The 121896-nt window shown below is 38.0% G+C and overlaps 1 long non-coding RNA gene across 1 annotated transcript; it reads right to left on the bottom strand.

Moving 5' to 3' along the window:
• Positions 1–6176: 6176 nt before the first annotated feature.
• Positions 6177–66104, bottom strand: LOC130605795 (uncharacterized). The gene is made up of 3 exons (XR_008973785.1): positions 66006–66104; positions 65594–65741; positions 6177–6291 (listed from the first exon to the last, which is right to left on the bottom strand). It is a non-coding gene; the product is annotated as an uncharacterized LOC130605795 (long non-coding RNA).
• Positions 66105–121896: the final 55792 nt, after the last annotated feature.

Here is a 121896-nt window from a genome sequence, read left to right as displayed (position 1 = left end):
TAAAGTATTCCCAAGAATTAGAAAGTACAGCCATAGACTAGGATATTAAATGCCTGTCTTGGAGAATTTATACACAGCCATTAGGATTTAAGTCTGTCAGTCTATCCTTGAGAAGACACCTGACTGGAATTATGGATGGTGGATCTCTGTGTGCAGGATTAACAGCTTTCAGCTATCTGGCAGACCTGCCTCACTGCTGAGGTATTTGATGCTGAGAACCGACAACAGCAGACCATTACTTAATCCTGGAAAATTTCTGGAGAAGATGCCAAGGAGCTAGGGCAGAGAAACAGAACAGTCTGCAAGAAAACAGCACTGTAGGAGGACTGCTGTAGGGAGGACTCTACCCTGGAAGTGTCTTGGAATAGTCCTGATGGTCTCAGCACAGGTACAGGGTGCACTGCAGAGTGCAGTGCTTCAAGCCAATGATAACAAAATAGGTTGTTCTTCTCAAAGGAAGCAGTGCTCCATTTGAAATGATGTCTGTAATCTGAAGGTAAAAATATCAAAGCTGGAGATCTGGATCTTGCTGTGATTAAAGAGCCATGCCTACTTTGAAGGGTAACCATGAAGTCTGTATGTTGAGTTGTCTGATGCTGAGGGACTTTCTTATTACCATTGTAATGAGACTTGAAGGAGTCCCTACTAGTTAAAAAACAATTAACTGGTGGCCAACATGAACATTAGTGACAAAGTGGGAAGTGGTAGGAGATGGTAAAGAGTTTAGTCTGTAGATGAGAACAGAAGGTCTACGCTGCTTGGCCTCTTTGTATGTCAAAAGCTGACAATAATAAAGAAGTTAGGATAGCTGAAGAAAAAACCTGAATACCCATAGAGCAAATAATTCTTATAAAAAACTTTGACAGTGCCTCAGGATGCCATGTTTTATCAGAACACAAGCAGACACAGGCTGACAATATGTAACGTTCATTAAAAATGAAAATATTTCAGAGCAGATCCTCTAAGGCTGCTAGTTTTTCTGATAATTACAGGAAGAATTTTCTGACAACACCCTCCTGCAGCCAAGACAGTACATGGTGTAGCAGTACTAGAACAGAACAGTCCAAAGAAATGCCCTTTTAACAAAGGGAAGCTGGTGATGTGTGAGGAGAAAGAAGATGTAGAAAAAGATGAAAATGGCTTGAAACCACAAGCAATGCCAGATACATGTGTCTCCTGCACAGATTTTGGAGCTGCATACTGGGAAGGTATTGTACTGCTATTTTCAACATGCAAATCATGTATTTGGTGTGCAAAATTTCCTGCAGCATGTTTCCTCTGAATAGGGAACTCAGACTTGCTCTACTAGCTCCTGTCCCTTTTTTCCTGGTCTACAGTTTTTGGCTGGCATAGAGTTAAATTTCTTCGTAACAGCCTGTATGATGCTATGTTTTAGATCTGTGATGAAAAGAGTGTTGGTAAATCAATCATGTTTTAGTTATGGCTGAGCAGTGCTTACACAGAGTCAAGACCTTTTCTGCTTCTCACCCCACTCCACTAGTGAGTAGGCTGGGGGTACAGAAGAAGCTGGGAGGGGACACAGCCAAGACAGCTTACCCCAGCTTACCAAAGGGATAACCTGTAACATATGACAAAGTGCTCAGTAATAAAAGCTGGGGAAAAAAAAGGAAGGGGGTACATTTGGAATTATGATGTTTGTTTTCCCAAGTAACCATGACGGAGCCTTGCTTTCCCAGAGATGCTTGAACACCTGCCTGCTGATGGGAAGCAGAGAGTGGAATCCTTGTTTAGCTTTGCTTTCATGTGCAACTTTTGCTTTATCTATTAAACTGTCTTTATCTCAACCCACAAGTTTTCTAACTTTTGTCCTTCCAGTTCCTTCCCCCATCCCACTGGGGGCTAGTGAGTGAGCGGCTGTGTGGCATTTAGCTGACTAACAGGGTTGGCCCATGACGCTTGGAAAAGCTTCAATATTCAACCTGTAAACCTCCTGGCAAAGGAGCTTCGTACTGGCTTTTGGCCACTATGCATTTGTGCATCTTACACTAATGAACAGAAATCTGCAGTCTTGTACTACTATTAGTAGTTAAATATTTAGCTCTTAAAAGCTGCAACTGACTTGGCAGCTCAAAAATGTACTCTTTGTCACTACTGGTACTGCAAACAGTTACAGAGGGTGGTATGGAAGAAGTCTCAGTAGTGCTGCCATTTTTTTTCCTCCTCATATTCCAGATGTTACTGTCAGCTCCATACTGATTTAAAGCTGCTATGGGGGCCATGATTTAATCTGCTCATTGGAAAATGAGAAGAAAGAAAAGGATAAAATACCCAAGTAGTTTCTAAGATTTGAGGACACGGGTCACAAGGAAGACAGATGTTTTAATTTTCAGATATGCAACTGATAATCCCTATTTCTTCTTTTCATTGACTTCTGTTGCCTGCTGTCCTGATTTCTAGAAAACTGGACTAGTTTTCAGGAACAGTCAGTAGTGTTATTCTGACTTTGGGATCCCATATGTATCACCATTAGCTTTTCAGAATGACAACTCCATAACACCTAACTTCTGCAAACAGCCTTCCAGCAGACAGACTTAAGATTTTTATATAAAACTAGGTAACAACACACTGCTGCAGAGGCAAAAAAGGTCTTCCTTAGAAATACAGATTCACAACTGTCACGCTGTAAGCGTGATATACGGAGCAAAGGCAGATTCAAATGAAAGTAGCCTGATGAAAGACACTAGAAGTAAATTTGTACAAATTTCTTTCCTCCCCAAGTGACCATGGATGCATGTGTCCAGATGTGACTTAAACATCATAATAAACATTAAATTAATGTTAACAAAAGTGTAGTGTTAACGAATTACAGAAAGGATGTTACCAATTATAGAAAGGGCATACATCCATAAGTCCCAAATCCTGAGCTAGATGGTTATCTTTGGGTTCAACATAATAGCTTTCTTTTTTACTTATTTAGAGACTTTGTATAGATCCCGGCTTAGTGTACTGCTGAAGCATTTGAAGGGGAAATTCAAATTGTAACTGCTTAGCAATAGTAATTTCTGACCAAAGACATGATCTGGCATGGAGGGCAAAATGACTCAACTGCAGAAGGGGTTAAACGGGCTGGAAGCTGGAACACCACCAAAGACAGAAGGACTCCCTGTAAGGGAGTGAAGTTTACCTTGCAGAGGAGATGATGTTCTACTGTCTTGTAGAAATCCTGGAATGTCAGTGCTCAGGGCCCAACTTTGGGCAGCAGATCTGGGGAGGGGGGAAAGGGGGTACGGACCCAACACAGGGCTAAGGCACCCCAAGGCATTGCTCATAGAATTGGTGCCACTGGAAATGTAAATAAGGAATCAGCTTGTGATGTATCTTTGCAGACTCTCTGTAGAGCCAATTATGGTGGTAGAACTCCAATCAATACTTTTAAAAAAAAATATATTTCAGCACAAATGTGTGTTTAAGTCACCTCAAGGAGTACAGTAACAGTTCCCCAACATGTTACTGAAATTAGGTTCCTGCTGTGAAAGATTGTTTTCAGATTGTAAATTTATTTGAAGTTAGTTTGCTCTATCAAAGTATCTTTAAATATTTTTTAAACTCAAATTACTCTCCCCTTCTCTACCCCAACAAACTCAGTCCTGCCCTTAGCTGAACTGCGGCATACAAAAACTGACAGCAAAATGGGAGTGAGATCTCTGTGATGAAAAACATTTATCCTCAATTAGGCCTCTGGAATAAATTCTGATGGGCAGTTTTCTGTTTATTACTATCTTCTTTTAAATTATGCTGTAATACCATGTGCCATATTACCTGGATGTGTAACAAATGCTGTTTCTGTGTGATTTGTTTACACCTTTGGAAGCTTGCCACCAATAAGCTCCATTCCCCCAGGAGGAGTTAAAGCTGAAACACGAGTGCTGTGTAGGGAACATACCAGGTAAACTGTACATTGCCCGTGCAGACCTGCAGTAAAATTTAATTAATATTAAATAAACATTGGTCTTTATCCATATTATTGTCCTAAAAATGTCACCCACTGGTCTTTTCCACCCTATTAAAATTTGGCTATCACTTCTATTCACATTACCCTAAAGGAACTTGCAGACCTAAAAGATGAATGAATGAATGAATTCTCTCTGCTATACTAGAAGAGCTAGGTGTATTTCTCAAGGTCTATTAGGCATAGGAGCAGGCATTCACCTACCATCCTTTTCTCCTTTCCCCCAATTTTGTTTACATTGGCTCTTCTAGGATGTTGTAAGCTCAGTATACTTTTTCCCCCAGAACATCAGTGATTGGCTTTCAAACAGTCCTTTCTTTTCTCTAAAGTTCTACCTCTCCTGTATTTTATTGTCATGAGTCTCACTGGTTAAAGTACTGTCAGAGAGCTCCATGGATTTTCTCTTCATTTTACTGTGACCACTAAGTTGTAAGATTCTGATCTTGAAGGGATTAAACAAAATAACTCTCTATGTCTTCCCTTCTCCTCACACACCACTTCCAGAGAGTATCGGTTTCCCTTTGGTGATCATGAATTTCAATGCTCCTGAAAGAGATTCAGTCTCTAAAACCCAAACAAAGCTGGTTTTGTTTTTTTTTTGTTTTCTTTTTTTGTTTGTTTGTTTTTGGGGTTTTGATTTTTTTTTTAAACAGCTTATTGGCAACAGCTTTATTTAAACTCACCCCACAAACACTGGTTACCATTTCCAATATCGCAGGTCGAACAGGAAAGAGTCATTCAGTCTGGGGCTGGAAGGAACTACTGTCACAGTCTGCTCTGACCTGATTCAAACCGGTGATCGTCGGCCACTAACGGCCATCCGCCGAGGTATCTCCATAGAGCAGCCTTCAATCCCGGAGCAGGAAGAAATACCTCGTCCAGGAGCCTCAGTTCTAAGCGGCGAGAGCCATCGAGCGGAGCCTCCGACCCCCGCCAGACCTTGCCCTGGAGCCCAGAGCTCCTCTGAAGCGAGCAGGGACTCACAGGGGGCGGTGCCAGGAGCGACGGCACCGGGTAAAACCCGCCCCAGGGAGCGTAGGACCAGGGCGTGGCGCGGCACTTGGCGCCGGCAGCGCAAGCGGGATGGGGAGTCCCGCCTCAGGGCTCGGGCCGGGGCCCGGTCTGGGAGACCTGCTGTGCCTGCCGTGCTCTGGCTGGCTCGGCGGTGGCAGCGACGGCACCAGATAAAGCCTGTGAGAGGGGAGGTAGCAGCCTGTATCGTGTCTATTGACATTATTTTCTCAGTGTCAGTGCAGATTTTATGTTTGCTTATGGTCATCTAGCAAACACAGAACGTTCTAAAAAGGTGGGAGGCCACCAGCATACAAACTGCTTGAACAAACAAAAACAAAAAATATTCCTGATAATAAATAAACATTGAAAATCTCAAAAGCGAAGAATATTTGATTAATTGAAAGTGGAAGAGAAGTTTCCTTCCTGAAAAATTACAAGGGGAGAGTAAAAAAATAATGTATATGGAATAATGCCAAATATAAGGAACTTCATGGTAATATAACCACAAAAATGAATCTGTCTGTTCATCAGTTACATAAAGGCCTTATATACATACAGCCAACAGGGCATTCCACATTTCAAGACTTATTTTTAGAAAGTGTGTGGAGATACAAAGAAATAAGGCACACAGCAAGTCAGCTTCATCTATTTCCTCAGATTAAACTGACAAGTTATAAGTAACATGACTGTATATGGCTATTGTTATATATGCATTGGTTGTATGTATATTTGGTGCTAGCCAGAGTAAGATAAATTATTCTTGCTAAACCAAAATTAGGTCAGCCATTTTAGGACATTTTATGGGCCAGAACTTCTTTTCCAAGGGAAAGTACACAAATGGCATACTGTTTGTCATAACAAACTTTAGGAGGGGCAGACATTGTTTCAAGACTTTGGCAGATACTTGAATAATTTACTTTTGTAGTCCTTTTGCTTTGTGTCATAAGATTACAGTCAAACCCAGCCATTTTAATTCATTCAACATTCCTTAGTTTTTTACCTTTCTTCAAGTCAAACCACATAAGCATAAATCTAACAACCAACATGCTATTTGATGGGTCACCAGACCATGGAATGGTCTGTTCTGACAGACTGAAGTCTTGCTCTGTAAGCATAATGACTCTTCTGGGACAGAGCAAGGTACATCAATATAGTAAGTCTGTGGCATTTGACAACAATATTTACTCACCTAGCTGACCTACTTCCTTGGTAATGAAAAGGACTCAACAGTATTGCCAGTTCTGCTGGTGACCTTTCTGTGATGCTGAGCAGGTTCAGATTACCTCTTTGTGCCTTATTTTCTTTACCTGCAGAAAGACAAAAAACCCCATGCATTCCATTAGGATTCTCCAGTATCTACAAATAAAAATAATGTTGTGATTTTATTAACAAATATTTATTATACTTACTAACAAACAAAAGCTCTGAGAGTACTGCATAAACTCATAGTACCAAAAGAAAGTTTTACTGCCACAGACTGTAAGTTTGAACAAGTATATATGAACAAACTAGTAAGACAACTGTGAGAATTCATAATACACAAATTAAAATATCTTAATTTCCTGGTCTCTAAAGCAATTAAATAATATGTAACTCTAAGTGCTGACAAATGATACCAATATCAAATATAGGTTACATACAAATATCAAATAGAGAAGATCCTTAATTATTATTTTGCCTGCTTTTTAGGGTTAAAAGAATTGATGTTGTAATATGTAGCAAGACACCCCTGACAACTCAAGTATCATTTGAGCAATTTTATAGGAATTGTTCCCTTATTGTTTCTGTGAGCTTTCAGCCTTACCAAGAACTGGTGATTGTATAATTCAGTCATTCTCCACATTACCAGGTGTCAGCTGAAGCAACTACTTCCAAAGAGCGCGCTCCTTACTGCTTTACTTCTGCATTTCCTGTATACAGGGCTCATTCTTCCTGCCATTAATTTCTCAAGCGCTAAGAAACTGAGAAACACTAAAAAAAGAGATATAAGCATGTCATTTATTGACTTTTCAAAAAACAAAAAAAACAAAAAAAACTCTGAAAAAATATTGCGGTTTATTGCTCAATTCTGAATATATGAAAATTTTGATAAATACAGTTAATTTTTTCTGAATATTGAGGAATTACAATAGAGACACTATAAATCATAAAGTGTTTTAAGTGCAGGGCTTCACTGACCCTGAAGTAATGCACATGCTTTGTCCCTCACAGATTTCTCCAGCACAGTCTATCATGCTGTTATTTCATTACTTTGAACAGTGCGGCTTGTTGCAAACAGTTTTACTGGTTAATTTAGTTGGCCTGATTGTCTGAGGAACAGGGTAAGAGACATCTTCATCTTCACGCTCATTAAGTCAAACTGAGTTTTTCAGTACAGCAGTAAATAGCAGGAAATCATTTGCAGTTTCAAAGCCTAAAATTTTGCCATGTCTTTGAAGAAAGTAAATTGGAGAAGAATCCTTTTGTCTTATCTTCCCACAAGCAGCTTCTTACAATGAGCAAACATAAAGGAAACTTCTGTTTTGTGCTAGCACCACTTTTTCCATTATTATCACAACATGAAACCCAAAGGTCCCATGAGATGACAAGTAACACTCCTTTTGGAGCCACGCATCTGAAAAAGTCATCAAGTGAGTAATTTCAGTATAAGATTACTGATAGAGAAAATCAGAACCTTACAGAGAACTTCTAGAGAGACTGGTACTTGTTATTATGAGAGCAGGTTATAATTCTTTGGAGTCCCATTATAATTCCTTTTCTCTTTTAGAGCTCTTATAACAAGAAGTGCACTTGCCATCTAACTGCCTGCTTTCTACATTGTTCAACATTTACAATGCTCCTCAGCACATTTGCCCATGCTCAGTGAAAACTCTGGGAGGTAAATTCTTTATCTGATCAAATCTGTTATTTAATGTTATTTATTAAGTCTGCTATTTTATGTTATTAATGATGAAGGGACGCTTATTCAAGAAATCAGTAAATTATGGATTCTTCTTATATAGACAACTATTCATGATTAGACAGACTGACCCATACTAGAAATTAAACAGCAAGGGTCTTACATTTTACATTAATCAAAGTAAGGTTTCTACTTCATTTCTTTAGAAAGACTATTTGTATTAATAGCAATGAAAGGTAATTAAAATTTTCGAGGCATTTCTTCCCCCGAAGAAACGTGTTCACAAACATAAAGACATTTGAAGGCATTTGTGTGTTGCAAACTTCAAAGCTCATTTTCTGGCATATTTGGAATTTCCTGATTTATTTATTTTTAACTACTGAAATTATCCAGAGTAGCACAACCTGCCTTTCCCTAAACTAATCAAAACTGAAACATGGAAATTGCTTCCTCTTTCACCAACAGCATTTTGAATATAAGAGACAGTAACAAGTCATCACTTTTTTGTCTTATCACAGGCAGTTAAATACCAACTAAGAATTAAATGCTGAAAGATGCACTGAGTCCAGGTGCTGCCATTTTTACAAAATATTATTCATATAGCCAGGTTTTCAAGAATTCTCTCCCATTTATGCAGCTACAGCGAAGTAAAGATTTTTCAAAACAGATTTCCCCCCACCAGAACAAGAAGCAATAGTGCATCTTGGCATCTTATGAACAGAAAGCCCTTTCCCAGGAAAAAAATATATGTAGAAAAAGCACTTAATTCTGTGGCCCTGTATGATGATCATAATTGTAAAGAAAAAGAATACAAGCATGGAAGAAAAGATGCCATTCTTCACCAGATATATATGAAAGTAGGCTCACACAGAACAAACACTGATTCTGCACCAGTAGTGGCTTTAAAATGGATATTTTAACTTTGCAGCTCATCTAAGTAGTTAGGGACTTTTTCCTTGTTCTTTAAAGTCTCACTGGTCTCTTTCCTTAATATTAACAAAACAACCTACAAGTCCTTAACGTTGACACATATGTTTCCCGAGATGTGCCTGATCCATGGGACATTATAACTTAATCAATGTAGAAATATCATGTCAGTTAACTGCCATTAAATATACTTCCATCACTTCTAGGTTGTTTTTTCTTATCTTGTTCTATCTTTTTTCCTTGGTTCTCATTTTTTATGTTTCTTTTACTATATCAGCCTATTGCTTAACAGTGCTGCTGCTTCACAGATGTTTACTGTTAAGTATCTTAAGTAAATACCTATCATTAAGCGGGTGCAAAGGTAGAACTGAACTTGGGATAAACTGCTGGATAAATACTTAGCAAACATAAATAAATCCATATGAAATTGATTTTCAGTACCTTACATGAAGTACATCAATAAACCACAAGCATGCTTCTGTTAACTTGAAAGTCAAATACAAACCTGAGATATCTACATTTCATTGATTCATGTCCACAGATCACACTAAAGACAAAAAACTTATAAAAGCATAAAAATGCAGTACAGAATGAAACCCCTAAATTTCTAAAATTAAAATACTTGTGCAGTCACTTCTCTGTTTGATATAAATAAACATACAATGCTTGAGGTGGAAATAAAAGGTGAGGGAACATCATTGAGTTATTATAGGCAAACAACTTTAGCTGTGCAACTTAGAATCCAAACAGGCAGCATTCCCATACTTGTAAGAACTCAGTAATGTCTGGAAGGCACTCCTTTAAAGGCCAGAAATCCTTAGAGTCTTCTCAACCCAGGTATCACTCCAGTCCTTGAGAAAACTCATCCAACTCCTGGTTTCTAGTGCCCTTTCATAACCAGTCCTTACAACTCTTACTCTACATAAAATGAAATAAGCAAGACCCTTGCAGGTTTCATATGCAAACAGGCTGAGAACATATTCTTAAGCTAGTAAAACCAACTAAAAATATAAACAAAAAGAGAAAATGTCTTCCAAGTACTAGACTCCAACCCCCTTACAACCTTCTATTTGGACCTCCATCAACCTAGATGACCCCTTCATCTCCTATCTGCACCCTTTTCTACAAGTAGCACCCTCTATTCTCCCAGATGCCTTGCTCAATATTTTATTATACCACGTAGGGTAGAATGGCTATTATTAGTAGAAGTAGTGAGCCATCTTACCACCACCTGTTCCGTGAGAATTGCTACTGCTGGGTCTAAGAAAGTCAACGAGAAAGGCAAAAGCCTGACTGAAATGTCCTAGTAGGTAGCAACTGAATTGGCCACACTGATTTAGGCACTACTGTTTCTGACAGTGATCAGGCACCAAACCATCCAGGGAGTTTGTAGAGAGAAAGTTAAAGACTTCCTAGATTATCCATCACCAAAATGTGGTGTTTGGGGGTCTCGCTTGATAGGTGTATGCACTTAATGACTTCTGCAGTAGTAACTCTTCACTTACTTATTTGAAGTTAAACTAATGACAAAATATCACATAAGTAAGTTACTTCAGGCTTCATTTTCAGGTATTTGCACAAGGTAATCTTCTAGGGAATATCATCAACAACAATTGTGAGACTTCGGTCTCATTTGTACATCAGCCTCACAAGGCATTCTTTGAAGTCATTAAAAAAACCTCTAACTCTGAAGGATCAGGATTTTTGGTTACTTGTGGCTGCACTGAGTTTTCTAATCAATTTTACATTTCCTTCCTCTAGATGTGACCAACAGAAGAAATAAAAAGATTAAGACATTTTCTGCCAGTGGGTTCAGTTCTCAGATGTGTGACTTATGCAGGAGATGATGAATAGGAATCTAAACACAAATGTAGAATGAAGGAAACATCCGAAATGCATATGCTATGAAAAGAGGGGATCTTTTACCTGACTGATACTGCCTTTTAATGTGTCTTTAAATTAATGGCCTGTTATTTATGTAATTTATAGCTACAAGTTGACCCCTTTTATTATCTTTCTCCAAGGATTTAAAGTATTGGGGGAAAAAAAAAAAAAGCTATTCCACAGCTTGTGAGGTTACAGAGAGATGTATCTGTTACCAGAGGGTAGCAGACAGGGCGATTTCCATAACATTGAGCTATTTCAGTAAATAACAGTTAATTTCACTTAAAACATCTTTCTTTCTGTCTCATCTTTTTGCATCCACAGTACTTCTATCCTTACAGCACCAGAAGTTAGAACAATTAATGGAATGCAAAGCTCTTTCTGCAATAGCAACACTCTTTTGACTGATTTTATAGCATCTAACAGCAGCCCCTCCAACTGGGAGGGATGATGTAAAATACATAGTAAAAACAAGGGTAGGAAGGGGGGGGAAACTGTTAGCTTGAAGCCAAGCCTGGAGAAGGGCAAGGAAGAGTATTTCTCTAAGGGTTAAATTGTATTTTCTTTTTTCTCAATATATGAATTAGTAATTAAGTTTGTGTTAATTGGCAATCAATTAAGTAAAATTCACTGAATCAAGCCAGCTTTGCCCACCTATGACAAATATGCTATGATTTGATGAACTATATGCTTAGCTTTATGTTGAGATTAATTTTAGATGCCTGCTTCTGCATAAAAGTATTTTTTCTTAACACCAAGGTGTATGCATGTTTCACTACAGGAGTAAAAATAGCCCATGCTAACTCTGTGCAAGACTATACAAACTGGTAATGACCTTCCAAATGATAAAAACTATATGCTTGACTGCATACAAATTAACTAGACAGTACTAGTACCACTGTCATTAGTATTATTATTTCCTCTGAAGTACCAAAGGTAGATGTTTTCTTTAAGTGCATGGTTAACATGCTTTGAAGCTGCATCCACTAATAAGGGATTATTAACAGAAACAAATCACATTATATTAAGAACTTCACAGTAAAGTTGACTCTAAGGTGGACACAGGAAAACTAATATAAAGAAAAATTTGACAATGAGAAAATGCTTTCCAGTGAAGAAAGCAAAATGATATATGAAGCAAAATGCTGTAGTTAAGGGTTTTTTTAACTATGTGTTACTGAAAGTTTGTTTACCAAACTGACAAACATTTACTCCCTAGCAAAAAATAAAAATAAAAATAAAAGGGTACTAGCTATATCAGAAACCACAGCTGTAAATTCTAAAAGTATTAACAAATTCCCTTGTGTCAGTAATATGAGAAGAACTGATTCCTATGAACTGTTAATAAGCCCAGACCTATATGCTTATTAGCAATGTTCCACTCAGAGCTGTCAAAGTGACAGACAGAAGAAAGGATTTAAATGATCCAGCCTTACATACTGCTCACTTCGGGTATCAACCAAGACATGTGTCTTATGTTTCAGAAACCATTCTGATGGTTTCTGAAAATTCTACATACCAAATGCTTTTAATTATGAAATTTGGTTTTCAAATAGGCCCCAAACTGCCTGACATGATATTGCTGATCATTTCTGTTCTCAGTTCTGTCAGGATCAAAATCTTGGCAGTCCTCTGACTACTATTACATGATCTGTTAGATATGACCAGAATAGGTCTCAATTCACACAGTCCCTGAAGTAGTAGCATCACCATATTCTAATAAATTAAGTTTACACAGTGTGAAACAAACATGGTTCTATTCCATCTATTATGTGATAATATTCATGTTACAGACAATTTTCAGGTGAATGGCAAACTCTCCAGTGAAACTTGCTCATTTTGCAAGATTTAGTTATGCCGGAAAGAGAACAAAGGAATAAAGGTGACTAACCTCACAGTTTAGCATGGGGAAGATGGAGACCTCAATTCCTAACCATGCCCAGAAGAAATCTTGTAAGAGATTTATCCCACATATCCCATATTAATAAAACCTTGTCAGTTGTCAGAATTCCCTTGGAGAGGGAAGAGCTGGCTTTTAATCTTTGCTGACAGTGCTCATTGTCCCAGCTGCTCATCATTTCAGGAATGATTTGCAAAACACTCAGAAGTCCTTTCATTTACTGGGATGAGGCAAGAGCTGTGCAGGCATTTCCTATTTCTCTACTATGGCTATGTCAAGACAGCTCCGATGGAAATGCATGGGTATGTCCACCAACGTGGAGTTTTGAGCTTTTTTATCGAGAAATAACTCCTACACCATACCAAATAACTCAGCTTGTAAGGGACCTCAGGAAGGCTCCAGTTCAACATCCTATTTCGAGCAGGGTCAGATGTAGGGTCAGACCAGGCTAATGCTTTGTCCACAGGGAATGATCCCATAGCTTCTCTGGGAACCTGTCCTAAAGGTTGACCGACAAAAGTACCATATTTAGCTGTACCTGCATGAAGGTAGTTATCAGGACAGCTATGAGAGAACCTTTTTTTTTTTCCTACAACACCAAATAGCTGTTCCTGTTTACAATACATTCATAATGCAGATCTCCCACTTGAGCCACTTCTGAAGAATATGACATCTTTTAAGCTACCTGTGGTTTTACAGACCATCATTTGGCTTCCTCACATGGTTCTTCGTCTTCCCTAAAGCTACAGAGCACCTTTGAGCACCACATAGTGCAGAAAGCAGAGCAATCTGCCCTGGAATATAAGGGGTTTGTTTCACTAGTATGACAGTGTCGCATCAGCTAATCATAAAAATCATCTGATGATTCTGAGTTGTGAATGCTCCATCCCTGGCAATGTTCAAGGACAGGTTGCACAGAGCCTGGTGCAACCTGACCTAGTGGAAGGTGTCCCTACCCATGACAGGGGGGTTGGAACTAGGTGATCTTAAGGTCCTTTCCAACCTCAACTATTCTATGATTCTATGACTCCAGTTTGATTGCAAGCACAATTATAAAGATGGCAAAGGAAAAAAAAACAAGTTAGAAAACTGCTGCCACTGGTTACTTTTAAAAATATGACAGAGAGCTTCAACATTTACCTCTAAAATTTAAATAAGACTGAAAGCAAGCAGCAAATAAATCCTACTGTGTATTACATTTAGATATATTCCTTAATATGTCATCTACGTATTTCAGAGTTCTGTTCTACAGTTCAATTAAAATAGTCAAAAGAAATAAAAATTTACTTTGTCTTTTTATTATACCTTTGTAGAAAAGGGATGATACTGAACTTGGAATTAAGAATTTCTAGGGTAGTGTTGTGGTCTTCTACATCCCTGGAATAATCTCCCCAGGGAACTAGTGGATTCCCCAACACTGGACACTTTCAAGATTCAGCTTGACAGTATGCTGGGACATGTAGTCTAGGTTATGCTTTGTGTAGAAAGGTTGGACCACATGATCCTTGAAGTGCCTGCCAACCTGACATTCTATGATTCTATCGTCTATGATCACCATTTAGCTTCTAGTTATGGCTGTCATGTAAATAGCTCTTAATGTGCCTGCAAATTCTCAAAAATGACAAATCGGTGACATCTAACTGCAAAACAATTAGCTCTACAATTTAGATGAAGTTGTTAGGATGTAGCTATACTATACAAAGTATACCTTTCTGGATATGTACATGCATATGTATGAACACAAAAGGAGGGAAAGGGAGTAACAACACAGTTTTCTGAAACTGTGCAATCAAGAGGGAATTAAAAGGAAGCACATTTGTTAGCTATTCTCTGATTTACACTTACTGACACATTCTTCCTCAGTAAGTAAACTACCTCTCTTAGAGCTTCTGAATTCAATGTAAAAAACAAAAAAGAATAAAAAGGAAAGAATGTTTTCTAGAGAACTAACAGGCATATTCTTCAATGACTGTTCTTTAATCAATGCCCTTGTTTAAAAACAGTACTATAAAGTCACTATTAACACAAATACTAATGATCTACATTCCATCAGTCCATAAAACTGGATAAACTATCAACAGTTCAACAGCCGTCAGCATTTTTGACTGCTTTATGATACAGATAGATTGAGTAGGCTAAGCTTTAATTCCAGTTTTGTAATAATGCCCCTGGTAACCGTGGTCTGGCTTTCAAATCACTGCATCAATGCAGCTGAAAAAATTAAAACATATTTTACTGTGAAAGAGCATAAACATTTCACACTACTAGCATTCATTTTATTTTTTATGCAGGTACTTCTTCCATACCTTTAAACAGTTCACTGATTATTTGCCTGCTAGAAAGCAGGAATGAGTAGTAAGTTAGCTCAGAAATTACTGTCTACCTCTGAACTTTCATAATTGACAGTCCAAGGACTGCATGCATGCTGATGACAAACCCATCTTTGTATACGCTCTGTACAATGGGACCTCTAAGCATCTTTTTTTCTATGGTTCTGAAAATTAACACCATTTACTATTCCCCTGAGAAAGTGTCATACATTTGCCAGTGTGCCAACATGCTACTGTTTTTATTTTGGGGGAGATGAGAGGGTTAGAATATCACAGGAGAAAATAAACCTAGGTGATTAATGGCAGGCTGATTTACATAAGAAATTACTAAATCTCGTCAGCTATTGTAAGCTTTAACTCAAATAAAACCCCAAACTAGTAGCTACAGGAAATGGATTTTCAGAATGAGCAGAATAGTAATGAAAAAATGTCTATGGAGTTTTATTAAAAATGCACACATCAGTGTCTTAACGTTGAATAGAAAACCTGGTAACTGATGAACAGTTATTATTTGTTATGATGAGAGTAATAGTAGTACTGAAGGATTCCACACTGCTGACCAATCATATATAGCTCAGAGAGTCCCAGACCACAAAATTTAAGATTTATAAAAAAAAAATAATCCAAAACCAAAATATCAAACAAACAATCAGAAGTAAGAAGTTATTAACCCTGTTTTAATGGCAGAGAACTGAGGCATGGAACATCAGTACAGTCCATAGTTAATGCTTACAGGTCACATAATGTATCCCTAAAATTTGAACACTAAGCCACTAGAAATGAATACCTTAAGACATTCCAGCAAATAACTCTACATGATCAGGATAAATGCACTCATCATTTGCATTTTCAGATGGTTTAAATTTCACCAGTTTTCCTGTGTCCGATGTTTCCTATTTGCTACAGCTAGATCTAAAAAGTCTAAACATCTAAAAAATAACCAAAACAATAAACAAAAAAATATTGCACATTATTCTTTCTTGGGTTTTAATTAATTTTACAGGTGTCTACTTAATTTTGTATCTGCCTTTCTTTACAAAGGCAGTGAAAAGGCAGTTTCCATCACAAAGTTTTATGGAAGTACTGACTAAAACTTCTTTGCCAGTACATGCAATACCAACTGGCTTCAGGATTTTTTTTCTCATATCATGCTTATGGAAAGAAATTTAAGACAATCTGAAACTTTTTATAGTGAGGATCAGAAAGTTAGCTTCTCAATCTCTCAGAAAGTGCTAAAAATAAACCTATGTTTTGTAAGATAGCAATTTCACATCAATGCCATGAAAAGACTTTCATCATTATATTATTCCTAAGGAAAAAAAAAGGAGATTTTACCAAACTTCTGGACTGAATGTTTTTCTGCTACGTAACTGCAGCCTATAACTTCCATCTCCTTCTATTATAATTTTCCACATCTAGCTGTATATACATGAACCTCTTATGGGAAATCTTCCACTAACAACCACAGTACTTTTTGCTGGTGCAAAGTTTTAATGTCCTGGAAATCTAGACAATAAATTCACATATGCTGTTACTGACATTTGGGGGAAAAAACAGTGTGTATTTAACTAGTGTTTCTCTCTCCTCCTCCCTCCTGCTCTCCTGGCAACCCTTCATTTTCAGGGCACTGAAACGGAACACAGATTAGTTGCAAGTAATTTGTTTTCCTTTCTCTTCATGGAATTATTTAACTGCAATGGCTACTGTTAATAACTAATTAAAGCTTAAATGGTATACTCTAAGGACACAGTCGCATTAAAATAGAATAGAAAATAATGCCTGGTTGCAAATCCTTTGTTTACTGTGCAGCTAATCATCCTGCAGAGCTGGGATAAGAACGGTCTGCATATTCCCCTGGTATGAGAAAATAAGACCAAGAGCAAAGATGGCTCTCCTATGAGTTCTTGCTGACAGGGAAGAAGTCTCAATCCAACAGTATTTTGGCCTGAGTGCAGTGGAAGCAACTTTGAAAAATACCTTATCACATGCAACACTGTAAAATTGCAGACAGATGCAAGACAACTTGTAAATTACCTTGACCCTAAGAAAATAAGAGGTCTGATATAAATCTTTGTAGGCATTAAAAGAATTTCAGAATGATCCTGATCTTGAGAAGATATCTTCAAGGATGGGTCTAAGATCTATAGTTAACAGTCCTACGAGTCAAATATTCTGAGACTTTCTGTTCATGTACATTCTGTGGGCCTGGATGTTTAAATGACTAGCATATGCTCCATGTAAAAATTATCTCTTTTCACATGGAAGAAAGAATTCCATGTGTGACAGTTAAAAATATTTCATTAGAGTATAGGAAAGTCATTGTACAAGATCAAGAGTCTATTTACTCTAATTTGCTTCCTCATAGGACCAGATGCTACGGGTGCAAAAATAATCTTCATTCTGGCATTTGGTATCTCTTCAAACATAATCCATTCCCTTGTGCATGAGTTCTAATTATCTTTCATTACATGATCACAACTGTTTTTCCCAAAGAACTCCACCCTCAGTTATTGCTCAGAGAGAATGCTGGCCAATTAAGCACCCAGCAGGTATTATTTCTTTTAATCCTTATTGTTCTTTATAAGGCATGTTAACATGTCAGTATTTACTGCACGCTATTCAACCCTTAGTTTAAAGACAGAATGGTAAATGCTGGATGAACTTTTCCATATCTCTCATCCTGAAGCCCTGGTTGTGTCAGGAAAATGAAGTCGAAATAATAAATTATTCACATGGGATTTTTTATTTTTTTCCTGGAAATCTGGAAGTTTTTCTTTTATTCTTTTGGCTAAATTTTAATTCCTTCCCAGCTGATGAAGAGAAACACCGATCCCAGGCGTTAAAGCTCCTGGTCTGCTTACAATAGTCTTAACACCTATTGTTTTTTATTCACACACAGTGTGTTTCAACATGTGCAGTCTTGTCTTGTTTTGAACCTGATCGTATCTTTATCAATCCAACTGCTAAATGACACACCTCTGGCCAGACGATGCAGCAGTAACTCAGGGTTGTGATAACGAATTTAATAGGAAATGCTAGGCAACAAGGACGTATCATATACACTAATTCTGTTACACACAAAAAAATCTCATTCAGTGCACAAATCCTTCTCCATACCACTTCACTGATGGTCAAACTCAAGCATCACTGATTTTAGCCCTAAACAAAAAAAACCTGCTGCTGGTAAGCATTCACAAAATGGAGATTGATAGGAGAAATTGAAATTCAGTAATTTCCCAACAAAAAATTCTGTTTCACCCCATTTGCAGGTTCTGAAATTAATGCGATTTTCCCATAAGACATAGTTGACACCTTGTCCAGGCCTAGTTTTTGTCCCTGCAATGATGTGTTTGGATATAGGAAATGATTGTTCAAAAGAGAATTCAGTAGAATGGTGTCACAGTGATGCTTTCTCCCCTGGCAATCTCCATTATTCTGCAAGTGTTGTGTCTTCCAGGCATACGCAACTCCTGAATTATCTCTGCATCTGATGTGAAAGCAGCTCCTTGTAAGAAGACTATAGTAATGTTTTAAAGCAAACACCAGCGTGAATTAAGCAGCAAAGAAATCTGTTCACTTAACTACCATCCCCCGTCTCCATTTCACAAGACTAAGATTCTTCCTGGTGTGATCTCTGCAAGCTAAAGGTAAAAAAAAAATAAAAAATAATCCTTCTGGAATCTAAGAATTTTGTGGCAACTAGAACTGCTAGGCTGTGCTTTAATTTTTTTGTGTGTGTGTTTTTCTTAGCAGAAAGGAGATTGCCCTTTTAATGTTATTCTCTAGCTACAAATAAATGATTTGTGTGGTTTATGTTAGTATTTTTTATTAAAAAAACCAAGACAACCAAATCACAGAGTACTGTTAATAACAGAAATCTTTACCTTACAAAAGATACAGTATTTTGATAGTCAGTCACCATGTTAAGCATGTAAACATCCCACAAAAGTATATTTCTGTGTATTTAACTTGAAAACGCATTCTTCTTCAATACAAAGTGTCCTTCATTTACTAGCATTATGTCCTATACCTCCCTTCCTTTTGCTTTCCTCCTCCCTTAAAAGAAGAATGGATAAATTAAGAGACATTTGCTGTTCACATAAAGATGGATTCCTGCTTACATTTGGTGTTAGGTTCATGACTCTGAGATAACCAGGGTCTTTATTTTTCAAGTCTTATGCCTTCTTTGAGAAATTTTGCTCAAATGTAAATAAACAAAGAAACAGGGAATCAATTTCAGATATATTCCAGTAGGGCAAGTGAGACAAGATTATAGTTTCAGAGTACAAATCATATTTGCCTATATAATTAGAACTCATCCATGAGACCTCCATGAAGCAACACAAGAAAGAAAATTTATGCATGTCCAAATTCTGATGCCCTTAATTCCATATTACCTTACAGCTTCTAAGAAGACTATAATAAGTGGAAGTTACGCTGCACATAGGCTGCAGATTATGAGGACTATTCATTTGTGTTAGCAAAAGTAGATCATGAGTTCAGAGCAAGCAGACACAGTGTGTGCTGGAGTCCGTCTACAGTCAACAGTCGCACACACCTGCAGTGAGAGATTAGCCTCTCTTGCTTAAACTATTTGTATGCACTTAAAGATGTACTGCATCATAGAATCATCAAATGATTTGGGTTGGAAGAGACCTTAAAGATCATCTAGTTCCAACTCCCCTGCCATGGACGGGGACACCTCCCACCAGACCAGGTTGCTCAAAGTCCCATCCAACCTGGCCTTGAACACTGGCAGGGATGGGGCAGCCACAGCTTCTCTGGGGAGCCTGTTCCAAAGTCTCACCACCCTCACAGCAAAAAACTTATTCCTACTATCTGATCTAAATGTACCCTGTTTCAGTCTAAAGCCATTCCCTCTTGTGCTATCACTACATGCCCTTGTAAAAAAACCCTCTCTGTAAGATTTCTTATAGGTCCCCTTTAGGTATTGGAAGCTGCTCTAAGGTATTCCCAGAGCCTTCTCTTCTCCAGGCTGAACAAGCCCCATTCTTTCAGCCTGTCTTCATAGGAGGGATTCTCCAGCCCTCTGATCATCCTCATGGCTCTCCTCTGGACTCATTCCAACAGGTCCATGTAATCCTTATGTTTGGGGCCCCAGAACTGAACACAGTGGCCCAAGTGGGGCCTTACCAGGAGCAGAGTAGAGGGGCAGGATCACCTCCCTCAATGTGCTGGTCACACTTCTTTTGATGCAGCCCAGGATACGGTTGGCCTTCTTGGCTGCAAACGCACACTGCTGGGTCATGTTGAGCTTCTTATCAGCCAACACCCCCAAGTCCTTCTCCTCAGGTCTGTTGTCAGTCTGGTTTCTGCCCAGCCTACAGGTGTGCCTGGGATTGTCCTGACCCAGGGGCAGGACCTTGCACTTGGCCTTTATGAACTTCATGAGGTTTGCGCTGGCCCACCTCTCAGGTCTGTCAGGGTCCCTCTGGATGGCATGCCTTCCCTCTGACATGTCAACCACGCAACACGGCTCAGTGTCAGACCTCCTGAGGGTGCACTCAATCCCACTGTCCATGTTACTGACAAACATATTAAACTGCGCTGTTTCCAGTACCAGCCTCTGAGGGACGCCCCTCATCACTGGTCTCCATTTGGACAATGAGCTGTTGACTGCAACTCTCTGCATGCAACCATCCAGCCTATTCCTCATCCACTTGGTCTACCTGGCAAATCCACACCTCTCTGGTATAGAGACAAGGATGTTGTGTGGGACAGTGTCAAATGCTTCGCACAAGTCCAAGTAGATTAAGTCAGCTGCTTTTCCCTGTCTACCAACAGCATAACCACACCATAGATGGCCACCAAATTTGCCAGGCACAATTTGTCCTTAGTGAAGTCATGTTGGCTGTCACCAACCACCTCCATATTTTCCATGTGCCATCGCATAGTTTCCAGAAGGATCTGCTCCATGAGTTTGCTAGGCACTGAAGTGAGACTGATCAGTCAACAGAAATGTCAGTTTCCCTTGCTAACTGTAAGGAAATACTAATCAATTACCTGAAATTTGGATGGTAACTTTCACAGTGTTAATATTAAGCTATTATGCCACAGGTAAGACCACAATGAGGGAATAAAAGAAAAAGGGCTTTGCTTTTAGCAGTGCTCCCCCTGTGAGAATAATAAACTAAGAAACAGAAAACACATGGCTCCTAGGGAGGAGACAGCTGAGACTGAAGCATTACAGATTGGTTTGGGCCATGCTATTTTCAAAAATATCATAACACACAATTCAATTTCAAATATATTAAACCTGTGGCATAGAAGAAAAAGAAATAGCTGGAGAGGTAACAGGGCAATACCTGTAAAAAGGCAAAAAAGAAGGTGTCCAAGTCAAGAAATGTATTGTGCAGAGCAGGAGGAAAAATTGCCTTTAGGGCAGTTTGTTTAGACCAGAGAGAATAAAAACAAACCCAGAGGAGATCAAAGAGGGAAAAAAAATAGTCCTGGTGAAAGAAAACACAAAGATCTAGAAGAGAAAAGGGAAAAGGTACAGTAGAGTCATGCAGGTATTTGGTGAGATCTTACACTTTATATGGATCAAAGGATGGACTTTAGAAGAGAGAGCTTCTGAGGAAGAAGGAAGATTACAGAGCAGATCATCATGAATGATAGAGAATGGAGAATACAGTTACACAGAACAGAAAAGGAATAGCTCAAAATGAGGGCTCAAAGAAGCTGAGGGAATTCTGGCTGGAGCAGGAGGATAGTGCAATGAGCTGGAAAGCTCTTGCTTGTGCAGATCTTGCTAGACGGTGTCAATTTAATCTTAAGAAAATGTGACACAGTTGTGAGCTCTCTGGGTAAGCATTTTTAATATGCTTATTGTCATTAAGAAGCAAGAAAGTTCCTGCACTCAAAGAACTGTTTCGCTATACTTATCAAAATGCAAACTAGGGTAACAATGTCACATACAAACATACAGGTTCTTCAGATTCAAAGACAACCCTGTGTTGATGAAAGTATGCCTCTTTTCTCATCTGTTTTTGTTGGCCTAATACAAAATATTATTTTCATACGCTAACTGAAATTTTAAGGATAACCTGCAAATTTTAAACTTTAAAAAAATGCAAATCAACACCACAAAACCATACTCCAAAATGCATTTTCAGTTAGAATAATCAAAGTCATCATAATTTAATTTTTTTAAGTTACTTCCTACTACAACTATTTGTTGCTAAGAGCTGGATCCAGCTAGTAAAATGGTTAACTTGCAAAGTAATATCCCATATGTAATTCCTCATTACCTCTCACCACATTTTAATTTTCAAATTATGGATGAAACCTTGACATTCTTTGTAGTTCGGATTTGTGGCTTAAATCTTATATTCTTTCTACTAATTTATGCTCAAATACACTAGTGCATCATACCAACCCTCTTGACGTTTGCTCCAGCACTTACTTTTTAGAGTGATTACTTATATATGCAATTATTTATTATCATGGAGTACTTGCTAGAATCACATTCCATCAACTACCACTGTTATCTTTCCATTAGCCCTTTTTGGCAATGATTAAACAAGCACTGATGCCTCCTTCTTCAGGATTCAGTTTTAACGAAGACTACTGTCTAATAATACTCTTAAAATAACAGGGTATAACAATTTATAAGATTATAGAATTGAATTATTATATATTATGTACATTTTTATTCTCTCCAAGACTTCTGCAGCCTTCTGTATTAGAATGGATTAAAAAAAAAATAAACTAATAAAAGAAGATATCAGATTGCAAGATAAACACATATTTTTGCATTAGTTATTGAGAGTAAATGATTTTTAAGTAAAATCCAGTAAAACAATATTATAGATGGTATTTAGGCTGAAAATAACTGTTAATTGCCAGCATGACCTTCTTACATTGCTGTTTCTAGACAAACTAAATTTTTGCTAAGATATGCAAGTATAAAAACACATGTTTAAAGAATAATGAACTGAATAGGAAAAACTATAAATTATTAAATTCACTTAAGTTAGGAATTTTTATAAAACATTCTTGAAAGTGAGGTATTCTGTTCTTCAGCTGTTGAGAGGATGACTCAGTCATGATTCACTATAGGAGGGCACTGACACCACTGATTTCTACCCAGTGTTTATGCATCCAGTAACAATGTGAATTGGTACCTTGTGGCTTCTTTATAATCAAAGCTCAATTTTAAAGATTCTGTAGGTAGCACAGTAGAAGACAGCCCTGCCCCAAGCACTTTACAGCCTAAACCTAAAATAAAGGTTAAAGGAAAGTGCATGAAATAAATCTCCAATATTATAGACCAGATTGCTGCCAGAACAAAGCATAAAAACGGCCCTTATTAATATTCATAGCATTTCACTAAAGAAGTGCAGATTTGACTTCCCCAGAAGTTACTGGCAAGTCCACCATTGCATGCAATGTATTTCATGTTTAAGTGTCGTTTTCATTTTGTCTTGTGTCATCTCTGTGTAATTACACAATTTGCAAAGACCAGTGAGATCAGTTCATTATAGCTTTGTTGTAGAAAAAAAAAAATCAGACTGTTGCATGAGCAGAAATCTTGTCCCATTCTTTTGGCAAACCTATCAATGTCTCTCTCATTCATTTTCCTTTGCTCAAGTTAAGCATCAAGAACTAGATGCACCACAGCAGGAAATTTACTTGCACAGTTCCTGGAAAATATATTTGATCTGAATTGTGATCTGACAGGAATGTTGCTGTCTTTGTCAGCTGTTCAAGAACTATCTGTTGTCACTGTCCCTGATCCTCTTGTCTCTGAGTCTGGAATTCTGAAAAAGCTTTCTTAATTTCCATCACCAACAGCTATTATCAGTAAGGGCAGTTGCTTTTGATTTATCTGTTCTTTTTTTCTCAGCAGTTATATCTAACATCAGCTGTTATCCCAGGAACTTACATAGGTCTGAAGGATTTGAAGAGAAAAACCTATTCTTCATTATTTCAGAAGAACCGAGAACTTCCAAATTTTTTTTCAGGTAAGTAAACAAATCTTACCTTACTACAGTCTAGACAATATTAAAGTAAAACTGTACATGGCATTGCATACAGCTATAATTTTAAAAATAATTAGGCATTGAGAGTAAAAGAATAACTTTGTTTCTTTAGAACAATAACTACATCAGGCTGAGGTAACAGTCATATCACCTGTATGTTGTAAGAAGTTTGTTCAATGAGTTGTAAGAAGTTTGTTCAAAGAGTTGTAAGAAGTTTGTTCAATGTAATACATGCTATTCAGTCTGGAAGCATAAAAAGATATGCTATCATACAGACAACTTTAAAGGAAGAACAGCCACTACTTCAAATAGAGCAACTGTTTGCACATGTGAAGAGTTTTATGCATCTAGTTAGGAACACTGAAGCTAAAATTACATATGTCTCAGCAGTATTAGACCAAAAAGGAATAATATGAAAGTGCAATCCATAGTAGAGAATGCCAATGCAAATATACAACATGAAACTAGCAGCCACAGCTTGCAGCAAGTTAAACCCATAAGCATCTGTCAAAAGCCATATAAAGTAAGATTCAGATGGCAACAGAGGGAATAAATCAGCAAAATGCTAACAAGGAAATTAAGCAAAGAAGCCACTGAAAGATCTCTGCAAAGACAATTCAAAAAGCTAAGTCAGATGAAAGTTATTGAAAGTAGAAATCTCTGTAATAGAAATAGAAACGCCCAACTTCCTTCTCCTTTGAATTCCAATTTATACAGTTCTCCATAACTGGCCTTATTTTAACTCAGTGGTAATTGAAAAGCCGATGATTAATCTAAGGAGAGAACAAAAACCTTTGTCTTAAAAAAAACTTCTCATCTCTGTTCTTTGTAGCATATTTAGTACTCAGTAGCAAAGTCTATGCGCAAAAGGTCAGATGAAAATGGTAGTGGCGCCGGGAAAAATTGGAAAAACAGCTGTCCAAAGAAATACTTGTTCTTGGATGCTCTGAAAGAAGAGGTTGAAAACTCAATGAAGAGACACAATGATAAACAGTTTACACAGAACAAACAACACAGTAGCAATTTTTCATTGTTAGGTTGCAGAAGAGTACTGTAAATCGAAAGTTCTCCAAGGAGAACAAAGACAGAAACAAAGGCTATAAGGGACAATTTCTATAATGCCAAGCATAGGGAAATATGGTAGTATTTTGTTTAAAAATTCACAGAAGCAATTACAAATGCAATCCTTTTGAAAAGTCAGATCTGAAGAGAGGAAGAGTGAGTGCTACTAAGATTATTTAATGGAATTGGTTAGGGTCAGTTTGAAACAGTGACCCAGCACAACAGTTTCTGTAACAATTCTGGCGATACTACTTCAGTCAGAGAATGTTCTCTGAGAAAATTATAATATAAGTCCAAAGAAAGAGAAAATAAAAGTTCCCTTTCTCTTCTATCGCCATGTTTGCATTTTTGTGGAAGCACAGTACTACATGCTTATGTTCAATTTAGCACTCCCAAGGTCCTCCTTCTCTAATACTGTTTCTTAGTCAGCATTCCCACATTTTCTGTTTTTCATTGTTAGTTTTTACACTGAGAACCTCTTTGTATTTATCTTGATTACAGTGTACTCTGTTAACATCTGCCTCTGTGTTGTGGTTTAAGTCCAGTCAGTAATTAAGAACCATGTAGTCGCTCGCTTACTCACCCCCCTTCCTCCCCAACCCCCCACCCCCACTCCCCCGGAGGGATGGGGAAGAGAATCAAGAGAATGTAACTCCCATGGGTTAAGAGCAGTCCAGTAACTAAGGTATAACACAAAGCCACTACTGCTACTGCCAATAATAATAATGGTAAGGGAAATAACAAGGGAAGAGAATACAACAGCTCACCACCAGCCGACCAATACCCAGCCCAACTGAGCAGTGATCTAGCCCTTCCGGGTAACTGCCCCCAGTTTATATCGTGGGCATGACATGCTGTGGTATGGAATACCTCTTTGGTTAGTTTGGGTCAGGTGTCCTGTCTCTGATTTCTTCCGGCTTCCCCTCCTCCCTGTCAGAGCATGAGAGTCAGAAAGTCCTTGGTCAGAGTAAACATTACTGAGCAGCAACTAAAAACATCGGTGTTATCAGCGCTGTTCCCAGGCTGAAAGTGAGAAACACAGCACTGCACCAGCTACTAAGAAGGAGACAAATGACTGGTACTGCTGAACCCAGGACACTCTGTTAGCTGCTCTACTTCCTACAGCCTTTTATTTCCAACTTTCAAATGTCAGCAAGCCCTCCTAGATTAATTTTTGCCAGCAGATATGATAGATGCAATCTTCATTCTGTCCTTCATTTACTTTATTTTCTCATAGCAATCTCCTTGCCAAGTCTTTCAACTAATGCACACATTGCTTTAGTACCTCATGAAAGTCACGTATCTCATTAAATGTGTATCTATTAGATTTCCTATTTTCACTGGATTTGTTACATGAAAATATTCAGATAAGTACGGGTGCATAAAAGCAGACTTCATCAAGTGAGTTATATCACAATCAGTGTATACTGGAACACTGAGGGATGTAAATGCTACCTAGCACTTCCTCAAATACATTTTTATTTTCAGTATGTCAGTAATTTGTGAGGTCTCTCTTTTTTATCCTCACCTTGAAAAAGGGGCAAAATTTTTACTTTAAGTTATCACTTTTTATGATCGGTACACAGTTATGACTGCAGTCTTGCATGTATGCAACAGATCACCAAATTAATCTGTTGGATATGTGCCCTCTTCCAATCTTCTTTACCTCCTCATGTTTTTAATGAGTCCCCAAAGAATGACTGCCAGTAATTCTGAAACCTCTTTTGCCAGTTCTCTATGAATTTTCCTATCTGGTACTGCCTCCTTTACATATTGAAATGACAAAAAGGCAGTAAACCAACAAAGTCATATCTGCCACATGCAAGTAACTGACCATATAGGCTTGCTCCTCCATTCCTGCACATTTCAGAATGCAGTCAAAGGGAAGAAGAGACATCAGTGAGCAAAAGGGTATTCTGTTAAGAGATAAAAGAAATTAAGCATGTTTTGCCTTGACTGAAGGCAAATAAAGTTTTGCCCTTTTAACATCAGAACTTTTACTTCATAGTGTTTGGCCAGTATTTTGGAAAACATACTTACCTAAGGGAAGAAGTCTCTTTTTCAAACTCCCCCCAAGCATTGCCTTCATGCAGGCAGTTTTTTAAAAAAATGCTTTAAAACGCAAGAAATACTTCGAAGATATCCACACCATTCTGTAGGCTTCTTGAGGAAAGAAAAGTGGTACCTTCATGTAGGAAAGTGAATCAGGAACAGGAGGCAGTCACATAGCTACCTGCTTGATTAAAAATGTGTATCAATAAAAGCATATATGTTTACATTAAGAGCACTATGAGAATGACACTGAGGTGGTGGAGTACGTCCAAAGAAGTACCCTCAGCAGTTTGCCGATGACACCAAGCTGTGTGCTTCGGTTGATATGCTGGAGGGAAGGAATGCCATCCAGAGGGACCTTGACACGCTTGTGAGGTGGGCTGATGCCAACCTCATGAAGTTTAATCATGACAAGTGCAAGGTCCTACACCTAGGTCAGAGCAATCCCAGGCACAGCTACAGGTTGGGCAGAAAAAAGAGAGCAGCCCGGCGGAGAAGGACTTGGGGGTGTTGGTCAATGAGAAGCTGAACATGAGGCAGCAGTGTGTTCTTGCAGCCCAGAAAGCCAACTGCATCCTGGGCTGCATCAAAAGAAGTGTGACCAGCAGGTCAAAGGAGGTGATCCTGCCCCTCTACTCTGCTATCGTGAGACCTCACCTGGAGTATTGTGTGCAGTTCTGGTGTCCTCAACATAAAAAGGACATGGAACTGTTGGCACAAGTCCAGAGGAGGGCCACGAGGATGATCAGGGGACTGGAGCACCTCCCATATGAAGATAGGCTGAGAAAGTTGGGGCTGTTCAGCCTGGAGAAGAGAAGGCTGCATGGAGACCTCATAGCAGCCTTCCAGTATCTGAAGGGGGCTTATAGTGATTCTGGGGAGGGACTCTTCATTAGGGACTGTAGTGATAGGACAAGGGGTAATGGGTTAAAACTTAAACAGGGGAAGTTTAGATTGGATATAAGGAGGAAGTTCTTTACTCTGAGGGTGGTGAGGCACTGGAATGGGTTGCCCAGGGAAGTTGTGAATGCTCCATCCCTGGTGGTGTTCAAGGCCAGGCTGGACGGATTCTTGGGTGACATTGTTTAGTGTGAGGTGTCACTGCCCATGGCAGGGTGGTTGGAACTAGATGATCTTAAGGTCCTTTCCAACCCTAACTATTCTATGATCCTGTAAGGGTCTAGAGCACAAGTCTTATGTGGAGAGGCTGAAGGAACTGGGGTTGTTCAGCCTGTAGAAACAGAGGTTGAGTGCAGACCTTATTGCTTTCTACAGCTGTCTGGAAGGAGGTTAAGCGAGCTGGGTGTCAGTCTCTTCTCTCAAGTAAGAAGTGATAGGACAAGCAGAAATGGCCTTAAGTTGTACCAGTGGAAGTTTAGATTGGATATTAGGAAAAGATGTCTTCACCAAAAGAGTTGTCAAGCATTGGAACAGGCTGCCCAGGGGAGTGGTGGAGTCACTGTCCCTGGGGGTATTTAACAGACCTGTAGATATTGTTGTTTAGTGGTCAGCTTCGTAGTGCCAGGTTAATGGTTCGACACAGTGATCTTAAAGGTCTTTCCCAATTTAAATGATTCTATAATTCTGTAGCTGTGTTCGTGTATCCAGCCTTAACTTTCAGAATTCCATACTTACTTTCCATTACTTACATACTGCAGTGTACAAAAATAATGCTGAATTACTGTGTTGGCTTTTTTCCCCCACCTAATTTAAACATCATTCCTTATGAAATTTCCTGTTCAGAAATAAGAGCTGATATAGACTTATTTAGAAAGTCTTGGTGCAGCTAAAAAAAAACAAACCCCAAAACCTAAACAAACCTTGTGCTTTTTTGTAATGTAAAAAAATGAGTTCCGTTACAGTGCAATATTGGGCTAACTCTCATTTTATTCAGATGGTGTTGTTCTGTTTCTTGCCATTCTCAGCTGTAGTTAGGCCCTTCACAGTGATCCTAAACTTTCCTTGCCTTTCATTTTCTGATTAAGAAGTTGTCTTATGCCACTTAGTAGTAAATATTAACTGCTGCAAAATACAATTTTAGTAAAAGAGTCCAGTATTTAACCTGAAGACATTAGCATTATTTAAGCATTCATGACACCCACAATCAAATGCATTTAGCATGGCTCACACCTGTAGCTGTGTAAAGGCACTGAGCCAGTGCATTTTGGAGATTTCTCATCTCATCCTAGACCAGGACGGAATTGAAAATCATATTAATGTAACTGCTCAGAAAGCAAAACTCTGCAGTGCTCAGGGAGATAAGAACAGTTTAAAATCAAAACCAATGAAGGCCATACCAAAGACAGACTTGGGAAGAATGGCTACTGTCATGCCATTCATTTGCTACTTAAACAAGCCAGAGCCTCAAGTCTGCTCCCTGGACTTTAGAGTGCACTTCTGACTTTGTACAAGCTTCAGTACGGGCTCCTAACATAAACATTATGAACAAGTCACTGATGAAATTATAGGAGCCAGAGCTCATGAATATATATAAATTATCAAATTCACTATCCTCTATTACAGAATAATTCCCTTTAAGCTATTTTTGATCACAACAGAGATGTAAAGGGATTCAGCCATTTTCTTCTGGGAGACTACTGTAATGTTCTAAACCTATGTCTACTGGACAAATTTTCCTGCTACTTAGCCAGAATTTCCTCTTTCTCTGCTGCATCTTATTAACAGATACAGTTATAGTTACACTTCTGCTGAAAAATTATTTCACCTCCTGCAAGTAATAACTGACTTCTCAATTAACTTAAGTTGTAATCAGAAAAAGCAACCTTCAGTTTATCAATTTGTAATATTTTGTTTAGATATTTGAGTGCTGTAATGATGTATCCAAAACCCTTCACATAAAATAGTGAGATTGGGTTAACAATTAGATTGAGCTTCTTTGTCATTTAACAAAGGCTGCCTCTGGACAAACTGATTTCCCCTATTATTGTATACTTCAGTGATTTAAGAAAGTAAATCACTTTATAATAGAACCTAGTGCAAAGTGGAAAGCCAAATCATGACTCTATTAATAATTATCCAATTATTTTGAAAAAGAAAAGTCAAAATATGCAGGTTTGTGAAGCCTCATGAAGATGCAGAAAAAAAAAGGCCATTAAATGTTACACAAGAAGCCATATCCATTGTACTTTGTGATCCTTAGCATCCTCTTCTGTCATCCTGTCACAGAATTCCTTAACATGTGAATAAGTCTCTTTACAGTAGATAAACACAAAACTATATCGACTGAAATAAACCTTCAGAGTTTCTCAAACTCTTAAAACAACTTAAGCGCCAGTGCCCTACAAAGAAATACTTATTCGAACAGTTAATGGAGGATGGAAATCAATATTTAGATTAAATTTTTCTTTAAAAAAATCAGTGAAAGCCTGCAACATCAATTACTTCTCCCTTGCATAAGCTTTTAGTGGGAATTGTACAATGTCACATCAAGAATTATTTTAGTCCTACATTGGTGTGTGAGGCTAAAACAGAAAAGAAGCAGAAAAGAACTTGTGTCCCCACACCACAGATGATAGACAAGCAGTACCAGTAGGCACTCTGAAATAAAGTTAATGCCAACAGTCCGATTTACTGGAATTATCCTAATGCTCTGTTCAGACAGATCTGTATCAAAATTCTCTCTACTCTTAGCTTCTGCAGAATTAAGTTGGATATTCCATTTCCCATGCATCCCCTTCCTCTCCTGCTTTCCTCTGATATATTTCTCCTTTCCTGAGAACTTCTTGTCTCATTTGCTTTAATTCTTCCTCTGCATTCTTTCTGAAGAGGTCTGTAAAATTCTGTTCTTGCTCAGCTTTGAGTCCTGAAAATTAATCCTTGGAAAACCCAGAATAGTAAGACCAAAGGGAACTAAGAAATATACAATAAGATAAAAGAGGTTTGCGTTCAGGTTAGTCTGTCCCAGGCAGAGAGTACCATGAAAGGCATCATGGGTTTCATGGATTCTTTGTGTGTTACTGGCCATTCTTCTTGGCACTTTGGAATAAATTACACCATAGTCCAAAATACTGCAAGAGTTTAATGCAGAAATGACAATTCAACAGCGAAGTCAACAGATGAACTCTATTCTAATTTGTACCTTTGTAACACTGGCTAGAGTGGGAAAAAATATCAGGGGGGATTTCCATGATGAACTTCCTAGGGAACTACGAAAGGTAGAATGATAATTATCAGTCTTGGCCAGAAAAGGAAACTTCTTTGCTTTCCAGGGATTTCTGCTTTGCTAGTACACTTTTATATACTATATTATTTATATGCTATAATACACTAGTATATTATAATACACTGAGATAAATTGCTTGAAGCAAATGCCTGGGGCAAAGAAAGAGGTGTCTGTTGTAGAAGAAAAGAGAAAATACAACTGGGAAAGTAAGAACAAACTCTCCATAAGGGTGCATATTTTGCACTCTAACACTCATGATCAGTCCTGGTTTTCTAAATCAAATAACCCAACAGAATGACAGCGTTTTTTATAGTATGTGGGTAATATTTTAGTAATTATTAATAATTAATATTTAAACTAAAACAACACTCGCCTAATAAACTTTAATTGAAATGTAACAACATAGAAAAGTGAAAGGCAAGCATGCTTGTGGGATATTGTTTCATGCTCTGACAATGTCAAATATTACCTGCATTCAAAAGCAGTGCTCGAGGTAAATGTTTTTTACTCTTGCTTTTAGCAAAATTTGAATAACTGTCTTCATGAGAGAAAGTTAAGTAGAAGAAAACAGTGCTAATAAGTGCTCTAAATAAAAAAAAAAACAAACAAAACAAACTAGTGAAAACGTTTCTTTCAGCAGTGGTCAGTTCTCCTCCATAATTTAAACCAGGTTTTTTACTCATTTATGACTGTATAAAGCTTTCAGTGATCACTGAATTCTCTGTGAGGGACCATGGAATCACTTCAGATTTAGGTAAGTGACATTTATCCTTTGACAGTATTCTGTCTATGAATAACATGTATCTGAACTATCTTTGCCTGTATCTAGTAAAGGCTATATACCCACCATATGGTTTTAGCCCTAGACTTTGGCCTGCTCAGTTTGCTGTTCAAACTGCAGGAGGGACTCACCTCTAACCCAACACCTGAAAATACCTCAAAATGTAGATTAGGGATCGCTATAGCCAAGGATAATGATTTAACAGTGTTGGTAAGGGAGAATTTATAATCCAGATTATGATAAAGGTTTAAAATGCTATGAAACTATACTCCTGACACAGTACTCATTTCATCGTTTGCTTAAATATCCTTTTCCTTCTCTCTCTGTTCCTATGTAATTCAATGTCAATGTCAGAAAGACACAGCACAACTATTTTTCCCAAATGCTGAATAACGTAGTGGTTAGGTTAAATGAGAAAGTTAAGATGCAAAAGCTACCTCAGCATTCAGCTGTTTGCAGTTCTTTAAAAAAGGTCTATCAGTTTTGAATATTGATGAGGACTACTATCTGGCAGAGAGCAATGGTAGCTACCATATGTGTAATGCACTCTGTAATTAAGAAGACAATGCTAAACTGGTCCCTGGGCATACAGAGCAAAATTTGGTGAGGCCATGAAGTTACTGTGCCCAAATGAGCATCTATTTGCTTTATAAGATTGCCTTAGTTGAACTGTATATCAAGGGCCATTCACTACTGGCATAAAGTGTTCTCAGCCTCTTATGCTCATTCCTGCCAATTCTTAAGTGCTGACTAAGGACTGATCAGGCTGAACCAAATATATGTTACATATGATATAGTTTCCTATAGATCTTTAACTTTTCTGACCCATGTAACCTGTACAGGTCCCGCAAACAGATTTTTTTCAGCACAATCAGGAGTGGCACTACAAAGCAAGTGGAGCAGGATTTCTTAGAGCAGGCAGGATGCCTGGCCTGAAGCAGTTACGAAGTATTATAGATAGTACATGAGAGAATATAGGAAGAGGCCCTCCTCTGTCTTTCAATATATGCTTTTCTGAATCTTTTCTCTCAATGAGCAATTTGCTTCTCTTCCATTATTGGCTGTGCAAATTACATCATTCAGTCTGCACTATGTTTTAATGCAATCCTTAAAGTTGGCTCTTGAGAATAGGAGCTAAAAATGCTAACTGCTACGAAGTCACACATAGCAATTCTATAGCCATGTAATTTATTGGAAGAACTGCGATTCAAATTTGGCTCTCCCACAATGTTAATAAATGCCACCACACAATCAGCCTATGAATTAGTTTGAGATATGCTTATCCCAATTTTTCCTGTTGGAGTTGTCCCACTGTGTAAACTGAATATTAATTAAAGCATGAATTTGAACAATGGTTTGCCGGCAGGCGAGCACCAAAACCATCTTCTGAGTCCACCTCTCTTCTTAACAGCTGAGACACCATTCATCTGTAACAGCTGTAATCTTATACAATGCTTAAGGTTTAATGAATCAGAATTTCTGATAAAGCCAGTTAAATCAGAATTCCTGACCAGCTCTGACACACAACCTACATTTCTCTAGGGACCTGAAACATCCAGTAGCAATTTTTTTTGTGATGCCTAATGCAATTTCAAAGAGTCTGATTAAATGAGGCAAAAACTGGATACACGACTCAGATTTGGAGTTTACAGACTACATTTCAGTGAGATCTCATACAATTCTATTTTAACAAGCTAATTAATTTCCACTAAATAAATTATTTTAAAAATACAGGGTTCTAAGGAGGAACTAAGAGAGAGCTTGTTTTCAATAGGGAAATGCATATATTATTTAGTAAAGGAATCAACTTACTACAAGACAACTTAGGGAACCCATACTCATGTAAGGGGAAGTTAAAATTGCTTAAAACTTGTTCTCTGCTGAAGAATTATGATAACCATTTAGTAGAAAGTTCTATATGAAAGTGGGAGGGACATGTACAGATTGAAGACCACTGTTTCCAGGGTCAATGCAAATGCATTTTTTTTCCCCCTTCACACAGAGTCTAACCTCCAAATATCTCTCTGGGTGTTTAGGCATATTTATCAGATAGAAACAATCTAATTTTATAATATTATAATAAAATTTTAATATGAAATATTAAATTAATGGTAATTGATATGTATTGTGCCTAAGTTCATGAGATCTAAACATCTCTGTATGTTTAGAGTTGTTAATTACAGCTAATTAAACACCCTGGAGAGTAGCTCTATGTATTCACAGCTAAGACTAAATCCTGCTTGATAAAAAATCAACTGTGATAAATTGCAAAGTCTATGTCTTTCCTAAAGACCAAATAATGAAAATAAAAAGACTGAAAACAAAACACACCCATGAAACTCTCTAGAGGACAAAAGGCAGAAAAAGCTTCATACTAGTGATTCAGCCTCTGCTTTGAAGACATTTGGCTATGAATCATCTGATATCATTAAATTATTAGATCTAAAACACTTCCTAAGGAACCTTTGAGTCTGTCTTTCCCTTGTCATCTTCAGGAGAGAGCAAGCATAACTCTTTATGGAAGGGCATGTGCATGCTTAGCTTGCTTTTTTGAGTGAGAGAAGAGTGACCATTTTCATGAACCTTGGTTCTTCTGCATAGAAACATGTCAAGGCTGTAATGTGTGAGGAAACCACATTTCAGTGCTGGAAGGGTATCGGAACACAGGGATGGGCCACTGCTGCAGGAACCAAGTAATCTTGTGATGGCAGGAGTCTTGGTTTTGCTCCTGTTTGCCACCGAAGGTATACAGTGGGCATACTGATAATTGCCTGGACAATTAATACCTGGCTGACCTCAGTTATAGACACTGGAGACATCTCTGTGCTACCCTGCCATCAGATCTGCAACTACAAAGTGAACTTGTATTTTATCTCTTTTGTAAAATTTAGTCTGCAATAAGTTATGATACAGTTCAAAATCACATCTGCTCCCCTCCCCATCCTTCCATCCCCCCCATACCCTTTCTCTGTTCAACTTGCTCACTCTTTTCTCTGTATTTTTGTTTGTTTCTTTGAAGTTCTTTCCAGCATTTTTCTCTAATGGGAAAAAATATAAAAAAATACCACATCTACAACAGTTTTTATGAGCAATTCTGCTTATTTACGCTTAATAAGCTTGCAGGGCTCCATAAAGTCTTTCAGCTATGATAAGGCTCTTCAAAGGTAAAAAAAAAAAAAACAAACAGAAATTGAAATATAATTGAAATACATGTCCTACATTTTAATTAAAGATTTTCTGAACTTGGAAGTGCTGCTGGGAGTCTGCGATCGCAGCTATCTCAGAAAGTCTATGAAACACCACTGCTTGAAGAGTTCTTGGATCTTGAATCTCTGAATGTCTTTATGGAAAGCTGGATAAAAAAACTTCAAGGATGAGTCCATGTGTTGGGGAACATATTTCATTCTTCTTATGAATTTCTTGCACTAGCTCTAGATCTTGTCTGACCCTAGCCCTATCAGTGATCTGACTATAAACAAGTCTGAATACTCAAAAGTCAGTCTAGTTCAGTATTACACCCACTTCTTCACTTTATCCAAAACAGTAAAAAACAAAATTAACTAATCCAAAACTATAGCTCCTGTAAATCAGGCAGAACTTCTCCCCCAAAACTCTATAAATTTCAACATTTCCTTCTGGATGGGTTCACCAAATTATCTAACATAATCAAATCAAAGACAACACTGACTGATAAAAAGTTGCCAGATTTTTCAGCAAGAAAACATTACCAAAGCCAAGACGAGACACATTTGTTTCGTGAAGCTATCCATCTTATATGGACTAAGAATAAAGTGGAGTTATAAACATACTTTGTGTTACTTGTTTTTGAGAACATGATGTTAATATTTGGATCATTCCTCCTACAGTTTCCATTTTTTCCCCCCTTGATGTTTATGCGTGCAGAAAAAAATGATGGAAGCTTCCTAAATGTTAAGCATCTAAATGACAGACACAATTAAGTTTCATTAAACATTGTGGTTTAGTCTTTTTTTTTAAAAAAAAAAAACACAAACAAACCCAAAACCACCAAACCTTCAGAAGTCTCTCCCTGACACAAGATTTGAACCTGACTTATGGTTTAATCACAAGACAAAAAAGAAATATCTTAGGAAGAACAACATAAGTAACATAGATACCACAGTAAATATTTTCTCTAAGTGGTTATACTGAAAGCGTCTTCTGATGAGCAGGGTTTTTTTTTCAGTTTGGTTTGGGTTTTTTTGTGAGGAATGGCTGACCGTGACAATTGTAGTGACTATCCCATATTCACAAAGCTGTCTTTCTTATGTCTTGAGGCTTGTTTTTTTTGTTGTCGTTTTGATTTTTTTTTTTCGGTGGTGTGTGAGGAGCTTTTTTTCCCCGTGGATATCACCTAATATTTTTCTCTACATATCCTATATAAATGTTGATAGAGAGTTCTTCCTGCAAATCATTCCTGAAAAAAACTTATATAATGTCTTGGAAGACAAATATTATTTTTGTCTGAAAATTGGCATTTTGTCATTCAGTCTTAAATGAAGTCCTGGACTAAGTCAGATCCTCAGCTCCCATGCTTGTGACATTGTTAGATTAGATTGTGAAAAGTAGGTACAAAATAATTCACTGACATGTTTCTCTTAGCTGTCTAAGTCAAATGATGTCAGCTGAAAAGCCTGACAATGCAGCATGGCTTGAGATACTTCACCTGTTTTTCCTTAACAGTATCAAGCTGTTTCATCTGAACCACAAAAAGCTTCCAGTAAAGATAAATTCCGTTACTCTGTGTTGTACTGCACAGACCTTGCTTCTTTTCTGTTTGTTGATTTAAACATAAATCATTGAAATTGGCTTTTTGGCACGGCCATCCCTCACTAGTAATGGAAGTTCAATTCTGGTGTGAACTGTATTTAGAAAAATGCCAAGAAATCATTATCACTGCACATTCCCTCCATTTTTGTATGTGTTCGTTTGGCTATAGTATAACTGTGTGACCCATAAAGTGAGCAAACTGATGTTGCTATCAGTGTAAGCTTACCTTTACATATTTAGGTCCTCTTACAACCTGGTGCTCTATTGCAGTTTTTTGTGGATACTGTGTGTGGTTTTACATGTACTTTTAAGGCTAGTTGTCTTAATCCCTCCTTTTGCCACAAGTTTTTGTTTGGTTGGTTTTGGTGGTTTTTTTTTTGTTTTGTTCTTTGGTTTTGTTTTTCTTGTTATCTCTTGATCTAATGCTTGACAGCTCTTGTTTTACCAGCTATAAACTCTGTTGCTTTACTTCCTTGCCATGTTTTCCCTAAAAATAACTGCTTACAGTTATTACTATTAATAACTGCTTACAGTTATTTTTAGTTGTAACTGCTTACAACCCGCACATCATTGGTTATGACAGTTTAAGTTATAGGGAAATTAATGTCTGGTATAGTAGTATAGAGCAGGTTTTTTTCTGCCCTTTAAACTTGAAAGGGCTATGACTATGATTAACAGCCTAATCTATGACTTGTATTAACGTTTTCCTAAGAAAATGATTGGCTGTATAGCTGGGCTTAGTCCCTTCAAGATAAAAAAAAAAAACAACGAAACCCCCCCCCAAAAAAAAACAAACCCCCAAACCATTTTCCCTTAACAGATTGCTGTCAGGCCTGTTTCAAGAAGCAAGTTTGCACTTACCAGTTCTTTTTGTCTAGTTTTTTTTTTAATTCTCTGTTAATCACAGCAAACATAATATAGTCAATGAGGAGGATATCACTTCCTCATTGCCAAGAGATCCAGAGTCAGTGGCTAAATTCCTCATTAATATATGACACCTAGTAGATGCTGTCCCAAAGCAGTTAAAACACCAGCAGTTAAAGTGGAACAAAACTGCTTCATTTGACCCACTGCTTGGGACCTGAGGGACAATGCAGTTCTCTGCACTTAGAAGAGCTAACGTATATAAAAAGTGGTAACAACTTATCTTAGGTATCTTGCTGAACCAACACCAATTCCTCCACTTAAGCCAGTCATCAAATGGCAATATAAGCATGTCTTTGGCACTCTGGTGACAAAGTAACATTCCCTATAATCTTAAATCATAAAATCTGGACTAGCATAGTGTAGAGATGTTTAAAGAAATAAATACATAAGGAAGAAGAAGTAGTGCTAAACAGCAGTTTGTGAATGCTTGCTATTAACATTGAAACTAGACTCTCCCACAGGACTTTGGAATGATTTAGCTCCATACACATAAGAAGCACACATATTTTTTTACTCTCTAACCACAGAAATTGCTACATAAGTATGAAGTTCAACATGAATGTCCATGTGTGTTGAAGTGGGAGTCACGGACAACACAGAGATGATAAATGTGATCAAGCGATTGCCAAATTTATTACAAAGCCTTAACTCCTTATATACTGTTTCTTACATGCGCTTACAGTGATTTGGCATATTATGATTGGATACATGTCTTGAAGACCCTTAGTGACTAACATATAATTGGTTAAGCACAGGTGTGAGAACTCGACCTCGAAAGCTTGCCAACAGTCCACAGTTCTCATTAACTCAGTGAATTCCAGCTTCTTCTTATCTTGCTTACTTAAGCTTCTTCGGGCCTCTCACGGCCTTGCTGTATCTTTCAGGATTATTCAGAGTTTATGTACTAATTATGCATTCTCCTGCGAGAACACTGTCTCTACACGTGTAAGTGCATTCATGTTTTTTCCATTTATGTTTTCATGTATATATATTTATAAACACACACAAGAAAAAGGCTTCCAATTAAGTGAAATGGTTGAAAGCATTCTGATAGATTACATGCAAATTATTGCTATATTATCTTTCAGAACATGAATAAAGTACTGTACAGCAACTTAGATCCATATAGAGAGCTTGCTTTTTTGCCATCTAACTCAGACACATAATAGTTTCAGTATTTAACCTTCAGTTGCATCTTCCAACAATCCCAAATCCTCTCAGAGATGGGTTGCTGAATCTCAAAACTATTCTTTCAACAAATTCCCAAACCTCAGATCTCACTAGATAGTCTCTGTATGAAAGCAGTAACTGTCAGCTACAAACTCTGAAGCACATTAAAAATTTCAGGTAACCTAAACTAAATTGAATGTAGTAATATAAAAACTTATGTAAAGATTATATTATGTTTGTATCTTCATTTTCTTAATACAGGTCAATTTAAAAAATCCTTCTTTTTCATTTTTACATTCATTTGCTACACAATTTCTTTTCCTTGCATTTGCTTTGCCATGGAAATCAGTCTTAATTCTACTGACTACAGTTTGTGGTAAGAGTTGTAACCACTTAATATATAGAAATCCATGATAAAGGAACATAGTTTCGTGTTTTCATTTAGAACAGAAAATAAAAAGGGAAAAAAAAAAAAAAAGAAAAAGACTGGTTGGGTTATACATAGCCATAGCAAGGAAGAAGAGTTAAAAGTCCAGTTAGTCAGGTTTATCATCCTGGAAAATTACTCAATGTGTTAAAAATAACACATGCCAAAAACTGGGACAAAAAAACTCTACAAAATTTTGAAATATTCCAGGAGTCAATAACTGATCGTAAACAACATTTGTAACAAAACACTCTCTTAAAATTTTACTAAGCTCCTATAAGCTTAGCATGGGTGGCTGTCATTAAGAAGAGGAAGAAAAGGATGTAATCTAATCAATGACTTCACTCCAGAAGCTGTCGTTTCTGTCAGACATTTCACCAATGAACACTAGTAAAACACACATAGTCAGTCTTCAGGTCCTTGAGCTATTATGGGCCTTACCAAAGTTCTGCTGTGTTCTATTGATTTACATGGATCAAATTTGGACAGACATTTAGATAGCACTTGGAACAGATTTTAGTTCTTTAACTAAAGAAGAGGCTTTTTCCTAGGCTTAGATTAAAACCAGCGTGACATCCAACCTTTATTTTCATATATGTAACACAGTTACATAAGTAAAATCTGCCTCTTCTGAAAAAGGTGCTAATAATTGACCAAAACAGCCTCTTTTATGCCTTTTGTAATTTGTAAGTCAGTTCTTTCAGTCCTTAGTTTTTCTGTGCAGAAATCTAAGATAAATTTTAGTTTAACTTGTACAGAAAGATTCTGGGCTGACGTGATGTCATGATACTAGTATCACTTACAGCTATTTAAGTGTGTCTTGAGTAAATGGAACCTGATGGGTTCAAGTAATTATACTTTTTCCATTATAGAAAAAATACTAACTTCCTATAGTTGTTCCTGTTATAATATCAGTTGAAACTGTGTCTATATGTTTGCATATTCTTTGTACTACAAGAGAGGACCAGGCAATACCAATTCAGAAGTACACTCAATACGTAAAATATGCATATTTAAAATTTTGGTGAAATTCTTTGAGACAGACCTCCCTTAAAATCCTTTTCCACAGAGGCAGATTTCTATTCATATGGAAAAGAATGAATTTTTACGAGTGACTTTATTTGGGAAAGAACAGCTCATATGTTGTGTGACAGAGAGACTTGTAGACTCATGTCCTGCTTTGCTGTTCCTCTTTTCTCTTAATTACAAAGAAATGAACCCAGAGTGGAAGTCAGAGGATGCAGAGCATGTTGTATTTTGAAATCAATAAGCATCACACTTCTAAACATTCACACTGCTTAGGTGCATCCTGTAAGACTGGTTTCATAAAGAAATAGTGGATTTCATCAGTGCAGAAATTGTAATGCTTCCAAACCCATTAATAGTTTCAAACTCCTATTTCTCTTCAATGATAGGCATAATTCAATCTTTGCCTCCTAGAAGATACCCATATTCACCAACATGTTGCCTACTTGAAATGCTGAGTCAGTCTAATCACCCACCCCTCTACAATTAATTTTCCCAAAGCCAAGTAATGACTGGAAAAGAGATTTTCTGGTCACGAGCAGGTGACTTGATATATAAACAAAAAATGTAACAGAGAACTTGAGGGTGGGGCAGGGCTTGGAGGGAGCAAAATCAACCAAAAAAAAAAAAAAATCTACAACACTTGAACCCTGGCAGACCACCCCCTGGCTATATGAATACTGGAAACAGGATGCCAAAAAGCTGAGGGTCTCAGGGAATGTACATCAGCATGAAAGCAGGAAGACTGCAAATCTCAGTATGCAAAAAAGCAATGGAACAGAACTGAAATCAGGAGGTAAAAAGGAAAAGATTATATATTATCTGAAGACTCTTAAGTCTGCTCCAAGACCGAAACATAAAACAGATTGCCTGGTGTGTGGACACAGTAGTTGGCTATCATTTCATGAAAATGAATGCTTGTATCTGACAAAATGTAAGCTCCACATACAGATGAAAGCTGCTAATAACATCATCAGGCTGGTTTTAGTAACAACAGTTTTTAGAGTGAAAAGCTGCAGACAGACATATTTTTCGAAAGGTTATCTGAAACAAAACTCTGAAGTATCCTTAGCAAGCAAGCTCTCAAAGATCCCATCCCAGAGAAAGTAAAGATTTTAGTGCTTCCGTATTTTTTTCAGCACTATGCTACATATAATAATTTCTAGAAAAAACAGTCCTCAAGTATGTGATGAAATCCTTCAATAGCTGAACATAATATACGGAAACCACAATTTTTAAACAATCCACAAGATAAAGTTTGTCCTTATTAAACATTTGATGAATAACTCAGGATAACTGTCGTGGTTTAAACCCAGCCAGAGAGCTCGTTCACTCACTCCCCCCCTTTTCCTCCCTCTTTCTTTCCTTCCCCCCCTTCCTTCAACTGTAAAATCTGAAGTTTGTTGTAAAAAAGTTTGCAAACAAAATAAAAGGCTAAACCAGTGTAGCAAATGGTTTCCAATGAACTGTTTGCCTGCAGAATGTATCTTGGGAAACCAACTCCTGCTTTACCCTTCTTGAAAATTATTTCAGATCAGTATTTGAAAACAAAAATTTTGTTCTCTGTGCCCCTCAGAACTTGCTTTGCAAACACCTTGCTTCTTATTAAGTGGACATTGCCCATCATAAGTGGCATAATACCATTGAATTTGTAAAGCAGTTCCCACAGAGGAAAGAAAGCAAACACATGCTTCACCAACTCCATTGAAATCAACCTAAGATTTTAAAAGTAAGCATTTATGCAATACTGACATAATCCTGTATATGTATGGTATCAAGAATTGTGATCTAAAGGCTTCTCATTACCTAAACACAATCTTAAACTTCACTCTTATATATACAGACATTTTATGAAAACAAACAAGCAGCCACAAATTTTATAACCAGGTTAGCTTGGGGACTGTCTTTGCTTTTTCAAACATTTTGTATTTGGAAGAAGAGGATAGGTAATACAGGCTTTTTTTATTTTAACAGAATTTAAAATGGCGCCCTGAAAAGTATTCCCTTGAAATTTTGCACAAAGTGATCCTTGGCTGTCATTTCTTTGCAGGGAATATTCTATTTCCTACGCTTTTCTGGGAATGAATCATATTCCTCCTGGAGTCACATGCTTTTTGCTTTTGTGAGAAATCAACTTATTTCTAGGTGAATAATGCACAGAGGCTCATGAAGACTTCTGCTGTGAGAAGGCAGCCTGTCTGCACAGTAGTGGACTAATCTACTGCACTACAGTGCAGTCTCCTGAACAGACATCCATATAAAGTCTGCTCTGAAAGCTAATGAGATGAGGTTATGCAGATCTGCATTTATTAACAGCATAAAATTTAATATAATATTTATTGATACCATCTGACTTATGCACGCTTTTTAGTATCTTTTTTTACAGTTTGTATTTGCGTAAAAGTTTATTCAATTTGTTGCCCTGACAGTAAAAGCACATATTCCCTACTAGAAGAAGAGGATTTAGCCTATCAACAAGATCCTTGGTCTTTTTGGCCCTATTTGTGTAACATACCATCACTGCTGTGGCTTTTTGATTCCTTTACATTACATGCTGTTGAAAAGTAGGTTCTTGGACCACGTTGTGTGGAAATCTGATCAAGATTATATTTGATAGGTGGTATTTGAACTCATTACTCAAATGGGGGATTTCGTACAGAAAAGGTTAGGGATGTATACAAACAGATGGGCACTTACACTTTTAAGAGGCCTATCTAAGCATAACTAGGATCTGTTACAAAAGTAGTTGTGGATATGTAAAAAAAAATAAACATGGAACAGAAACTGAAACAGAATAATGACTTATTGCTTTTATTACTACAGGAACAAGAGCAATTAATTTTTTAACACAGGATGACCATCTCTCCATTCCTAGGTTCACAGTTCAAAAGGATACAGAGAAAATCCCATTCAGGTGAAAGCACTGTCCTGAAAAATTTACTAGGTCACCAAAATCTATCCATGATTCACAGGGTAACATCTAAGCTTCATTGGAATGACAAGTCACCCTAACTTATTTACCTGTTGGTTTGAAATATTTACATGATACAGTTGCTAATTATTCTAAAATATTTATGAAGACAGGATGAATATTTTTGATAATTTGCAAAGGCAATGTTTGGAAAAACACTAACTATTTTGACATTAAATTGATACGGGTCATACAGCAGGAAGGAACCCTATTGGCTAGGCCATCTCCTGACATCAAGAAGGGTTTAGCAGTTTCCGGTCGCTATTGACAAGACATTGTCTTCACTGTTTAAAACTCGCCTATTATGGATAATCTGTCTTTCCCACAGTGCACAATAGCACAGTATTTTTGACTCCTCTTCAGTTTGGGAGCTTCAACAATCAGATGCTTTGATAAAAAAATAAAATAAAATATTTCCTACTTAATCCTACCTGTACTTTTCTTTTTGTTTCTGTGTTCAATAAATTCCAGCTGAAATCTATACTTTTGACTGAACCATGGCTTGGATTTTTAGTCCATTTCTTCCATTTTTCATTACTCTTTTTCAGTTACAAACCTGCCTTCCAACCTGCCCTGTTCTTCCCAGCTGCATGATGCTGTCAAGTATAATAAGAATAATTCTACTCCATTATTTGAACCACTAGTGAAGACACAAAGCTGTACAAACCTCTGGACAGTCCCCCTGGAAAACCTGACTAATTCCAATTCAGTAACGAATCATTAAGAATACTCTTTTGTGAACAGAGTACCCAGCTGGGTTTGCATGAATTCTGCAAGAGTTTTACAAGACTGTTATGAGAAAGAAAAATCCAATTATATCAAAGACTTAAATTCAAAATAATATAAAGGGCATCAAGGTGCAAAATTGATAAGATCTTCCACATATATTGTTGTGCACCTGACATGTTTGATACTTATAAATCTGTATGTTAGTTGGGCAATTTTAAGACAGGAATAATGTCTGAAGATGTATCTGTTTAAGAAAAAAGGCTGTTTCTACAGCTTCAGACCGTATGATGTCGTCTTATTAGAAAAAATAGTAGACAGTACAAAAAAAAAAAAAACACAAAAAAAAAGACTTTTGTTTTGTCCTTACTTAGTGTTATTAAAAATAGCCAAATGTAAATCTTACAATTTCTGCTATGCAAACAACACAGTATTTTCAAGGAAAACTTTAACAGCTTACATGGGACTACAGCATAGTAGAAAATTATTTTTTAAATGTACATTTAACTGGTCTTGCTTTATGTGTAAAGAGTACTTTCAGCTGTGGAAAACTGCACTTGGCACATACAAATAAATCAGCAACCAAACAAGATCAAAACAAGATCTTTCTTCTGAGTGACCTCTGTTACCTTTCAAAGCATGATACCCACTCAGTCTTGAATGGAACTGAAAAACAGTAAGCATTGCTAAAATTCCCAGAGGTATCAAAATAAAGCTGCCATGATGCAAACTCTTACGTTTATGTGAAAACTCCAAATGTAAACAAGCTCATATTTTTTTAATATTATTATAAATATATCTAAAGTATATGAAACATTATTTGCAGGCTTAAATAAATAACTCAGATGGCTGATTCATTATATTGTTAAACCAACATAAATTTGGACTGCTGCCAAATGAGGCAGTCCTATTCTCAGCTTCCCAATCTGTTTGTACTCTAGGTATTTCCTTGGTTGGATCTGTGGTGCATGATAATTTAAAGCCAAAATAGAACAGTGTTACTGCACAACCACAAAAGTGGTTTCCTTATTTACTTCCTCACCTTTTGTATCACTGCCTTCTTTCAGAATCTTACCCTTTTTTCCCCGAAGTTAATGACCACAGTCTGTTATCACTGAATAATACAAGCAGCATTCATAGCATTATATATTTTCATAGAGGCACACGTTTAAATGCTTTGCTGAGTGCTCCTGCTGATTACTAAATGCTATACTAAATGCCAAAATCGAGACTCTAACCGTTAAATGCTGACACTGGCCTCTAGCATGCAGAGGAAAATAAAGCTGTTCTTCATCGTAAGTGAAAGCAGTTAACCATTTCCTAGGTAGGTTCAAGCCACTGTATATAATATGTGCATTCATCCACAACCAATGCTGACTCAAGACTTTTTCAACTACCAAGTAAAGATATGAACATCACTTTTGATTTAGATCTAGCAGAACCATTAAATGACTTCGAAACTGATGACAGTGAGATGTTTCAGAATGCGAAGCTGAATCAAGACATTACAAAAATAGCTTACGAAAGCATAACTCAGTGCTGTCCTCTCTTCCTCCTTAGTCTACAAGGACAGATAGACTATCAGAACAAAAGAACAAAAGGCAATGAGAAAAAAAATTGAAAGTATAGTTCATAGCAAAACACTTCATTATTACATAAAGCATCAACCTCCAAACGAGGGCAGTTCTGAACCCTCAGAAAGATTGAACACTTTCAGGAACATATAATACATTTTCCTTTAAAGTGGTATTTAAAAAAGGGCAATTTTAATGGGAAAAATTCTTATTTCAGTCGAGAGAGAGAGTTTAAGGTATGTGTATACAGACTGGTTAACCCACTTCCTGAAGCCACAATTTCTCGCACTTTACAAAACACCCAAGCTCTACTTCACTTTAAATTCACTATTTGGACCTTTATCTTCACCCCCTTCAGGCACATTGGCTGCAGCACGCTAAGAGATGTAGAAGAACAGATGATCTACAGATGGAATTCTCAGCAAGAACATTCCTTACATTACTTCCTTAGTCTCATCAGTGGCCTCGAAAACCCAAATGTTGCAATAATTCAAAAAAAAACCCCACCACCCGCCCCCAAAAAAACAAACAGAAAACCCCAAACACAAACAACGAAAAAATCTCACCACAAAATTTGTTAAAAAAACAATTGTGCAATAATAAATAAGTAGGAAATATGCATCCTAGAATTGTTTAGTCAAAAGTTTTCAAAACTATTAACTTGAAGTGGCCATGACAACCTAGTAGAGTATGGCTGCTGAAAAAACCCTGTTCCTTGGTGGAAATGGCACTGACTGATTCAGCTTAAACAGGACTGTAATTAAAACTTAAACAGGGGAAGTTTAGATTGGATATAAGGAAGAAGTTCTTTCCTGTTAGGGTGGTGAGGCACTGGAATGGGTTGCCCAGGGAAGCTGTTAATGCTTCATCCCTGGCGGTATTCAAGGCCAGGCTGGACAGAGCCTGGGGTGACATGGATTAGTGTGAGGTGTCTCTGCCCATGGCAGGGGGATTTTAAGGTCCTTTCCAACTCTAACTATTCTATGATTCTATCAGTGAAAACCTACATTTATTTAAAAATAATTAAAAAAAAATGTGTATGGCTTAATGAGCATAGTCTGAATGCAAACTTACTTTGTTTAAGGAAATGGGCTTGAAATATGACTGCCATGGCTATGTAGACTTGTTTCTACTTTCAAAACTTTGAAACATCATTCAGTAAGGAAATTACTATTATCTCTTAAAAGACATCTTGTTAAACTGCTCAAAAAGTATAAACCAACTAGGGTTGACTAAGATTTTTAAGAATTTTCTAATATCATGACAGTTTTACCCAGTGAGTGCTTCTAAAACAGTTGCTGGATGCATGCCAATGCCAAATAAAGAAGTGCAGATAATTAACAGTTTTAAAAAAGTTCACTAATGGGAAGCTTAAATGATGACATGTGTTCATGCACATTCCTGAAAGAAGAAATTTATGGAGAAGAATTTTATTTCAGTGTGCTAACAAAAGGGCTCAAGCATAACAATATACCATGGTATTGCACATGTGAGGGGAAACATATAAAAGTTATCCAAGTTCTAGAAATTTGGTTAAACAATTACATTTGTTAACAAATTGTAATGGAATGGGCACAGCAATTAACATTTTATCCATCAAGACAAAAATAAACATTTCTATTTCTCAATTTTGTTAACATTTTATACAAAGGTGGAATCTTCCGAAGTACTGTCTAGTTAAGCTAATTAGGCCAGACAGCTGTGAAGAAATGCTGCACAAAGCACTGAACCCTCAGACAAAACTGTAAGAAAATGCGAAATACGAAGCAAGAAAAATACAAGTTTGCATACGAAATCAAGATCCACTTAATATGTAGCAGACAAGTTAATATTCTTTTTTATCTTCCAGACCACCAACTGCAGTACTTCAGTCCCAGATGAGTGTATTCTTACACATCTACCCACTTGAATAGCTTCAGTTATTAATCAGCTATGCGGAGACAGGAATATACTTTCTTGTTTAAGGGATTTGAGTTTGAAGAAAACATATCTAATGTTCTAATCTCAAAAAAAAAAAACGAGCCTTCTTTGCCTTCTTTCTCTTCTTATTCATCAGAAAATAGAGCCTCCATTCTCTTCTTATTCATTACACAGCACTTAAACGCAATCTTAAAATTCAGGACCTGCTATATCACTAAACTGGAGCATAACTAATATTTATGATTCTCAGATAAGGAAATGCCCCACTGAAAGTAGCTTGCAGCCTTATAAATATGTGCGATAACACTGCCTGAAATTTCTCAAATGATAAGCTCTACAACATTCCATTCAACATTAGAAATTTATATGACCATCTAATTGCCAAATTCTTCTTCAAGAATTAAGGTCGGTAAGAATTAACCTTAAGAAGCATGATTCCTGTACAAAGCCTTATCATAAAAAATGCAACTGAATTAAGAAGTAGCTATGGAAATGTTCAAGGTATGTGCACATATCAGAATATCACAGAAAATTATCTTCACAGAGATACAGAGCAGTTAATATCTATAATAGGAGCAGTATTTGCAAAGCTTTTGATCGGTGAATAAACCACAAGAGAATTCAGGTGGTGCTACTTTCTCTTGGTGTACTTTTGTCTGAATTCAGCATCATAAAAATTGCTTTATTTTTGACTAGTTTTGCTAAAAACGTATCTGTCTTTATGAGCCATGAAATTCTAATTTTATTGCCCTGCTTTTCAATGAAGACCCTTATGAAAAGTACAGATTGAATAACTGCATTTGCGTACAATTTACTGTATCGTACAGGATATTATTTACTATTCACTTTGTCACCACATATGATCCATATAGAATAACTGCCTGCTATGCTACCAGCTGAAGGTATTTAGACACCTAAATATACAGCCAGCTGCTTTACTAGGATTTCTAATGCACTTGATTGCAACTTTAAACAAATAATTATCCTTAAAAATTGTGATACATTACTATAAGGGATAATGTTCTCTGTGTATTCACACTAGCTCAGTTTCTGCTAATGGGAACCTGCCCTTTGTTTATTAAAATGCAGGGATGCTTTATTTTGAAAAATGCAAATAAAAAGAAGAAAAAATTTTATTAAACGCTCTTTCATCTAGTGAACATTACAGAATGTTTTGGACATGCTTCTGAGAATTGCCTAAGCATATGCTCTATGTAACATTCTGGGGTTTACCCTGATATATTTTGTTAGTTCCTTTGTGGTTTTTGTGCCAACACAAAGATGTAAGTTCTAAGGGAGAGACAATGGAAACTGTCGTTCTGTGGCAATATTCAATAAGAACTTCTAACACTGAGTTACTGAAAGACAGGACCCTTCAGTTCTTTCTCACTGTTAACAAATTCCATGACAAAGAGTTACCACACCTCCAATGGTTTTCAGAAAGAATTGCATAAATCTGTACACATCCATGCTATAAATCTCAGCTAGCAGACATTAGTCTGAAATACACGAGAGTTCTAATTTTGTTTAGTAATGCCTTATGTCCAGCAGTATCTGCATTTCATTATAGGTTTATAGCATTTACTAGTGATACTGTGCAAGTAGACCTCTCTTAAAAAAAAACAATTAGTTCTAAATTAACTCATAATCAGTAAGCAATGATTACTCAGTTAAACAAAAAAACAAAACAAACAAAAAAAAAACAAACAGAAACAAAAAACAAACAAAAGAAACACCCCCCAAAAAACAACAACATCAAAACCAGGAATAATTTGAAAAAAATAATACTACTTTGCCATTGCACAAATAGGAATGGATAAAGAAATAAAATGGCCCTATGAAGTCATCTTGCTGGAAATTTTGGGCCCACATGTTTGAAATCTATTCTATTTGAGGAGTGAAATGCTGGAGCTGCAACTGGGAAATTTGGCATTCACCTGCACACTTACAAATCATTAATCTGAACTTCTGAAACATCCTCTATTAGAAATCCCTGTCTCTTGGAAACATTTATGGATTCAGAAAAATGAATTACAATTATGAGTGAGTAAAGAGAGACTGGAAGAACATAGTAAGTTGTAACAAACGAATGAGTCAACACTGTGGAAAAGATAAAGGCTAATATTGGAACGGAGAACTCAAATAAGAAAGAAATACTAAACAGGAAAAAACTTGTAAGCATGTCAAAACCAGAAGAAACTAATGCTAGTGTCAACTAACAGAGCTGTCCCAAAACTATTAACACTGATTCTATGGAAACATTGCTTCAGGATGAGGAACCCTTCTAGATACTGAACTAACCACTGGGCAAAATTGAAAGCACTGTATCAGCTTCAGCCAGGCTATGCTTGAACCTTAAACTCAATGACTAATGTTAATGCAGCTTTAAAATATAAAAACAAACAAAATACTCAAGCTAATGTAGCACATGGCTTACTCTGATTACCTGTCAGTTGTTGTTCTTAAGAAGCATTTTCTATTTCAACTATATTTCTTTCCCACTTTTTCCAACAGCAGAACTGTATAAAGAGAAAATAACTCACCAAAGAAAACTTACAAATGTTTTACTATTGCCTGTTTTACTCTCTTATTAACATTCTTTATGTAGGATTTTTGTAACATGCTGCATTTGACTAGAGGCCTTATCAGAGCATGAGCATTTTACCAGATTAAAGGAATTCTCTCCCTTCTTCTAAATTTTACACTGCTGAATTTAATTATACTGGATCAAGAATGAGGTATGTTAAAATTGCAATTTTAAAGTAACGGACTCTGAATAAGTGAATAAGTCTGCCTTATTCACTTATCACAGCACACCATTTTCTAACCAAATTCAACTTAGACAAAAATAAGAATATTTACATAAACCTAAACCAGATAAAAGCTCTGTGGCAATCACTGATTGCACTAGATTTAAACCATTTTGTATCTGTTAGTAGCTGTTGTATTTCTATATTGCCTAGACATGATTTTTCTGAGTTTCTTGGAATTCCAAAAGTTGCAGTGAAATGTGGAAACATCCTGTTTTAATTACATGTGGCACAACCATAAAATACAAGATCTCTTTCTCTCTCCAGTATAGGTTATCACTGCACCTTTGAACTCAACCTAAACAAATTAAAGCAAGAGATAATGTCAATTACTGATTTCCATTACAAAATGTGTTATGTTACAAGGACCCATTTGAGAATTCAAACTGTACACTTAGCACAGGTTCTGCTAAGTATAGATACCTTGTTGCCTTCGAAGTTTGTATTTCTGGGTATTGTCTGCACTGTGAAATAGGGCGCCCCTCCTAAAATAGGACTTTTAAAGGCTGAAAGGTAATGTGCTTTTAACAGAAATATAACATTGTCAGAAGTATCTAGGACTTTGAAGAAGAATTTTCATTTCTACCATTGCACTTAACTCTGGTTTTAGTTTCTGTCAACAGCCATTCCTTGCCTCTCCTCTAATTACTTTCATCTTCCTAGTCTGTCTCTATGTACGCTCATCAGCTTCCTCTGCTCTACGCATACAAGGACTCCTCTGCTCTACGTATGCAAGGACCATAATATGTATGAGGTTTTCCATTCCTAATCTATTTTCCTGTCCCTTCACTTTCCTAGGCCTGAATCTACTATTTAGTAAACTTACTCTTTGTTGATTATAGCACAATGTAATTCTACATTAACCTTCCTTTCAAACTGAGAAAGTACTTTAAAGATTCATTTTCCTCAAGATAAATTTTGATAACCTTAATATGTAAAAATGCTACACTATAGTAATGAGATTCAGATGCTTCTAAAAACACTTTCTATTCATATGGGTTTTACACTGCAATCACAAATTCACACACTACCAAATATTCATTTAATTTCCTACAGCCTGATGGAGTTGTTTCCCATATTTTTATTTAACGAATTTCACTGTTAATCAGAATAGTTCACCAGTGGCGACCTGTCCTGGGTTCAGCAGTAGCAGTCATGTTTTTCCTTTGTGTTAACTGGTGCAGTGCTGTGTTTTGACTTCTAGCTTGAGAACAGTGTTGGTGAAGCCGATGTTTTCGGTTGTTGCTAGGTGATGTTTACCCTGACCAAGGACTCTGTGAGGCTCATGCTCTGCCAGGGAGGAGGGAGGGCTGTGGGGAAGCAGGGATGGGGCGCCTGACCCGGGCTGGCCGGGGAGGTATTCCATACCACAGCACGTCATGCCCGGGGTGGGGGGGTAACTGGGAGTTACCCGGAAGGACAGGGGCTTCCGGGTGGAACTCGCTTTCTTGGCCGGTGGTATCGTATTCTCTTCCCTTGTTATTTTCCCTTATCATTGTTTTAGCTGATAGTAGCGGTGGTGATTTGTTGCTGGACTGTTCTTGTCTCAACCCGTAGGAGTTGCGCTCTCTCGATCCTCCTCCCCGTTCCTCCGGGAGCGGGGAAGGGGAGAGCCCCGGTGCAGGGGGGGGGGGAGACGGACACGGACCTCGATTGTTGTCAGCTCGGCACCACTCACTGGGAGTGAGTGAACAAGTTACCTGACTGGGTTTAAACCACGACACGACCAATGAACATTTTGGATATTTACAGAATAAGTATTATGAAGAACAGCCATAGACAAATCCACAACATAGCCCAACACTAGCTACTATAAAGAAAATTATCTCTACCAGCATGCTGTCTGACCCTCAAAAGTAAAGATCACTTCAAATAAAATCACAATTTTTTAAATTTTAAAATAGAGACATGATTTGGACACATGGTTGTGGACAAAGGATTTGTTGTTTTGGAGTTCAGAATCCAAATCAAAGTCAGAAACAAGTGTAATCCCTACATTTGCAGTAGGAAAAATTTAAAAAACAGAAAGCTCCAGTTATAGCATGGTATCGAAACTTTGACTTTGCACTAATCATTTTTAATGGAACAAATGAAACTCAGGAGGAACATTCAGGCAGTGTGTGTAATAGGTGCCTGGACAGACTGGATATCTTGATGAGGACTCTTGATGTGCTCAGATTATGAATTTGCTGGGTACACGCAAATCAACAGTACTACACTGGCTCAGCAGGACTGTGGCACACACATCAAATCCCATGCATCTGAACCTCTTATTAGAGCTGTGGTTTTCTCAGTTTGACCATCTTCACATATTCTTAAGAAACTGAAGCTGACTAGCCATGGCAGCAAACACTTAAATTCATAAGTGGGATGAGGCAAGAAGATCTTACTGCAGATGACTAAATACTTTATGTGGATTCAAAACTCCTGGTGTCACTAAGTGATCGAATACCCAATTACTGCTTCCTTCGGTGCATGATATAAATTCTAAACAGTTTTATAAAAAAAATGTTCAACCTAAAGACTGAAGCCACTGGGCAAATGGCAATATGTGGATTCACAATAGCTACATCCTCCATAACTCAAACATTTAATGGCACTTGCTATATACTATCCCTTTGTAGCTGCATGTGAGGGGCTAATACACATAAAGCATTAATGACTCCAAATGACTAACTAGTTCTGCTACTACAACCACTACCAAAGTTTGTTTCTTACCATATCTGCGACCACAATCATTATTTATTTCATAAAAGTACCTTAAATTTTCTTAATTAGAAAATTTAACAGCAAATATTAGTGTAGTTATTTCTAAGCAATATTCTGATCTCTCAGCTAAACTTGGAGAGGCAGCTATTCAGATCTGAGAGTATATTAATTTTAAAACCACCTGATTCTAGGAAGAATTATTAGGGATAGGCAGTAACAAAGAAGTTAGTTGTTTCTTCTGCTGTTATTTAGTCTTAATTTGTAAGTACCATTTTGCCAACAAGTAAAACAAAGCAGCCTTCCCCTATGTCACGGTTTAAGCCCAGCCAGTAACTCAGAACCACGTAAACCACGCAGCCATTCGCTCACTCACCCCCCCTCCCCCCCCCTTCCTCCCCCCACTCCCAGAGGGATGGGGAAGAGAATCGAAAGAATATAACTCCCACGGGTTGAGATAAGGACAGTCCAGTAACTAAGGTATAACACAAACCACTACTGCTACCATCAATAATAATAATGACAAGGGAAATAACAGGGGAAGAGAATGCAACTGCTCACCATCCACTGACTGATACCCAGCCCGACTGAGCAATGATCTAGCCCTTCAGGTAACTGCCTCCAGTTTGTATAGTTGGCATGACATGATGTGGTATGGAATACCTCTTTGGCTAGTTTGGGTCAGGTGTTCTGTCTCTGCTTCCTCCCGGCTTCCCCCCCTCCCTGGCAGAGCATGAGGACTCACAAAGTCCTTGGTCAGAGTAAACATTACTGAGCAGCAACTAAAAACATCGGTGTTATCAGCACTGTTCCCAGGCCGAAATTCAAAAACACAGCTCCGCACCAGCTACTAAGAAGGAGGAAAATGACTAGTACTGCTGAACCCAGGACACTCAACAGCTTTTGAAAGCTGTAATTATTTAGACCTTCTAATGCTGCATCTATACTCACTACAATTTCTCCATCTCAGATTATCTTAAATTTCAGAACCTGGAATTTAGTTATCATTAACAGTGTTTCCAAATTAACATAATTTCTTTTTAATCCTAAATAATCAGACATAGCCATTTCCTCCTACCTAATCTGTAATGGCTTCTGAAGTGTTCTGTTAGAAAGAAACCTGAATTAATATATTTTTTTCTATCAGTATTACAGGGGACTTTTAGATCTCTATTTTAGGTCCCTCTTGCTGGAATATCTCAAACCCCTTGTATTAAAATGGTAACAGTTCCATGTTTATTTACAAGATAACGTCTTAAAACAGATTTTCCCATGCCAAATCCCTAGATAAACTGACACCAAACAAGTATGATACACATTGTAAATTTTCAAGATATCGTCATAACATAAAATAAAAGAACAATGTCCTGCTTTCCAAATATTTTCTCCAAGCAGTCATTAGCAAACAAATCACTTTTTAATGGTCTATGATTTTTCTGCTTTACCCTGATATACCCTACGATTCATGTGCTATACGGTTGTTGAAGGCCAAAGACCTTTCTGAGCAGTATCTTATTCTCAGGACAACATTCTATGGTATGGACTAAAAGTTACTTACTCTTCTCCAGGTTATGTTGGGAATATATTCTGGAAGTGCAGCTTCTCAGAAAATCACTATTGTTTATAGTCACTAATTATGACTGAGAAAGCAGTAAATAATGTTTTTTAAGATATGTCAATTCTCTGGACATCATATTAATTTGTTTTCTTCATTTTATTTACGTATTCATTTTTTTAACAATTGCTGGTTCCTCTGGTAATGTTAGCCATATGGCTCCCTTTTGACATTGTCTTTAATAATGATGGACTCTGACTTGTGCTACTTACAACTTTCGGTTTGATTCTACGGAATTTTTAGAAAGCATATTGACATATCCCATTTTCAGACCTCCCTGTCTCATAGCTCACAAATACTGACTTGACACGCATGATTCCTGCTTAATGGAAGCATCTTCCAGTAAAAATCTCATAAAATCTCATGAAAGTCAGATTAATATTCCAAAACAACTACATAATTTGAAAATTATGGTCCTGGTTTGCTTTGCTCTCTCAAATAATATTTTCCTTAGCCAGATTTTACCTCTATGACCAAAGTAAGCTTTTTAATTCTTTGTTCCTACCTTCCTTCACGTATTTTACCATAACCCTAAAGGTATTTCTTCAAACAACTCTATGATTTGCATAAAACAACTGCAACTATCTATGTATCAGGCCTAAATAGCTTCCTTTCTTTTTTAACACCAGTTTATCTCTACCATAAATTTGGGCATTGTTGTATGTGTTCAGTCTGAGAGAGGTATTTAAAATAATTCTAATCAGAAGACTATGTATAGCCCTGGACTTGGCTCTATGTCCGCATTTAAACACTGGGCTCAAAAGCAAGCCTTTATGCAATGCACTTCTTAGGTTATTTAGTCATAATCTCTACTGTGCTATTGCATGAGGACTGTACCAATGTTCTCGCTGAAAATATGTTTTGGCTTTTGCTATTTGATGTCACTTCACAGTACTTAAGTCATATGCACTGTTAAACTAACGTCCTCAATTTTCCTATTGTCAATGGTCTATTCAGTACTCACCACACAGTACTACGAACTTCATTGAGTTCCAGCACAAGTTTGTTTGTTCCAGGCTTTCATATTACTGCTTCCAACAATGTGTTTTTTAAATTATAGCTTTCTACACTTGTCAGCCTCTATTGTACTGCAGCCAAAAGAGTCACAAGAATAATACACACATACTTCTCTACTAGTATGTAAAATTACGCTGTATTATTTCTAAATTTATCACAGAAACATAACCTGCAAGCATTGCTCTGTAGGTTGAGGGTTTTTCTGGACTGTATAAATCTTGAGTACTCATGGACTGAGTCACACATACCGCTGGAGCTCAATTTCTAACTACATCATAGCACTCCATAATTTAAAATTTGTTCACCTTCCCACGCTGTTCACCTTTGCGACAGTTGTGCAACAGGACCCTGCCAAAGAACTTTCACGTCATTATTTTTACATATTTCCTGAAAAGTTATGATAAAGTTTCAGAACACAGTACAAGTCTATGTTCCTTAAGAGACTATGCTCTTTATTCAAAATCCTGACAAGATCACCACATGGTTGAGAACTACAGAATGACAGAACAAAAGGCAAAATAACATATTTCTAACTCAAACGTAGGAAATAAGTTAAAAAATAAAAGTAAATATGCTATGATGCATCAGAACTTGCTGTAATGACTAAGAGAAGATGAAACAAATACTAAGTAAATAAAAGCTCTATTTTCTCCTTCACAAAGCACACTATCTTACATATTAAAAATAAATGGCAATCTTGTAAATTTAAAAGTCTAATTTATTTAAACTGACAGAGACAATAGACTAGGCCTTATATAAGCAAATTTCCATAAAACTCACTGGAAAGCTTTAACTGCTTTAAAAATGGCACCTAGGCCAAAGGAGGAAGAAAAGCAGTGAGTCTTAGAAGAAGCATGTGCAAAGGAAGAGAATCTTAATTAGGTATCCAAACTCTTCATACTGCATTTACGATTTTATACAGCTCTGTGGGAGACAGAATTCAGAAAGACAGAGAGGGAGAAAGCATGTATGACAGAGCATGAGATAGTTATCTATTATTAAAGTTCTAAAAAGATCTCAGGATATATCAGAACTGCCTAACACTCTTCTTAAGACTTCTCTGTACAGCACAATATTAGAAAGTAGGGATGTGGAGGTAAATAACCCTTCTGAAGTATTCACTGTTGGCCTGGACCTGTTCCCACAAACTTAAATAGCATTAGCATTGAGGTGAGGTCAAGTGCTTTCAAAAATTCAGCTTTAAAGGGTACTTTTGGCTTATTTTTGGAAGGACAGCTTCTGTTTTAGCATATATTTTAGAGACAAAACACTCCACTGGTACACAGCAGAACGTAGAAAACAGTTTCTAACACAGTAGCAGTCTACTTATACTTTGATAATTCCTCTTCAGAGATTTTCTTTTACAAAGCATGTTATATAAACATATACAGCCAGTAGACATTTCTCAAGCTGAATAACTGAGAGCTGAGGTAAATCCCGAGGCAGAATGCCATTACAAGTTATTTTGTAGGTGCTTTATTTCTCCAGAGTTGTGCTTGATTGAAACAAAGTAGAAAGCAATCATGGATCTATATATGGATCGAATGCCATATACTGTCCAAATGCCTCTTTGGGTCACATGGGAACTTAGCTCAACCTTAGGCTGCTTTGATCTATGTTTTGATTCAAGGGGCTCCAGGCAGTAATGAGGAAGCAGGAAATTTGGAGGGAATACAGCATGCTCAAGTAGTCCTTCCTTTCACGTTCTGCATCTGTGCAGGCTTTCACACTTTCCACACAGTCAAGACTACTTACTCTATGCTATAAATATTTCCTACTATTTGTGTCAGGCAGTCTTGTACCTGTGATTGGATTGCTCCTTGTGCCTAGAAGGACTTACCCTGTAGCTAGCCAGTTCACTACCCACATTCCCCTTTTTAAAAGGATGTTTCAAATTAGAGCAAAATGTTTTCTATGATTGCACATTTATTCTGCCGTAAATTGCTCTCTTTTGGACTTTACTGAAATTAATAATATTATGGAAAATTAACTCAGCTAGATAGATCCAACCATGGTTTTGTCCATTTGAAGCCCACATGATCAATGACGCAGTTAGAGCCTCGAGCTGCAAAGGCAAAGGACTGGTAACATAACCCTAAGCATAAGCTCCTCCATTCTCAGAAGTGGAAGTAAAATTATCCAAAGACTTTGATATTTGGCTAGAAGAGACTTTTTGTTCATTATAATTGGACAAGGTCCTTGGTACTTTAACCTAAAGTTCTTTTGAGGAAATTTCATAACCCCATTATTACAGTTCTCATCAAGATTATTAACTGCCCTTGGCCATTATTGCTCTGGTGTCTCCCCCGCCCTGATCTGACTGCTAAACTATCTTGAAGAACATTCCTGGATAGATGAGTCTTTCTTGCTCAATTTTATCATCCACCTACTGCTCATTAGCTATCTTACAGTTTTTATTTACCTGCATTAGTGTTATATACCTCTATGAATACACACTAGGTAGCAACTGCACTGCAGTATGCTGGGATGTCTCCCTCTCCATTTGCTGTCATTTCTTTTGAATTAATAGCACTGGTTACCACAGGCCAATGTATTAAATCATAAACCATTTTTAAGGGTTAAAAAAAAAATGCTTTGGTAAGGTACCATACAACAAAAGTAGGATGACCATATTTACCTTTGAATTTACTTGCTTATTCTAAAATCAAGTGTCTATGATATTTGAACTACAAAATGTAGTATATGCTTCCACTCTCTAGGAATAAAATATACTGCATGGCTCTAAAGAAAATTCTATTAAATAATAAGCATGCATTGCAATAAAATGGAAAATAGAGCTCAATTTGCATTTACTAACTTTTAACATTTGAAAATTTCAGCACAGCAAGTAAAACTAATCTCTCCCCTGTTAGAAAGATTTGTAAATGCATTATTTTCTGCATTTTTACAACTAAATTCCCCACACAAATTGGATAACTAGTATAATGTTCATACAGCACAAATGTATCCTCTGCCATCAGGCTCCAAATCATTGTCTTGATCAGTGCAGCCCAGTAGGAAAGACTGTTGTCAAAAGCACACAACTGTATCACAGCTAGATGCTGATGGATTCATATGCATCACTTATAATGCTTCCTTAATTTTTACTACCTCCATAAAATGTTGCAGACTCTAGTGTTCATTTTAAGAGCACCGCCCAAAATGACTTACACATTATCTTTCTGATAGAAGAAAGCCATGTTTATGATTTCATTCCTTAGAAAACATGGAGTTGCATCCAGTTTTTACCTCTAATAAGATCATGTTTTCCTTGAATTCAAGGTCAGTACCTGTACGCCATCTCAAAAAAAATGTTTTCTACAACTGTTAATTCCAGGCTCATCTGGAGAAGTTAAACTCTAGGAAAGGAGTGGTCACTAGCATCTAAGCAGAGTGCACACAGCTTGCTTTGAAATAGCTTTTGGCAATGCTACACAGGACTCTCTACACTGGCAATCAATGGAATAAAAAAATAGTCCCTGCAGCTATAACAAAGCTGATAGACACTACATACATAAGGTAAATACTACATACACTACATACATTGAGGTTAAGAGAGCATGCACACTCACTTCTATATACGCATGTGCACACATTTTCCCTATTACAGCTCCCTTTTTGCCATGATAATTCTTGATTTTAATTTGATTTTTATTGTTTTTACAGGCACTAACTACCTTACAGTAATCACCAACAAGACAATTTCTACAGATCTATTACATGTTGGGTAGCTGAATGACAGAATGACATCTAAAAGGCTCTACATCTATTTAGACCTAAGGCAGCTCTCCACAGCTGCACAATAGCTTCTCCTGTTGCCAAGAGAATGACCATAGTGGCTTAGAGTTGCCAGGCTACTTTTGAGAATGACAGAGCTACCTGTTTTGTCTTCAGCTATCACTGAGGATGTGCACCAGCAATGGCAACCCTCAAGCAGAATACTACTCTGGTATAAGCAACAACAAAATTTAATTTCCCTCCATTATGTTTAAAAGATAACAAGAGTGTTTTGCAAAGTTTCAACTCCTCCAGTTTATTAGGCTATCTTGACACGCTTGTAAGATGGGCTGATGCCAAACTCATGAAGTTTAACCATGACAAGTGCAAGGTCCTACAACTGGGTCGGAGCAATCCCAGGCACAGCTACAGGTTGGGCAGAGAAGAGAATCAGAGCAGACCTGAGGAGAAGCACTTGCGGGTGTTGGTTGATGAGAAAATGAACATGAGCTGGCAGTGTGCGCTCACAGCCCAGAAAGCCAACCATATCCTGGGCTGCATCAAGAGGAGCGTGACCAGCAGGACGAAGGAGGTGATCCTGCCCCTCTACTCTGCTCTTGTGAGACCTCACCTGGAGTATTGTGTGCAGTTCTGGTGTCCTCAACATAAAAAGGACATGGAACTGTTGGAACAAGTCCAGAAGAGGGCCACGAGGATGATCAGGGGACTGGAGCACCTCCCGTATGAAGACAGGCTGAGAAAGTTGGGGCTGTTCAGCCTAGAGAAGAGAAGGCTGTGGGGAGACCTCACAGCAGCCTTCCAGTATCTGAAGGGGGCCTATAGGGATGCTGGGGAGGGACTCTTCATTGGGGACTGTAGTGACAGGACAAAGGGTAACGGGTTAAAACTTAAACAGGGGAAGTTTAGATTGGATATAAGGAAGAAGTTCTTTCCTGTTAGGGTGGTGAGGCACTGGAATGGGTTGCCCAGGGAAGCTGTCAACGCTCCATCCCTGGTGGTGTTCAAGGCCAGGCTGGACAGATTCTTGGGTGACATTGTTTAGTGTGAGGTGTCCCTGCCCATGGCAGGGTGGTTGCAACTAAATGATCTTAAGGTCCTTTCCAACCCTAACTATTCTATGATTCTATGATTCTAAGTAAGTTAGATCATTACAGCTGTTCATAGAAAGATATGAACAGGAAAAAACTGAATAATTTTCTCCCTAAGTACAAAATTTACAGCCTGTCCTCAAACAGCACTAATAAGGATCCTGCTGACCTTTCTGAGCTTGCAGGGCAATTTCATGTAATTCATGAATCTATTATCTCATGACTTTACTCATAAGCCACAAAAGTAAACCCTGCTAAGAAGTATTCAACTGCATTATCAAAGGGGTCTCAGATTTACCATTAGTAAGCCAGTTATGTCAATGAGTCAGTATTCCACCTCGTAAGAACAGTAGAAATTTTCACACACTAAGCACTCTTGCTATTTCTGTGAAACTAATTTTGAGCCAGTCTGTACCCCTTTGATTACAAAGAGCATACTCTATTATTATTCCAGCAGCATAAATTACAACAAATTAGGAACTTTTTGAATTGGACTGTGCCCATGATGCATGTGTTTGCTATTAGTGCTAGGCATGCCGCTTCAAACCTGCTAGAAAGAGGATACAGGTAACAGAGCTTGTTATTCTGCTAAAGTATCCCGCTTGCACTGTAGAAATTTTCAGCTGTTTGCTTAATTTCACTTTCTTGTCTTGAACAGAAATGAAAACATCCTGGTCATAGCATTCAGAAGCTCAAACAGCAGATTAAGATAAATCAAAACAGCAGATTAAGATAAATCAGAGTTCAATTCAATATTTAAATAGTCTTATCTATGATTAACATAAATAAGGCTCTCTGCTTCCTAGTGACTGGCGAAGAATGCAGGTTCTGTTTTTAATAAAATAAAAATAACAAACAAACAAGAAGAAGAATGCAAGAATGAACATTAGAGGAAGTATTCAGTTTCTCTACAGTCCTTCGGAACAAACCCAGAAAAGCAAAAATGAAAACAAGTCTGTTGGTAAAGAATTTTGGGCTACACTGAGAGAATAAAGGTATTTGTAAGTTTTTATTTAGATCTTCATATCCAGGAAAATAGTAGTGGCTCTGATCAACTGCCCTGACATTTTGGGTCATGGGCCATTATCTGACATGGAAAAAAATGTCAGAAGGTTATTTTTCTATTAATTACTAAAACAGTATGTTTTGCACGTAACCAGCATGTGTTAGGAACATCACTGCAAAGCCCAGAAGCCAGGTACTAGCCTGGAGGCTAGCCCCAGAAGCTAGTACCTCCTTGGTACTAGCATGGAGGATGCTATATAAACACAAAGAAATAAACAAAAAAAAAACAAAACAAAACAAAACAAAACAAATCTTCCTTACTCCTAGGCACTTAAAATCCTGAAGATTTCATGCACTGATCCAGTTTTAATCCCTAACAAAGACTGTAGCATAGCTAAAGCAACAGGCTCTTCTGCTGGAGATAAAACATACATAAGACCTTTTCTGTGGTATGTCTAGCAGAAGGTCATAAATTCCCAGCTACCATAAGCTAAGCCAGCAAAGGCACTACTCCGTACAGCTGCGTCATTACTAGAAGTCTGCTGATAGCATACAGTTTGTTCACAATTCATCAGTGATGTTACTATGGGAACTTTTGTAGTGAGAGCTCCTTATATCTGATCCAAGTTTCAGAAAGACAGGAGTAGGAACAAAGGAAAGAAACTGAAGAAAATCATAGGAAACCGTATCAGCACACTGTGTCCCTATTTACTGTCCTACTGGAGAGTCCCAGTGGTGGAGATGAGGCATTTCCTACAGGCAGTAACCAAACAAAGTTAGCATCACATCACCGATTTACAGTATGGTTCATGTTCTTAACTATTTAGCTGCTACTGAACGTTAATTTCACATTTAAAGAAAAGCAGCTTTACCCAACTATAGCGATAAAAGACAAACTTCTGCTAGTCAAAAGATTTGCAAATACTTCTGAAATGCAACTTAAATACACATCTTGGTGCCCTGTTAAATTCAGTGAGTTAAAAACTAAATGACAACAAAGTATACACTTGGCACAACAGCCCACTGCCCTCCTCCCAGTTCTTACTGCTGGCTTGCTACCAGAGAGAACAAATATCACAGAAATAGCAACTAACAGATCTGCTTACCCCATAAATAAAACCAGAAACTGAATGGAGAAACTCATGTAAATGCTTAATATGTACCCTGCTTTCACAAACACCACAAAGCCTGTGTAGATTGTAGCACTAAGTTCTCGCACCAATTTTGTACTATAATGGTAGCTAGGAAAAAGCAGTTATGAAATCTTCCTTGCCTGAAGCATATCAATATTAACAGAATCACCATTTGTCTCAGGGAAATCAAATGGTACTGGGAGAAACCTACTGAGCCACAGAATGCTTAATATTGATTACAGCTTCTCATGCTAATTTCTGGTTTATTTTCCCATTATTAATGCTGGCAATGAACAGTGCTTAGCCTCTCACTCTCCTGTGTATTTTTGTTTCAATATACATATCAATTTCCCCTGCAGAGTTACTGTTGTATCTAATGAGCAAACACATGCTATATGACATGTCTTTTTATGCCCTTGATATTACTCCAATTAATTCAGATCACCAATAATATATTTTTTAAGTGCTCACAATTAAACAGTCATATTAACTTTGTGCAGTATTACATAATGCAGAAAACCATGTAACATGTATCTGTTCCTGTTGCCTGTCACAAAAGAACCATCCAAATTTTCCTTTCAAATTTTCATTTAGAAAACCCCTCAAAAACTAAATAATGAAGCTTCACTAGATATTATTACAGTATGAGAAAGAATGCAAATACAGCCCAGCTATTTAACTCCAAGCAGAGCACTTAATTGATGGTAATAAGTTGGTTCTGCAGACATGCATCCTGAAAATGTCATCTTTTCTAAGACATTTATGTTTTAAACCAGTCAAGCACGTTGACAGCACTAGGTAATAACAACTCCATACAAAAGCCCTCTAAATAACAATCCACAGTATTTTTAAACTCTGAAGATGAATCACAGTTTCAAATAAATTTCAGATATTTCCTTCTCACAATTCCATATTAAATATCGACTGAATTGTTCCCCACTTCTTTAAGCCATCACAACAGTCAACACTTTTAAGGAAGTTGTTAAAGTGCCAAAATGCGCAGTTCCTTTCGAAACAAAGAATACACAGTCCAATCCTGGATTCACTGGTCATGTCTATTATTTGCATATAATGTGGCCTAGCAGGAGAAGAGGTGCAAAAGGAAACAGTGGTGCACAGAACTTCATGTCCACATTATATCCATTTCACAGCATTTTAATTTCAGATTATCCCTTTTCTCATCCCATGGTCCGAACATTCATTTGACAAAGTGGACTTCTGGAATGCATCCTTAATTTCAGTCTACTCAAAAGGAACTCAGTTTGCGTCTCTATGATCACTTCATGATGTGAACCAAAGCAACCAAAGCACAGTAAGTTGTGATAATCAAATCTGCTTCAAAAGCATCTTCCTGATTTGAAGTAAAGCACAAGATGCACCCACAGAAGTAAATGGAAACTTTGTCATTCCTTTCAGTGAGATAACTTACTTAATAATCCCTCCCTCCTTTTTTGTTTTTTTTTTTTTCTATCTGATCTTTCAGTTTAGGTGTAATAAGACATGAAGAGTAAAAAAGAACGATAAATACAGTAGAAGAATAGTATGTTAAAGGAAAAGTTTGCTGGTGTGGTTGTTTAGATTGCTTTAATTTACTCTGGCTTTTCTCATTCCCACAGTCATGCACTTTGCACCAAAACAATGGGATAAAGATGGTGATATTTCCATGTCTGTGCTCAGAAGTCCACTTTAGGGTCACACTGCAGTGCCCAAGCTGAAGGCAGTGGGGCTCTACAGAGGCTAAAAAGTCTACTTATATTCAGCTAGTTATACTTCTGAGCTTTAACAGAATGTGTCTATGATGGCAAAGGTAACACACATAAATTTTTCAGCTCTTTAGGATCCTTTTGTCCCGTTTTCTCAAAATACCTCCACTCACTGATATAGAGGGGAAAGAAATGTGAATGCAGATACCTGTATACTACTGGGCCCTGAATGAACATGAAAATGTAGTTATTGCGGAAGAGGCTGTTTAAAAAAACTCATACCTGGGAATTAGAACGCTTTTTATTTTGTATTACGCCTCTCCATAATATCCTGTAGCAGAAGAATCTCCTTTATATATTATACATTTTTCATTTTCTTTCAAACTCTAAACATCATTTATCTTGTGATTTATCATTTACATAGCAATGATTAGGTGATTATGCATACTTATTGTCCACCACAAAGCTAACACATGAAATCCAAACATATATTATAAAGACAGTGTGTACGACACTAAGACACTTAAGCACTAATATACCCATAAAGCAAGTAGCAAAATGCTGAGCAGACAATAAACATAAATCCAAACTTTTAGCATAGTAGTTCCTTACACATTTTTTGTATGAGTTAAATACCTACCCCTCCTACTCTTTACTGAAGCCATAGAAACTGCTACCACTTCTTCCAAAGTGAAGCATGACTCCAGCACATCTATCCTTTCAGAAAGCATACTCAGTATAAACTACATTCCCAGCCACCAGGAGGTTTGGGAATAAAAATTGAAGGGAACTGCCACCTTTGTCTTTTTCACAGTCTTTAATAAAGTGTTATGACTTTCTGATGCTATAGTCTGCGTAAATTTGCTGTCAGTCTTGCCCCTGTGATATTGCACCTACAGCCTTGGAAATTAGCATGATCTTGTTTTGAATAAATAACAAATGTTTTTCTCAAGAAAGAGGAACTTTTAACAATGTAAAGACAATACCTAACAAAGCTTACCAAAAGAGTAAACGTCATAAGGAAACAAGAGACTGTGGAAGTACACATCAAATGCGTATTATTTGGTGGGGTAAGTAAATGAAATCTGCAAAATCACAAGTTTTGTAGCTTCTCCTCAGCTCTTCTCCAAAATTCTGGGATCTGAGTCAGACTAACTACCTGTTTAGTTCAGTAACCTCTCCATATAACTGTCAAAACAGCAATATTTCTATTGGCTGACCCATATTCTCAGAATCACTTACCTGTATAAAGCTCTTCTTGGTGCATTCTGCATTTGCATCACTGAGAAAGGGTCAGGCATCAAGCGCAGCAGAATCTTTGGTATGAGAACTGCTGGACTTGCTGCAGATCTCACTTGATCACCCGTCTTCCCATGCAGAGTGGCTGGGCCTGAGAATAGGAGGGAAAAAAGTGATGCTTAAAATTATAATCCAAAGACCATAGGGGTCATGTGCACTGCACAGTGTCTCTCTGCAGTCTTAAGATACAGGAATCCTTTGACCCTCAGCTCTACAACTCCCACTTCCCCTTCCGTATGAGAAAGAAAAAGCAAGCCTTTAATTCTGGACTCTCCTCTGTTGCTCAATAGCCACAAGCCATTTGTGGTTCAATAACCACATTCCTTCTTTTGCCATTTACCCATACTGTTCCAACCCATTGTTGCATGGCTACTTTTCCTCTAGGTATTTCCTCTTCTTGAAGCTTCTCTCATTACTATCACACAAGTACTCCACCTGCTACCCACACTGTCTCTCAAAGCACTACTCCACCTGATACCACACTGTTTCTAACTGGCTGCTTGGTCACACGTGGAGTTCCACATCAAGCCTCTTCAACTACTGCTGAGGGGAAAGCATGCACTTCATCACATTCATCCTGGAAGAACCACTGGTGGATCCTGAGAAAAGTGCATGGAAAGTCTGTGAACTTCCCAGCCAAATTCTACTAAAATATTCTGCAATTTCTTATTAGTGCAAAATCAATTAGATTTTGGCTTCACCCCTACAGCAGGCTGGAATTAGACTGCATTTTCTCTTTTCAATCCTCGTACACACCACTCTCATACAAACCACTTCTTCAGGTGGGTGCACCCGGTTACCCATAACCTTGCCTGCAACAACATATGCATATGTAGTTTCTCTGATACATCTGAAACAGCCTTCTTACAATGATAAACAAAATCCCAGTTGTATAAAGCATGTCTCCTCTGATTCTCATTTAGTAAATATGCACACATTGATTTGGAAAAATCTCCAGGAACTTGCCAACAAAGTTTAGGTTGACAAGCAGGCATTATTAATGCGGCAGCAAGAGACACGAGGAATAGCTCCTCCTAGCGTGTCTCTCTGAATTGCTAAACAAGCTGTCATTATATAGTCATTATGCATACGTATTCATTAGGTACAACATGCATATTCATGAGGCTGCGTATGTATTACATCATTCTTCCAGAAAGTTTCCCTACATGCGTGCAAAAATGTGGTGGTGGTCTCTGGGGGTCGTTTACTTCTTCCAACAATCTTCATCACTTCTGGCAGCCTCTGAAGCACGTGCAGTAGATAATGCTTACACCAGCTTAATTGGTTTGGTAGCACTGCAGACATAATCATCCTGTCCTTCTACTTACTAGTGAGTTCAGCTGCAGCCCATCCTGGACGTCTGCTAGTTTCAGATACTCTTTATCTACACATCCTGTTTTTCTTACATTCATTTTTGTATTAAGGTCATAAGGACCTAAAACTATGTCAACTACAATGGTTTATCTTACACAAGTATTCTCATTATGTTCTCTAGCTGCACTCTATTTTTTTCTTCTGTGAAACATGTAGCTCAGTTATTTTCCATTGCTACTGTTACAAAGCCATCAAACTTAACGTTACTTAGAACTGAATCTACTTCTTTACGAAGGTTTGTATTTCATTTTGTGCCTACTTGTCTCAACATGTGCCAAAGCTTTCCTGTGCAAAAATTAAAACAGCTGAATACGCATGGCAGACAATTGTGCTCCATGTGCAGTATTTCAGCAAATCTGTACCATTTAAACACAGCATTACTGTAAGTACTTTTTTTAGGAAAACAACTTAGGAACGTTAAAAAGTCTGTTTACAGTTTAAGACAGACTTTTTGGACACCTCAGAAGTTGCATTCTTCCTATTTCCTTAAAATTCATGATAGGAACTTGCATTCTTCTAGTGCTTGACACAGAAAAGTTTCATTGAGACTGCCTGAGTTGTAAAGATGCAAATCATGTTTGGGCCTGTTGCTGTTTTGCAGTTTTCTAAACAAAGATACAGTCTAGTTTAGAAAGGAGACATTGTTTATTCTGTGCAGGGTGCTTGATGGAAGTCTCCACAAATCAAGCACACTGATGATCATAAATTGAAGCTATTTACACATGAGAAACAAACAAATCGGTGTCCATCGAGAGTTACACAATTTGTTCATTAATCAGTATTCCACCTCCTATTGTTTTAGAGGTCCCTCTCATCTCTCATGCTAATCAGGCACACATTCTTTCTCTTGATTTAGTGGGTTTCTTGAGTCTGTGGGTCATGCAGCCCCCAGCCAAAATTACCTTTTACCTTATTACTGAACATTTCTTCTGGGTAGTCATCCAAGAGTTGGGGACTGATACTCCTCATTATCAGTTCTGAGTCATCACCCAGAGAAGCTGGATGGATGCCCTTTGCTTAGAGAAGTATTTTGCATGTTACCCCAGTTATCTAAATTATCACTTCAGAACTACTGACTGGATTACCATTGTTTCCCTAAGTGCCACAAGCATCAACTGGAAGAGGAGTAATGGTTTTAAACTAAAAAAAGGGGAAATTCAGGCTAGACACAAAGAGCATTTTTTTACAGTAAGGGTGGTTGCTCAGAAGAGTGGTAGATGTGCCATTCCTAGAGAAATTCAAGGTGAGACTGCATATGGTTCTGGGCAAACTGATCTACTTGAAGATGTCCCTGCTCATTGCAGAGGGGTTGGACAAGATGGCCTTTGAAGGTCCCTTCCAACCCAAACTATTCTATGATCCTCTGTACTGCAGTATTTTTTGCTGAGTTCTCCTTCATAATTATCAGAGAATCACAAAATAGTTTGGGTTGGAAATGAACTAAGATCATCTAGTTCCAACCCCCCTGTCATGGCCAGAGGTGCCCCACACTAGACCATGTCACTCACGGCCCTGCCAACCTGGCCTTGAACACTGCCAGGGATGGAGGATTCACAACTTTTTGGGCAGCCTGTTCCAGTGCCTCACCACCCTCAAGAGTGAAGAACTTCTTCCTTATATTCAATCTAAATTTCCCCTGTTAAGGTTTGAACTCGTTATCCCTTATCCTCCTCTGGAATTTTTGTAGGCCTCCTTCAGATATTGGAAGGCTGCTATGAGGTCTCCATATAGCCTTCTCTTTTCCAGGCTGAAAAGCCCTAATTTTGTTAGCCTGTCTTTGCATGGGAGGTGCTCAGGCCTCCTCCTCATACTCATGGCCCTCCTCTAGTCTTGCTCCAAAAGTTTCATATCCTTCTTATGTTGGGGACATGTCCTGGGTTCAGCAGTAGCAGTCATTTTTCGCCTCAGTAGCTGGTGTAGTGCTGTGCTTTTGACTTTCAGCCTGGGAACAGCACTGATAACACCGATGGGTTTAGTTGCTGCTCAGTAATGTTTATTCTGACGAATGACTTTCTGAGTCTCATGCTCTGACAGGGAGGAGGGGAAGCCGGGAGGAAGCAGAGACAGGACACCTACCCAAACTAACCAAAGAGGTATTCCATACCACAGCATGTCACGCCCAGTATATAAACTGGGGGCAGTTACCCAGAAGGGCTAGATCACTGCTCAGTCAGGCTGGGTATTGGTCAGCGGGTGGTGAGCGGTTGTATTCTCTTCCCTTGTTATTTCCCTTATCATTATTATTATTATTACTGGTAGCAGTAGTGGTTTTGTGTTATACCTTAGTTACTGGACTGCTCTCTCTTTGTGTGTGTGTGGATGTATATGTGTATAAATATATATGAGGCAAGAGTGATGGCATATTGAAAAATCTGAGATCTGAGCATGATGTGAATGGCATGGAAAAAGGGGTGGCTACTGTCCTGGGTTTAGCAGTAGCAGTTATTTTTCTCCTTCTTAGTAGCTGGTGCATTGCTGTGTTTTTGAATTTCAACCTGGGAACAGCACTGATAACACCGATGTTTTTAGTTGCTCAGTAATGTTTACTCTGACCAGGACTTTCTTATCTCAACCCATGGGAGTTACATTCTTTCGATTCTCCTTCCCATCCCTCTGGGAGGGGGGGGGAGGAAAAGGAAGGGGGTGAGTAAGAAGCGGCTGCATTGTTCTGGGTTGCCAGCTGGGCTTAAACAACAACGGGACACCAGAACTATACACAGTAGTCCAAGTGGGGTCTCATGAGAGCAGAGTGGCAGAATCACTTCCTTCAACCCACTCGTCGTGCTTCTTTTGATGCAGCCCAGGAGACAGTTGGCTTTCTAGGCTGTGAGCGCACACTGCTGGCTCACATTCAGTTTTTCATTAACCAACACTCCGAAGTCCTTCTCCACAGGGCTCCTCTGAATCCCTTCTTTGCCCAACCTGTAGCTTTGCCTGGGATTGCCCTGACCCAGGTGCAGGACCTTGCACTTGGCTTGGTTGAACTTCATGAGGCTGGCACTGGCCCACCTCTCTAGAGCATCAAGGTCCCTCTGGATGGAATCCTTTCCCTCCAGTGTTATCAACTGAACCATATAATTTAATGTCATTGGCAAACTTGCTGAGGACACATTCAATACCACTCTCCATGTCGCCAACAAAGATGTTGAACAAGATCAGTCCCAACACAAACCCCTGATGGACGCCACCCATCACTGGTCTCCACGTGGACATTGAGCCATTGACCACATCTCTCTGCTTGCAGCCATCCTACCAATTTTTTAGCCAGAAGATGGTCCATCCATCAAATCCATGTCTTCTCAGTTTTGAGACACAGATGCAATGTAGGACAGTGTCAACTGCTTTACACAAGTCCAGGTAGACGTTATCAATTGCTTCGCCCCTTTCAGTTCCATAGCCCCATCACAGGCGGCCATCAAATTGGTCAGGCATTATTGCCCTTAGTGAGGTCACGCTGGCTGTCACCAATCACCTCATTGCTTTTCATGTGCCTTAGTGTAGTTTCCAGGAGAATCTGCTCCATGATCTTGCCGGGCACACAGGTGAGACTGACTAGTCTGTAGTTACATGTAACTATGTATTAAGAGACACATCTTATTCATATATATGCATGTACTTTATTAAAGATGTTTCTTTTCAATAAAGTTATTGAGGCAACAAACTCAGTTTAAAGTTTTCTGAAAGTGGCAGAACTCTATAGTACTCATCAGTAAGAACAGGTTAATGACGTTTGCAAGAATATTTGAACAACTCTAATCCAGGTTACACATCTGCTTTCAAACAACATGTGTTTCTGACAGCCTCTTCTAGAGCTCCTGTGGCACTGGGGATTTTTTGCGTGTTCAAGAAGCTGGGGAAGAGTGAGCGGCACTTTTAAGACTATCAAGGACTCTCACATCTCAAAGACTTTTTAAGACACTCATGTTTTCAAGAGCCCTCTGAAGAGACAGTTAAAGAGTCAAAAGGTCTTTAGTTCCTTTACCATTTCCAGCAACACTGACTTAGAAATGATCCAGCACTTGCAGAACATACCCACGCTATTAGAACTGCTTGTGCAGCCTAAGGGCTCCCTGCAGAAGATAAAATGCATGGCAATTTACACAACACTGCAACACTGGCATTTTAATCAAAGTCTGTCACTCATAGGGCAAATGGATTAGGTATAAAATACCTTGAGTGATATCTGCTTCTGATTTAAGTGGTCAGGTAATTCATTATATAGTAGGCACAAAAGCAGACTTTACTTCTGCTCCACTGAATAGGTTGTAGAGCTCAGTTCAGAACAGTGCTGAGGCCAGAGTATATATAAGCAGCCTGCCTAATGATAAGGACAAGCAAGAGATATATAAATCATGTAAAGCCACATATGCATTCCTACTCAGTTTTGTTGGAAATGACAGTGGATGACATCAAAATCTTATTTGCAAGTATTAAAGCTGTACATGTTTACAAAACTGCAGGACACTGTCAACAAACAGACCTTCCGAAAAGCAAGAAGGAAAATGCAACAGGCAACAGGTTTCTGACTTAAGACAAAGAAAATATCCTACAAAGGCCTTCAATACAAAAAGAAAGAAGAAAAAAAAGGTGTTACCTATGGAGTTCTAATACATGAAAACTTTTCACTGAAAATCTAATGCTTCCATACTGTGTCATACTCATTACAGTACATTTTCTTCTCTTTCAGAAAACTGAGAAAACCATGATCACCATTTGGCACATAGCAATCTATATACTCAACAGAATCTGGAACTGAAGAATTTTAAATAATTAATGAAATTATCTGATACAGAAAATATCCAAACACTCCTAAAGTCGCTGTTATAAAGCTTCCAGACAAAACTACCCTTTTGGAGCACTAAGAATTCTAATGAGACAAAAATAATCATTTGTCCTGGGTTCAGCAGTAGCAGTCATTTTTCTCCTTCTTAGTAGCTGGTGCACTGCTGTGTTTTTGACTATCAGCCTGGGAACAGCACTGGTAACACTGATGTTTTCAGCTGTTGCTGGGTATCAGTCGGTGGGTGGTGAGCGGTTGTATTCTCTTCCCTTATTTCCCTTATCATTATTATTACAGGTGGTACCAGTAGTGGATTTGTATTATACCTTAGTTACTGGATGGTTCTTATCTCAACCCGTGGGAGTTACATTCTTTCGATTCTCCTCCCCATCCCTCCGGGAGCAGGGTAGGGAGAGGGGGAGTGAGCGAGCGGCTGCGTGGTTCTGGGTTGCCAACTGGACTTAAACCACAACCTCACTAAATTATTATTTTGGGTGTTCTCACACTAATTATAGTGAATAAAGTACTTGCTTTAGGAAATATCTAAGAGAATTTGAGAATAGCAGAGTAGCATTCCATAAAACCAAAACAGAACACATGGTTATCAAAACCTTCCTGACTTGGTTAATGCATAACTTTTTGAACCATGGTAACAAAGGTGCAATACTTTTGAAGTGCCCAGAGGCAGTGGAAGCACCTCTTTCATTAATGACATTCAGTATTGAACTCCACTGGGAAAAAATATTCAATAACATGATACATTTTGAAGATTACAGTTTCTCCAAGATGGTTTGAGTCTTGTGCTTACTTGTGAAACACTGAATTCTTCAAACACTTTCAAGTAGTGGATCAGAGTCTACAGGAAAATGTATCAGAGGTGCTCTAAATATGTTCTAATAAATAAGTAACTTCTTTCCTCTGCCTTTACTTTTAAAGGACTCAAAATGGCTATCACCTGGATAACTCTAGATAACGTTATACTAATTTCATTCTAGCATGAACAAGTGACTGTGGATTTATGAAGAAACTAGAGCATGCAAGCCCACCATCAATAAAAGGGCAGTTATGTACAGTTAATGAACTTGTAACTATTATTTTTTTGCCCAAGTGTGATACAAAATTATCCCATATCATATCAAATCAATTGTATCAAATCATTCCAAACAGCAACAATAACTTTTTTTTTTTTTTTAATTAAATTCAGCCACCAAAGTAGCTCTGCTGACTTCTATTTCAGACAGGAGAAAAATGAAAGCTTAAATGCTTCAGGACAGTGAAAAAGAGAAGAAAGTAGAAATACTGAAATCTTTTCTCACAAATATATTTAAGGATTTCCTTTGTTCTAAAATAAAAGTTTTGTGAAAAAGACAGTTTAAAATCATGACTGATACTTATATTAACCTATTATAATAAAACAATCTACTAAAGATAAATCAAAATTTCAGAGTATAATAAGAAATCAATATTTGATGTATTATTCCTACAGTACTTGTCAAATGCATTCCACTGCAGTTAAAGATAGTATAAATCATCTTTATTAAAAGTCCTGAATTGTGCAGATACAGTAGTGATGTGCTTTTCTGAATACAATATAATATAAAATAGCACAACAGAAAGCCTATCACTATGCTGCGTGGAGACCTCATAGCAGCCTTCCAGTATCCGAAGGTGGGCTGTAGGGATGCTGGGGAGGGACTCTTCATTGGGGGCTGTAGTGATAGGACAAGGGGTAATGGGTTAAAACTTAAACAGGGGAAATTTAGATTGGATATAAGGAAGAAGTTCTTTACTGTAAGGGTGGTGAGGCACTGGAATGGGTTGCCCAGGGAAGTTGTCAATGCTCCATCCCTGGTGGTGTTCAAGGCCAGGTTGGGCAGAGCCTTGGGTGACATGGTTTAGTGTGAGGTGTCTCTGTCCATGGCAGAGATGGAACTAGATGATGTTAAGGTCCTAACTATTCTATGATTCTATGATCCTATGATCACATATTGAGTTTAAGTAAAGGAAAGAAATCTAACCTAAAACATTTCCCTATAAACAAGGGATTTCAGTGGTATAGGCATCCTGCAGTTAATCAGAAATTCTAAGTATGGATTTTATTTTTTCTTTTCCTCAGCTCCTACCTCCTGCTTCAAATTGTGAAGGCCTTTATATGGATTGTTAATAATGACTCCATGTATTGAGACAGTGATGAACTGCTACACAGGAAAAGAAGTCATGAGGGGATGATTCTTCTAACATTTAATTAAAAAACATAGGAAGTATAGCAAAGTATACAATCAGACTAATCAGCATTACTTCTTAAGTACTCCAATAGCAGTTCCATTAAGTAAACCTTGAACAGGATTGCCAAAGCAGTAAAACACTGTTAGTACTGGAGCTATTGATGCAATAAGCTGTTCTGTCTCCCAGTCTTGAAGCGTTTTCCAGTTTGAGAATATATCCTTATCACCATAAAACCACACTTAACATTAAGGACACATAACCCGAACTATAGCAATCACTGCATATCATTCTAATTATCCCAAGATAAGTGTCTATTCCTTGGGTAAAATGCAGTTTTTAAAAATGCTGCATTTTGAAAAACACTGTAAGGGCCTTTTCCTTATATATATATCCTTAGTTTCTGATACCAGCCAGGCAACAGTAGAAGAGCATGACTTAAACATGACATGACATCTTCAGTGGTGAAATGAGGAATTTTTATACCCTAGGTCAGTAACTGCACCTGGTACGAAAACTAACAGGCAACCACATCAAGCCTATCAGACATACAAATATAACCTGATTATGCAACCCTTATATTCTCTAATTCAAAAATGTCTCAAAACCACACAAAAAAAAATTCTGTATAACTGAAAAATTACTTTCTCCTCATATTTACTTTTCAAAATACACCAGTGATTGTTTAACAGCTCATATAAGCAATCTGATCCTATTTGTTTTATAACAACAGCTTACACCCCGTGACACAGGAAAGCCTTTACAGATGCGTTTCATTATATTCAGCTGATAACACCACCAGTTTTAATTTAGAATAACACTATATTGTCTTTTGTAAGTCTAAATTATATGGAATTTGACAATTATAGTATTCAGAGAACCTGTAGCACTTCCGTGTAACACTGCAAACTGAAACAATTCTATGCAAGACAAAAGGGTAACAATAATTGAAAATACTGTTAAAATTTTAAATGCTTTATTCCTTGTTGTCAATAATGTCTTTGTGGAAATACGAAGTTAAATATTTTTCTATGTGTTAATTAAATGCCTTTCCATCTATTGTCATCACCTCCAAATATTTTAAAAAATCTTTCCACCCCACACGAAGGGAAGCTGCGGAAGAGCAGGGCCGCTTCCTTTAACAACTGTGCTACTTTAGATGTCACCTTACCTTTCTGAAACACTTCCCAAACACTTCACACACTGAGTTACGCCAAGTAATCTTAGCCCCGATTTGGAAATGATATCATCTGTGATAAACAGACAAACAATACAGTATGTTACCCCTTCTGCAATACCAGAGATGTTTTGTCTCGGGTATTTTCCAGGAGGTTAGCACAAAAAGGAAAATAGGAAGACAGCTATCCTTTAAATGAGACTTATTACCTCCGTTAGCCACTATATCCCAAGAGTATGCGGATTCATGTTCTATTTAGTCAAACCCCAAAGATAACAGAGAACGAATCTCCTCCTCACTTCTCAGTGACGAGAGCTCACCCGGAGCTACTGGGAGGAGCCGACGCTTCCTCATGCCTTCGAGGCAGCTCGGAGCCTTCCGCTGCCTGCCTGAGGAGGGCCGCTTTGCGCCGCACGCGATCAACAGCCGTTAACTTCCGCTCCGAAAAAGCCCAACCGCTGCCTCGCGCCCAGGCAGTGGGGGCGGGGCAAGTGCGCGCAGAGGCGGTGGCTCAAGTGCCCAGCCAGGGCCTCGCTGTTGTTTGCCCCCTGCCTGCGCTGGCGCAAGAGCCATCGAAGCCAGTGTTTTGTGGGGGTGACCAGAGGCAGCGTTAGGCTTTACGCCCTCGGCTGGCAGAGTGGCTGTCTGTGGGAGGTCAGGAGTGAGAGCACTCCTGTCTGTTCAAATTTACTATCTGCCCTGGCAGGGAAAGCGTTTGTGCTCAGGGGTGCTCACAGTACCAGTGCCAGGGGAGCAATGAGGGAACACTACCTATGGAAAACAGAGCTGTCATCCACGTGCTTGAAGTAGCCACAGATACTCTGTGGAACACAGCCATTTCCAGTGTTTTCCATGTCCTTTGTAGCTTCAAAGGCTAGACAGATAACCAGACCATGAAGAAACACCTAGTCTTCATTGAGTTTTGGGTTTTTTTTCCTTAATATATGATAGGAATGATAAAACCACTTTCAGCTCGTGGCTTGTGTTTCTCATTGCATCAAATTGAGTTCTTCCTACACATCAGTTGTTTAAACTGATGTGTAGGAAATGTAGACTAAAATTAATATGCAGTTAAACTGTGGGGATTGGAATGTATCAAAGCTGTCAGAGACCATGGGAAGGAGAAACTACAGCTGGCAATTAAGAGTGACCTGTCCCTGACTGGTACTTGGAAGATGTTGGAACTGGCAAGGAACAAGGACATCGGAACGGGAAAGAGGATGTCAATAGGAAAATCAGATAGACCTTTCACCTGATGTAACCTCAAGGCAAACACAGATGTGCTTGGCTAATTGCTTGGAAGCATATAAATATCGTGTAATCTTTGCAATAAATGATCCAGCTTGCACTCTACCTCTGGGTCCGTGCCTCCATCCTCACATAAAACCACTCTTTTAACATCATTGTATGGGTTAATATATTAACTAACCTTCCAGATTCAAAATATGGGGAGTTTGCAAGTCCTAGCATACTATTTTAGAAGAATTATATATATATATATATACTTGTAGTTATTTATGTTCTTTATGTGTTGGTATAAAACTGTCCAGGTATTCAAATGCTACCTGTGAGCAGCTGTAGGGGTTTTTCTGACCTATCACATTTCCATTTGACTTTTTAACCTATCCCATTTGAAATTTTAGCTTAAAACCTCCCAAAGAACATGGGATTTAAATAGCTTATGACTTCTTTAGTACTCCTCAATCTTCTTGTATGTCCTGCAGCCAGAGGTGCAGGATATTATATTTAGCTACACATAAGGTACAGAACACATGGCCAGTCTAGCTACACAGCTTGCAAGAAGGGCTTTCCCTGCATCTTAGGAGAAGGAAGCAGGAAAATTCCAGCATCTATCTCACTGTGTAGAACATGTAATTACACCAAGAATGGTAAAATAATGTTTGACCAAATATCGGATGATATAATCACAAACATAATGTGAAGTTTTTAGTTGCCGATACTTTGTGAGTACAAATACCTGTACAAAAGACTGAAAAAGATTACTAAAATTAAATTCTTCCAGCTGGGAAAAAAAAATAAAATCCCTGACTGGACAGGATGGTGGAGTTAGAGAATACAAGACCCAAATTACCCTGTCAACCTAGATATGCAATGAGATTCTGACCTCACTGAAACTCACTCACCAAGTATTTGCTGGCTTGCAACAGGAACACAGTTTCTTCTGTTAATTACTGGCAGCTCCCTCTTCCTGTTTGCAGATAGGAATACTAATGAACAGCGAGGAACACCCCTCATGCATTTTTACATAATGGGGCTTTATCTGGGTAGCTGCCTCTGGAAATGCACCTGTAAATACCTGGGGGATGATGGTTGGACTTGATCTTAAAAGTCTTTTCCAACCTAGTTGATTCTATGGTGTATGGATACCCCATACATTTATTTCACATTACATAGTAGCTAGGTAGCCACTGATTGCATCTTCCCTCTGACTGAATTCCTCTCCCAGCAGCTCATTCATCTCACTCATGCTCTGCTTAACATGGAGCAGAGATAATTACGGCACAAGTGGAATCATAATGAAGACTGTAATGCTATATATAGACTCTTTATAACACGATGTCGTGGTTTAAACCCAGTCAGGTAACTCGTTCACTCACCCCCCCCCCTCCCCCCCCCCTTTCCTTCCCCCTACTCCCGGAGGGACGGAGAGGAGAATCGAAAAGAATGCAACTCCCACGGGTTGAGATAAGAACAGTTTAGTAACTAAGGTATAACACAGATCACTACTGCTACCACCAATGATAATAATGATAAAGGAAATAACAAGGGAAGAGAATACAACACCTCAGCACCAGCTGACCGATAACTCGGCCCCCAAGCCCGACCAAGCTCCGACCGATACCTCCTCCAACCCTGCAGTCTCCCAGCCCTTCCGGCTAACTCCCAGTTACCTCCTGGGCATGACGTGCTGTGGTATGGAATAGCTCTTTGGTCAGTTTGGGTCAGGTGTCCTGTCTCTGCTTCCTCCCGGCTTCCCCTCCTCCCTGGCAGAGCATGAGGCTCACAAAGTCCTTGGCCAAACCAAAACATCATTGTTATCAGCTCTGTTCCCGAGCTGAAAGCCAAAACACAGCACTGCACCAGCTACCAAGAAGGAGAAACATGACTGCTACTGCTGAACCCAGGACACACGATCACATCCAATTTCCTTCCAATATTTCATGACAATCACACAATAAAACTAAAAGAGAATAGGCCAGATCCCGACAAGGATTTAGGGAATACAAAGGTTCTCCTGATCAAAAGAGGAAATCATCAACTGCCTCTTCTCCCTCCCCTCGAATCCAAATGAGCAACCTCATGACTTCAGGATGCCTAAATTCAAATGTTGCTGTCTTACTTTGAAGGCTTTGCACATGCATTAAAAGCTTTCCAGACAGTTCTGCTCCCACCTGTGTGCAGAAGTTTCTATATCTTAAAAGCTGAGCAGTCCATCATTGATTTTATGGATGACTAATAGATGTCAGAAGGTTTATGCTTGGCAGTCTCAGTAGCAAGGAACTGACCCCCCCCATTCATTTCCTTTTCTAATAAGCTGAGAGAAATCCTGCATGGTCTCAGACTTTTACCCTAGCCAAACACAAATGAACTTTCTTTGGCTCCAGCAGAACGTGTAGAGGCTTCTTATTCCAAACCAGTTTCCATATTAATGGTTCAGGCTTCCCCCAGTAGGTGGCTTGATATACTGTCTGACGGAGAAAGGAAATGCAAATCTGGTTTTAGCCTTGCTAAATGATTTACTACTTAAAAAGCTGTATAAAAGGGAGTTCAGTAATCACAAATTCTCCATCATTTGCATTGTTCTACTCTGAAAAGTGTGGGGAAGGGCATTTTGTTTGCAGATCTCTTTCATCCTAGAAGATTCACAACCACATCTGGTTTTGTGGACTGAATTACTGCACTTAACAGGGAGGGCTAAAACCAGCCGTGAGCTACAGCTACTTCCATTTTAGCTAGGCCCAAACAGGTCTGCATTGAGCCCACTCACCCTACGCAGCTTTCTGTGCAGTTCCTGAGTCATTCTACACTGCATCCCTCTTCACAGGAAATTGAAATTTGTGGTATAGATCCTGTAATTTATATTCCGAGGACTAGAAGCCTAAAACTTAGACCCTGCAGTACCCCACTTTGATTTCAAGATGCAGTTCCATAATCCTTTCTTTCATTTCTGATGAAGTATAGTCTTGCAGAAATGTACGGTGTAAACAATTAAAGGGGTGAATGTTTCATGTCTTTTCCTTGTCAATTGAGCGCATTACTTACCAGTATCTGTATTATTCTCCATATTGGTTAATTAAGCCTAATCGCCATCCTATCTTCCTTTGCAAAACTCTTGTACTGAAGTCTTTTCAGAGGCTTTATAATTTTAGGAAATAAAACCATCTACTCCACACATCAGGGAAATTTCCTTTCTAACTACAAGTACAAAAATATGGAAACATTCCATAAGAGCAGAAATTAATGCAAGCACAAATTTAGGTTACTTTGGAAAAATCGGACCAAATGATTTTATGTTGCTGTGGTTTAAACCCAGCTGATAATTCAGTACTGCGCAGCCGCTCATTCCCCCTCCCCCTCTTTCTCCTGCCCACTTCAGGCAGGATGGGGAGGAGAATCAAAAGGCTGTAAAGCCCACAGGTTAAGATAAGAACAGTTTAATAACTAAAGCACAGTATAATACTATTACTAAAAATAATAATGATAACAGAAATAATGAAAGAATATAAAACTAAAAGGGAAAAGGAAAAAAAACCCAAACAAAACACGATGCACAATGCATTGGCTCACCACCCACCGGCTGATACTCAGCCCAACCTGAGCAGCAATCAGTCCCTTCCAGTTGACTCCCCCAAGTTTATATACTGGGCATGACAAGCTGTGGTATGGAATACCCCTTCAGCTAGTTTGGGTCAGGTGTCCTGTCTGCTTCCTCCCATCTTCCTGTGCCCCTCCTCACTGGCAGAGCATGAGAGACTGAAGAGTCCTTTGATCAGAGTAAGCATTACTTAGCAACTAAAACATTGGTGTGTTATCAGCACTGTTCCCAGACTAAAGCCAAAACACAGCACTGTAGTAGCTACTAGGAAGAAAATTAACTCTATCCCAGGTCAAACCGGGACATACGTATGTTCAACTCTTAGCCTCTGAACACACATTCATAGTGCTCTTTAGAACAAACTCAAGCACAGGAACAAAATAATATCATTTTATACCTGTAAGAAAAGTCCTCCAAGGACATTTTGAAAATAGGAGGTACAGAGCAGGAAAGCTCAGTTCCTTTCCAGGTAAAGAAGATCCCTGAAGTTCTCATGAGCATGATGGGCATGACAAACTTTTTCATGAACAAACACCACTTTCACTAATGTCATAAAGGCCTTTGCCAAACTTAAGAATAAAAATACATGGATGAGGCTACATCATCTAAAGATTTATTTTCAAAGGACTGAAATGCTGACGATAATCTCAGCAGAACATCAAAATAGCAACCCTTGCGGTTGCTGCAGCCAGTGGAAATGTAATTAGCAGACACGTATTTCAGTTATACAGTAGTTTCTTTACCACGTTACTTGGTATGGAAAATGCTCCAGTTTTGAGAGGAGAAAAAATAACTAGCAGATAATTTCCAGTTGGTAGCAGCTTGTTTTCAAGAAACCCATACCAGAAGCCCCGTATTAATTGGTTTGAGGCATGAAAATCAATAAATGGTAACTTTTTCATTTCATACAATATCCATTAGAGATTCTACTTTTCTTAGGTTGACACCAGAAGCACTTTGTCTTTAAAAATGAAATAACATTCTCTGAGTTATTTAAAGCATGCATTTTTGGGACAGAGCCACAAACAGTTGCTAAGGAGACAGTAAGGTAAGAAAATGGATTGCTATCATGAGACTAATAAGTCACATTCACATTTATTTCAGAATCCTTTCGTTTCTATCCCTAAGGGAAAAATGTATTCCAATACACAGTTATGAACATGTGCTTTTGATAAACTTATATCTCTCAGAACTGTTGGGATGGAGCTTTGCCAACAGCGAGGAGAAGCAAGACACGCCAACCCAATATGAGTGATAAGCAAGCTTCTACTTTATTCGTGTCGCACATCGCTTATATCCTCGTGGTGTTAATTATGCCTACTAGTCACAACAGCATTGGGTAGTTCTAAATGGTTTCATTTACATTTTCCTCCCACATCCAGTCTCCAGTTACATGTGAGGCCTACACTTTGCTTTGCTCGCACAAGGCCTCTAAGGATCCATGGCCTTGCTCTTGGAGCCATTCTGCAACAGAGCTTTATGTTTTAAGGCATTATGAGACATATTCTCAGAAAGAAGGTGGTGACAAGGTTTGACTGAGGGTAGCCTGTGAATTTGAACTGCACTGTGACCCTGTCCAGCAAAGAAAATTACAGGACTGTGATTTCAGCAGATAGATGCTTATAGGCTAGGTACCACAAAGAAGGTATCTAACCAGACTGGAAGTCTACCAGTCACCCTAACTCCTTCTTAATGAATTAATTACCCTTTAAGTGGAAAACAGTAGAAAAGAAAACCCACTGTACGTGATTTTTTTCCCTGTAGTCAGACAGGTTATGTAAGCCAGTTATGAAACAGTGCCAGGAACTGAGATTTTCGATGGAGTTTAGCTAAGTAAATAGTGGATTTTGAATTTTAACAAAGCCCATAATTTTTTTTCCATGTATCTCAATTCTTGTTCTCCTCTTCCCCCTTCCCTCCCCCCTCCGCCCTCCCCCCCCCCCCCCCCCCCCCCCCCCCCCCGTTAATCTGTAAACTTGTAGTACTACTGAAGAAACAGCTTAGTGAAAATCTCATTGGAACTGCACAGAAATTTCCAATCACTTCTTGTGTAAACCTTTGCTTGCATTTCTGTATGTGAAACTAAAAATATTACAGGGGTTATTTATCCTATCCCCTTGCCAGCTGCCTAAATCTATTTAAGTCATTCTGGCACATCTGTATCTAATGTGTTCCTAAGTATTTCCAATACTAGAAATTGTACAGCTTTTCCAGGCAACCTACTCTCATGCTTTCTTCTGCAAATATTTTCTAATAAATAACTTGGTATTTTAAATAATTTTTCTGAAATTCTGTTTGTATCATGTAAAAAAAATGGGTAAGTCATAGCAAAGCTTCTTCAACATCTTCCCTGACTTAAATGACTTCTCACAAAGAAGGCATAAAATGCATATTATGCAGTGCACTTCAACATCTGTTTTGGTTGTGCAAACTACCTGGCAAGTATTCATTAACAGGTGACACTCTGCAGCATTCAGAATCTGTTTACAAACAATTGACTTACAGGGAAAAGAATTACCTTTGGAGATTCACTTGCAAAGAGTATTTTGGGAAGATGGAGCCAGTACTGGGGTAGCTGCAACAGCCATTTAAGAAGTGCCACAAATGGAGACAGTTGACAGAAGTCGTGTATGAAGCAGAGAAAGGTAACTGTGAGGAAAGAGAAAAAAATGTGCAAGTCTGCAAAGTCCAGATGTGTTCCAAGAGCCCTTTTCATGGCTATCAGTTTTAATATCACTGATCAAACAGCTGCAACAGAAGCCTGATTTGACCAATGTTTACTTTAACAGTATATTGTTTCAGATATATTTCACATCAAAATGTTCTATGTTCATTCCTTGAAAATTCTAATAAACTGATTTAAAGGATTCTCTGTGGTGTTTTCATGAAATAAACTTATCTCTTTTGATTCTTAGAATGTTAATTATCAGCCACATGTAAGTAGTATTACTGAAATCAAGCTTGGAACTGCTGGACAGTATGAATGACTGCTTTGAATTTATTTACTTGGACTTCAGAGATCAGCTTTTACTCACTGCAAGCAATTGTCCAGTCAATGTGATCCATGCCCACTGTACAGAAAGGGGAAAGTATGAAGTGGTTTTATTGCAATATTGTGCTTATATTTGAATTTTACAGGATGCTTAGCAGGAACAGTTGGGAGCAAAATATTCTGCAGTCAAAACACATTCCTTTAAATACTAGTGATTCTTTAAACCATACATTTCTAATTTTCCAAAGCCAAGTAATTACTTAATCCCCTCCTCTGTACTAGTTTTGCATACGCTGTCTGATATCGTCTTGTTATTTTAAAAAATGAACAGTAGCTCTATCCATTACAACTTTTGGGTCGTAAAGATTTATACACAACCAGCACTAGTGTAAAATTCTATTATTGCACAAAGTTAAAAATTTAATAAATTCTAAGCTTCGGCATAAGGAAGCAAACATAATTCAGCCTACTATTCATGCTATAGGAATAAAGTGTTGAAATAGGAATAAAGTGTTGAAATTAGGTTATAATCCACAAAAGATTTGTTCTACCCTGACTCACAGCAGAATGCTGTACAATGTATTTAATGCTCTATTCTAAGTGATTTGGAGAAATCTCCAGGAACTCACCAACTAAGTTGAAGTTGACAAGCAGGTATTCTTTATTGCAGTGCTGGGAGACACGGGGGATAGCTCCTCCTAGCGTGTCTCATCTGAGCATCAACCAGGCTGTGATTATATTGTCCTTATACATACTCATTAGATTATGTACATATTTATCGAGTTACTTTTACATTAAATCATACTTCTAGAGAATTCCTCTTGCATGCGAACTAAAATGTGGTAGTGGGCTTTGGGACCCCTGGTGCTTATTTCTTCATCATCTTTCTTTTCATTACTTTGTTTTAGGATCATTGTCATGTCAGTAATCACCAGGCTGGTCCTGGCCAATTCTTGCACAATGCTTATCTTAGCCATTTCCTTATTTCTATAGTTGCTAACAAAGCCTAATGTTCTTGAGTTACTTTTTTACAACCCTGTTCTTCAATCAACCCCATTCTTCAATCAACCCTATTCTTCAATGAACCCCATTCTTCATAAGAGATTCAGATCAAGGTAATAAGTCTCTGTTTTGTTTTGGTTTTAACATCACCAAAAATAAAGGCTCTGTAATCAGACCTTAGAGGATTTTAGATTATCAAAACTAGTATGGTTTTTAAGATTAGTCTTCTTGTTTGTGCAGTCAGTAGATTTTTTTTTTTTTTCCTAAGAAGTGAAAGCCTAAATCTAAACATGAATCTAAACTAAGTACTTGTCCAACAGTTTCTACATATAGGTAGTTATTTATTTATTTGGAGAACAGGTTGTGTCTGTGCTTAAAGAACCACAATATCCTAATGCCCTGCCAAAACAGTCATTAGTTATCTGGTGACCCTGAAACAGAGAGTACTTAGAAAGTTATGCCCAGCTACTTTACACCATATGGGGGAAAGAAAACAGAACTAAATACAATTCAAGCCTTGCAAGTCTGAAAAGAATTTCAGAGAATGTGGAGGTTCCCAGTAAGAAAATCAGAAAGTTCATCATCAAGAAAACACTGAGAATCAACTCTGTGAGAAAGAAGAAAAAAGGGAAAAGCACTTTATGGGGAAGGAGAGAAGTAGCAAGCAAACAAACAAAAATTTTTACAAAGAACTGTGGCAAACATCTGATGCTAAAAATACAACCCCTCTCTTTATGACATTTTAATACCATGTTACAGTATATACTTCCTAGATTACTGATTACATGCTTCTTCCCATCTCCAGAAGCAGTATAATTTCATTATAGGGCAGGTGCAACCTAGCTTTTGCCATTTGCTTTTGTCAACTCCATCACTGGTTTTCAGTGGATTAATGGTTTCTATTCTTATATGGTTACTAAATGGTAGGTTAGAAAAGCTCTGAGTAGTATTTTAGAGCAACAGGCATTGTTATTTAAGACTAGTGATCTTATGTCAATTTTATTTTTGATCCACTGCCAGTTTTCTCTTGTAAGTTATTATTATTATTGTTATTGTTATTATTATTATTATTATACTTTATTACCATTGCATCTGTGAGCTCTGGATGTCTCAGGGCCTTGTTACATTAGGCAGTAGAAGCATGCAGTGGAAAGGTAGTCTTCACTATATATACTGTAGCAAATCAGATGCTATGGAGTATGACATATAATGCCGTAAACTGAGTTCAGCTGCTTTAAAAATAGAAAAAAAAAAAACAAAACCAAACAAAACCAACCAACAACAATAAACCACAAAAACCCTCCCAAAAACCCAGCAACACCCTAAACCCCAAAATAACTGGAGTTCAAAAAGTAGGAAAAGTGAAAAATTAAAGGGTGGATGAAAACATTTTAAAGAAAAGTAATTCACATTTAATGAATTTTGTTAGCTATTACAAGAATTAAAAGGTGCTAGTTTATCTGCTTAAGAGCAGATGACATGAAAAGCAATGAATAATTTATGTCCAACAGCAAAGATACTTCTAAACTTCTTAGCAATTGAAAATTTTTTTTTGTGATCATAACTTACAAATACAGCAGTGTGGGAAAACACAGATGTATATATGCAAAAACAGTATTTTTGCAGAACAGGTGGAAAAAAATACCATTAGAAAGCCTATTTTGTTTCCTCTTCTCACAGCTAGAAATACAAACCTTTAACTGTAGCACATATAAAAGAAAAACTAAGCAAAACCACAATTCAATGATATGGATGTTAAATAAAAAAGGAATGTAGCCTATTAATCTTTCCTTTCATAAATCAAAAGGAAAAGAGAAAAAAAATCTTACTGATTTTTGTCAACTTAAGTCTTGTCAGGATTTTTCTTGATGATTTTCTGTCACTTGTGTTTGAAAACTGCCAATGTTGCAATATCCACCATTCACTTCAATGAAGTCAATGAACTGAGGAGCCACCACAGAACAAGATTTTACCTCACATTCATGAAATAAGAAATAGCCAGTTTATCATCGTGATTCACACTTATCCTTTGATCAACATTAAAGATCACTAGGAAAACCAAAGCCAGGTTGTAAATACTGAGCGATCAAAAGAAAATGAGAATTTCCTAACTTCACTTGCAAGTCAGTCAACCCTATACACCAGCAAAGTGACTGCAGATTGCTCAGTCCCCAAAGCAGTCCTGAAACAGTTATTGCCAATCACTTCTGTTATTAAAATATCAGGATCAGACTCCAAGGATCTTAAATATATTTTACACTCAGTTACGAGCTTGGTGATTTAGATAAAGTTTTGAAAGACCATTAAAGGCTCCTAGTTTCTCTCTTCAGTGCCTGAGTTTTACAGATCTAGAGTGTCTTGAGAATATTTAAGCACTTACTAGTATCCTAGGGCTTTCAAGAAAGAAATACTAATTAAAGTACAGCTAACAATCTTAGGTTTGGCTCTTAAGCTGGTCCTTTTTTCATAATGTCATAAATCTGGCCTGAAAGCATGTTGAACACACAAAGCTCTGACTGCTCAGAATTTAATCAGAGAATGGACTTATTACAGACACACTGCTAAATGCATCTGACATTTTAATTTCCATATCTCTCCCTGCATGACCTTTAGACTGGCTTTGTATTTGTAAAACCCTAGCTAATCTTTGAAGAATAAGGACAAATTTCCTGCAAAGTTTCAAGACAACTGGTCAAGCATCCAAAAACCATTAATTAACAGCGTTTTTTAATTTTGAAATTTTCAATCTATAATGGATGTGGTTACCTTCTTTATGGCAGAAAAGCTTTGATTCAGAATTGTGCTTTACCTAGGGAAAATGGGAGAAAACTTCACCATATGTAAATACAGAGGGACCCATATCAAGCCTGCACACAAATTTCCATGAAACCCTAGTGTTAGTTCACTAACATGTCATGAAAGGTTGCTGCATAGGAAGTAATGTGAGAAGGGATTTTTTTTTTTTCCCTCAAATATGAAGTGTCACTTTTCATGCATACCAGGATGTGCACAAAAGATGGATGGACTGAAAAATACATTTCTTGTACAACATACAGTTCCCCTTATTTTGTACGTACAGTTATGGGACGTAATTTAAATAGTTCATTAGCATATAAAGCTGAAGACTCTTGGGAAAAAATAACGCATTACTTCTGCACCTGTACTGCATGTGTATACATGATATTCACACACAGGGGTCAAATCAGTAGAAGAATAGAATAAAACATCCTATATTTTACCATTTAACTGAAACCTCAGTAAGAAATTTTACCAAACATTACACCAATGTTTGTAATAAAATACCTCTTCCACTGAAAGAGCAGGCAACACCATCCATTCTGAGAGCTGCTTTGCTGTCATGGAAGTCAGCTGTTAGGGTAGAAGAACAAAGCTTTTTTATCGTACTATGTATAGAAACATTTGAGCCTTGAAATCAAATAAAAAAATTATAACTGAATTACAATGTGCCTGGAATTTCTTTCATGGAATAGCACTCACTGAAAGCAACAAAGATAGTATAACCTAAAACTGGATGCATGTGTACAGGGGAAAACTTTTCTAATAATACATGCATTTTTTTTTAAATATACTTATTTTTAATTTGATTTAATATCCACACATGAAAAATAACAGCATTGTGTGTTTAAATGCACCCTGCTGCTTAATTAATGATGTGAAACAGCCCATTAGTCCTCCTGCCCTTCTCCTACGAAAAATTTTTTCTTAGATCCAAATGCTTTTCCAGAAATTCAGATTACTACAGAATACTGCATTTTGCAAATATCACATATTATTTCACCCATATTTGTATATGTTATTAATATTAATTAAAAAAAAACAACAACAAACAAAAAACTCAAAACCAACAAAAAACTTTTGTTTCTTGGCTTAGAACATTACCTTGTTCTGAAGCAGTTTCATCTCAAGAGCAAAACTTGAAAACTGAGATAGAAATCACACTTTCCTACTTAAAACACTGTATAGCTAATTTAGGAAAAAAATAGTTGCCTATCTGTCTCTATGAAATGATTTAAAAAAAAAAATATACACACCCTCAAAAGCAGGTAGCTAGCAAGTATAAGAGAAACATACTTTGCTCTTAACAATTCTATTTCAAAATGAAAATACTTTGCCGTTTCCACTTACCATTTTTCTCTTGTAATTTCAGCTAATACACCTCATTCCATGTCTTTCACTTGTAGCACTGAAATGTAATAATTTATCCTAATAATTCTTGATTTTAATTGTATTTTATCACAAAACAATGCTAACATAAGGAATGCAACCTCCTTTAATAACATTTTCAATAATTAAAACTGTAGGCTTTAAGAATACTAAACCACATAATTTATTCTCACTGAAATGAATGGGATTTAAACCTCCTAAATAATGACTGATTTAAAACATGCATTAAAACATTCCTAAACTGGAGCACACTGCAATTCAAACTGTATGCTGAGTCCAACAAGCAGGCAGGCTAAACAACCCAGAAACACAGCTTAATTGCAGCCCTGTGATTCAGATATTCATACAGATCTGCTAATTCAGGAATGTACCTGTGCTCACTGTATACTTCAGCCCTATACAGGTCCCATCACCCTTCTCTTTCCCTGAAGTTAAGTCCTGCAGGGAACCATGCACCCAGTGTTTTGCACAGAGATTCATTTAAGGTATTTCATATTAATTTCTTAAAAGTACAATTCCTTTTCTGTTTGCAGATGCTTCTATTTCTCCTGATAATATAGATTTTCAGTACTTTGAGTAGGTTCTTCCATATCCTATAACAGCACCTATTATTGATTTAATCCACAGTGTGACACCATACCTTCCAGAAGACATAAGTAACAAGCAATAATTCAACCTATGCTAAAAATAGGCCAGGATGTTGACATTCGTATTATGCTATACTAAGTATACTTGAGAGAAACAGTTAAATATTTAGCAAAACAATCATTAAGTGGTTGTCATTTATTCTTTTTGCAGAAAAAGAGTAAAGAGATGAGATAAAAAAACAGACTCCTGAAGGACATAGTATTTTAGCTAATAGGCACATCTTTTCCATACCATTTCATGTATTAAAAGCCAAGCACACAGTGCTTACCTAGCACTCCCACCAAAAAGTACAGTTCTTCAAAATATAAACAGTTTCTGAACCTTCCACTCAAGCAGCAAGAGCAAAATAAAAACCTACACCATCTGTTCCTGTAACATTCCTTCTTAACAGACTACAGTCAAGGCTGAACCTTTTTACAGGATATCTGTATTTAGCAGAACTTGCCAAGACCCCAGATGTGTTCACCATGAAATGTGAACTGTAATGGTCATAAATATATCACTGCTACTGCTATAGAAAAAAGATTTTCACTTATATTAACGAAGAAATGTAAATTATCTCATAGCATTAGGGATCATACTGTGAACATTCCTGTAGTCCCTTTCAGTAAGGGACCAGTAAGAGTAGGGTGAAAGCACACTGAAGACCCGATGTCTAAATAGCACAGCTATTTTCTTTATTGCCTCAATTCTTTTGCAGGGCATGTACACAAGTGCATGTTAAAATGCCAAAAAGATTGGTTTTGTGAACTGCCAAAATTCAGGAGAAATTCCTGTAAGATCTAGAATTTTCCTCTGCTTCTGCATGGCTACAAATATGAATAGATTTATGGTTTTGGGGCTTGTTACCTATCTTTAATGTCCATTAATGTATTACTGTTCATTAAAGGTATAGAGGTGTTATACGGAAAGAAAAATACCTTTTGGATCATATGGAAAAAAATATGTGTATGCTAGCATATGTAGGGAACAGTTGACTGCTGCCTTCTAGGTCCCATCTGCTAATTTTGTTAAGGAACCCAGCCCAGGAAATGGCATTTTAGCAGCATCTTCCCTCTCAGTGTAGCACCAACCAGTCTGACGCTTAGGACATCCTTCTTGAGGGTTAGTATAGGAATGAGAGTCTCTAGTCATGCCGATGGGTTTTTAGACTCTCTGTAGTTCCTGATGTCTTTTTTAGTTAGTCCTCTACTGCTTCTTGTCTGGCAGGTCTAAAGGTACTCATAATTCTCTGCTGGCAAGGCCTCACAGCTGTATCTCCTCTTGCTGCCACAGTCCCCAACAACCTCTTGATTTTAACTCCTCTGGTAGGCACTCCCATTTGCAGGCAGCTCTCTCTGTGGCAAGCTTCCTGTTCTGGGAGAATAATCCATCTCCATCCTCTTCCACCTACATGGACCTCAGCTACACAGCTTGGAGTCAGAAGAAGCAACTGGAGAAAACTAATTATTTGATTATAATCTAATAAGGAAGAAAGAATGCCACCATATCGACGCGGGAGTCGTGGACAATGCAGAGACGATCGATGTGATCAAGTGATTGCCGTTTATTGAGCATCAGACATGATCTTTTATACACAAATCCACACATTGATTATATGCTGATTGGTTAACATGCCTTGCCAACAAGCTTCTGATTGGGCTTTATACAAAGTTGCTTAATACAAGTTACAACAGCTACTTATAACCTCAACATCCATACACTGCAGTTTTACATCCTGTTTTTTGTTCTTAACATCTGTTCTTAACATCACTAATGTTGCAATTTCATCGCTAACGTTCCAATTTCATTTCCTCCACTGCTATCTCTGGCTAACCTTCCCTCTGGCCTAGTATTTTTCCACTTATAGAGAAGCTCTCTTATGCTAACTGAAGCTCTACTTAATGCTAACTGAGAAGCCCAACTCATGCTGAGTTCATACAACACCACCAGCAACAGCTGGATGTTGTTAACCATAAATCTTCAGACATTCTGTAAAAAAAGCAAAACTCCCTCTACTTGTGAGGCCTCTACACCTTGATCTGAAGGCAGACACTTAATCCTTGTATACTAATGTATCTATCACTCTCACACTCAGACATCTAGACAATTTCCATCGTATTAACAGGTAAATTAATGTATCCAATATTCAGAACTGAACTGGAAACACAAAGTATACTGGAGCATTCACGTTTTGCTTATTCTGGAGCTTACGTTTTATTAGGATGAAAATAGATGCTTATATTTAAGGTCCCTGAGAACTCGCATTCCCTATTATTGTTCCTCATTCTGGCCCTGAAAAATAGATACCTCTATTTTTCAGTCTCTTGTTAGGTACACAAATTTGTACCAGTGAAAGTATTTTCATCTGGATACTGAGATTTCTGGGAGTATGGGCAAATAGACAAGTAGGACATGGTAATTCATGGATGTGAATTCCTTACAAATGATACTTTTTTCACCAGTTGAGAGGATGGCCCTATGTATTTGCAGTTTGTCCAAAACAGAAATTATGAGGTGTGTACTCACTAAGAAAAAATTAATTTACTTAATTTATGGGATATTGAGCTAACTTGCATGCATGAAAATCTTTACCTACTCTTCAATGGTAGGTAAAAAGAATATGCACAGTTTTGTTTTAAACCCTTGTAATGACTATCTGGTTAACGGATAATCCTTCTGTAACATGTGAAACCTACATGAAATAAACAACATGAAATTACTGAAGTTCTTTACTTTGGTACCTTGTCACTTCACAGCTGCAAAATCCATTTCAAAAAGCTGCTGTTTGCACTCAAAAACATTACCTCCTGCATATATAGGATGCAGGAAGCATCACTATGTCCCAATGACATCTTCCCACACCAGTTTGCTAATTACAAGAAAAACAGCAAGACTGAAATGTTTCTCGAGTATCTGACAAACTCCCCAACTGTAATTGACATGAGAATGAGACAGTAAAAGCCATCAGATAACCTTTAATACATTTCTTAGGTCACTGACAGGCTTTCACAGTGTAAACAGTGACTGCAGTACTGTAATGTAGGACAAGATCTGAAAACCACAAAGGAGGTAAAATTTCTAACAGCAATTTTACAGGGTTTTTTCAACAGTCTGGGAGTAAGCATTCAGCTCCAGTTTTGTTTTTATTTAGCTATAGTAAAATAAAGCTTTTAAGATGGTAAGAGGGTGTGGGGGTGGATAGAGAGTAAGCCACAAAAATTAATACTGAAAAATCCTTGAAAGATAATCCTAAAAATTTCTTCAAGTTTATGGTATATGCCGAAAAAGTGAGGTTGTATGAAACGATCATGTGCTAATGATCAAAAAAGATCCCCTAGAGCTACCATGGCATTGATTTATTTGAAATGACTGTAATTTATTTGAAATAACCCATAGCAGACTTCAGTTCTCAAGTCATTGACCCTGATAGGATACCCCGCTGACCAAAAGATTACAAAGATCAGATTGATTTTTGCAAGGCATGATACAACTGACATTACATCATGTGGAGCCCAGAGAGTGGAGTACAAGCTGCCTACAGGAAAGTCTGGGTTTAGATGTTGCAGCACATAGTTTTCAGTATTTCTAATCTATCTAGTAAAAAAGGATTGAAATATGAAAGTTCTTAGTGAAAGAAAAATAGTGATTATGATCCTTGATACTTTACCCTGCAAACTGCAGAACAGTAATAAGAAAAATGCTGTGTGATTTTCAGATACTATGTGCAAGTAAACCTCAGAGTTACAAAGTCTGTATTGATGTAACCTGTGGCTAAAGAAATTAAAGATTTGCAACAGCATATATGGATACAGAATGGTAAAGGAGAAAGCAACAGGACTGAGGGTTTCAAAATATGACTTGAGTCTTTGAACACGATCCAAGGTTCCAAAGAGCAACTTCATACAAATCTCTCCCTAGAGACTGGGGATTGTCCCCTGGAAGAATGTGCGTTTATGAATATTTAAAACATATTTTTTCTGCTTCCAGAGGGAGAGAGGTAAGGGATGATTCTGTCATTTTTCCCAGAATGAAAAGACTGAGCAAGTGGACTTTCACTGGCAACTGCAGTGCTGATGCTTTGGGGGACTTACAAATTAGAACGTCTCTACAAGGCACTTCCAAAACTGAGTATTGCAGGAAAGCTACTCAATACACTGGCTACATGTATCTGGAACTGCATGCTATAACAATTTGTGAAGAGTTTTTATTGACTGGGATGGAACTGTGATAAATACATTAAACTTCTGTTGCTATCAAGTATTACAGATTGGCAGAGCAAGACTTTGTGATGGTAAAAAGGTGCCACTTCAATAGTGCCCTTTATGAAAATACACACACAACTCTGACTCACAGCTACACTGATCTTCCTCTGAATTCTGATTCTGGAACAAGCATAGCCTTTTTAAGGTAACACTGAGGAAGCAGAGAAGCAACTGCTGCAAGAGATACAAATGCTGTGTACTTGAACTGCATCAATTCATTCGGTTTAAAACAACTGAATTTTTAAGGATCATCATACTAAATTTATTTCATTTAACTCCTCCTGTGTATTACTAGCTTCCAAGGCAAATGCAGAATCATTTTTCTGTCATTTAGACCAACAGCTACAGCTCTAATGAAGAACCCTTGTGAACTTTAAGATTTGGTAATAATACCTTAGCAAATCTATTTCCAGCAGAAATTCTAGATTAAGATTGTCCTTCTTTTCATGATGGATCTTTTTGTTTTTCAATTTTCTTGTTTTGTTTTGTTTTTTTTTTCCCCTACAATATTTAAGGCTATAATGACAGTGCCTATACATTTCCCTAAAGGTTTGGCTTGAAACATTTTGTGTTCCATCTCTATAGAAATGATTTACTGCCAGAATCAAAAAAATTCACAGTTCCAATCTGCAGCTACTGTCTAATAATTCTTTCACACTGCAAATGTATTGTCTCTTTGCTTATATCCAATGTGGTACTAAAAATACTTTCAAGATGATTTATGTATATAATACATATCAATATATGGAATATGTCTCTTTAATTTGTGAAACAGTATTCTCTTCTAAATGTTTTAATTTTTGGAACATTTTAGTTGGTTCAATAGAAGTCAAGACACAATTTGACATTGGTCTATGTTTATCATGTATAAACTACTGCACTGATTTATCTTGAAATTCTGAATGCCTGTTATAACTTGAGTTATTGTAGTGGTTTTTCTAGGGCTATTGGTATCAAACAGTTGCTGATGGACTATATTTGGACTGTGTTATTTTAAGATTATTCAACTGTCAATTTTTAAACAAAGTGTTAAGCTTTATTGCATATTGTTAAAGAGAGTCTCTTCCAGCAGCAGGTTTTTTTTTTTAAACTGGCTCCCACTTCTATACATTTTTACATTAATTTGCTAGGGGGGTAATAATCTATGCTATTTTTATGTTGTTGTGATTAAAAATATTTTAAAATAATGTTAACTTAAAGAGCTGTCAAATTACTGAGTCCACAGCTGGTCAGCATATAGATTGGCTTTTCTACTGTGCTGTAGCTGATAGTCCATTACTTGATTGAATGCAAATAGAACCAGCAAAGGCTTATTATTTCATTTTGAAATTCTTCTTAGCTCTGCAAAAATCAACAGACACACTGCTATTGATATTGATTTCACTAGGATAAACATTTTTCTCCTAGGAAGCAACTGTGATGAATACTTGGGTATCTTGCATTCATCTTTTTCTCAATTTATATTTCACACTGCATAAAACTTCATTAAAGAAATCTCCATCCTTCCAACAGTAAAGAACTAGATAAAATATTCCTTGACGTCCGTTCCTCCTGTCAATACCTCCATGATCATGAAGGAGGTTGGGAATTATCAAAAAAGGCAGAACTACAGAATGCACTTCTCACCTTCCGCACCATAAATACAATTGGATTCAGTATGCTTAAGAAGTGCACAGGCAGCTTTGCAGCAGCAGAAAGGACAGAGTCATTGCTCTTTGCCTTCTAAAAGATAATAACCTTCCTGGGAAATAACAGAACTAAGCAGAAGCCTTTAAGGTGCTGTCATGGGTATCAGGAGAAAAAGGCAGGGTCGTTCAGGACAAAGGAATCATAGCAGAAGTATCTTTGCATAAAGAGGATGCACAGTAAGGAAGAAGCTATGCCTAACATCAACATCCTCCAAAATCTGCAGATGCATGGAAGGAAAACTCTCTAGCAGTGCCATCAGTTTAGGTCACACAGTATGAAGGAGCTTGAATGTTTCTATGGCTTGTATTCTACTCTGTTAAGTTCCTTGTTATCCAAATTTAGCACAGACACACAAAGGATGACTAGGTAACACATGATGCAAGATGTCCTTTGGGATGCTGGCAAGGTGGGGACAAGTAATGCTTTTTATTAAATATCTGCCAATATAAGGACAATCACAATGTGTGGAAAAAAGTAAGTCACTGTAAGAAGTCAACTTTAACCACATTATGAAACTGTATTATTTTAAAATAAATAATTATGCTTGAGATTGGCTTCAGAGTCTGTCAGAAGATGATGTTGATAAAAACATTTGTCCTGGTTTTGGCTGTAACAGTTCTTTTTCTTCATAGTAGCTGGTGCAGTCCTGTGTTTTGGCTTTAGCCTAAGAACAATGCTGATCACACACCTATATTTTAGTTGTTGCTAAGTAATGCTTACTCTGATCAAGGGCTTTTCAGTCTCTCATGCTCTGCCAGTGAGGAGAGGCACAGGAAGCCAGAAGGAAACAGGGACAGGACACCTGACCCAAACTAGCCAAAGGGGTATTCCATACCACAGCACATCATGCCCACTATATAAACTGGGGGGAGTCACCCGGAAGGGATCGATCGCTGCTTGGGTTGGGCTGAGTATCAGTTGGTGGGTGGTGTGCAATGGTATTGTGCATCACTTGTGTTTTCTGATCTTGCATTTCTTCTCTTGTTTCTTATCATTACTGTTATTGTTGGTATCCTCTCTATTATAACTATATTGTACTTTATTTTAGTTATCAAACTGTTCTTATCTCAACCTGTGGGTTTTACATTCTTTTGATTCTCCTCCCCATCCTGCCTGGCGAGAGGGGGGAAGAAGGGGCTGAGTGAGCAGCTGTGTGGTTCTGAGTTACCAGCTGGGCTTAAACCATGACAACAGTAAGATGCAGATTTTCTTTTTTTTTCAAGAAAACATATTTTTTAATCCTTTTTTCTCCCATGTCACCTTTCCTTCCTCTGGAAATATCCCCCTCTCTAATTGGAACATTTGTAATTAATATGTGACTCTTCAGGTCAAAATATTTTTGAAATTAATGCATAAAGTTAGGCACATAAATCTATATTTATAAATCTAAACCAGAATACCTTGACTTCAAAAGGAGCTGGAAATGGGTGTTTGCATTTCCCTTTATTTCCAGAAATGGGTCTGCTTTTCAGTTAGACATATACCTGTGATTTAGAAGCTCAGACTTAGGTACTGACAAGGCATAATCTGACACACCCCAGCTTTCTTCAGTGAATATGAAACCCAAACTCACAAATAAAAATGCTTCATCGATTCACAATAAATAGGTTAATTTGCCAAGAGATACACTACAGCTATTCTTCCGTTCTGAGAAAATCAGAAGTATGTAACTTTTAGCAAAGTTGGAGAAAACAGTGGCATGAAAACAGTTCTTGCTACAGGCAAAATAATTTTAGTTTTGGCAGGTTTACAGAAAGGCAAGTCAGTTACATTTTCACCTCAGGTGGTTTGTGGTATCAGAAAGACAGTTCTTGCAGATGGAAAACTGTCATTACATGAGGACAAGCTGTTTGCTGGGGGAAATGGAAATATTTTGCTCTCTGTCAAACCTGTGAATATTGGAGAGAAAATCTGTTTTCATATAGGAATACTCAAAACAGAAGCTGATAGTTTAATGGAGTTCTACTTGACTGAAAGTGTGGCTCACCAGACTGGTCTCTGGCCAACTCGTGCTTCTGTTATTACACAAAGTTACCATAAATTTTCAGTGATGAGTTGCATACACAAGAAAACAGTAGTGTGGACCTAGAAATTCTGTCTGATAGCCTCAAATAGATCTTTTGAGCTAAGCAAAGGCACATAACTGTGGAATGATATCACCAAACCAAAGACTGCGCACCACATCTCCCACAGAAAGTACACCTGTTGTCCACTCAGGATACGCTGGAGTACTTTAGTTCTGCGGTAAACTGCCCATCATCAATGACCACTGATGCGGAAAGAACTGCAAAGAGGGCATACAAACAGGTGGAGAGCTGCTAGAAAATAATATGCAGTTCATTAGCTTTCCCCTGCTTCCCATTTGGATGCAAAGCAAGGGTGTGGAAGTACTGTATGTTGCCACTGCATGTTACCATGTGTTTAAATCAGTTGGAATCAATCAGTAGGTGGAAAGCAGTAGAAGAAGAAAGTCTTCAGTGGTGGATCTGATGGCATCTTTGAAAGGAACCACTACTAAAGTGAAATCCAAGATACGTAGCCCAGCAGAACAGTCAATTAAGAGAGTTTTATTTACATTGGACTGAACCAAAATTTCTGATTTTTTTCAAAAGTTGTTTGTGCCTACCATACCAGCTTAATTCAGATTTACTCTTTACTCCCATGCTCTGGTCTTATCATCATCCACATCCCCTGCAGTCCGCTTTGTGACAAAACCCACACAGCAATTAGTTTATGCAGGGGTGGTAGGGATAAGCCTCTGTGCCTGCCATGCTGAACAGCTCCCCAAGCCTATCCTGATAATCCCTACATTTCTGTATGTCTACACACACCTTCCTGCACCAGCAAATGAAATATACATTGACAAAGCTATAAGACCATTTTCGCTGATGCACAGCAGCATGCTCTTTATTTTACATGATAGACTACAACACCAAAAAGCAAATTAAATTGACCTTTCTCAGAGCACTGACACAGGCCCATATGATCTTACAGTAAGATCAGAGAAAAGCAGTCCTATGTCCATCTGAGCTTGGCCAGAAGTGTAATGGCCTCTGTGGGCCACTCAAAAAGTGTACCTTCAGGCATTCACTCACACAGAAAATGTGCTTCCACAAAGCTATGCTGCACCAGACAGGTGTACTACTGTTTGGGGAAAGCAGGCTGGCACATACCGCAGCTTCTTCATTTGCCTCTGCCTGGTATAGGAAGAGGAAAGTATAGGAAATGGTTGCCTCCAATGAAGTCTCTCCCAAAAAACACTCACCATGGGGAGCAAGACAAAATTCAGGCCTTCTGGTCAGGTTTTTGTCCCCTTGCTGCAAAAGAAATGTGTATTAAAACATGCCTGATGTCTTTGCAACCCATCAGACATGACAGAAAGCTGCACTGCAGAGGGAAGAGCCACTTCTGTTACCACCAATCTCCCATAGCCTCTCCAACTAATGGGATAGCAATGCACTGAGGACATTTCCAAATAACAACCAGCTACCTGGTTGGCTTATATCACCATCCACTGAGCACGCAAGTATGCACCTGCAGCAGAAACACTAGGGCAAACAAATCTCACAGCAGATACTGTCCAGTTAGGTATCCATTTATTCCCCTGCATGCAGGAATAACACTTCCAGCATTAAAAAAACACTCAAAGCATAGTCAAACCCAGTAAGGTGGTGAACTGGAAGGTCTAACTGCAGTTATCTAGTATCAGTGTATTTCACATAAAGAAATTTGATGATAGGCAGATAAGGGATACAAGGCATTACAAAGAAAAGTGTGAGCAGGCTGTGATGGTTAAGAGAGCTTGGAATTTTATCAATTTAGTAAATATCCCAGTGAACAAGTAAGATGAAACCCATATAAACCCAAAGACCTTCATCAGAAGAATTTTGTTTTAGATTTATATTACCCATTCACCATCCAGGATGGGTCATGGATTATGTCACTGGGATGGGAAGAAGAGACTCAGTGGCTAGGTACTAGCAAAAACTGGTTCAAGAAACAGCTGCTAAGGAAGCTCTGAAGAGATAACCTTGATTTGGTCTTGAGTAGTATCCAGGATCTGACTGAGAATTACACAGTTAAAGAGCATGCACAGCAGTGTGAGTAGTCTAAAGGCCAAGAGACCTAGAAACCATTTTGGTAGCATAACGCAAAACCCATCACCTATTAAGAAAGACCTAGGGAATTAGTGCACATTGCTTTTATTTTCTGCAAAAGGGGGAGAGCTGTCTCAAATAAGCAAGTAGTCACTAAGGACTGCATCTGTGTTTACCTCTCTTATATGTCTATAAACAGATGTTAGCATCATTCCTAGGCTTCCTTTTGATTCTCAGAGCCAGTAAAAAGGGTCTCAGTAGCTAGCACATACCACAGCAAAACTGCTGACCTCACTTGTAAATTTTATGCGAGATCACACTTACATAAACAGAGTACATGACAGCAGCACAGATTTTGCAAAAGGATTACACAGATATGCAGTCTAAACATACTGAGTAAGTTGAGAAATTTTATACAATCCACTGCTTGCCCTAATAATGAATCATGAGACCAATGCCTATTTTTGCTTTCTCCTCAGTTTTATAAGCTGACAAGGTTCAGCACATCACTAACCCAACATACGTATTTTGGCATGTAATATGAAGGCTAACATAAACATGTTTGGAAACTATCTCTTGAAATAGGCTGAATCAAGTATAATTTTTCAATCATCAACAATTGTCCATTGTGATTTAATATTTTCCCATTAAGTGGCAAGGAATCTCTTACAATTCAGTAGAATTAGCGGCACATAGCCTTTTTTTATTACAACTGAAATCCACTCACACAATCCCCTCCCCAAGTAGTAGTCTTCTCTCCAGAAAACTCAAGTGCCATTACCCTTTACTCATTGGTTTCTGTCTGAAGGCTGAGATTTGTAAAGCTTGAGAGGAATTTTACTCCACTCTGGAATATTGCTTTAGTTTCATCTCTCACATCTGAATATCTGAGGAATGAAGCCCATGCCTGATGTTTTATGAGGTAACAGACTCAGTGGTAGTGCTTGCTTTCTTCCAAATCTCGGAAAAATCTTTTTACTCACACTTATAAAGTACAAACTTTATGAGCTTTTCTTCACATCCTAAATTTTCTTTGAGCTATAGCTATTTTACATTTTAAAAACAAGCTTCTACCACAACAAATACCTGTGTCTTAATAAGAGACATCTTCCTTTTGCTAATTGCTCTACTGCAATTTTCATTCTGCCATATGGATTCCCAGACGACTTTCAGAGCCACTTTTCATGATCTGCTAGCAGTGCTCTAATGCTCTACCACAAAATCACAATAGTTTTTATCATCCTTTAGGCAATTTATAAAATCCTACAAGCGACAATTTGAAATACTGTTTACAAGATTAACCTATAAAAGTGTAAAAGTACAGTATGTGCTTTGAAAAGGTCACAGAGAAGCTTTCCATTAAAGAAATCAATATGATCACAAATAGATCCTGAAGCCATATTACCATTTTAATTGGCTGGCACAGCCTTTTCACAATTCCACCTCAAAAGTGACATTAATTACAACTGTGACAGTACAAGGCTGTGGTAACACAAACAGGAAAATAATTATTACACATTGACTGGCTATCTTTTGCTACCACCCAAACATACCGAAGTTATTATATTAAATATCTAACATTGTTTTCTATTCAACAGATTCACCTCTTCCTTGAACTAATTTTGGCTTTCTGTTCTTCAGAATGTGATATTAAAAACGTTAAATACAAGCGCTACAAGACTTTAAAAATAAATTAAAAAAAAAAAAAAGGAAAAAGAACCCAAACTCAACCCTACTTCAAAGCCACAATACTGAGCAGCATTAAGACTGGCTGGTGTCGTGGTTTAAACCCAGTCAGGTAATTCGTTCGCTCACTTCCCCCCCTTTCTTGCCCTCCCCCTGCTCTCGGAGGGACGGAGAGGAGAATCAAAAGAATGCAACTCCCACGGGTTGAGATAAGAACAGTTTAGTAACTAAGGTATAACACAAATCACTACTGCTACCACCAATAATAATAATGATAAAGGAAATAACAAGAGAATACAACACCTCACCACCCGCTGACCGATAACTCGCCCCCCAAGCCCGACCAAGCTCCGACCGATACCTCCTCCAACCCTGCAGTCTCCCCGCCCTTCCGGCTCACTCCCAGTTACATCCTGGGCATGACGTGCTGTGGTATGGAATACCTCTTTGGTCAGTTTGGGTCAGGTGTCCTGTCTCTGCTTCCTCCTGGCTTCCCCTCCTCCCTGGCAGAGCATGAGGCTCACAAAGTCCTTGGCCAAACCAAAACATCCTTTTATCAGCTCTGTTCCCGAGCTGAAAGTCAAAACACTGCACTGCACCAGCTACCAAGAAGGAGAAAAAATGACTGCTACTGCTGAACCTAGGACAGCTGGCTAAAGAGCGATGAACTTCTTCGTCCACTTTGCTGAGAGATGCGAGGGCAGCTACCATAACTGGTGAGCTGCAAAGTTGCTGAGAGCAGAGGACAAGTAAGGCTGCCTGCCCCCACTCCCCATTCTGGGCTCCTGTAAAATGCCAGCCTCATTTGTTCTACTCTGGCTCCTTCTTCCAGTCTGTTTTGGTTTGGTTTTTTTTACAACTTCTTATCACAGTCTTTCTCTCAAGCTCATGTCTGCTTTAATTTGTTTATTACTTTCATCTGTAGCATTTACACAGTACTTACCAAATTAAAGTTGCCTCTCACTATCATGTTCAATGTGTGTGTTCCCACTACATGTCACTGGCTCCTAGTTTTTGTTGTTAGCCATGGTCTACTGCTTACTGCACCCCAAGCTCCTCTAACACACAAAAAGCTCCACTTTCTTGCCTGTTACTCCTGTAACTTCAGCTCAAAGTTGCCAAACTCACTTGCCAAACTAACTACTATTTCTTCTCCCTCCTGCCTGCCCCTTGGGTCAAGTGTCACCACTGTTATTCCAAAACATTCCTTCTTTGTCCTTGGTCTGGCTCCAGCCCACTCTACATTCAAATTAGACATGCCAACCTCAAATCCACACAGCTTGATTACCAGCATGGGTGTCGCTGAAAGCATATAAGGCATATTCAAGAGCAGCTGGGGACAGCAATTACAAGAAAAGTTTGATTTACTACATGGGCACAGCATATGTGCTATCTAGTCAGACCTAGGAGTTATGAGAAGACAGTGCTTGCTGTGCTGCTCGGTGGGTTAATAGCACACAAGCTGGTCAGCACTGCAAGTACAGAGGGATGGAGCAAGATCAGCAAAGGCAGTCCTCAGAGCTTTCAATCCGCTCTGTCATGCATGCAAAACTCCAGTTTTTATAAATGTAATTTGGCCATATTGGGACAGATATTTTCATGAATATGGGAAACTGACACCTCCTTACATTTCATATGTCTAATTGAAAACATGAAAATGTTAAAGCTTAGTAAATTATCTTGAACCTATTTCTGCAAATTTTTTTATAAAGTTATTTTTTATTCATCCAATTCATGAAAAACATGAAATTGGCTGAAATATATATATATAAGTATTATTTAACAACCAACAAAGAAAATGCCAACCCACCAGGTAAATTTGCACAAAGTTAGGAGAAACTGAAAGGGTTCTGAATACGCTCCAACAAGAAGTGCATGTGTGTGTATATATATGTATGTGTACACAGGTACACAGTGTTGCCTGTATCTTTATTTGAAATAATCAGCCTGTCTATATATTTTTTTTTTGGGGGGGGGGGGGGGGGGAATAGCATTTGCTTCTAAAAAATAAAGGTTTAGGAATGTCCCAAAACCAACTTAACATACTCTGTGATTATGTAAGGTGTACTTTTAAAGTCATATAGAATTTCTTAATGTTATTGGACACTATGAACACAGATTAAAAAGTAGGATTTGCATGATACCTTGTATCTGTAGGCTCTGTGCTGGAGATAGCAGACTATAATTAGAAAGAGAAGGAACAGTTAGACATTAAAATTCAATTTAGAAATGAATCTGAGGATCCATAGCTGGCATTTGAAATTGCAGAAAAGTATCATACAGGAGAAAATTATTAAAGAATAACTTCTGCATATGAAAAAAATGTCTGCAGGTTCTATGAATAGTCAGGAATAAGATGATAGAAAACATCCCTGACTTGAAACACTAACTTTCGTCCTCAAATCCAGCTTTGTCAATTAACAAGAGAGATTTGGGAAGCAGTGATACCTCAGCAAATGGTTAAAAAATAAGCTTACCTTTCCAAAAGAAACTTGTGTCTCAACCCCATGAAGACATTTTGAATAGGCGTTTTACTTCAAGGATATTAGCAACCTCTTCAGGAGGAACCTGTGCCTGCCCAAGGCTCCATGCCAACCTGCTACATTCAGTCACAATTTGTTCTGGTATAGGCAATGCAAATAAACAAGTGTGTCTGTTGGCACTTGGAAACTTCATTGAATTTTCCTCATTGTCAGGGAAGTGTTAGAAAATCAGAGAACTTATCCGCTGTGCAAGCATGGGCATAATCAGGACATTCTGGGGGGGGGGAGGGTGGAAATGAGGTATTTCTCTAGTTAAGATGAACAAAATACAGAAGCTGTATTTCCTCTTCCCAGGATGCAGAACTCTATGCATCCTAAACAGAAAGGAAAACAATAGTAAAATAGGTCCAGTTTTGCTTTCTGAAATACAGCATTTTCATGGTTAACTTATTTCTTATTTGGGCTTTCTGAGAACACTCCCTCATTAAAATGAGTAGTGATTTGTCATGGATCTGCACTGATGAAAGATATTTTGTTTAAACATTACTCATATTTGAAAGAAAACCCAATTAAGCAGATATGTTGATTCATACAGCTGACATTTTTAATGTAGACTTCACTGACACCTCTTTCTATTTGCAATGCCATTTTCTAATAACTGCATTTTAAAGCCTAAACCAAAATATAACCATTAAAATTTCTTTTTATACAAAGTTATGGAAACTAGCAGTTTGCCTTTATATAATGTGGGTATCATCTTCAGGGTGCCCTTACCAATTTATGCATATCTTCAAAAGCCCTTTGAAAGAGTCTTTTTCCCTGTATTGTGTTTATGTGTATATTTCAGGATAAAAATTGGTTGCATAAGCATAGCTGAATTCAGTTACATGCAGAAAAAGTCAAGTTAATCTTAGAAGATTTCTGTCTTGTACAGGAAGCTGTATCCACAGCTGGGTTGATACTTCACCTGCTTGAGTTTTGAGAGTCTTGTTGTGTAGAAACTTTGCAAAACCTTGTTGCTCAGATTTTGTTTATAATGATCAGGTCACTGTCCATGACCAGAAGAAAACTCACTTAAAAAAGAACGTGCCATTCAGTTTTCAACTATTCAGTATAAAGGAATTGGGGTTAGAAAATATTAAGTGAACGATCGCTAAGATGATGTGGGGAAGCAAGAGCCTGTCTTAGTGTGCAGTAAAATAATAAAGCATGGTATGAATAAGCACTTGGAGCTTAGCCCGAAGGAGAGATAACAGCCATTTACGTTTAAGGAACATACACTGCTTATTCCAGGGAACATTTTTTATTTCCTTCCTCCATCTCAGGAGTACATGAAAGGCTGAATCAATCAGGCCTGAGCAGAGCTATATTGCTGATTAAACCTTGCTTTTAGTATAGAACTCAGCCTGAAGAAACTTGACTTCTTAATGAAGTTTAACCATAACCCTCAAAACAGTGATTCTCCCCCTTTACTCTGCTCTCATGTGATCCCACCTGCAGTGCTGCATTCAGCTCTGGGGCCTCCAGCATAAGAAGGATGTGGATCCATTGGAGCAAGTCCAGAAGAGGGCTGTGAAGATGTTCAGAGGGCTGGAGCTCCTCTCCTATGAAGGCTGAGAGAGTTTGTCTTTTTCAGCCTGGAGAAGGCTCCAGGGAGACCTTATAGCCACCTTGCAGTACCTAAAGGGGACCTACAGGAAAGCAATAAAGAGACTTTTTGCAAGGGTATGTAGTGACAAGACAAGGGGGAATGGCTTTAAACTGAAAAAGGGTAGATTTAGACTAAATACATGGAAGAAATCCTTTACTGAGAGGGTAGTGAGGCACTAGGACACATTGCCCAGAGAAGTTGTGGAGGCACCATCCGTGGAACTGTTCAAAGCCAGGCTGCATGGGGCTTTGAGCAACCTGGTCTAGTAGAAGTTATTCCTGCCCATGACAGGGGGGTTGGAACTAGATGATCTTTACCACAAGAGGGAAATGTTGTGCAAGGTTCACGGTTTTTAATCAGGGAAATTTTGCCACATGGGCAGCTGATACTGGGGGCCACTGTAAAAGTTCAGCAAGTACTGTGAACACAGAAGCCCTTTGAGACATCTGAGAAAAAAAACAAACCAAACCAAAAAACTTCTGCAAGGTCTGGGTATTTCCAAGAAGGAGCTTTACAGGAAACTTGAAAATTTCTATATTGATTCAGCAGACTGTAAGGAGAGAAGACCTTTAACTGAAGTGATGCTTCAGCATACAGGCACTATTTTCTCTAAGCCAGTGAAGATACTGTACCATGAGAGCATTGGTTCTGTGAAACTGGGAAAAGGTCTCTCCATGGAGGCCTTGTTACACCAGATCAAATGTGAAGATGGAAAAAGCTGTCCAGAGGCAGGCAAACATCAAGGAATGGCAGAGGGAAGGAAAATGATGACATATTTCTTGAGACTTTTGATGACTTCCTCTTCCCCAAGACACCACATCTGAAATTATGCTAACAATATAGTAGCTGCTTTTTATATTGAATGTATTATATAAAAACCCCAGTATTTCTTGATCCGCTTGTGGCAGGTACCTAGCTTGCCTGTCTCTGACAAGAAGGAACCAGCCTTGGTATTTATTCCTTTCAGTCTGATATTCTTATGAGTTACACATTTCAGCAGCACTTCCTACACAGTGATTTCCTACAATTATTTCATAAGAAACTGATACTAATCCAATTGAAGTAAATGGAATTATTTCAATGGACTCCTGCTGACATCCATCCATGCCCTAAGTTCTTTAATAACCAAAGGAGGACTCTTTCTATAGCACTGTAGGAATAGACTAAGAGAGTAAAATCATCTGCTTTCAACATTTATTATACTAACAATTTGGCTCTGGATTTCCTCAATGGATTAATTTAAACCCTAAAATTTAAGATACCCCCACTAAATTGCCTTAAAGATGGAGGTATGAAGAACCCAAATGAGAATACAATTTAGGAGACTTCCTTTCTCCAGACTAGTTTCATAAGACTGTTTCGTAAGTGCAGATTCTATCAATTAGGCCTACATCATAAGCATGCAGTCTAATTTAGATGAGCAAACTAAAGTTGTACTTCACTCAGAAAGGGATCACTGCAGCAGCTAAGATACTATTTCAAGTCTGAGAATTTCTGGACCTTGTGTGAGCCACTGCTACACTAATAACACTCTAACACTAACACAGTGTGTCTGGGAGGTGCAAAGAAAGTCTAAGTGATGATCATAATCATCTTAACGCTAAAAATTGTTCAGGGAAAAAAAAAAACAAACACCCAAACAAAACAAACATAGAAGACATTTCAACATCTGGTAACTGAGCAAGACAATGTTTTTATAATGCATCTGTATTTTTAGGATACTTGCCAACCTATTGATGATTTTTTTAGACTAAGATGACTGTTTTCTCTAGGTACTCTGGGTAGAATAAGCAACCTTTCAATTGGGATTTTTATATAAACCAGCACAGAAGGGGAGCACAGAAGCCACATGAAGCATCAGTCCAAGTAGAACCCACTCCCTCTTCTGAAGAAGATCAAAAGCCTCTGAAGCTGAGGGCTGCAAAGGAGGCTGGAATGAGCAGGGCAGGTGCAGCAGTACACTGTTTACTCTTAGGCCAGAACTGGACAAGCTTGCACGTGCTGGTGGCCCATGAAGAAGCAAGTGCATAAGAAGGAGGGAAAGAGGGCATCCTATCCTGTGCATAGCTAATAAAGGTAGTAAGTGTGGATGGGGAAAATAAAGGTCATCCCAGGAAGCTAAAAAGGGAAGGAAGTTTATTCCCAATCTTAGCTCTGATTCAGAAAGGAAAGCTCAGAAGTCTAGGTTTGTGTTATCTCAGTGTGTGTTGCTTTTACCTATAAACAAGCCCTCAAGTTGATGAATGAAAATACAGTCATCATCATCAAATAAACAGAGCCTAGAGCTGTCAGGAACCTTTAGATGTCATTTGGTCCACCCCTGTGCAGAAAAGTGGGAACAACTCCCGAGAGGGATTTGTCTCACCTGTATCTTACAGGCTTTCACAGGACCCAGCCAACTGAGGTAGATTTTTCAGTGCTTGTTTATCCCTGCTGAAAAATTTAACACCTTTTCCTAGCATGGAAACTTATAATAATCCCAATCTCACACTTAATTGACAGTAGAATTGGTTTTATTCTATAAAAACCAAACCAATTTGCACATTATATATTTGTATCAATTATTGGCTGGAGGGTACTGTAACAAAATTGCAAAAAAAAAGTGTGTGTGGATCAGACAGAAGGTTCTATATTATTTCTAGAGGGAAACTTTACGGTCTTACATTAAAATAGAGAAATAAATGAGCAGGGAAAGGGAAGTGGGAGCAGGCCTACTGTCAAACAGCAGATGAGAAAGCCTGGCTTTTCACACTCCAGGAAATAGTGTCTAGTACAGATAAAAAGCTACAAAGAAAAGTGGCTATCAACTTGCATGATGGAGATTACTCAGACAAAATTAAGATAATGTCTTTTCTATACTTTCAGAGCTCACTGCTATTACTGGTGAAAGATACTTAAAAAGCACACCTTCCTCCCAGCTGTCCCAGATCAGCAGACCTGAATAAAATTTCATCCAGTCCCAGAGCTGAAAACTGAGCAAAGATTTTAATGGACCCTTCAGATGAAACAGCTGCATATGCAAACTTATGTAGAGAACCACCTTGAAGAAATGATCAAACACTGGTAATGGTTTAGAATAATCCCCCATATAAGGTTTTGTTGTTTTTGTTTAAAGCATAAAATGTTATCAGTGTAGGGTGAAAAGATGTTCTCCTCAAGAAAGCATTATTTCTGTAAATTAATTATGAAAGGTACAAATATTGGCACAGATTTCAAAAGATGCCCTTCATTTGTGCAGTAATGTATTTGTATGGCATATTCTACCAAGGCAGAGAAGGAAAAGAAGGAAAACAAGAGAAAACATGTTATCAAAAGGACAAGATGTCCCTAGACCTCTAAGGCACTTTGCTAGAACCTAGAGAGACAGCAGCACAGAGGAGACAGAAATGGAGATAATGTCACATCTGCACAAACAGTCCCAAAGCAAGAGGCCTTTTATCACCAGCTTCTGCAAAAAAATGTAGAGGAGATAAAGCTGAAATGCCCCTCTGCTTAGGAAAAACAACAGCAAAAAAAGACTGGATTTTTCAAATAATCTGACTTGCAAATCTCTTTGAAAAAATTCCAGCTGGAGATTCAATTCCTAAATTAAATCCCACAAAATTGGTGTCTGGGATTGGGCTGTTTTTCTTATTTGCATTCAGTTCTACTGCCACAATGCAGTAGAGGAGAAAAAAAGAAGCCAAGAACAAAAATGGTTTTTGCAGCAATTCTGCTGAGGATTTTCTTTGATTTCCCATTTCCTTCTGAAATAATGTATGTGACATATGTAGATTTCTTGTAAAGGCATTTTGGACTGAATAATTTAGCTGTTTTAAGAGGGATAACATCAAAATGAGTAAAATATAGCAGGCTCTACTAAGAGAAAGCATGATCTGCTACCTCCAAGGACAAAGGCTGTGCCCCAAAAACACATGCCTACAGTTACAAAGTAAAGATGTTACCTTTTAGAAAGTTAGATTTATTTTTTTCTGTTTGTTGTAAATGGCAGGACAGTACAAGTAAGCAAATGGCCTGACAATTAATTTTGTTCCAAACAATATCAGGAGAGCAGTTGATTATTTGGAAGTATTTGGGGTTTAAATTTCAGACTTTTCTGGTTATCACTGAACCCATTAATTGCATGACCCACTTATGGCTTTTGATTCGCAAGGTAGCATCTCTGGAAGAGACTTTTTTTTAATATATAAATTCATAAATTAAAAACCTGTTTTCAAGACTCTGTTCTAACGTTTATTCAACAACTTTTGCTTCCACAGACATCCCTGGTTATTGATATGCCTGAACAAGAATATTTATGAAGAACTAATACAGAAATGAGTTAGTGCAGTCAAAAGCATAATTACAGTCTAACTCAAGTGAGTATTTATTGAAAAAAACACTCAGCAGGATTGACCATGTCATATAAGGCCCTGATTCTGCATGATTAACGGTAACAGGATCTTTGTTATTGACTTTCAATGAGCATTGGAATGAGCCCCAAGGTAGCAGCTATCAGAAAGTGAAGCTGCTTAAAATTTTATTGCTCTTTTATTTGAAAGCTATCAGAATAAAACATACGTTACAGACATAGGCGTACAGGGAAGCAAAAGTGTCCACACATAAAGCTTTATTTTTCCTCAGGTTTTGTAGCTGCAAACATGTAGAAATTCAACAGTTCATTTGAGAAGTGCTGCCAAATTTTATATTAGCCACTAGTCAGCCTCAAGGACAGTGGTTTTGGTGCTGGCAATGTTCAAGGTTAGCCTAGAAATTTATGTGCTACATTGCTGATAGAATTTGACCAGAGACATACTATTCTGAAACTTATTTTGAATGTTTTGGGTTTTTTTGTTTCCAAGTGAGTAGGGGGTTGCTACCAATTTTGTGCTGTATCTTTTTTTGTTTTTTTTATGAACAACAGTAATGTACTACCCAAGATGTTATTACTTCAAAGTATGAAACACAGCTACTGTAATCATCTTCAGAGTCATTCTTCATGCACTGCAGTTTATATTAACTGTTCATTTTCATCTTGATTTTTAGAAACATAGTTGTTTACCATTTTCATTACATTTTATTTCTAATATCCATTGATGGGGTTTTGATCATAGTGTTGCATGAAATTCTTTTTACATTTACAAGCAATTTAGTATTTATTTTCATGGTAGCAATTACAACCTTTTTGATGTTATTTTTAATGACTAGTATTAAATAACTCTCTCTTCAAATATCTTCACAGAAAGTACCTAGTTCAACGTGAAGACCAAAAACAGTGGGCAGACTGCCAGTTACCAGCTTAAAACACTGCACTGGTAACTGCGTGCTCAGTGAACAAAGGCAGAAATAGTCAGTACATGTAGAGTGCAGAAGACTGGTACCACTTGTATGCAGTCTTACAGAAGCAAGCCTAAAGGGCATGCTGGGACAATACAGTGGGGCTGTGTGCTACAAACTGTAGGGGTGCTTTGGCGCTGGCAAACTTACTACTCTCTGACTTCTTTCATGGATTTCAGTTAGAGGCTTTCAGAGATAAGATAATTTATTTAAGCTTTTTTTTTTTTTTTAAACTGCTATTAGTGATGTTTTTCTTCCACTACCTTATCCATATACTGGTTTTAATCTATGTAAAATTTTACCATCCACAAGCATGTAATATGCTTGTTGGCCTTGACCTTTCAAAAGATCATACCTGTATGCCTGTATTAATGTAACAGTAGTAAAATCTCAGTGTTCAATGCTACAAGCTTAATGAAACATATTCTGCTTTTAGAGATGTAGTTGCTGGAGACTGTAGTCTGGTTAAGAGTCAGAACATAATTTTTCAAAATACAGAAATAGGAAGAGAGAAGAAAAAAGATGCTTGGAAAACACTATCCAAAGCATACTGTAAGGCAGAGTTATCAAAATAGCTTAAGTTCAAGCATGTATTTTCTCAAGATCTCAGTTTCCTAGGTATATTATATATCTAATACTGGATTATATATCTAACATTGCTGTGGGACATCCCGTATTTCTTGGGTTTTGTGGTCACCTGGCTAGTCCAGTTGGATTTTATGCACATTTTCCATCCAATATGATCTTGCTAAATCTACTTATCAAATCCTGTTAAGAAATGAATTTGCAACAGGACTAGCAGAGACCTTTAAAGAACCCAATATTCATTATTTTTACATTCTCAGAAAGGTCCTTGATTTATGGGGCTTAACTCTTAACTCTTACATTCCTGTGTAACACTATTTAGGCGTTCCTGCTCCGGCAGGGGGATTGGACTAGATGATCTTTCGAGGTCCCTTCCAATCTCTAGCATACTGTGATACTGTGATTTTTAAGATTCATAATATTACCAATAAACCTCTGAAGGATTTGGACCTCATCTTGCACCACTGTCTGTTTATTCTGGAGTCAACTATCTAAGCAGAATAGCTCTGGTTTTGCCAGAAGTTAGGTATTTGTAAGATCCCAAATCTGTGCTTGTAAATAGATGGTAAACAAAAACCTACAAAACAAACTCCCGCAGCAGGAGCAGAGGTTTGCAGTTATCCCTATACCAAAGTTGCACGTATAGGCCAAGTGCATTTGCAAGCAATACAGCTTCAGTAGAAGGCAGATATTTCTTAACAAGAACTCAGCATGTTTATTTAAAGTGTGAAAAACTCATTCCTTTTCACTTTTTTGTGAAATTTAGAGAAGATTGGAAATAGAAAAATTTGTTCAGGTATAACGTGCTCATCTGGTGTAGAATAAGGATCTATATGGTCTCAATGAAAGGAAGCTGACAAAGAAAGAATGCTCATTAAAGAGGACATAGTAGTAACAGATAAACTACATAACTGTAACAACAAAGATAGATTGCAGGAAAGTCAGAGATACATGAGGAAGAGAAAACGAACTAAGTTGGTTACAAATAGATTATTGGAAGTGTTTCGTTCTCTGTGTAGCGGTTCATGTAGCTGTTCAGTGGTCAAGCACTCTGCATGTGATTGACCAGTGCTTTCAGACACTGTCCCATTGACACACAATTTTCCCTATACTGTGCATACCGGTGTCCTATCTACCACCAACATGAGAAATTACATTGCAATGCCAGTGTTACTGGAGAAGCTTTGTAGCAAAGAGATACAATTATGGCAAATTTTGTTCTAAACTGTTATCTTTCTTTGAATAATAACATGAATTAAAAGAATTTTTGTGGTAGGTAAACTAAGGTTATATAATAAAATGCAATATATACTAATTTCCAGCTTGAATTTCCAACTTGAATTTTGTAACCTAAGACCTAGATCAGAATAACTAACTACATTTTCCCATTTTTTTTTTGACAACAAAATAGTGCACAGGAATTTTGTTTTTCAGGATGTTTATTTTTTAAAATGAAAAAGTGTGCTAAATGAATGGAGATGGTGATCTTTGAAATTTGTTGTAGCAATTGAGACGAGTCGTAAACAGAGCTTTGCTCAGGGAATTAAAAAATAAAAGAAGATTATCCCTCTGTGGGTTCTATTTCTCAAGGGAAAATGGATTTTTGTTAATAAAACTATGGAAGAGTCCCAAGTGTAAGGCAAGGAACAAATAAAAATAAGCTATTTTCAGAGCAAAGTCAAAAATCAAGAAAATGCTTCTGCTTCAAGAGTTTTTCTGTTTACCAAATTGTTAAAAGAGTCTCCTTATGACCTGGTAGCTGTTGTGCAAAACAGAGAACTGAATTTCTTGGCCTCTAGAGACTTCTGACAGCTCACAAGCCGCAACCCTACTCCTCATGCCTTTAGGGAAGGGTTTATAAATTATCTTCTTAACAGCCTAGCTCCTGGGAAGAGCACATACTATCAGCCCTGGGGACCTCTCCTTCCTAGAAGTCCTTCAAGATTGTGACTCCATACCTTAACAGCATTAAAAACCTAGTTCTCTGGAAAGAAGCATCTTCCAGATACAATCCACCTTCATGGGATTTCTTCCCAGCATTCTCATTCTTTTTCATATCTTTAGTTTCATTTGCTGCAGCAAAGCCTGAGTTGGAGCTTTACTTTGACAGAAGGATTTCAAAGTTTTTATCCTAAACTGCCATAAAACTGAATTTTGACATTTTAAAAATGGACAGCTCCTCTACAAAGGATTTTCTGTGGTTGGCTTTACAGTGTTACCACATGCTTTAAGCATGAGATGCCTTGCAGCAAATAAACTACTTAATTCAGGACAGGCTACAGGGTTAATTTGAACTGAAATGAATAGAACAAGGCATTGGAGCCACCCTGACCATCAGGATAAAATGTGAAGTTTTTGTCACACTTCTAAAAACCTTCCAATCAAGAGTTCAGTGGTGTCATATCAATCCTGGATCTCAAGATTCCATCCATGATTTATGGAATTATGTAACTCCAGAAGCATTTTTTATAGTAATTTCCTTACACACAATTTGTTCCCCTAAGTGCCACAGAAAGGGCATGCACTTACACTGTAACTCAGTCTGCAGTCTCAAATGCTCTCCTGGTTTACTGGGAACTAGCACCAGTTACCATCAGTTGACTAATGATCCTGCTACCCAAATTTTATACAAGAAAAGTCAAATGAAGCCATTGCATTCAGTTTAATGTATACTACTCAGGCTGATTTGGGCTTAGAACAGCAAAAGCTGGCTTAACAATGAGAACGGATTTGGTGACTGACTTCTGATGACTATTTGAAGCCTACTGAGAACTGAGCTTTATTTACTAGATTGTGCACCTCTTATTCTTTCTCAGATTTAACAGATAATTTTACCCTTACATTTTGTGCTTTCTTGGCTAAGTAGAGACAAAAGGTCTTAATAAGTTTTGAAAGATTAGTGGCTGCTTAAGCGGGTATATTATCTCCTCTAAGAAATTACATCAATCATTTTCTAAAATAGATCTAGAAAGATGTAAAAAATCACATTAAAACTGTTTCAGAGACTGATCTGTAACCTCAAAGTTAATGGATATATTTTCACTGATTTCAGTGAGTTGTACTTTCAGGCCTTGGTTACTGGAAGAGTAGAATGTCAGCAGTAAATACTAAACAAATGACCTTGTTGTTCTAACTGGACTTTTACTAAGAGTAACCAGATAAGTTTCAATGCCTTCTGCTTTATAACTGAGTATTTGAAGTCATTACTCTCCATTTCTATTTTCCTTATAAGCATTTACAGTTTACCAGTCTTCCAGGTTCTATTTGAACTGAATCAGAATGCAGAATGGACCAAAACCATCCACTGTGACATCTACAAATAAAATACATATAATTTTTGCTTCTTTTCTTAAGGTAGTCTTTTATCAAGTAGTTTTCTCAGTGTCTTCCTGAATGTTAGTCAAGAGACTCCCTTGTGCAGTCTTTGCCCCCAGATTCATATGATATCATGATACCCCCTCAAGGAAAGGCTTACAGACAACAGTTGATGAAATAAGTGCATTTTGCAAAGTATCTGTTAACCACAGATCAGCTGGGAGCTTCTCAGTATTGGGGAATCTTCTGACATTTGTGGATGAAACAACTCTACAGCTAGTCTACACAGACATGACTGGGCAAAGCTGTGAAGCAGATTTCAGTTTAGTGAAAACAAAAAGGTGCAAGTTTAACTAAAGCAAGTAAACATAAACAGATACCTACATACACATACAGAGGGAGAGAGAGAAATACCTGAGCAGATATAGATTCCCATCTATTAAGAACAACACCACCCCCTCTGGAAAAAGGTAACATGCACTGCTCAGAACAGGAACTACTTTGGAAATGATGTAATTTGTACACTACATGCTAACTCACCAAAATCTTAAAAGAAAGGCTGTCCATCAACATTTTTACACAATGTTCTTGGTAGTATTCTGTCTCCCCATGTGCAATAGTATTTCCAAGTGTTACAGCATATAAAGAAAAAAAAAAGATGTCAACTTGTCTAGTTTTTTTTTTTTTGGTAATTCTCCAGCAGTGATAAAAAAAAAATCTAAAAAAAGCATTGCAATGTAATCAGCTGAAAATTTAGCATAATTTTCAAAACCACTATAGAAAATACCAGTGCAACATTCAAGATATGAAGCTCCATGGTTAAAAAAAAATGAAAACCAAAACAAAAAAATCCAACACAAACCAGGGAGGTCGGGAATCATCACTGGAGCTCATTAGCTGAGTACATTTTCCTTTAGAGTCAAAACACTCCATCCATTGCCAATCCAGTATAAATTCCTGGTAAGTAAACATGGCAATACCCTATGAGGTTTAGGATATTTAAATATCCAATCAACCAACTAACCAAAACCTTGGAAGAGCTGGTGCAAAAGCTAAACCAGGAGATACTAAAAACAACTGACCTGAAGACAAAAACATAATTCATCATATAAATCAATAATCAATAAAAAATTAAAAACAATAATTGTAATGACAAAATATAGTTATCTCTCAAACTGCTTTATAGTAGTTTGAGATTTATTTTACCAGTTATTTCATAATGTATTTCAAAGTTCTTTATGATAAATTTTTAACTGAGAAATGCTTTTTCTATAATTTAGCCCAAAGACATTTGAATCACAAGACTTCCACTAGTAGATTTGCATATAAACAGTTCTCTTAAAATTCATCTGCTTTAATTACTTCTTTCTCACCTGAAGTCATAAAGCTCCATATGGGATGTATGAAACTTTCTGCTGCCTGGAGCCACATTATAGGGGGTACAGGAACATATTCTTTCTCTGTCCAAGAGATTCAGCTGATGAAGCGGTACAGAAAGTGGCGTAGAAAAGCTGTAAGACTAAAACAAGAGTTAGCACTAGTAACTGAAAAGAAAAATGGAGAAAATGTTGTTTGAAAAATAGGGCATAACATGCTGTTAAGACAGAAACAAGTAACAAGAAGGAGAAAACTGTCGAGTTTTGGAAACACTACCAGTAAAGCCCACTTTGATCCAATGTTACTGGAATATTATAACATTGTTTCCAGTTGCAAACAAAACCACTGGGGTCAAATGAAATCAGGATCCCTAAATTGAGTATGCATTGGCAAAGAAATCTTGGACCTTAATCTGTTTCCCCTGTCATTGTGTTCCAGGGTGTTTATACAGAGGGCATCCCATTTCCCCACGCTGCTGTTAGCTGCCATAAATACTGTGAAAGGAAGATGAAACTTTGCAGCATAGCATCCAGCTGAAGACATGCAAACACAACTGCAATGGGGTAAGTTTGCCGGAGGCACAGAGATGCTTCACAGCTGTTCTTCCTCTGTGAGGATGTCCTCCTCCAAAGGACTGCAAAACAATTAGTTTGGGGCTCACAGGTGAAGCTGTGAAATACCACAGTTCCACACAAATACTAGTCAACTTCTCTGAAGTGCAATCAGTTTCTCTCTCAGTTGTCAAGAGTTCAAACAAAAGATCTATCAGTATTATATGCCCTTCTCAGCCTCTACAGCATCATCTCTTTTCTGCATGACCATGTTGCTCAGCCTTTAAATGGAGAAGAACTAATTCTAAGTGTGCATTAACTGACTTAAAAATGTGTTAGTTCAGCCAACATTCAAAAAAAAGCAGTATTCAGCAGCAAAATAATGACTATAGTTTACAGATTTAACATATTGCCTATTTATTTACATATGCTAATAAAATACTGCCTTCCCCAATTCTCCTCATGACAGTGAAGAGATTTTCATATTTTAAGCTTTTTAAAAAAACAATTTTCACTGTGCTTGTTTCATGTCTTTCATTGGATTGGCATAGGACTGTCACAGTTCTAACATACACAGAATTTAGATGATTTAGATTGAATTTATCATATAATGTCATATGGTCAGTGTTTTTTAAAATCTGTGAATCTTTGAAAAATAATAATATTTGGGCCTAAACCACCACACAATCCACAGACAAAAGAAGAAATAGAGTACTTGCTGCAATTTCTACCAATCCTCTTATTATATTTACTTACTCAGTAGTTTAAAAACTATTGTATTTTTAAACCAACTGTATTTCATTATTTTCACAAGTCTCAGTGTAGAGAACTGCTTTTTCAGAATTTTGTCAATACTCCAAATATTTATAAATGTCTGTCTAAATGAGTGTGCCTAGATTATTAATCATAAATCAAGACAATATGAATTCAACAAGGCTGCTTGTATGAACTACTTTATCCTTACTAATAATTGCATTAAAAGGCTCAGTTCAGCTTTCATTCCAGTCAATGAAATAATATATGAAGTGACTATGGAGACTTGAGACTAAACCAGAGACTAAATATAGAAGTCAACCACTAGTGTTGTGACAGCATTCAGATCTACACCCACCTGCAAAACTGAAGCAAAATAGTTTTCCTTGCGGTGCTGTATTAATGTAACAGAATCTTACAAAAACAATTATGCATTTGCAAGGCTGTTCAGAATGTGAAAAAATGCTGAAGACTAGAACAGAATACAGAGACAATTATAATGATGTTATAAAACCAGAAGTATTCTTCCAAAACTCCAAGAGCAGAAGCAGCAGGAATCTAAAAGGAATTCAATGAGCACTGTTAGGGAAATGGAGAGTTCCATATGAACAAAAATTAGAAAGACTGATGCAGTTCACATTATTAATTAACTAATTTAGGATTTGCCTGAAGAAGCAAAAACAATGAAGTGTATAGGCTGGGTAGATCAAGTGCTCTCTCATAATACAGAGATAAAGATACAGTTAATGAAATCAGGAGGCTACATTTAAACACATTAAAAACTGATTAACAGGATATTTTAATGCAACAGAAAATTAACCAGGACAATTCACTGCAGTAGAAGAGTAAGAGATTAAAAATGGATTATACATTTCAGTGACTGCACTCACACTTATAAAACGTGTGTGATCTCGTGTTCGAGGAAGTAGTCAGCCACTGCTTTACACAAATGGGGATTTTTCTTCTTCCTCTAAGCTGTTCATTGCCCAGGGAGCAGTAGGACCTACAGCAGTCCTATTGGCAGGGGAAACTCAACAAAATGGCCAGCATACCATACTGCAAAAAAGTTACTCTGTGTCAAGTGAGCTGTAATAGCTGGACATGTGTCTGCTCTTTAGACACATCAGATCCAAATCAGTTAGGGTTAGCTTAACTGCTCTTTCAGGAGGAAGGAGAAATTATGATGGCTGAATAATGACTACAGGGAACTGTTAAAAAGGGATATATTTTTTGAGCAGTCAAAATGTGTAAAAATTAAAGAAAATTAATCCCACTTGCCTGACATTAACATGATGGTAACAGTGTGCTCAGAGATAAGCTAATAAAGTACTTAGGCCACTGGACCAGCTCTGGAATAATGGCAGTTGCATATGGAAAATTGTCCAGCTGGAATCTGAGTTGGATCTTAGAGAAATAAATGCTGCCATGGGCCAGGAATTTACCAGCTCCAGTCTGTCAGAAAAGGGATCATTTCTACTCTCTGTGAATACATGATCAAGTACTGACAAAAAGTCTGGCCTGAACTGCTTGGTTTGTGCTCCTAGGTGACTGCTCAAACATCACAAGCATTTATGTTTACTCTTTCAGCAAATACTAGATATTCAACAAGATCTTCAGCAGCTCCAACAGACTTTGAGAGGGACCTACCTGAAATCACTGAAGGTTGGGACTAGTTTGTTCAGTTTGCAGAGTCAGTTAAAGCTTTATGAGCAGCTGCTTTTAATAGCTCATTGCAGTAAGAAAGTTAGTTTCAGGCTGCTGTCTTGACCCTCTATCTGTCCCTAGATAACAGTAACAAGCAATGTTTTTACTTCTGTACTGCTCCTGGGTCTGATCTTTTCTAACACAAAGCTAATGTGCTATGAGAGGCTAATACCACAGGGTAAATCAATTTTCAGGCACTATGCCAAGAAATACTAGAGAGTAGTCCTACAAGCCTTAGCATGTAGGCCTCTGCCCAAGAATAATACCATGTCAGCCTCAGGCAGATAACACATGAGGAAATTTTGATATCAGTCATGAAATAAATACATTTCCCCTGGCAAAACTGAGAGAGAACTCTATGTCAAGACATATAAAAACCTAAAATGATAGTGTTCCCAATGGATTTTTGAAGGTAAGACATGTACAGTGCCACTCCTTGTCAGACGGAGCTCTATACAAAAGACAGAAGCTGCTGCTTTTCAAACTGAACCTGCCTTTTTCCAAACGCCTCTCAGAGCACAAGTCAAATGGAAATGTCTGGCTCTAACAGGACTTGATCTTCCTAATCTGACAAGTTAAGAAAAGCTAACATATACAAGAACCTTACTCAAGCCGACCATACTCACACCTAAAATTCAGACCAAGAGGAAAACACCCAGAGAGGTGATTGTTTTCTCTGCAAATCTTCACAACCATTTTTGAGGTTATAGTTGTTTTTTTGTATGTATTATTTTCCTTGCTAAGTACTGTGAACAGAAACATGAACAACAACAGTATTAAGAGATTCCTCTTCAAGCTGTGATTGCCATAAGCAATGGGAAACCATCTTCAGTCTACAGTGATTTCTATTAGCTTAAAGGAAATAAAACAAAGGCAAGATCGTTGGCATGTAGCACAAAATATTTATGTCTTATTAACACCTCAAACTCAGAAAACAAAATTACTGTTGTCCCACAGAGTTATAAAAACATGAAAGAGGACCTACCCAGAACACACTGTCACATAAGTCACTTTTCATCATATATTCCACAGAAAACCTAAGTACACTTTTTAAATTTGTATTAACAGAGATATTTCCTAACCTGTAGTAACCTATAAACACCTTGGGTTTGAGTATACATGTCCCAGCCCAGCAATAGAGCAACTGATAGCACACTTTATGATACAGAACGTCAAATCTACAGCTGTGTTTTTTGAATTTCCACTACCAGTGCTGTATATTTTTTCTTTTTTAACACTTAGATACATTTTTCCGGAAACAGATTTGTTTCTTCCTTTCTCTCTCTACTTGGAACTGCTCACTGTCACTGCTCTTCAACATGGACTCTACATTCCTAAAATCTTCAGTGGTTAACACCGAGGCACTTGATTCTACCTGAGCTTTTCCCCAGGACTCTGTCACAACGCTGGATCACTGCATCCCAAAACCAGTGAACAGCAAAGCATTATTTATTACACAAAAGATACAGAGCACACAGAATAATGATTAAAGAAAAAAAAAAATTACCTCACTTGAATTGTAATCTTTCCCGCCACTTCCAGTACATGCAACATCAGACAATCAGGACAGCGAAACTGATTGAGAAACTACCTTGCTACAGTTTCTCTGTCAAAAGCTATAGCCAGAAACTGCCTCTACATCTCTTTTTTTTTTTTTTATGGCCCTTTTTACCTTGGACTCCCTAAGTATTACCTCTGAATCTTTGTTTTTCACTTGAGAATATGCATCTTGCCCTAAGAAAAGACAGTGCCATCTAACAGCCTCCCCATTGTTCAACTTCAGGATTTAGTATTTTGTGTATCGCTCCCACTGCTTCAAAACATTGCTTGCTTTTGCTTTGCTTCCAGTTCTCAGTCTCTTCTAAGGTAATGCTTTTCAGTCAGACAAAATAATATAAACACACATAGAATCATAGAATAGTTAGGGTTGAAAAGGACCTTAAGATCATCTAGTTCCAACTCCCCTGCCATGGGCAGGGACACCTCACACTAAACCATGTCACCCAAGGCTCTGCCCAACCTGGCCTTGAACAGCACCAGGGAAGGAGCATTCACAACTTCCCTGGGCAACCCAGTCCAGTGCCTCACCACCCTAACAGGAAAGAATTTCCTCCTTATATCTAATCTAAACTTCCCCTGCTTAAGTTTTAACCCATTACCCCTGGTCATATCACTACAGTCCCTAATGAAGAGTCCCTCCCCAGCATCCCTATAGCCCCCCTTCAGATACTGGAAGGCTGCTATGAAGTCTCCATGCAGCCTTCTCTTCTCCAGGCTGAACAGCCCCAACTTTCTCAGCCTGTCTTCATACGGGAGGTGCTCCAGTCCCCTGATCATCCTCGTGGCCCTTCTCTGGACTTGTTCCAACAGTTCCATGTCCTTTTTATGTTGCAGACACCAGACCTGCACACAGTACTCCAGGTGAGGTATCCAAAGAGCAGAGTACCTGCTGGCCACGCTCCTTTTGATGCAGCCCAGGGTACGGTTTGCATGCACACACTGCTGGCTCATACTCATTTTCTCATTGACCAACACCCCAAGTCCTTCTCTGCAGGGCTGCTCTGAATCTCTTCTCTGCCCAACCTGTAGCTGTGCCTGGGGTTGCTCCGACCCAGGTGTAGGACCTTGCATTTGGCATGGTTAAACTTCATGAGGTTGGCATCAGCCCACCTCACAAGTGTGTCAAGGTCCCTCTGGATGGCATTCCTTCCTTCCAGCCTATCAACTAAAGCATAGAGCTTGGTGTCATCGGCAGACTTGCTGAGGGTGCACTCAATCCCACTGTCCATGTCAGCGACGAAGATGTTGAACAAGACCAATCCCTGAGGGACACCACTCGTTACTGGTCTCCAGCCAGACATTGAGCCATTGACCACAACTCTTTGCGTGCGGCCATCCAGCCAGTTCTTTATCCACTGAGTTATCCACCTATCAAATTGATGTCTCTCCAATTTAGAGACAAGGATGTCATGTGGGACAGCGTCGAATGCTTTGCAGAAGTCCAGGTAGATGACGTCAACTGCTCTGCCCCTGTCCATCGATTCTGTGGCACCATCATAGAAGTTCACCAAATTGGTCATGCAGGATTCCCCCTTAGTGAAAGCCATGCTGGCTGTCACCAAGCACCTTGTTGTTTTTCATGTGCCTTAGCATGCCTTCCAGGAGAATCTGCTTCAAGATTTTGCCAGGCACAGAGGTGAGACTGACTGGTCTGGAGTTCCCCTGGTCTTCCATTTTCACCTTCTTGAAAATGGGGGTTATATTTCACTTTTTCCAGTCATCGGGAACTTCCCCTGACTGCTATGATTTCTCAAATATGATGGACAGTGCCTTAACAACTTCATTTGCCAGCTTCTTCAGGACCCACAGATGGATCTCATCAGGTCCCATGGACTTGTGCACATTCAGATTTTTAAGATGGTCTCGAACCAGATCCTCTCCTACAGTGGGCGCAAGGTCTTCATTTTCACAGTCCCTGCATCTGCCTTCCAAGACTTAGATGGTTTGGTCAGAGCCTTTGCCAGTGAAGACTGAGGCAAAGAAGTTATTCAGAACCTCAGCCTTCTCCAAATCCTGT

The sequence above is a fragment of the Pezoporus wallicus genome, unplaced genomic scaffold (assembly GCF_028554395.1).
Source record: "Pezoporus wallicus isolate ANWC-B61680 ecotype Strahan unplaced genomic scaffold, APGP_CSIRO_Pwel_v1 contig_4816, whole genome shotgun sequence".
Classification (NCBI taxonomy): Eukaryota; Metazoa; Chordata; class Aves; order Psittaciformes; family Psittacidae; genus Pezoporus; species Pezoporus wallicus.
The sequence above is the reverse complement of the archived record's forward strand: the minus strand, read 5'-3'. Positions and strand labels throughout refer to the sequence as shown.